General features: G+C 36.2%; 1 protein-coding gene across 1 annotated transcript; it reads right to left on the bottom strand.

Moving 5' to 3' along the window:
* Positions 1-43,354: 43,354 nt before the first annotated feature.
* Positions 43,355-129,341, bottom strand: LOC113950754 (cadherin-7). The gene is made up of 12 exons (XM_027650959.1): positions 128,806-129,341; positions 119,543-119,936; positions 88,684-88,978; positions 81,501-81,620; positions 78,758-78,925; positions 77,339-77,526; positions 64,664-64,917; positions 60,749-60,885; positions 58,750-58,871; positions 57,316-57,433; positions 55,035-55,286; positions 43,355-46,012 (listed from the first exon to the last, which is right to left on the bottom strand). The coding sequence occupies exons 2-12, from the start codon at positions 119,750-119,752 to the stop codon at positions 45,519-45,521; spliced, it is 2,358 nt and encodes a 785-aa protein (XP_027506760.1). The 5' UTR covers positions 119,753-119,936; positions 128,806-129,341; the 3' UTR covers positions 43,355-45,518.
* Between the last annotated feature and the right edge of the window lie 14,838 nt (positions 129,342-144,179).

Raw genomic sequence — 144,179 nt, 5'->3', positions numbered from 1 at the left:
TTCCAAGATTTTCCAGAAAAATTTAAGTGAGATTATGATTAATTTGTAATTTTCATCTACAGGGGTGAAAATCATGTGTTTTAATGTGTCTGACTGATGATCATACATGAGACAGCTTATGTGGCTTTGCTGCTGTTTTTTTCAATAGAAAAAACTGCAATCAAGTTTGTAGCAGTAAAAAATCTCATAAAAAAATATATATATATATAAAATATAATATATTATGAAACTAGAAATCTGTTTCTTATTATGATTTGGGGTTCCTCAATGTGGAAGCCTTTATACTCTCTTGGAGAGGATGAAGCAAGCCATTTGCATTGAGAAAGGAATGTTTCACTTCCTTGCTCAATCAATTTTGCTTAAACATTAGCAAAAAAATAGAATTGTTCACTGTACAATGAATATTTGATAGGCAGTTCTACTTTTACAGAGCCCTAAGTGGAAATGAACTAGTGAGGAAGAAAATGATCAGATTTTACATATCTAAATTATATCATTGAAGTGCCCCTTTCTGCACAACCCATTTGATTCTAAGTTTGAAAAAAAAAAAGTTAATGAGCTTAAGTACTATCTGAAACATGTGAACATTATGAAAAATGTCTTAAATTTATATGCAGAATTTCACAGTCATTTGGTATTTTCTTTCCAAAACAATTACATTGACATTAAGAACTTCTTTTCTTATTTAATAAACTAAAAGTCAACAATAAAAGTTAGTTACCATGCAGAGGTTGTCATGTTACTACCTAACACAGTGATGGGATTTCAGCAAGCCAATATATCTCCCACTGAATATATCAAGAACAGGAAACTTTTATGTATTCAAATGCATCATTCCCTCTCAGTGCCATAAATTACTTTATAGGGTTTTGGGTTTTTTTACAAAATTAAAATTCTCGACTCTCTTAGCACAAATGTTTACTTTTTTTTTCTTTATTAAAATGTTTTACGAGAATGACAGAATGATACGGTAAATAATTTTATATCAATAAGCCAGAACAAAAGGCATGACAACATCACGTGCAAGTGAATAATCATCCGGAAACAGGGAAAACCTCTTGTGTTCTTCAGTTACAGTGAGGGTGATTTTTCCCAACTTATTTTCATATAAAATCAAAATTAATAAATACATGTAGAAGATAGTGCAACTATATATAGATTTTTATCAGGAAAAGGATTATCAATCCCTCCCCAGTATATAATTTTATTTTTTAAAAATAAATCAAATATTTTCATTCAACGTTGAGTTAAATTGTATTTTACAGTACACGTTCTTCCAGTATGAAAATCACTTCCAGTTAATATGACTCAGAATGATATTAACCATGTTTCTACTATATTTTGAATAGATGACAGTGTGAAATCTTAAATGATGTCAGAGAAATTAGTTCATTCTACTCTCAAGATGTGTAAAATATCCAAGGTTACAATTTTATTTCTAACAGGAGACTTGTCTGCATATATTCAATGTCACAAGGCAAGAACCATTTCCATGAAATAACTAAATAATTCTCAAAATAAATGTGGGAATAAATCTCTAGATCATGCAAGAGGAAGTAAAAGATCGTGGAGAGATCATTGCAACATCAACGGTAACATGTGGGAACTAACATTGCAATCCAGTTACCACAAATGACAACTCAAGACAATATTGCCTTCCAGAAGGAGATCACCCCTGTTTAGCTAAGATGAGGTAATTAAAAAATTCCTGTCTACAAATGAATAAGGCCCTTTTGACAGTGTTTTCAAATATATTTTGCATCTTAAAATCGCTAATACAGTTGAAGGCTATTTGAGGATTTTAATGAGTATTTGTTCTACTGTCAAGCATTAATCCAATCCTGGTTTAAGGAAAAACATTTTTATTTATATTACAATAAAGTAAAAATGTGTATACTACTAGTTACAGGGTTCACTCAGCATGAAACTTTAAAATGGAGAAAACAGTAGTTTCCATCTAAAACTTCTTTAAATATTTCTAATGAATTGCCAAGAATATGTTTATGGGACTTTTTTTCCCCAAATCCAAATTACTAGAAATAATAATAATGGACCTAATTAAAACATTTCAGAATCATCATTGAAATTAATCAATTTGTCAAACCTATGTTTTCCACATGAAGTTTGTTTTAAAATGACTAAATATTTATATTTTTAAATAATATTTATTTGATAAATTTATATTTAGTTTCCAACATTCAGTTTCAAAGTTTATTGTAAATAAAATACAGTCATTAATACAAATAGGAATAAAATTTTAAAAATCAACAATGCTGTAACCACAAAACTGAATTACTGAGTTTAAATTGCAGTTACTTAAATTTGAATTTTTATTTTGATTATGGACCCACACAATAATGTAAAATAATCACCAAAACTACAAACAAATTGTAGGGGTAGGAAAAAGAACTTTCCAAGAGCAACTGTGTATACTCCAACAAATTTACTATGCTACTCAAATTCTTCCTACACTTCCTTTCATTAAAAAATTGATGAATTGATTTTTAGCTTATGTTCAGCAACATATTTTGTCACAAAATATATGACCAGAAGTGAGGAGTCTCCATATTCAAACATAATAATCAACATCTCTATAGCAGCCATTAATTTTCGTTAATCTATAAGAAACAGTACAAGCCCTCTCACATCAGAAGTCACAAATAATTTTTACAGCATGCTGAATCCTCAAACACAGTAACATGGGAGACAGAACTCACAAAAATATGTATCATGCTATAGAAATCACAAAATTTGTCAGGAATGCATTAAAGCCAATTTTTCCACGTTTGAAGTTATTGCCTAATACTATGTCAGTTCTTTCAAAACTAATAAAAAATATAGATGGGGAAGAATACTTTCAACAGTACTTATTCCATCCAGAAAAAATTCTTACTGTTCCCAAATAAAGCTCAGTTCTGGCTGCCTAAGCAAAATTAGAAATGAAAGGTCCCAAATATTTTTAATGTAATGTAACTTAGATCCTTGATGTTCCACTTTAGCTATGAAGAAGATATGATATTCCTGGATAAATGAAAAAAAAGAAGAAGAGAGAAGGAATAGCCTTGGGGGAAAAAGATTATTAAGTGTTGTCTTAAATGCGAACAGTTGTAGCCCTGAAGCAGCCTTAAGAAATTCCATGCATACCATGTAACTGTTTTCCTGTTTTACAAGTAAGTATAAAAATTTTTTAATTTTTAAAATGTGATATTTTAGTAGTTTGCAGTTCTTCTTAAAGAACAAGTTTAATATTCCACTTTGGTGGTGTTTTAACTTTGCTTAAATAGAAAATCACTCGTGTAAAAACCCATTCTTTCTTATTTCTTATAGAAAATGAATGTTTGTTGTCCTTTAATATGTACCTCAGGTGTTGAAAGCCATGGATGTACAGTTCATAACACACAAGTAACACTCTTAATGTAATTAAATGTATAAATAATTAATGGTTTTATACCAATTAGCTTGAGATTTCGTGACTGGAGATGGCTTCATTATTTATGAATGTAATGGGTATTAAATATTTCTAGGAGATAGCAATTTGTTTAAATATTTTTGTATGTTTTTGAAATCTGAGCATTTTAATGATACCTTTTTTTGTAGTGACACATCTGAAGTCATTTAGAAGACATGGAAGAGGTTGGTGTGTTTGTGCAGAGTTATTAAGTTGGAGTAGGATGGAACAGACTTCATCATGTAAATTTAGCCTGTCATGGGGAGAAATGTCACAGCCCACTCTCCCTTACAGAGCTAATGCTTTGTGCATACATAACTAAAGTATCAAAACATTTCAACTGTTATAATTGCAGTTGCGAAATGCAGTCCTCTGATGCATGGCCACCTCTCTCAATGGTGGGAAGCAGGACATCTGTGGATATAGGTTCAGAGCAGAATAACAGACTTGAGGATCAGTGACATTAAAAAAACTGAAATGTTGTTTTAATTTCAAAATATTTAGTTTAACTTAATCTACCTTGACTTTACACAGGTTTTAAAAATTTCACATTCACCCCCTATTTAATAATGTGACTTATAATATATAATTATTGTTTTTCTTCAACATCCCACTTTAGGAAAGCCTCATAGTAATCACTGACTTTACATAACAGTCTGGTTTGATTTTGTAATCTCATTACAGGAGACATTCCTTCTTTATGTTCTCTTATCTTCTGTATTTCTTCATGCATAGCACAGTGCCACACTGTGCATTGAAAGATATTAGGTAAACTATAATTACATTTCAGAATTTTATTTTTGGCAACAAATGTTTTTGGAGCTACGTTTTGTCATGCTTTTAAATATATCTGGATGAAATCCCTGGAAAACACTTGTGACTGAAGTTGGTTAAGAACATAATTTTCCAGATGTTGGAATTAATAGCAAAAAATGAAAAGTGGAAGATAGTATGTTTCTTTTTATTGCATTCCTAAGTATAAAATCAGCATGAAATACGTAGCAGTTGTCATAATTTTACCATATCTCTAAGCAGGAGATATAACAGCAAACAGGAAATATAACGTAGGTATTAGAAATGGTATCTGCATTTTATTGAAGGGCATTAAGACACTGCTACTGGGCTTAAAAAATGGTACTTTTTATGTCTATAACATTACAAATAAGGTAATTTGGTCACTAGAAAAAGTGAGTAATGTCAGCCACTAAATTTTATCCCATTTACTCAGTCTTGGATTCAATTGTCCTAACTACAATAATTGCCTTGCATATATCAGCAAATGTTGACTTTATTAATAGTAATTAGTAAAAAAAACCCAAACCAAAATCCTCATTCACTTTGTATAATAACTTCCTTAACTCTGTGTTATCTGTAGAAGGTGAGCCTAAAGCAAATGTAAAATGCTACTGAAACAAGAAGTTAGTGTTTTATGTTCACTTCTCAATAATTTGCCATAGTGCAACACAAATGTCACAAGATAAAATATGAAGATGAAACAAAAGCAAACAGGAAAATCCTAATTCTTTATAAACTCACTGTGATCAACCCTTCCACTCTGTATGAACTCCATTCTAAAGCCTTCCCTCTAGCAAAAGCTATAGAACCTTAAAATAAGGGAGTTTTAGAAATAGCTGGGAAATTAATGTCACATCCTTCTGTTCTCCTGCAACACTGAGAAGGAGCCTGCATTGGGCGTACAACTGGAACCTCTGTGATCTCAGTCATACCAGTTTCAGCAGCTCTTGCTAGCTGACTTCAACCCATAGCTGACGATTTGGATTGTCCAAGTCACAGCTTTTGATTCAGATATTATTCCAGAAGCAGAGGTTGGAGGTGTCATTCCCTCTTCATTTTTTTACAACCTTTGCTACGCAGGAAGTGACACAAAGTTGCTCTCATCAAGCTTTATATTTCATGTATTTTCTCTCTCTATCACTAATTCAAGTAATTTTTGTTGTTTGACTCCACTTAAACCCCTGGATGTTACGAGTACAAACGAAAGAAAAGATATCTTCTGATCTCATACTGTTGTGTAAAGCTAGTTGATTCAAATAGGAAGTAGAGAAAAATAACATTACCCAGTACAGTATGAAACATGCTACAAATTAATACAATTATTACAAATCATAGGTGTCTGAGAGTGCAGAATGCATTTAGTAAAACCACAGAACAATTCGGTCAGAAAGGGTTTCCAGAAGTCATCTACTCTGAGTCTTTGCTTAAAGCAAATATATTCAGGTTTCTCAGACTTCTGTCCAGCTGAGCTCTGAACATCCCCAAAGTTGGAGACAAAACTGTATAGGTCCCTGTTTCAAAATTTGACTTCCCTAAAACTAAAATAAACAAGCAAACTGATAAATAAATTCTTTCTAATACACACTTGGAATTTCCCACATTTCAATTTCTGTCCATGATCTTTTGTCCTATCATTTTGCACTTTGAGAAGAGTTTGCCCTGCTGCTGTCTGTGCCCATAGCTGAAGTAGTTGCTGTCTATAACCATCTCCCAAAACTCTCTGTTTTTCTGACCAAACAGGCACTTCTCTCAGAGTTTCCTTACATACCACATGCTTCAGCTCTCTGACCAGCTTTGTGGCCCTCCACCGGGCTCATTCCAGTACAAAAAAAAAAATGTCTTTTTCCTAGTGGAGAGCCCAAAACTGGAGAGAGTTTCTCAGATAACATTCCCAAATGAAACATTATGTACATTTAATAATTTAATAATTCAAATTCATGGAACTAAAAATAATCTTGAAATGCTTTCACTTTGGATTTGAAAAGTGTAATGTTTCCAGCATTGTAGATGTCAAAGCAATTTCACTGGCTGATTCAGCTTCAATTTTGGCACAATCAGCAGACTGGTATCTTGAGCACTTAGAACTCAACCAGCATACGAAGAAAGAACAGCTTGTTAAGCAAAGAGAATTCAAGGGCAAACAAGGTCTGGTGAGGCAAGAAACATTTTAAGATTGATACTGAACCTTCATGGATAACACTAGAGTGAGCTGAAAAAGCTAGAAAATGCGCTGAGCCATCTCAATTCTAGTGTATATGTATGCGGAAAAACGTGGAAAATAATTTGTCATTAGTGGCACTAGAAGACCAACAAGAAACTTATAATTAAAGATATTCCTGGTCTAGCAACACTACATTTTTGATTTAGACACATAAAAACATATATACAGAAAAACTCACATGACCAAATGTACAGCCACAATGATCAGAGGGCTGGAGCACTTCTTCCATGAAGACAGGTCAAAAGTTGGAATTGTTCAGTCCAGAGAAGACAAGGCTCTGACCAAACCATTCTATGATTTTATGAAATGTCAGTATGTTGTTTGAATTTAAATCATGGCAGATATAGCAGGGAACAAGTATACTAGGCAAGTATAATAATTAGTGCTAAATATTTATTATATATTACAGTTCATTGTCATAAAAATATCAGGTGTTCTTTGTCCTTGTCACCAGCAGGTTCCTAATCCTGGGTATTGTTAGTTCACCATTAATTAAAAACTTTTTGATAAAGTGCCAATGTCAGTGGAATAATTTGATTTCTTTCAGTGTTGTTTTTATTTAGCTAATCCGTGTAGTGCTACTGGACATAGAAAAGACAGTAGGAGAATAATGATTTTATTAGATATTTAAAAAGGCAAAGAAATCAGTTTATACTTGTTTTTTTCTTTTTTTTTTTTTTTTTGATAGCAATGAAAGCCTGGAGTACTCAGTCAAACCAGAGCAGCTAAAGGCAGCAGACAGCCAAAAAAGAATGGAAGACTTATAACAAAACTCCTGGGATACCTGAATACATGTTAGACATTGCCCAGAAAGGCAAAATACAAACTCTTGTAGTATACCAAGATTTAAACCACTCTGAATCACTGAATCTGAGAAAAATCACCTCCAATGACAACCTCTAAAACTGGCCTGGAATCCTATGGTTGAATAGCTAGAAAAGATGGGACTTGAAAGTGTGCCTTGTTTTATTGGGGATTTTATTAGATAATTTCAGTTCCTTTCAAATTATTATTTTCTTCAGTAGGATTGCCCTCAAATAAAGTAGTATATACAAGTCAGATGATTAAATATGCTTAACAATCCTAACTATACAAGCAAAGTAAAATAAAGCACACCTTCAAAAGTCATACTGAATTAAAAAAAAAAATTACACTTGTTTAAATTCCTTCCATAATACTGTTAGCGTGAAATATCTTAACCAAACTTTTTGTTACCTATCAAATATGTCAGTGAAAATATATTTTGAAATAGTAAAAACATGGCAGGGTTTTTTTAATGCATCATTTTTCTTTTCAAGCATAAAAAAAGTGACAAACAAATAATTTTGAACTGTGGGAGCAAAGGGAAGAATAAACTGGATGTTAAAAAAAAAAAATATTATATTACAGTCTCTGTAAAGATTATATATGTAGAGTTATATATTATAAAATTTTTTCATTTTGGAGTGAAATAATAATTGAAATTGTTCAATAAAAAACTGTCTCAGCAAAAGGAGAATTTCTATCCAGAAAAAAATCCACGACTCAAGCCCAGTAAATTCTGTTGTGCATCTACAGTTGTACAGATGTAGGTATCCTTTGAGAAGAAAGACCTCATACCTCCTCTATTTCTTATTTTGTTCTACGTTCAGGGTAAAATTATCAAGATTTCTTAGAATTCAAAGAGATGTTCCTGGTGGTACACAGGAATACACAAATCATGAGACCAGGTGGAACTGTATGGTTTGCCTCTTTTTAGTCTTGGACTTTAAGCTGTCACTGTGGTTAACATGCAGATAGCTCCAGACAGTTTTACCTTGTTCAGTGATTACAAAGTGGTTTGAAAAAAAGGAAAATGACCCAACAGAAAGGCTATGTAGAAAGCAATCTTTGAAAACATAAAAAGGTTCTGCCTGACTCATAAAGGTCATTTAGATTCAAGTACTTTAAATAAATGTATTAGCATAAATGGATTAGTTAGCCAAGTTTTGCACACTACTTTGAAGATATATAGGCTTCATACTTGTTCCTAAATAGCCTTCATAAGTCATGCAGAAAATATTGTTCTCTGAGTCTGTTGACTAATGAGATATGATTCCATTCCTGGGTACTGAATAATTTGGTTTAGGTATTATGTGAATTGTGTGTCTGTATGTGCCTAACTGTACGTTTGTTTGTATGTTATGACCATATATTTATATAAATCTTGTGATTTATTCTTACCATCTTTAGTTATTGTTTTCTTCATCTGTTTAAGCTTTCTTACATATAACACTACATAAATATTTAAATTAATAAACATCTTTAGTAATTGTAAGATTCATTTTTATGATGCTTTCAGTTAGCATGAATCAATTGGTTAGCTGGAAACATCCAGTTCCTCGCACATAGTGGAATTGTTTTATATTAGTCAAAGATACTGTACTAATGTAATAACGTAATGAAAAAGGATGAGACACTTCGATAAGATTATAGATACACTTGTAGAATTCTGATTACCTCAACATCTTCTGCATAAAAGGAGCAGAGTTCCCAAGTTCCTAAAACTGAGACCAAATGAGGAGTATTTACTACCTCATGTGTTGTGAATTTTCTTAGAAGATGTTCTTGCAAAATTTTTTAGCTTATTTGGTCCTCCTCTGTAGTAAAGCTTTTCAATAGCAAGAACATATTTAGTAGACAATCTTTAAGCAATTCATTCTCTGTGTATCCAATTTTCATTTCACGCTTTGTATGCCATTTACTTTGACCTTGTAAACTAATGGTAATAAATGCCACAGTCCTCTTTGAAAGCATCATATTTCAGGACATACTCTCTCAGAGCATTTCTCAGAACATTACCAGTACATTATGAGACATATTCTTATACCTGTATTAGCCATAACAGAGAAGGGAGTGAAATTGGACCCTGGGGAACAATTTAACCATTGTCTTGTGCCAAGACAAACCAGAGTTATAACGGTGAGCTAACACCTCACATGTCCGTAGAACTTCAGGGTTCATGCTGAAGGGACAAGGTATCTTGGAGACAATAATGTGACACTCTGCGAGAATGCAAATACTGTTACATCAGTGACAATGGTTGAAGATTTATAAGTTATACCTTCATTCTGGTGCCTGAATTGAATTCACTCCTGCATAATACCCCTGTAGATATTTTTTAATCATATATTATGAGTGTGCCTCATTCTGATGATATGCTACACTGATCAATCTTCAGTGTGCTGCTGCTCTGATGAGCAGTTGCTTCAGCATGCCATTGAATCTGTCATGCAAATGATGTATTAATAAGGCATACTGATGGTGTGCTCTGCAAAAGATGGCACTGGCTGGAAAACAAAGGGTTCAGGAATATATTCAGTAAGATTGCAAGGTAAAAAGTCAGTCAGCACAGAGCATGCTAGGAGCTCCTTTCCCAGCCACATTATAGAATCTTATTTTTCCAGACTATTTGTGGTGTTACTTTTTTGCAAGCCTAAATTGCAGGAAAGAAGCAGGAGAAATCACTTTTGGAAAGTACTATTTCAGTTGAGATAAGAAAATCAGTATAGAAACAACTGCTTGCCTTTTATCAAGCATGAGGTTTTAATTTCACTTTACAAAGAACAGGGCACAAGAGAAAGTACAGAAACACATGAATTTTGTTCTATGATATAGCTAAAGAAAAAGGAGTAGAAAGCTGCTTTGATAGATATGAATTTTACAAACATATTTAGCGTTTTACATGAGTAATAATCACAAGAGTAAATCTGTTACTGTGACGCTAAAATTGTGCCCATGATATAAGTAATACCATAAGAAACCTTATAAAGAGTGATCACATCTCAATCCATATCCTTTATTTTAATCTAGATGGAATTGAAGAAAATAGTGCAACAATAAAAGAAATCTGTGATCTTTCTAAGCACTTTGCTAAGTATTAAATTGTGATGACAGTTTGAAGGCCATACAATTTTCCATTTTTATCTTCTCTCAGTTTTTTTACTTGAAAAAGTAAATCTTTGAATAAGAGATATCTTTGAATTCTAAACATTTTGGAATATTTTCCAACAGACCATACTAGTAGAATCATACATTTAAAGCAATAAACCAAATTTAAAGAAATCATAAATATTCCTCCAAATTTCCTGAAACTTAAATTAGAAGCATTTTATTTGATTTGGTTTAGAACTATGTAGGAATTTTAACTAATCAAAGATTATGTGAAACAATATTTCATCAGTCTAGATTTTGCACTTCATTTTTCCAGCAGACAATGAAACAAATGTTAACTTACAGTGGACACAAATCTGGTATTTTGTCAAAAAAGTATTTAGTATTATACAGGTGTAACATATTATGGGTAAAAAGTACTTATTTTGGATTACATATAATACAGGATTGAAAAATGGTGCTAAGATTTGTTCATAATTTTACATCTAATACTACAAGAATTGTACTGTACTATTTAGTTGCAAATACGATAATTTTTTTTCCAACTACCTGCATTTGGAATGCATTTAGTAACTCATATGTAAAAATAATTGTCATTATTTTCTCCAATGAATATTGCCTGCTAGCGCAAGCTATATGTTTGTTCTAGTACTTACCTTCCTTTTTTATTATATTGTTTATTGTGTTTCTTGATTAATTTTTCTGCCAATTTGACCATTTATAGAAAAGACAGATGACTAATGGTCTAACATGAAAAACCTGTGTGTCCAGCTGTTGTTTATAGCTTCAAATTACATCTTTTCAGTGCAGCATCAGAACTAAATATAGACAAAATTAAAAAGATAAAAAAGTAAACTAAAACAAATCCTTGACCCCAAACACTAATATCCTAACGTAATGTTTGCAACATGTTTAGATTATTAAAATAATTGTTTCTTCTGTTGTTGGAATGCACTTTCCTAAAAATATTAAACACACTCTGTTTGAATGCTGAACACATTTTTTTGGAAATAACTAAGTTTGACTATTTTTAAGTTTCTCTGAAAGAAATCAATATCAAATTACAACAAAGAAAAACCTGAAGGAAAAATTGACTTTGCCTGGCCATAGGCTAGGCCAGGTCACTGGTGAATATTTAAAAACGAAAACTACCTTTGCAATGTATGGTTCCATGGAAAACTTATTAATCCATAATACTGATCTACAGCCAATTCTTCTAAAGACCTCTCTGTCATTTTACCTTTTTTTCCTGACAAGTAACACTTAAAATATTTTGTTGGCATTATAGCACAAAAACAATACGAAGAAACTAGAATATGCATGACAATTTCTTCCCAATGCAAATATTTACTATTTCCATCGAATCTAATACAGTAAATCAAAAGGAATATTAATTATCAGAGGCAACAGAATATCAGTACTGAGAATAATTTAAAACCTAAAATACAGAGAGAATCTTAAACCAGTTTTATAAGGAAATGGTCTTATACAAATTAAAATGTGAATTTCTTACTTGAAGGATGTAAAAGAATGCTTTGTCAATTTTAAATTATTGTTCAATTTTTTTTTACTGAGTTTTTAATCAAGGCAATAATTTTCTGGGAATAATTTCACTTTTGACAAATCATTTACTGTCAGAAACATTTCAGTGAAAAATTTCCAGTCAATCAATCAATCACTTCATAAGCTCTCTTCTAAATGCTAGTATCTAATTTCCCCATAATATGGTGTCCGTCAAAAAAGTGTCTGGTTTCTCTCTTTAGATAAAGAGTCTTTTTTTTTAAGAAAATTTTCAAGATTAGATGAAGAATCTCTGAAAGAAGATCATTTGCTCATTTTTCGCAACTTTCAGACTCCATCTAAGATTTGGATTGTTCTTGTCCCTGTGACAAGATCCCCATGAAATTTCTGCGTAAAAAAATTCTGTTGTCTGTGATATTTGCCTCTTCACATAATTTCTGGATGGACGCCTATGAATTCTTTCTGATTCCTGAAGGTTTATGTGGTAGTTCTGACAGCACTCTGATTTCCCAGTCCCTGAGACAGAATTCCCAAAACTCCCTCTTCAAAAAGATCTTTGTCCCATCTCTCCTTCCTGTACAAGAAAGTAGGAAAAGAGATCAAAAAGTACAAGTCGTAAACATTGCCTTAGTGATGTAACCATTAGCTGAGAGTTGATCTTTTTATAAAACTGAACTCAGTGTGAATATTTCTATTTTGCTGTAAGCTGATGAAATGGGTACTTGAAGGATCCGAACTAGTGTGTAGCCTTGTTCCAACTTTAATAAGAAGTACAAAAACATTTTGGAAAAGATCAACAGCTTCTTACCACCAAAAGTATACTCATGTAGGCATTAAGTGCTTCTCCAGCTTTCCTACTCACTCTTGAAAGCATTCTGAGTAACCGTTATTTTTTTTTAGGAGTTTTGAACTCGAGAAAAAGTATAACTATGAAAGAAAAAAAAAAGAAAATATTTTTCAATAATATTTTAGGAAGTAATTAAAATATTTGGAGTTGTTCAGACCAGTACACAAAGTAGAGAGAGAACTACAAAATCACTGAATTCCTTGTCTTATAATATTCCAAAATATGGGGAGAAAAATGACTATTTTCTTAGAATCAAGTTCAAAAATACTTTTAAAAAGGACATTGAAAATTATGTCTGAAAAAAATAGTGTCATTTTGAAAATTGTTGGCATAAAATTCTTTATATAGCTTAAACTCTGAGATTTGACTATTTTTTTTCTTCATTGATATGTTTGGAGGCACAGCAGGTCTAGCTAATATTCTGTAAACATCTTAGACATCAGGACTGTTTACCTATCAAGACTGTTTACCTGTTTACTTGTCAATGCAAACCACAGCTACCCAAATCAAAGGCATTGCCTAAGTGTTAGAATAGCAGAAACTGGTGGCTGTTACTGAAGTCTGAAGCCTAATTAAAAAAATGGCAACAAATCAGGCAAACCCATGGAAACTTTCAGTTATAACCAACTTATATTTTCTAACAGAAAATTTGACATTTGAGTAATTTCAAAGATTCTCATATTTTGCCACTGATTTTATCCCTAAGATTCATGTTTTTTCATACAGTAGAAAGTATTTTGGGAAAACGAACAAACAAAAAGTAAAAGATAATAACTAAAGAGTTTGGTGCAGACAATGATCAGGAAGTATAAATCATACACAAAGGTACTGCACAAAACTCCCATAAATTACAAAACTCCCATCTTCTCTTTGCAAAACTCAGGTCAACATAGAAAACATGTCATACCTTCATTATAAATACTAGTTCATTAACAGTTAATACCACTCTGAATGGAACAGTTTGCTCCTCATCTTACCCCGGAAATTTCAATAGTATCTATTCAAACACAATGAAGATAAACCATTTCCTATACAGTGAAAAGAAGGTGCACTAATCTTAAGAAATTACATCTCTGAGTTTCTTATTTGAAGGACTTGACCTAATCATCCTTTCCTGTGGAGCCACCCTGTGTGATTTGTAATGCATATTTAAGACAGTTTCTCCAAAGGTAATTGTTCCATTTGATATAAATTAAGATATATACAGCAGATGATGTACTTTCAAATGCAATGGAATGTAATGTCTGTATGTGAGGTGTAATGACACTGGGGTTATATAGAAGATGCAAGCAATGTGAACACAAGCAGAAAGCTAAATTAAAAGAAAATATTTTGTTTCCAACAAGTTTGTTGAAGAAGTCCTTGTGTTCAGATTGGCTAGTCTTTTTTATAGGAGTTGAGTGGCTGCCATTCAATAGTCATTCTCAGCATATATATGAGTCAAGGATATGTGGAAAACAGATTTTTAAATAGATTTTTTTTAATATAGATGAGAGCAAAACATATTTGATAGGAGAAACATTTCTTCTTTGAAGGGGAAATAAAGAGACTTTCTCTGCTCATTATTGTTTTAGTGAAATTTCTTATGTACCTTGAAATTTTCAGAAGTTTTGATAAATGTAATAGCGACAATACTGAAGAAATTTTTTAGAATGTCAGTTAACTCTAAAAGTCTCCAAAAAGTCAATCCATAGTCAAGCAGACTAACCTAGATACTCAGAAAGATTTATTCTTTGAATGAAAACTTCCAAAATTAGAAAAATATTTTGTTATATTTATGAAACTAAACAATATTATAAGAGTAATCACCATGATACCATTTCAAGATATCTTCAATTATTTTTTTTTCATGTTCTGCAAACCAAAAAATGTAAATATATGTGGATGAACACTTTTTCTCTATAATTGACAAAACAAGGTAACAATAACTGTTTAAATATTTTTAAAGAACAACACAAATCAGCCTCCAATGAGCAAGATTCATATTTATTGAATGACCCCTTTACAGTATTAAATGAAACTAATCTTTGTATTATCTTAGAATGTGTGTCTTATGCATTCCTAAGAATATTTTAGATGTTGCTTAAATATAAAGTGGTTTCCATTTTGAGTGCACAAAGGAAGAGAAAAGGTTGCTGGAGACTGCTGATTCTATGGCAAACAATTTGTTTATTAAAATGTTTGTATTTATCTTTTAAAAAATACTTTTCATAGAGAGAATATGAGAGGTATGGATTGCATGTCTGCAGAAAGAACATGTATAAATGTAAAGGAATACATAGGAATTTATTTTAAAGTTATATTACTCTTTCCTATGCAATTGTTCTCCTAATTTGAACCTAACTAAAACCAGAATCAGAACCTGATAATTCACACGCAGTCTCTTTGTCTCTCTCTTTCTTCATCCCTTCCTCTGTCTGTGTGTTTCCCCCTCCTCACTCTATTTCTCATAATTGGAACATGTTTGGCAATATTTTGCTAATTAGTAGGCAATGAGACACCATAAGATACCTCCATGATAATCTGTAGTTCACATTTTATACTAAGCTTTCTATGAATATTCCCTGCTGTATAAACATATGATTCTATTTATCATACAATAAAATATTAATTTAAAAAAAAAAACAAATCTCTTTAGCCTGCTCTTATCCTCAGTGAAAAATACATTTCCTTTGATTGATCGCTACTGCAAGGCTGGAATTCAGGTTTCATTCTCCCTGTCTATGCTGATCTCCTTCCTTTTATATTCAGGTGAAGTTCAAACTATTAGCATGACACTGACAGAGATGCTGACACGAGGTGTTTGAAACAAAAGTTTTTGAATTATTAACAAAACTACAAGGACATAATCAGATGATTCAATGGAAGTTGGGATCTTAAAAAGACCAATAATGGGTACTAAATTTTAATGAAGTTCCTAAGTAACACTGAAATGCACCATTTCATTTGCCGTTAACCTTTTTGATATGCTGCTCTTTGGACTTTAACATCTTTTATACAGGGTGCCTCTTAATGACAAGGACAGGTGACTGTTCCATTCAAGTGAACATTCTTAACTGGAACATGGCAGAGGAGTTAAAATCAGTGTGGGCTAAATATGAAAGGTTATAGCAGCTTGAGAAGATATCACCAAGACAGAAAGTGTGAGGAGTTGTGCAGAAATAGACGACACTGGGCACCCTGGAAAAAAAAAATCCAAAAAAAAAAATCACTGAAACAGAACAAATGCAACTTGAGAGATAATAAAAAGGTCTAAATGTCTTCTGGGAAGAAGTGCTGAGGAGGATCATTCTTAGAGCTTTTCATGCACTAATACACCTTATCCTGACGAGGAAGAGACCACACAATCTAACGTCTCGTGAAGCCTCGAGGTTGGGCACTAATCTCATGCTGTGATGCAGGGCCTGGGATATTCAGGCTCTCCTATTGAATGAGTCCAACTTGGTTAAGTTTTTAAAGCAAAACTGTAGGTATTTTTATGAAATTTCATAAATGAAATTATAAAGGGTATTTCAACAGTTGGCATAAAAATGAAGAGACTTCACTGACTGAAGTTTTTCTGAACAAAAAACACTTAAAGTTTCACCTGCTCTCAAAGAGATGTTTCATAGTCCTCTGAATCCTGGGAATTTTGTTGAGTCTGTGATTTGGGGAAATTTTGGGATGTTACTTTTCTCCATGGGAAAGGCAAGAAAAAATGATGACAGGCTAGTTAGAAATGTCTTACCTGATACTAACCTTTACTCTTCAAAAATGTATCCATTACAGGATACTTGCTTCTGTTCCTTCAGACTGTAGGCATATATATATATATATCTACAATCAGCAGTCCCAGAAGCAGTTTATTTTCACTTCCTAATTACTAGATTCCAAAAATACCATATCATCATGTTAGGTTATCTTGTCCTTCAAAGAAGAACATTTTGTATTCATTCATTTTATATTTGGGTCACCAGCTCCCAAACCTTTTTATCTGTGGTCTTTGGGGAAAACTTGTAATGCTTACACCATTTTTTTAATTCCCTCCAACTTGACAATTGTTATCATCATTCCTTTTTTGTTCACCAAGGGGGGTTGTAGGGGTTTTTATCTTGTTTTGTTTGCTTTTTGAGTGGTTTTGTGTGTGTGTGCAGGTGTGGGTATTCCCTTTTTCCATTTTCTTAGACACAGATAAAGAAGAAAGATATATTGAAACACTCTCTCACTAAACTGCTAAGAAATTGTGTTCAATGTTTATTTTCTCTATTTCATTCAATAACTCCAGCTTTTCTGGTTTTGGAGAATAATAAACTTTTGACCTATACTGTTTATACACTTCATAGTCTTGTTGAGGGGTTTGAAAAACCAAGTAACTCAAAAGGAGCAAATAAAATTTTCTACAGTAGATGTGATTAAGAAGGATCTCAGTTTTGACATGGATATAGTTTCTTAATATGAATGAGGAGAAATAAGACTAGCTAGGAAGAGAATCTCTGCTGGAGCTGTGTGGGGTCATTGAAAGTTAAATGACTATGAGATGCATTTGGAAACAGAAGAAATGATCAAAGTGTGTATTTCCTGAGGTCTCCTCTCCTCTGTGATTCCTTTTTTAATAGTAGATCCCACAGTGCACCTGGAGATGAGAAGCTGTCTACTTTGTATTAGTGTATATATGGATTAGTTTAAAATGTATGTATAAAATCAAGTAAATAATCAATAATTAAAGGATTTTGAAAGTTTTTTTTTGTTTTTCAGGAACACTGAATCAAAGGATTTAAAATTTCTGACTAGAAAACTGTGTAAGTGATAAAGAAAGGGAATATGCTAAATGAGGAGAGGTTATGAGTCCAGAGGTTGAATAAAGGAGGGATTCAATCACAAATATGGATTTATCTTGGCTTATAATTATTACCCACTCTGTTCAAGATATTTCTTGAAAATGGTTTTAAAAAATTAATATCAACACTAGTTAAGTAGGGGAAATTTGATAGAACATGTGTAAAATTTTCTGCTGCAGACCAACCACTGTTAACACTTAAGGAAGGTGCTTTTAATCAATAGTCACTTATATAAATATCCCTTGCTGGAATTTACTACAGCACCTAGACACAGGAAATTTTATTACTATATTAAAAGCTGATGCTGTCTAATACCAACATTCATCTACCTCACATCACTTTTACAAGACATCAATATTTAAATCTTTGCATAGTGTTCCTTCTAATGTATATCATATGAGCCTTATCCCTTCAAGATCGTAAGAAACCCTTCGATCATAAGAAACCCGACTATGGGCATGAGAACTTCAAGGTGCTGTTAACAATGTAGCATTCACAGCTTCCACACATTTGGAAGGGAACTGTTTTGGAAGACTAGAAATCTAAGCAAATATAACAACAAATATAAAAAATCCCTCTCTAAAACATGTCTCTAGTCAAATACAAGCTTTTATATTTTATAAAAATATATTTAATTCTTTATAAAGATATCAAATGAGTAGTGATTTTATAATGCTCTTAACAGGAGATCAGAATAGAAATAAATAAAATGTGATTTTTAAGAAGACCAAGAGATGGTATTCTCTGCTCTCCACATGTACATGCTGCATCTTGAAATTGGAAAGTGAAAGTTATTGATAAAATTACTTACAACACTTCCATTCAGCTTTGTCATATTATTATTTTTTATTGCTTGAACCTACAAAAAACAATGACCTTTCTTGTAACCCTCAGTAATTTAAAATATTTGTTTATTTGTTGAACCAAAAATGTGTAATTGTCGATACAACAATTTCATGTGATCATGTAGGAGGATGGTTATCTGGTAAAAGGATGGACATCTGCCAAATAATGAAGGAATAAGGCAGTGCAAAAAAATAAGAGCATTTACAGTTTTGAGCTCCTACCTGTATTTACTCTCCCAAACAAACAGCCTTCTTTGCAAAATCTTTGAATTCCAAAGATTTTACTGGGAAGTACAAGAAACCGATTAATCTTCATATTCGCTGAAGATTATCATTAATCCCATACCTCTTACTGAAAACTAAACATGACATTGATGTCTACTAATTCCATATACAACAACGGTTTTTCCATACTCAGCTCATTTGTAAGAACCTCTTCAATATTTATCTCTAAAAAAGGAAATGCCTTTTTTGCTTACACAGTTTTAGGAGTGCACCAAAACATTCAGTAGTTACCAGCTTTGTGTGGTAGAATATGAAAACATACAAAATGAGATTACCTAATACTCTTGTTTGAGGAAATTAATTAATGAGCTCTTTATGTCTTTATTTCCTCCTAACCTAATTCTACCATATATTTTCTCCAATTTTAATAGAAGTTCAGAAAATAATCCTAAACTGATTTATCTGTGTGTCCCAAGAGCAGAAGTCAGTAATGTTCTTTCAGTATTGCTAGGGCTTCTAAAGACTTATGCATTCAAGAGAGACTTGATTGCTTGGTAAAGATAATCTTAAAAAGGACTTGAAAAGCTTGCAGATATATAAAGATGTTGTGATGAAAGAGGAAATCTGGTGCAAAGCATACCTACTTCATTGCCTTCCTAGTTACAATATCTTCAAAAGTATGATGTTTCTACATCTAATGTGAAGTGAAAAGCACAAGAAAATCAATAGTTTGTTAAGAAAATTGTCAGGATGTCAGTTAGTTCCAGAAGGATAACTTTTTGTGAAAGATTTTGTAAATAACAGCTCTCACTAGTAACTGATGAAATGGAGGTGACTGCTTACAGAACAGTAATGGCAGTATGAGGGGCAAAGGAAGAAATGTGGCAAAATGTACAAATAATACAGTTACTGGCAATCAGAAGAAGAAAAAAGTGGTAAATATACTAAATGTTGCTCAACTTCTCATATTCTTATATTACTTTATAAGCAAATTAAGCAATGTATCAGGTTAAATGCCAGATATAGGATGCAGCAGAATTTCAGTGAGTGATTTAAAACTTGAGATAAAAAAAAATTAAAATGAGTAAAGGTTATGAAATTTTGAGAATGAACAGTAAAGTCACTACTGAAGAAAGGTATGTCCTTACCAAGTTCATTATGATTCATAGAAGCATAGATAACTTTGGATTCAAAGGAAACTCTGAAGCTGACCTAGCCAAGCATTCTGTTGAAAGCAGGGTTAAATTCAAATTGAGATCAAGTTGCTCAGAATCTTGTCCTGATGGGTCTTGAAAAACTGTCAATAATGATAGCAGACAGACTGGGAAATTCCAAACCTACAAACATTAATTTTGAGCTAAAAAGTCAATATTTTAGCGAGTCTTATGTACTTACATATATTTATATTTTTTGTGAATTGAGGAAGGTTGAGTGCTTAGCCCACATTCACCAATCTGCTATACCTGTAATTCATCTTTAAAAGGGATTAGGTTAGCTTCAGCCTATATTGTGAAATAAAAAGTCTTGTGCTGTACAACTAGGTCTTGTAATGCTCAGAGTTATGCTGACAAGAGCGACTTTAAATGTGTCTGTACCTGGCACAATATACAAAAGAAATAGAAACCCAGCAGCATACCAGCTGATTGGAGGAAATACTCTGACTCAGAATGAAATTTCAAAAATAAATTAAAGGAATCAAAGGACAGGAGAAAGTAGTTTACATTTTGAAAGCAAGGAAGACCTGATGAGACAGCAAATATCCACTAGAGAAAATTCATTGCCCAAACATCTCAAAAAAGTAAGATGTAGAGGATAATCTATTACTAAGAAACACTCCATGTTCTGATTCCAACACAGGCATAACATTAAAAATAGCAGTTGGAGAAAGATACTGACTATAGAAGAAAACAGAAAAAGAAAGAAATCGAAAAAAAAAAAAAAAATGAAATTAGTGAATGAGGTGGTAGGATGAGTCCTGGCTGCCAGACTCTGCTGTTTCATGCCCCCCAGCTCCCACAGAGCCCCAACACCCTTCTGCAAAGAATCAGGAATGAAAATACAGATAATTTTCAACATGTTTTCAACCTGTGTATGAACTTACTATAGTAATGTTATCAAAATTAAATAAACACTGAAGAGGAATAAGAAGATTAGAGTTCCTTAATTGTTTTCAATTAATTTTAATTGCTGACATTTTAAGCAGCAATTCAGTTTCCCGAGTTCTCCCCTTCCCCCTCTCTGGATGACATTGTGATTTCTGCTAGTTTTTTATTGCTTTAGGTTCCCTTAGTGCTGTTTGAAAAAGAAGAGCTTTAATAGGTGAAAAGCTTAAAATCCATTTTAGTCAAGTGGCTACATGGAGACAGGATAGCATTTGAAAGCTTAGCAGTTTATTTCAAGGAGAGAAGAGGGATAAAGGGAGGCAGCTCATCAGCAGTAGACTGAAATCCACCTTGCCAGTGTTGTGTATTTCTGTTATATACAGCCGCTGACACCACATACACATCATGCGCTATACAAAAACAGCCTTTGGAACCATTTGGACTAATAAAAAAAAAGATGTTTTTCTTCCATAAAAAGGGGGTTAGTTGTTTTTCTTCTCTTTGGTTGCTGTTGTTGTTAAAATAGGACAAACGTTTTAAGGTAAATCTTATTAGACAAGATGGAAGAAGACCAGCAGCCAGAACTGACAATAAAAGGCATGTGGAGTTTTAGATATCATAATCCATTTATAAATATAGTCGTTTTCAGAAGAATATTTCTTAAGATGCCTCTTGCAAACATTTGCAAAACTCCCTGCAGTTGTCAGCTAGATTGGTCCCACATACGTTTCTAAGTAAATGCTGACACCTTGCTCTTTTCTTAAATCCACAAGCCATTAATTACCGACAACTTGCCTTCTGCCTCTGAGGTAGCTTGGTGACTATAAGATCTATTCCAAGTTCAAAGTTAACCATCTTATGCTATGTCAGGGGTTTGCTGCTGCTGCTGCAGTTGTTTGCAAATAAATAATTGAAATGTTCCACCTATCTCATCTGAATCAATGTCTCTGTTTCATTCTACCTGTGTAGCTCCACACCACTGACAGACTTGTTGGTGCCAGTGTTTCCAGCATTATAGTCTACATAGTCATTTATTATGCACATTAGTCATCATGATCGAAAACTTTGATAATCTGCTTGTTTCCTGTCAAGATATACTGCTAAAAAAAATCCCTCTGTAACCCTCATGGTCAAAAATCACTAAATGATCGGTGATGGGTTCACTGAAAATGGCAATGAGTCATATTGATTTTCCTGAAAGGTAGAATTTTCCTGTATTATAAATAAATAATTAAACATTCCCATAACTTAATCCAGCATTTGCATAATTAAAAAATGTAATTCTTCTTCAACTAAATGTCCATATTTATAGAAAATGGTCACATATTGTACTTAGATAAAAGTGCAGCTGGATATTCATGAGGCACCAGTTTTCTATAAATATAGAAATTTGGTAATTATCACTGTTGTGCAGTAGTAATAAGCACAGCTGGAGAATGCTGCTGCAGTTGTTTCTTTAGCTACAAAGCTAAATTTCAGACTTACAGGTCCTCTCTAGTTTTCGTCTGCTTCTTTATTCTACATGGAAAAAAACAGGTTAAGGACATCACACTAAATGTGTGCCTGGTCCATACATCTGGCTGTCAATGGTATATTCCAAGGCAGTGGAAACGGAATCAGTATGACTGCTTCTGTGCCTTTGGATCAAGCCATGGACATTATTCAGAACTGAATCACAGAAGTATCTAAGCAAAAGCTGAAACTGAAAACAACAGCACTTCTCTCCTTCTCAGCCCTCCGCTACCTCAAATTTCCTAGTTGTTACAATAAAAAACTGGAATTATCAGTTTAGTCTTGCATGCCTTCTTCCTACCTTTTTTTATTGAGCAAATACCAGTGGTGTTTAAACTAATGGGCACTATGGAAGAATCCTAACTATGCAGTGATTAAACAGTTAACCTGAACTAATATTTTGGAGGCTTTAATTACTTTCAAATTATTTAGACTCATGGGCACCAGGTGGCTAACATTCCTAACTAAATGTGAGACATTCATATACAAACTTCATTTATAGCTTGTAGAGTTTGAACTACCTGACTCATTAGAAATTGCAAGGGTTTTTTTTTAAAAAAAAAAGTATTTAATTATTTAATTTTTGCATCCTCTCACTTTATACTCCCAGAGCTAACATGGAACTTTTGTCTTTTGTCTACTTTCTCCAGCATGTTGCAATGCTCAAGAAAATCAGATAGCCCTCTTTTGGAGTCAATCCTTCATGATCTGATACAGTTACCCCTAATATCAGAATTTACATTATCTATGCATCCCCCTTTAGAAACAAGATGTCCCCAAAAGCTGATTGGAAGAGTGACTTTGTTGCCCCTTTGCACTTCTGACTTACTGTGCAGAGAAGAGCTGCATTTCACACTCTGAAAGCCACTGTACATGTATTTTATCTCACATATTTTTCTGTTTTTATAATAAAAAGGTAATTTTTTTTCTCAAATCTATGCATTTGATAATATACTTTCAGTTTTTCATTTTTCATTGATGGAGAAATCATGTAACCACCAAGTCAAACTAACCACTGAACCTCTACTTAATTCCACACAATTTTCAGGAGTTCTGCAAGATTTACAAAGTACCAAGAGCCAGACTGAATTGTATACTCCTGACAGAAGGCATCTTGTTTATTTTCTGTTAAGTGATACATTTTTGAAACTTGTTCATAATCTGGCTGTGCTTCAGTTTTTGGCATTCTTTCTTCTAAACTTTTATAGCTGCAAAGTACTATCCGTACTTTTAGGATACATTTTAGGAACCGTACATTTTAGGAACTACATCTTGATAAATTATTTGGGTTGCTAGGGTTTTTTTTGTTGTTGTTGTTTTGTCTTATTTGGTTTTCAGTTCATGCAGAAGGAGAATATATGATGAAGTAGAAAATAAGAACAAAACAAAAATAGACAAAGTAGGAAGTAATGTCAGAACATTAAAAGCCAAACCAAATAAAAATAAATAAATAAATAAAAACTTTAAACAAAAAAACCCAACTATTTTAACTCACATTAATACTCAGACTCACATACTCACAGTCACCAAGATTTTTGTGCTCTAGTATCCTCTTCAGCATGACCAAGGTGTTTGTGCAACAGTAGTTGGTCCCAGGATGACACAGATTCTAAGGAACATGAGAAACTCATCACTGCCTCAGTTTTTCTTAGGTTGATGACTACATGCCCATTTTGTACATGTCTGTTGGAATCTTCAGAGATTAAGCTCTCCATCCTGTTCAACCTCTATGAGCCTTCAGAATTTACTCAGTTATTTGCCTATTGATACGGATGTTCTGAAAATCAACACATAAGTGTGCGTGGCTCTTGATGTTCACCTGACAATCTATGTGCTGTCAGCACATACTATTCTTAGAGGTGTTCTACTTTTTCTTCCATTGATTCTATAGCAGAAAAATCCTGTTCATTCTCCATTTACACCAATCTTAATGATTTTACTGCAGTTCCATACAAATGAAAGTAGCAGAACCAATTTCCTCTGTTTCTCTTGTGTCAACCAGTACATTAAAATCTTTTCTCAACATGTAACATCATGGGTTTTGCAGTTTTTAAGCAAACTGTGAAAATCAGTAAGCACTACTGCCTGGTCAAATGTGGTAGCTGAGGAATAGGTATAAACTTGTAATGGTCCCTGGTTCTCTGATGAATAAACTAATCATTAGCAAAGAATATGAAGTCTCTGAAGTGTAGTATATTTATACAGCAATAGGCAAATTGTTTTGAGGAAAACAAAGTCTGTCTGGGATAAAAGGCAAGAACAACATATATGCCTAGGGATGTGAAAGCACTTTCCATTCTCAACTTTCATCTGGGTAGTACAGACAAGGACATATCAGCTGCTGTCCTGGAACAGCAATTCTCAACTCAAGGCTGGGAAAGTTTTTTGAGAACCTTTCAGCACATCCCATACTTGCTAGGTTTCTTATATATGAATTTTTCACTTTTTATTACAGGACCTTTTATTACAGGGCCTGAACTATAGCCATTCTTAACATTCTTGTGAATATTAACTTCTTTATCTCATCTATGATCTATGTCCTGACATCTCTCCAGATTTTCAAGGTTTCTTCGAATGACATCATCTTCTTACATAAAATGCTGATGTAGTATTAGAAATTCTTCACAAAAATATGTTGTCATTTCTCAAAATTATTAGCAGAACATGGATATTTTATATTTGCTGCAGTTTCATGTGAAATATGAGTAAAATGGGGGGGGGGGTAGGGATAGGAGAACATAAGTGATGGATGACTACTCTCCATTATAGTGCTGAAAAGCAGTTAGTAGTATCTTTCTTACCTGTAGACTTCTACTTTTAATCTATGAATGAAAAATATAAGGATGAATGAGAAACAAAGAGTTAATCACATCTTCTAAAAACTTTCGCGGGACCACATGCAATAACAAGCACACAAACCCCATTAAAATTGCAAACCTGCATTCCTTCACTGTAAATCTCTCTTTGAGTATGTGACAAATTGCCTAAGGTGCAGCAAGATATACTCAAAGATTATAAAAGATTAACAGGTAGATGTTTCATATTAATTCCATGCATTGTTAGATATTTTATTGCACTAGCACTCTGAGCAAAGCACTACTAATAGGTACATTACAGCACTGAAAATTTATACAGAGGGAATCTAGTTTTCTAAAACTGTGTATAGGTTTTAGATAGGTCTTCTGCAAAGATGATCAAGTAGCAGTTTTTACAGGTATGCTACAAAAGTGTAATTTTAAATGGGTTTGAATGCACTGGTAATCCACTGGAAAATTTTATACAGTTTGAATATTTTAACACTTCTCGGAATTAATAATTAAAATTTATTAATGCTATTGCAAACACCAGGGGGAAAACTGAAAACTCATATAAATGTTTGTGTTACTTATTATTCTGTATTTTCTCGCTTATATATCGAACCTAAGAAAAGAATCCTGGTCACTGTCTTTCTTGGTCTGATCCCACATTGCCTTAAGTAATCACTATCTTGTGTGCAAAGAAGTGTGAATATGATCAGAATAGTAGCATTTTGCATGCAAACTGAAAAGCTATAAGAAATTACACAGGCTTCAGGCAGTAAAGATTTGGATTCCCTGCCTACATTTCATTGTACACTACTGGCTAGTACCCAGTTTTGCAAAGGTAAAAGATGCACAGAAGATTTATAGATGGTTGTTCTGTCAGGCAGTGAAACTTTAATCCCATTCTCCCTCTTGCTCCTCCTGACTTTCTTATCAACTTATTTTTGTTCTTGTTTTTACTAACATACAGAAGTACAGATCAGTCTACAAGAAGTAGACATAGGATTGCCTGAAGACTGCATTTATTTTCCCGGTAAACTTTTGCTAGTAATTATTAAAAAAGCCCGTGTCAATGCAAAAAATCACCTAAAATAACTAACTCTTAGTGGTAGAAATGTTGTGGTTCTGAATGTCTTTCTGCACTGACTCATCCCTTGAAAGTTACACCTGCTTTGGGGAATTACTGTTCGGAAAGGCACATTGTGTTACCTCGGAAACAGCTGCGACTGCATGTGTATATTTAGATAGAAGGTATTTTACTTCCTTCACATTTCTGTCTGATATACCATTTACTTTTTATTTAAGCTGTTAATGCAGTCAGTCCTTTGCTATCACATCTGTTCTCTTTTACTCTGAAGTCTACCCAGCTGCAGAAGATGGTCCTGTAAGGATGCACCTTTGCTGACACTGCCACATTTCTGTTATATCCAAAATTTCTACAGGAGAAAGAGTAAAAGAATACTATTAACAGATTTAGGACCAGAAAGATAAATTCTATACACCATCTTTAGAGGATTCAATATTTCATTAAGACAGGTCAGCTAATAAAATCACACAAGGTGACTTCATTTCCTTTCATTTCACTTCCCAATTGAGAGCAAGAGTATTTGTCTGTACGACAGATGCTTGGCAGGAATGAGGTATAGCTAGGTAAGAAGGAGACTTAAATTATGGAATCTTACTTTTGTTACTGGAATTGAATTGTTGTGTGGCCTTGGGTAAGTCACTTAAATTTTCTGTGCCCTGATTCTTAGCTTCCCCTGTGCCAATACAGCTCTAATAGTTGGTTAAATGCTACTGAGTTTCAAAAAACACTTTGAATTCTTCACACACACCACACAATATAAATGTGAAATTTTATCACTGTGATTATTATTTTTGTTTTACACTGACCTTTCCCTAATTAGGGGAAAAAATTGCATTACTGATTTAAAGGCAGTATGAGTCTGCTGTCAGTGAACCTAATATTATAAGGCATTCTGCTTTCTGTATATGAATGATTTGTATTTTGTTAAGCTCTTATGTAAAAATTAGTGCTTTAAAACAGATAACAAAATAACTGAGAAGATATAACGTATAATTTTCTGCTACTTTTTTATCATGATAGAACAGAGAAAGTAGTGAAGAAGAAAAAGATTAAGAAGAAAAAATAAATATAGTCATACAAGTCTGTTTCCATACTGGTCTACACTTGTTTATTTTTGCATATAAAAATAGTAAAACTGTTGATTGAAATTATATTTACTCCTTCAGTAGTAAAATATGAATTTCTCTTTCCTTAATCTCAATTTACCATTTTTTTTCTATCTAACAAAACCTCTTTTTCTCTTTTCCCCGTTTCTCTTCTGGAGTGCTGCACAGAAAAATACTGGAGGTGACTTCTGAATTTCTTGCTCTTTTCTGTACAGTGATATATATAGAGTAGCATCATAGTCATGATAACCTAGTGATAAAGACTCCTGTGTGCAAATATCATGAGGCTATTCCTGCCAAGGTGAGCTGTCTTTTCCTAATTAACTACTGGAAAAATAGTCTTGAGTGACATACAGTAGGGGAACGATAACAGGTAGTTTCAGACATTCAGTCAGAAATGAGAGAAACTGGGAAAAGTGAGATAGTGTCAGTAAAGGGAAAAAAAACCCAAAACAGTCAGAGTAACTTAACTAAAACCAGTGATTTTTTAGCTATATGCATTTGCAGTGTTTAAAACACTAACATCTAGAATTTTGTTCTTTACAATATCAAATTTATAAATTTCAGACTCAGAATTTCAGATCTCAAAGAACAAGAGTAAACAAAATGTGGTATTACTTCTGCTATAAGGTAGGAAAAAAGAGTCAATAATAAATCTTAAAGTCATAAATAAATGCAATTAAATAAAGAAATAGAGCTTGCAGGGGGAAAAATAATATATAGTAATAGAAACCAGTGCTCACTAGTTATAGATTGAAAAGCATCTTCTTGGATAGGCACCAGAAAAACTTAACTCAAAGTCACAACACTATGTTCTTTCAACCAACCAAAGACTTCATTATTTCAATATCAGACCAAAAGCTACTAAAATGTACAGAAATATAGTTGAAAATATCAAGGACATTGACACTGTCCTAGATTACATGAAGAATGTGAGCATTTCTTAGATGAAACCATATAAGTAAGGACACTGAGAACACAAAAACAAATTTCAAATGCTTTCTGCAGGTCACTGTGATGACTTCTTGACATTTAACTTCTGTGTATTACAAAAACAGTGTTGCATTTTTGATCAATGAAACATTTAAGTTTATTTTAACAAACTTCAAAAATTTAAATGAGTTGAATAGATATAATCTTTTATCACAAGAAATAGGATTGATGTATTTTTGTCTTACATGATCTGTTTTTCTCTAATCTTTTGAATTTCAGTGTTAAAGCTAAAATATTAGAAAGGTTACTCCAGGACTTATTCAGAAACATCTAACGGATTGCGATGACAGCATTATTCATGACCATCTCATATCCATATGGTGATGCATAGCATTGTCTTCTAAAGTAGATAATTTTTGTCCTTCTTATATTTTCACACTTATAAAGTAATCTTTCCTCTACATCTCTTTTACTTTCTTTTCTAATGATTTCGTAAGGATTTGTCCATTTTCAGTCATCCATATTGTCTTCTTGTGCATCTAATTCAGGTAAATTTCATCGTATCAGATAAGTAATACTATAAAGAATATTTTGAGTAAGATCCTGACAATATGTTACAAAATTGGAGCAATATTTTCCTATCTGTACTGAGAATTCCTTACTTGATGCATTCCGGGATACCATTAGCATTTTCACAACCATGTCACAGTCATCCTATTACTCACCAATTGTATTGGGTCTGGCTGAGTTGGAGTTCATTTCCCCACAGTAGCCCTCACAGTGCTGTGCTTTGCATTGGTAGATAGAAGGGTGTTGATAACACACCAGTGTTTTGGCTACTGTTGAGCATAGCATCAGCACTGTAACATTCCTTCCTCAACTGAGGGCAAGATCCTGGGAGGGGACACAAGTAGGCCAGCTGACCCAAACTGACCAAAGGGATATTCCATATCATATGACATCAACTCAGACACAAAAGCTAAGGCAAGGAGTAGGAGGGCAGGCATTCATTGTCTCCAATGGCTGCCTGCTGAGGAACCATCACGTGTGCCGAAGCCCTGCTACTCGGGAGTGGCCGACCATCGCTGCTGCTGGGAAGTAGAGAATAAACCCTGCTATCTTTCACTTCGCTTATGCGTGTTCAAGCTTTCCTTTGCTTTTGCTTTAATAAACTGTCTCATCTGTACTTACGAGTTGTTTTTCCCCTTACTCTCTCCCCTGCCCAGTTGGGAAGGAGAGTGATAAAGTGGCTGGGTGGGCACCTGACATCGAGCCAAGGTCAACCCACCACACCAGTGTATTCAAATTTTCCTTTCTTTTGCTGCACACAATGGATATGGTTTACATTCTCATTAATCATGAAATATATATACTTAGAATTTTTATTATTTAATTTAATTTTTTTCCCCATCTCTTCAGTTCACAAGTTCATCCAACTCTTCCACTTACTGATCAGGTCTTCTTGAGTACGTATAATACTTTCCACTTTTCAATACCTGCACATCTCAGGTTCCCCATTTACTTCCTGTGTAAAAGTCTCTAATGAAAATATTAAGCATATCTACCCCAAGAAAAATGACTGAGGAAAATCACTGTCTAATCTCGTCCCAGCCTGATCTGTTGCCTAGCTATTAATAATTTCTAATAAATGTAAGTCCATGTCATGGTTTGAGATAGCCCCAAAATCTAATTCTCTAGCTCCATCCCCCCTCCCACATCTCAACCTAATGTGAGATGGGTTTTTCCAGACAAAACACACCAGACTCAAAGTGGGGGAAAGGGAATATATTACAATGACTGTACAAATAAATACTATAACACATTATACACACGATCACAACTATCTCTACCATGACATATAGTATTTACAATGGATCAGATCTCTTCTCCCCTCCAAATAAAAGTCCAGGAGGGAAAGAAGGACAGATCCCTTCCAGTCCCAAAGCAGGAATCTCTTCTAGGGCAGCAGGTCTCCTCATCTCATGCATGCAGCAGTAACTGGATTGTTGTAGCTGGATCTCTGTTCAATACACACAAGGGGGTCTCCAAGCCCCTCAGCTCTCCTTCGGTCCAAGTGAAGGCCTCATCTGTGGGCTACCAGCAGGGACCAGACTCGCATCACCACAGGTATATCACGAAATGCAGGGGCATCTTCGTGAAAGTCCTTTCCTCAGGGGATTGAAATTCCCCTTTGCAGAGCCCCATGCTCTGTCTCAAGGCTGCTAGCTTAGCAGCAGCAGCGAGGGGGGCCAAGGTCAACCCCCCCGCATTCCTTCTCCATCCCGGTCCAGCTTCAGGATGCCTTTGAGCTTCTCAGCTCCTCTCTGCAAGTGCTGTAGCACTCCAAGGCTCTTTCAAGTAAGAGTCTATCATCTTCCTCCTTCCAGGAGGTCTCAAAGGAGTTTGGGGGGGAGGGTGTCTAATATCAGTTCTTACCCCCAGAACTCCGTAGCTCTGCTGCTACCTTCTGCTGCTTCCTCCGGTTCAGTTCTTATCTGTCCTGGTTCTTAGCCATAACCTCTGGACACTGCCGCCGCTTCTGCTCTGTCTCTGCTCACTCACGATGGAAGACATCTCCCAGCTCACAGCTACAGACACATAGTCCAGCTTAACACTACTCCAAGTCTCTGTAGTCCCCAACTGGGGCTGGGGGGGCCCAGAGACCTCGAGGGGCTCCGGGCCCCTTTCGTCGTGGCTCTACAACAACATGGCTACTTCTTCTACAAACCCAAACTACAACCCTTCTCTTCCAGTGCTTGTGATATGTTTACATTTCTGCAGGAGCACTCATTGGACAGAACTTCAAAACTTCCAGGGGTTTCCACCCCTGGGAGTTACCACTTTTCAGCCTCTGGGGGAAAACAAGGTTCAAACCACTACAGTCCATTTGAAATATAACTGAAAGGGAACTGTATGAAGTGCTTTTGTAGGTCTAGATATATTGGAATTGACTTGACTATGATGATTTATTGGATTAAATGCCAGAAAATATCCATACACATGTATTTGCAAAAAAATATATACGGAGTGAATTTAGTGTGCTAGATAATCATTTTGTAACTTACTTAAAGGTCTACAGAGTTTCATGGATTTGGTAATTTTTTTCTCTGAAATATATTTCGAGGCCATTATGCAGCGCAGAGGCCTATTATGTACATATAGATCTGATGTACATACAGTGCTGTATTTTATTCTCTTCATTCAGAGAGTATTGCCATCATTCATTCATAGTACTGAACTTTCAGTTTCAAATGATGATTCTTTTAAGGAATAGATTCTTCAGGACAGAGACTAATGGACTATCCTGATTTTTTTAGAATATGAATTCTAAGTTTTGTTTCCATTTTAGATATCCTGGTTTCTGTTACCTACTTCCTTTTTATTGTTGTTTTTTTGGGGTATTTTATTATCATAGGTTACCTTTACTTTCTGTATAGCAGTCACAGTAAAAAAAAGAATCTGAGGCAAAAATATTCCTTTGGAAACTGGAATAGACTAACCTTGATCTTTTCTCCTTTCTGAGCATGTCTCACTTTTCTTCTGTTTCCTATCATTGCTGACCCTTTTCTATTTTTATCTCTGTCACTGACAGTTGCAATTTTCTTTAAAAGACTCAGCTTAACCATATTTTGACTATTTTCACTTTGTTTCTATACTTCCTTGCAATTTTGTGCTAGGCAAATTTATTATACAGTCTTTTTCCATACTTTATGCTTGTTTTCCTAATAATCTTTTTGATATATTTGAGGTTGTTTTGTGTTGGTTTTCTTTTCATTCAGTAAATCTTGTATTTCTTCCATATGAATTATTGTGCCCTCCTGCTTTAAATTAAAGATCATGCTCAATTTACCCCTTTTACAGAAAATAATTCTTTGCCTGTTCCATTCAAATTCTTGTGTTTCTCATTCAAGCCAATCAACATCATGAGTTAGAAGTAAGAAACTAAAAAGTCAGAGGCTAATTTTTGTCTTACATTTGAATGCATCAGATTACTTTTTTGGCTAACTGTTATAAATATTCTTTTGAATCTAAAAGAAGGTATTTCACTGTTTCATTTCAGTACTTCACAGAGATATCTGTCCTCTCCATGTACAAAAATATCTTATCCCCAAGTTATTATGATATCTATTTCACAATACATGCCTAGAAAATTGTAGTGTTTCAGAATTATGTTACTTGTTACTTTCAGAATTTTACTGAGATTATTACATAGAGAACATCTACAATTTCTTACAGATTAAAGGAAAAGAAAAATATGCAAGAAAAAAGGAAGACATTGGAAGTTCGTCAAAAACTGAATTTAAATTCTACCTAAGTACATACTACATACCTGGTTTAATGATTCCTTATGACCTGATTTGAACATAACTGCTAGAGGTTTTGAAAGTTGAGCATGGTAGCATATGAAATATAAGAAATTTTTTATGACTGACCTTAACTTGAATTATCTTTGCTTAGTCAACTATTTTCTTTTGTTTCCAATGCTATAATAAAAATGCTGAATTAACAGTCCGTTAACATCTAAAGCTTTCTTGATCTTGTTCTGTGATGGCTAATACAGCTTTTCTTCACTGATGTGACAAAAAAATGTCCTGAAGGGAACATTTTGAAATCAGATGGAAAGAGAGAAGGTATTTTACCATGTGTGTTAATTCAGTACTTTTTGCCTTTATTGAGACTGCTGAAAAAGATGTTAAATTAATGGTCAGCAGTTATCTGAAGACTTATACTCTACGACCTAGTTTCAAAACACAATTCATTTGACACAGGCTCCCTGATGTAATGTAATGTCTTTCAAATATCATTGACCAGTAACTCCTTCCCACTCACAACTCAGTTTATGTAGGCATGGGGTCTTACTAATTCACTATTAACTTCCTGAGACATGAAGTCCAACATTTTACTCTACCCTTACCACAGTTTCTTGAAAACTTTTTCTTTTAGAATTCATAGAATACACAGCTAGAAGAAGAAAACATCAGGTAGCGTATTGTTTTTAAGTCTTTTGCCTGCCTTTTATAAAAATAGGAAAAATTTGGACCACATGTAAACACTGGTAGAGAATTTTGTTGCAGGTTGCATCTGGAAGGCAGCACTACCAGAAACACTGATTATAAAACCCATTCCTGCAATCTAATTTTGCAACCTAAGTAGTGGGACTACCTGTTATATCTTAACCTTTTAGAGACTGAGAGTTTGTATAACAAAATGCATTTATTAAAGGAAGGAAGAATTGAAGAGGAATGAGGAGAAAAAAAATAACAGAAACATGGAAGGAGCATGATTGCAACTGAAGTCCGTAAAATCATGTGACCAGTCATTTATTTTTCAAACTACCATCATGGTTAACCTCCATAATACCAATGTACTACCACTACTAATTGACCTTTAAATTGTATGCTAATCTTATACTTTATGCATATTTTAGAAATAGAAGTAGCTTACATTTATTTTCTTGCAGACTATAATTTATATTTTTAGTCTTATACATTCAATTACATTTTCTGAAGTGCACTAAGTTTAATAATTCATACTTAAACAGCTCTCTGATGAATACACTCAATTGTAAACATGTCTTGTTTCTAAACTGGTAAAAAGTTACATCCTTTAGTCCAACATCATGTCATCTTGCACATACTCACACTTCTGCCTGTTGGTTGTAAATAACACATCTCTATGTCCTTGGACAATATGTTTGAAAACCATTACATTTGCTCTCTGTCTTGTAATGTAAAGGTCAGTAGGTTCTTATTTATAGAAAAAAATAATAAAATAATAAAAATAATAGAATGTGTCAGGAGCTATTACAGTTTTGTCCTAAGTCCAGATAACTTGTTATTCTTCTAAACACAAGGTACTCTGATTTCATACTTCAACTCATATTGTCAAAAGATTAGATATTATAAAAGAATAAATAGTAAAAAAAAGCAGCTTTATTGATGTATGTTTCTTCAGCCAGTTGGTGGAGTGTGGTGGTTTAACCCTGGCGGAATGCCCAACAAAGGCACTCTTATCACTCCTCTCTGTAACTGGACAGGGGAGAGAAAATATAGCAAAAGGTTCATGAGTTGAGATTAAGGACAGGGATTCACTCACCAATTACTGCTGTGGGCAAAACAGACTTGACTTGGGCATATTAATTGAATTTATTACCAAAAATATCAGAGTAGGATAATGAGAAGTAAAACAAATCTTTAAAACACCTTCCCTGCACACCTCCTTCATTCCTGGGCCCTACCTCCTCCGCGCGGTGGTGCAAAGAGACAAGCAATGGGGATCCCTCTCACAGGAGAGAGTTCTCCATGAACTTCTCCAGTGTAAGTCCATTCCACAGGTAACAGTTCTTCACAAACTGCTCCAACTTCAGTCCCTTTCCACAGGATGTAATCCTTCAAGAACTCACTGCTTCAGACTGGGTCACTCACAGGGTTGGAAGTCCTATCAGGAAAACTGCTCTAGTGTGGGCTCCTTGGTGTCTGCACAGTTGTTCCTGTCACATATTCTCACTCGCTCTTCTCAGAGCTCAATTATATCTGTGCAATAACTTTTTTCTTTCTTAAATATGTTATCACAGAGGTGTTGCTGCCATCCCTAAATGGCTCAGCCTTGACCAGTAGCAGGTCTGTCTTGGAGCCAGCTGGCATTGGCTCTGCTGGACATGGAGGAAGCTTCCAGCAGATTCTCACAGAAGCCACCCCTCAAGCCACACTCCTGACCTCAAAACCTGGCCACATAAATCCAATACATGGGGAAAGAAGGCATGGATAATTAGAAACTTTAAAATAATTCATTTTGAACTACCAAAGATTCCCAAGAAAAATTAAGGAGGTTACCTAAAGAATTTAGTTTACACAGTTTTAATGGGAATTTTGCAGATAAAGTTTCATACAATGCTTTGGTTATTTGTAGATAAAAGACTCAATAAAATAAGAAAACATTAAAAGTTGAAAAAAAAGTTGAAAATTATGACCTTCAGTTCCGTTCCACGCCTTTAGAGTCCTTTAGCTGTCATTGGTCATGTGCCTAAATACCTTTGAAGATCTGAACCTGGTCTCATTCACTGAAAATGATACTGTTCTCTGGGTCAATTCACTGCTGTACTAGGACAAAATAATTGCCATGATATTGCACGAATTCTGAGTTACTGCAAGACAAATAAAACAGCTATTGTAGTTACAAAAAGGTCCTCTTTGAGCTCTTTGAACTCACGTCTTCTGTTTCTCTGTCATTGTTTTTTTTTCTTTTAAATGTGGAAAGAAAACAATAGAACACATGTTCTGTGAGATCCCATTTACTTTACAAAATAATTTTGCTGTCAGAGTATTGGCATCCTTTTTAATCCACTCAGTAAAAATATGAGCAGTCCAGATTTATTTGCCTGAATTTTGATGAATCATCTCACACAGATTACTTTAGGACAGTATGGTCACCTTTACAATGAATAATGTATTAATTTTTTTCCTGTGTCAACTGGTTTATATTATTTCCATCCACCATCAAATTAAAGAGATAAAGTGATAGAGCAAAACCTGATTTTCTACTGAGAGCTTACCAGAGCTGCCTTCACTTCAGTTTTCTAATAGAGCAGTGATTTTTGTTTTCTAACCTGATGATTCCTTAAACACATGGCAGATTAACTTTAGATATCATTAGGAGGTAGCCTGTTCAAGGTCATTAGCTTCTCCCATACTTTGCTTTGCCAATTAACTTGCTAGTGAGGGTCTTTAATTTCACGTTTCCAAAGAGAGGACAGATTTTTGAATTTACAAAGCCACTGCATTTTTTTTATGATTGAATGGAAAACAGGATGAATTAATTATCCTTTCACAGATGGATCTTCCATGTCAACAAAGTTTTTGTTTATTAACCTCAGTTAACCCATAAGGTTTTAAAGATACATGTTTTAGTTTAGGAGCAGATCTTAACCAGCTTTTGCTGTTGACATAAGTTAGCTGAGGAGAAGGTACATTCTCAAAACCTCTCTGGTTACTTTGAAATATGACTTCTTTCATATTAAAATATCAATAAAGTATTTGTCTTTATCTACTTGTATACTCAATGGAAGGATGTTAAGTTTTCTTAGTGGAAGGAGCAAAGTTTACTAGCCCTCCAATATATTTGTATGCCTCTGTTTCACTGTGGATTTGCTAGAACACTTACTTCAGAGGCAGAATAACTAAGCTAATTAATTCAGTCTCTCTTTCTTTGAATCTATATGGAACATAAAATGTACAAAACTAAAGTATGGGAAGCCTTTTAGCGTGCTTTTTTTCCCCCTACAACATTCCATCCCACTGGTATGAATATCATATTGCATTTGTATACCTTTCTAATGCAAAATCATTTTCAGAATTTGTTGTTGTTTCCTGATACTTCCTTGTAATCTCATATGCAGCACTGAAATTACATTGTTGATGTCATTGCCTCGGGAATGGTTTACTCCAGACTTATGCCAGGACTGAAATAAACCACCAAAACCCAAACACTTATTACATAAATGTGGCCATACTATTTTTATTTTCCAAAATATTGAAAGTGCTCTGTTCCTCTTCAGGCCTCTATACCAACAGATGACAAAGAGAGATGGATCAACCAGCATCACAGAGCATATCACCGACAAAGCTGGGCAGATAACTTGATAGTCTAATTCCAAGACCAACAGTGTCTCTTTGGTCTTGGAGTATCATTTTTTTTTGTAGTAAGTGTAACACTAGTACTGCGGCTCTGTTTATAAGCTTAATCAACATCCGTGACCTTAGGTATGAAGTGTCATATAGAGAGAATTCATAAGGATAAAATGTTCCTCTAGGAAATACCAACTAGAGAAAGAGATGAGCAGTGGATATATACAGGAAAGAACGAAGAATGAGATAGCAAGACATTGATATTCAGTGTAGGAAAAAGGCTGGGTGTAAAATAAGAGAAAACTGGAAAGTTATAGACACAGTTATAAAAGTATAGGAATTATAGGAGGAAACACAGCTGCTGCTCCCTGGATGGAATGCAGTCAACATGCCCAATTTCGCGCACACAATACATGATAAGGGAGGATGAAATGGAGAGTGGAGCAGAGTGGAGACACAGCAGCCAGGCTCTGTTGAAATCCTTGCAGAGGAGGGAACTCAGTGGTACTTTTTATCTGATAAACCACATAGCATCTTTTAACCAAGGGAGATAAAAGAAGATGTCTTGCTGTTGAACCAGAAACTGGTGAAATCATTCTCTTCAGAGGTAATACTGACACCCATCTCCATCCCATGGTTATCTCAGATGTAATCCTGATGTGCACCTCCAACCCAAAGTTACCTGCCTCCAAGGTACAATCACCCCTCATTGAGCATGATATATAGGTAGAGTCACTCAAGCTCTACCTAAACAAAAAGAAATATTATAAAAGTAAGTTATGAATGGGGAGAAGATAGGGAAGACTCCAGTGTAACTTTTCGGATCAGTTGATCAGTCTGAACCAGTCTTCTCCCCCACAGGGATGCCTGTTGGGTAAGAACCATACTCTATGCATGCTGAATTATTATTTCCAGGGATTAGAGTTAATCTGTATATTGCTTTGAATAAGTTTTTGCATTCAGGCAGTATCACTCACAATCTTTGAACCTTAACCTGTAACAGTTTTCTATTATATTAACAAACGGTGTTATTCTGTAAACTGTTGTGAGTCCTTCAAGGGCAGTAGCAGTCCCTGGCAGTGGGTAACATACTCAGCTGTGGGGACCCAGAAGGGGGTCACCCTTATACTATCGGTGTGTGAACAAGGTAGTTGAACTGCTCTCCAATCCGGCGGACTCCTCACTGGAGTGTCCCCATAACGGGATGCTGACAGACCGATCAAGCACAAGGGTCATAACCTTCCTGAGGTGCTGACAGACTAATCAAGAACAAAGAGTCTGAGAAAATATCGTCTTTCCCATGACATTCAGCATGGTCTACACATACCATCAGTCTTATCTATATTGTAGGTGAGGTCAAACTGCCAGATAGACAGAGTTTTGGTCTGTATTTGCTTTACCTCTTCATGAATGCAAAATTCACCAGAAGGCAACATGAATCTCGTGATTTTTGTAGTTAACAAAGGTCAGACCAAAATAAGACAACTGTTAATACAGATTACAACAACTGGTTAAATTAGACTGATTAGAATGAATGCCAATGAAAGATGCCTCCTGTGCTTCTATCTTGCTTTCAGTTGTAGTCAACTGGATTTTCATACATATCACTGTAGGTGTTAAATTTTAAAAGCTTGCCCTTTCTGTCTTCTCTGTGTATATCTACTTGTTCTCAGAAGGACAAGAAGTCTGGGTGTTGGTTACCTGAATTTATTTCCAAGGAACGGTGGCTTTTGAATATTGAAATAACCCTACATTTTACAGTAGTTATTTCAATTAAAAATCCCTTCATGAAAGTGCTTTCTCCATGAGCCAAGCTGTTCTACATCATTAATCTCTGAGTCCCAATATACCATATTGACCTGTGCTAAGCCACAGTTAAAAACATTTGTCAAACATATTAATCTCATTTTCATGATCAGCTGTTACTAAGTATCAATTTTTCCTATTATTTTATTTTGTTATCATAGAATAACTTACACTGAAAGATAAATCATAGTTCTACCTCAAAGCTAGTTTGTCAAAAAAGAGTAGGAAATTATTAAATCTCTTTCCTAATTCTCAAGTTTTGGCTTTGACACTGGCCTGTTCTCCATTCATCTTCTATATGTAACTACTTCAAAAGATGCTGAATGTGTACCCAAAACATTAGCAAAAGCTTTAGTGTCATATATTATCTTTCAGGGGACAGAAGAGGAGAGAAGAAGAGAAAGGGGAAGACAAAAATGCTCATGTTTTTACTAACCTGTTATAAAAAATATTTTTTTTTTAATACTACCTGAATCTTCACAATATCCTTGGAGCTAAATACGCCACACTTACTCATGTCTGTAGTTGTGTTTGATATGTCACAAACCACCAGAAACTGAAGGGGAAAAGATACAAACAAGTATCCAGCCAAAAATAATAACTGCATCAACAGGCTGTACGTCTATGAGAGCTCTCTTCGTGTGTTCCTCACACAAAAATCCAGGAAAACTCAATGTTTTGAGGAATAGAAAATTTCTTATTAAGCTTATCACTTAGGTGTCTAATCTCTCCCCTTATTGCTTCTTTCTTTATACTTGAATAAGATGAGACCAGGTCAAGCACTGCAGACTGTCGGAAGATATTGTTCCACAGGATGGAAACATTATCAGCTCAGAGGAAATTGTATTCCAGTAGTACCTGGTAAAACATTATTTTTCACATGATTAGATCATATTTGAAACAACAAAAACACCAGAAAAAGCTTAATCTCTCTGTCAGTTTGTTACTACTGCCCCTTTCTATGTTAACAAAATCTCAAGCATTAGCATGACATTTTCCAAAACAAGATGATTATGGTTAATTTGGATTGTACCTACAGTCACAGAAATCGGTAAAGCTACAGTTAGTCACACAGTCTGAGGAAAGGTATAATAATTTAATTTTCACATCTTGGAAATTCTGTATGTTAATTTTAAGGAGAAACAGTTGTTTGTGTTTTGTTTTGGTTTTGTTTTTTTTTTCTCCAGAGAGTATTTTACCATATGTACTTCATCAAATGTAAATCTTTTGTAACACTGTCTGTATTTAGTGCACAGAAATGACCTTTACGTGTAAGAATACTATTTGTTACAGCAACGTTATGTGGACTATGCTGATACTAAGTAAGTAGCTTATGCCAATAAAAACATCTTATTAAGTTACTTGCATTACCATTAAAAGAAGCAGATTGTGACTTCCTAAAAGGGAAAGTCAGTAGAAGAGATTGTGTAAAAAGAAAGGGTATCCAGTTCAAAGCAACAGTCTCTCATCTTGATGCTGTAAGTGATCATTTATTTGTCTCTCCCAACAATGTGTAAATCTTGACACCTCTTGAAAACCAGAGGGAGATCTGCCAAGTACTACAATATGATCAAGATTTCACCAAGTATTTTGTAGGTGCATCAATAAACACTTCTTTCTCCATACAATTTCAAGAGTGTGATGACAATAATAAGGAAATAGGGCATTGAAATTCAGACTGTCCATTCTTGTCAGACTCAAATGGTCTAATGTGGTTTGAATATCTGGCTCAATATCACAATTAATTTACTAGCAGTTAGTCTCAAAGAGATGAAAAGCTATCAGTATATTGGAAATAGTAAGGTAGAGCAATAATTAAAACACTGCATAGAGGTATTTTGTACTTTTCCTGTTTTACATTTGTAATTTTTCCTTCTTTTTCTGTGCATCAAGACCATGATATAAATAATAATGATGAAACTGAGTTACAGGTAAAACCCTTGATAATCCTATCTAATGTGATTTCATTAAATGTGTAAAAATTGCTGTAGTAGTGCCAGAAAAGGACTATATATTTTAAAGATACCATGATTTGAATGGTGTTAATGGCAGCTTAACTATGGTGTTTGTGAGCTTGTGTTGAGAGAAAATGACAGATTAGTTTCATTGTAGTATGATGATCCTATGTTTATCTTTTTCTCCATAGCTTCTTCACATCAAAGAGAGAGAGCACCTCAGGATTTTCTTTTGTGCTATTAACAGTAAAGAAAAAGGTGGGTGGCTGGTATGGTTTTGACCAAAGAAAAACAAATGCAAAAAAAATCAATGAAAAAGGTCAACTCATTCAAACATAAGCATTTCAGCAAGAATGACAATTTTAAAAATAACCAAATCCACAAACAAACAATACCCTCTCTCCCCTCCGCCAAAAAAAAACCTCCAAACCCCAACAACTTCACAGGTCGCATGACCTAGGAGTCCAGACATAATCAGACAAGAATATTTGAATACAATGACCTAGTAAATAGTCTTTTAGCCTTTGTGAAGAGGAGAAAAGATCTAATTCCCTGCTGTGGTCAACTTAGAATCAACATGATTTTGCTTTGCTGTACAATGAAAAGAAATTCTGACATTGGTCAAGATGGTGGTGAGTAGAAGGAGAAACTAAAATCCTTGACCTTTTTTGTACTACCGATTCAGCATTCAGCTTGCTGTTATGCTGCACAATAGGTTTATGACCGTAGTTAATCAATCAAATATTAAACTCTATTTAATTTTACACCATTTCTAGGAATAGGAATTTCAATCTGATACCATTTATTATGGCATAACACATGGTTTTAAAAAATCATGGAAGTAACAGTCCTTGCAATGCTTCTAACAGCTTTTAAACTATTTTGGGTCATAATTTGAAACCAATTTCCTTTCATTGTGGGGGCAATCTTAAAAGTATTGCCTGAGTCTAAACTATATTCTTCTACATCAGACATGGATGAGGATGGAAAAAATTTTTGAAAGAAGGATTACTTTTGTAGATACTTTCTGATTAAAAAAAGGTATTTTAAAAGAAATATACCTTTTAAAAACGTATATTTAAAAATACATATAATTTTAGGAAATATGTGTTAACATGAGATAAGATTTGTCTCTGTGAGACACCACTGTGGCTTCAAATAAGATTTTTTTCTGATTTCCAGAAAATTCTTATGCTATTTTCTTCTTTCCTTGTGTTCAATTAGATATATAAAGATTCACATAAAGATTTCAAGACAATCTTGTATCATGTAATGCTTAGGTAAATCAAGTTTTTTCAACCAATATATTTCTATATGCAATTCTCTACGGTCTAATGTTTTGCAGATTTTATGTACCACATGGGAACATTTTTTCTTTCTTTTGTGAGAAAAGATATATTTTCATAACAAGGCAAAGTATATATATATATATATATATATATATATATCTCATATTCTCTTCATCTAGATGATGAAGAGAATATGATATATATATATATATACTTTGCTCCCTTTCAAAATAACAAATAAAAGCAGCAGCAAAAAGGAAGGGTTTTTTTATTCTCTCTTAATTTTTAGGGAGAAGAACTTTCAGTCTGTAGCATCAAATATCTTGAGTCCTACAGTGGTTTTATTAACCCAGCCATCAGAATTAGTAAGCTTAGAAAGTCTCGTGCTATGTCTTAGTAGGATATTACTTAAAGAAAGTACACTAAGTTTATTCTTTTGAATCAAAAATGTAAGTCAGAATGTCCAATGTTGAATTCAGTGGATTTCACACTGGTCAAAGCAGAGTAAGGAGTCTTTACCATAAATCTTAATCAAATAATTTTATGTTGATTTTTTTTTTTAATAAGACTCTTAAAACTGTGCACTTTTCAAAGTGCTTGGAAATATCAATTTGAAATAACCCTATTCAACTGGTATATGGTAGAAGAAAAGAGATGTTTCAATATATAAGATGGGAGTGACTGCAATGTTTGATATACTTTTTAATTAGGATTTGTGGCCTCTAGTTAGATATTGAAACTCTTCGGAAAGTTAAATAAATAAATAAGATTGTAAATCTTTTTAAAGGGTTATTCTAATTAAGTTGCACAAATAATTTCATTACCTTTCCAGGACAGAGAAAATATTTCTTACATTTTATACTATTTAGTCAGTAGAATATACTTTACGACTTCAAGCTGTGCAATATAAAGAAAGAATTCGGATCAGATTCTGAACAATGAAAGCCTGTAGTCATGGTAACTTATGGAGGGCATTATCTATTACGTGTACTATGCATACCTTATATATATACTATAGTAACATCTGTCATCAAACATAATGGATTTCCACCTTTCTTTCTTACTGCAACAGTACAATCAGTAAGTAAGAATACAGAATGTAACAGCAAGCTTATTCAATTATTTTAGAACTGTGCAACAGAAAATTTATATAGGCAATGAGTTTTCATGGCATCAGAATAAAGAGCATCTTTTCCATAGAAAGCACACCAAAAAAAACACCCTAATATAGTTTCCTAGTAGTGGTGGCTTTTGGGCTTTTTAAAGATATAGAAGGTGGAAAAGCAAGGGAATTGGGATGTATACTCTAAACCACATTTAAATCTCCTTTGAGTATTATGTGCTAAAATCAGCATTTTTGACATCTTAATCCAGATGCATGAATTATCTTCTGAAAAACAACAAGGAGATTAATAAAAAACCTGTTCTCTTATAAACTTGTTGATTTAATATCTGCTTAAATTCTGCAGCATATCTCGTTCTCATTAAACTGTATACACATTTATTTTTTTTTTTTTAATCTTTTTATTGAAAATCTTACATGTGTGACTAAAAGTCATGGACGATATCTTTCAGTTCCATTACAAAATCTGTCATATATATATATATATATACCTATATATATATATTTAATACAACTAGAAGCAGATCTACTGAATTATGAAACAATGATTGTCTATTAAAATGTAACTCAAACTGAATGTGTTGCAGATGATTAAAATTATTTTTCTTTTTTTGATGGAGCTGAAGGTCACTTCCACATAGTTAATTGATAATGCTGGGCTGCAAAAATTACAAAGCCTTAATGATACTTTCCCATCCCCCAGCGTCATGTCACTCATACATTAAGATTTCAGTACAAGGATCCTTCTTTCAGAAAGAAAGATTTTTAGAGTGAGCATCATTCTCCATGGAGTACCTTCTATTCACAAAGACAGTTCTGCAAACAATTCTGTATACCTCTCAGTAATTGCAGGCAAGTCAAGTAATTTCAAGTTAGGTACAAGCAAAAAAGTTTGCAGGAGCAGACTCTAATTTAGGAACTCATCTACATTTTATCCAAAACAAAAAAATCTGAAGTAATATACCTAAAACCACTATTTAACTTGAATATATGCCTTATTATCTAGTCATAAATCATGAAAGATGAAGTATAAATATTGTCAGAATCATAAAAAAGCTGTCAGATTATTCTAAGAAATCCTACTTCAAAACCATACAGTATTTTAACCAACAGCAGTTGTCCTTCTGTTTTGGCACTCCTGAACCAGTGTAGAAATTATGTGTAGAGAGTTAACACCTTTGGGGAAAAAATACTTATGAGCAGCAGGATACAAAGACAACTTTTGAAATTAATAGTATTACATCGCTTGTCTTATGTTAAGCAATGCAATGTTTTCAAGAAATCGAAAACTCTTTTACTGTGATTCATCAGCAGTAAAAGAGAAGGGAAAGGAGAAAAGCAAGGTGTTTACAGTCTTTGAAGTGTACAGTATGTTTAACCTTGAAAATGAAATCTTGGATTAAAGACACTCCCAGTTACCTCTGTAGTCTTCTGTCAAAAAAATTCCATGTACAAATATTTTATTTAAATGTCCCAGACTTTGTAATGGCTCAGAAGAACAACTGTACATCCTTGTAGCTGCTCTCCTTTCTGAGGGATGAATGGTGGGTGGCATTGCTTTACTGCAATTTTTCCATTTCCATGCTTCATTTCCTACATTTGTCTGAGACTGGAGAAAAATCAGCATGTTCTGACAAGTCTAATACCATGAGGCAGTAACATGGACCTGAATTTAGAGGAGACTGGAGCTCCAAAATAAATATAACACTTTATGTCAAACAATAATAAAAAAGGATAAATTCTCCTGTACAAATCAGAAGAGAGAATAAAAAAATAGCAAATAGATAGCAACATCTTTTCTATACCTACATGGGCATCACAAAACTCTTCAACCATAAGACTACACCTAAATCGTTCTCATTTTATGAAGTTTATAAGCTACTTTGTAAATTGACGACAAATACCGTGGAATTTCTTAGTACAAACAATAATTTCTCAAAAACTACCCAGAAAATTACAGAGACTTCTAATTAAATAGCTCTGAGAACAAACACAGAGAAAAACAAAAATAGTATCTCCTGGGTTTTTGTTTGTTTTCATGTCAGTCCTTCTGCTTTTGTTCTAGCAAGCTGCATGCCCACTGTAAAGAAAATCTGCTGAAAAAACTCTGCATATGTAAATACCATATATATGGTTATGTTGTTCTGAATTATAAATTTGCAAATTTGTTTCTTCTTATACGGGAGACTCTGTATTCTAGATATAGCAATACTGTGAAGGCATCTACAGTGTATCCCTAGCTCGTTGATGTGACAGTACGTAACATACTCCTGAAAGTGAGATGCCTCTGTAGGTATTTGAGTGTTGCTATCTATTTGAACGTGGCTGAGCATTTCACTTTATCAAAAATGCCACCAAATGCTCATATTCTGTGTGGTCAGTGCAGTCCCTAGGACAAGTCTAATGAAGATATGTTCCACCAAGGCCAAAAAAAAAAAAACAACCGAAAAGTTTAAAAATGGAGAAATATTTACAACTTTCCTCAGTCCAAAAGGTTGAGTTTTCTATTTTAATATTCTTCAGTGCATTTTCAGAGAAAGGTTCCAAGGCTATGAATATAAGCAGTCTGGTCCAGTCCCATACATATCTGCAAGCCTTTTAAAACGAGGACCCCAGTCACTGAGGTAATCGTAGTTCTGGTCAGAGTTTGAGCTGATGGAATCTAAAGAACTGAGCGACTCTGCCACTGAGCCATTCCCCTCGAACGCGTATGTCTGCAGGGAGTCATAGGGTGGTGCGCAGGGATCCACATCAGCTTCTTTTAGTCTTTCCCAGATAAATTCCCTAAAAATTACATTATCTGGGATACTTTTAAAAGTTGGTCTGCTCAAGAACTGAATCTCAGGCGTCACATCCCTTCTGGTCTTGGTGTCTCGCATGATGTTGAGGTTCCTCAAGGCAGCCATGTCAAAAGCCTCTGTGTCCTCTTCTCCACCACCCTCATCATCATACCTGACAATGTTCTCTCTGATATCTCTCTCTTCATCAAAAATGAGGGGCTCTTTTTTCCGTCGCCTCATGGTGACAATCAGCAAGACAAGAACTGGAACAAAAAAAGACAAGTTTTAGCAGTGCTGAAGTTCCCTCATATTTTTACTAGGGGTGGAAGTACTCATTAATTTATATGGCAAAGACTGAAGGAAATAGCAGGCAATTTATGCAGTTAGATATGAAACCTAGTATGTTCTGAAATAGCTTTTAAACCATAAACTTTTTACACATTAAAGAATCTATTTCCCAAATCATTCCAGATTATCATCTTCATCTCTAACACTATATCCTATGCTGTCTGTTAAACATAAATTTTAAGACTGGTTCAGTCTGACTATGACAATCAGCTATGAAATAATTATTAAAAAAAAAAAAAAAAAGACTTTTTCCTGAACTCTTAATTGCCCAAGTGATAAAAACACGTTCATAAACTAATGAATCAGAATTCGTCAACCATAGTTTGGGAAGAGACTGAATTAGAGTATATGACCAATCTCTGCTGAACAAAAATGAAGTAAAAAAATTATAGATTGGAAAAAACTGTGTAGCAATGTATAAAATGAGATTGTCTTAGTTCATGGATTAAAAGCACATCTATAAAAGATCTCACTTTCCTGAAAAGTGTAAAGTTCAGCACTTGAGGGTTATGAATTACATCTAATGAGAACTGCTAGGGCTGGACTTTATTGGATGAACCACTGCTAGAAATGTAAATGGTTATTTAATTTTAATCCTTCAAGTTTCTTTCAACTTGAAAGCTAATGCTAAACTGCAGCGACAGCCAAAAGCACTGAGAGAAACTAGCTCAAGGCTCCTCCTGTTCAAATACAGTTCTTGGTAAAGAAACATCAGAAGTTCTTGGTAAAGAAACGTGCTGACACACAAAACATGGAACCAATAATATGAATATTGCACCCATCTGTGGGACATGATGGAGTGTGAATCATCTTCCTAGAAAATAATTATACTATACTGTAGCATCTGGATAACATTTGCTGAGTTAATGACACTCCTAGAAAATAGCAAGCATCACTATGACTGTAAAAATAACAGTACATTGAAAAGTGTCATTCCACATTCAATTAATCTCTTCTGCTTTTATGTTTATTTTTAATGTTAAGATTATGTTATTATATGCATTCATAAGGTTTTCAATCTTTACCTACAGCACTTTGATATGCCAATTAAATGCTGTAGAAACATCTGGAAAAGCAAAAACTAAAAGGTAATATAGATAAAATTGAGCCTGAGATTCCCTAGGTAGTCTCAAGAGTGGCCTCCATAAATTGCATGATCACACAGAATCACGTAATATGCCAAGGTGGAAGGGACCCACAAGGATCATCGAGTCCAACCCTTAACCCTGCACAGGACCATTCCCATGTGCCCAAGAGTATTGTCAAAGGGCTTCTTGAACTCTGTCAGGTACTGTGACCACTTCCCTGGGGAGCCTGTTCCAGTGCCCAAACACCCTCTGCTTGAAGAACCTTTTATCTAATACTGAACCTAAACCTCCCCTGACACAACTTCAGGTCGTTCCCCCAGGTCCTGTCACTGGTCACCACAGAGAAGAGATGAGTGTCTGCCCCTCCCCTTCCCCTCAAGAGGAAGTTGTAGACTGTGATGAGGTCTCCCTTCAGACTTTTCTTTTCTCCAGGCTGAAAAGACCAAGTGATCTCAGCTGCTCCTCATATAGCTTCCCCCCAAGGTCCTTCACTGTCTTTGTTCCCCTTCTTTGGACACTAAGAGTTTAATATCTTTCTTATATTGTGGTCTCCAAAACTGCACACAATATTTAAGGTGAGGCTGCATCAGTACAGAGCAGAGTCGGACAATCCCCTCCCTCGACCTCGGCTGGTGATGCTTTGCCTGATGCCCCCCAGGACACAGTTGGCCCTCCTGGCTGCCAGAGCACTGCTGACTCACATTCAACTTGCCATCGACCAGGACCCACAGGTCCCTTTCTGTGGCACTGTTTTTCAGCATCTCATTTCCCAATCTGTACAAACATCCCGGGTTGCTCCATCCCAGGTGCAGAATGAGGCACTTTCCCCTATTGAACTTCATATGGTTGGTGATTGCCCAGTCCTCTAATTTGTGGAGGTCTCTCTGTAGGGCCTCTCTGCCACTGAGGGAGTCAACAACTCCTCCCAATTTTGTATCATCTCCAAACTTGCTTAGTATCCCTTCCAGTCCTGTGTCCAAGTCATTTATGAAGATGTTGAAGAGCACAGAGTCTAAGACGGAGCCCTGTGGAACCCCACTAGTGGCAGGTCACCAATCTGATGTTATTCCATTCACTATTGCCCTCTATGCTCAACCTGTGAGCCAACTGCTCTACCACCACATGATGTGTTTATCCAGCTGTATGATGGACATTTTGTCCAGAAGGATCCTGTGAAAGACAGTACTGAAATCTTTACTGAAATCCAAAAAGATTACATCAACAGGCTTCCCTTGATCAACTAGGTGCGTTATCTTGTCATAAAAGAAAATCAGGTTCAATAAGCAGGACTTTCCCCTCATGAATCTGTGCTGTCTGTGACCAATGGCTGTGCTATCTTTCAGGGTTTTTTTAATGACGTAGGACTACCTTTCTTGAAAGCCTTTCTTTTCATGGAGGAATTTTTAAAATCAGTACCAATCCAGTCATTTTGAGGAATGATTTAATATTAGGATCACTTAGCTAGAATGAACCAGTCATTTGTACACGTAAAAAAGCTGTATCTCATAAGTGTACAGATATCAAGGTACTACTTGGAATTGGTTAAAGTTGGAAATGACTTTCTGTATTATTTTTATTTTCCTTTAGAGTAACACACCTAAAAATAGAATTGAGCAAGGTGGTTTTTTTCCCTAAACTTTTTGACAAATATATTGACAGCAATCTTTTGTTTTTTCAGTAGCTACCAGGTGCACACCTAATGATCCATCTACTAAGAGATTTGTTGTGACTATATTACTGCATAATCAGCATCTTTCACTTTTTTTGCCACTGGCATCTACCTGATTCATGCTTTATGTATTTAATTCAGAAGTCAGTAGTTTGGGGCATTTTGCTTTGAACAATATTTATATAAGCAGTTTAATAATATAAGATATTGACCTTTAAAGTGGCTTTTATGAAATTTCAAAACATTCTGATATTTGTATAATACAAATTAAACTGTAAATTATACAGCAGAGAACATAAAAGTGTCATCAGAGACAACTGCACTCCACTCTTAATGTTTTTCCTTATTGTAAAAGATATATTTTAAAGTGCAAGATAAATTAGCTTCCTCAGAATAAAAATATATATTTAAACCAAGATTTCTATTGACATAACTTATCATTATTTTTAACATTTACTGGTAAAATTATACTGCCATATAATTAAGCAGCTAATCATTTATTTTACTCAAGTGTAAACACATTTTCACTTCATTGTCCCTCTTAACATACTTTATGCTGAAACTTAAAAACCTGCTAATAAGTGTAAAATACAAAACTTAGTAGGAAAGTCTGCCTAAAGGTACAATAAAAATCAAGATTCAATGAATGTTTTATATAGTATTCTTTCTACCTCTCACATTTGCTTGAAGCCAAGAAAAATATGGAGTCTTTCTAAAGGTTAAATATTTCAGCATTTAGATGACTATACAAGATCATTAATTTCTAGCCTTTCCAACAGCTATGAACAATAAAGTTTAACCTCTAAATGAACAAAGCTTTAGCTGCATTGCAGGAGCTGCAGAGATGAAAACAAGCCCTAAACAATTTTCACTAATATCTAAATCAAATGCAAATGATTTCTAAGTTTATTCGTCTCTCATTAAGTCATAGTAGGGGGTTTTTCCTACATGTATGACAAAAGCAGAAATTAGGTCAGTAATTAGTGACTGGTTGAACTTCTAAAAATCTAATTTCATGATTTTTAGAGAAAAAATAATTCAGTGGAAAAGCTTTAGGCACATTGAGGGTACTAATTTGGCTCCATATTGGTACACCAAACTCATGCTAAAGAGATGAAATGACAATACTGATTTCATATGTGATATAACAAATAAACATCAATCGATATTAGAAACAACTAAAGACTTAATAACCAGAATTAGCAAAGATAGATCTCAACTAACCTTTTATTTCTTCTGATTTACCTGAATTGTTAGAAATATTGATTTTGTTTAACAGGTACAATAGCCAAGAAAAAAAAGTAATTTGTCTTTATATTAGTTGTGGTAATACACAGTTTTATCCTTGTGTCAGAATAAACTTAACTCTATATTGGTAGTTTTAGTTCACCTAAATCAGTCTCTAACAAACACCTTTGTGTGGCAGTAAACCTGCAGTATATGGGAAAACTGTTATTTAAACATGTTTCAAAATGGCTTTTTGTAGTCTCTTTGCTAATTCATGCTTTCTTCTATCCAAGACCCCCCACGACAAGTGTTATCCCACGCAGGAATGTCCTGAGAAGATATCCTGAGGTGTTCTCATTGGCCCCTTTTAACCCCTTCCTATTGGTTGTTAACCCCTTGAGACTTGTAATTGGTTACTCTGTGAATTCTCCTAACCCTATAAATGTAACTCCCCCAACAATAAACTCTCTCTTTTGCCTCCTCTCCACGTCCTATGTGCTGCCTCTGTGCCTGCCATGGGACCACGTGGGTGGGGGGAGGGGAGAGCACCTCTCCCCTCCAGGCTCAGGACCTGAAGAAACCCCGGTACTGGAGTTCCCCCTCCCTATCCACATTCAGCCGTCGCAAATGGTTCCTCAGATGGAAATGGAACTAGAACTGGTGCGCCCCACACCATGTGGGGAAAGGGATCTGGACCTTTGAATACAAGAGGGGATTTTTGCTTTGCCATTTTGCAGTGTGCTTTATGGAATTATCATTGAATTTCCATTTTGACATGATCTGATAAAAAGTCAAGTTTAGGTCACCTGAACATATTTCTCTATTTTAGTGTTAATCTTTCCTTTTGTACTCAAGGCAACTGCAACATAATTGTAAGGAAGCCATAAAAATCGTGAGACAACCTGAGGGAGAAGACGACATGCAGAGTTTATACAGTAAGGAATAGAGCTAAATCACAAGTGTTACTATGCTTTGTATACACTACACCCCTAAGCCTGGCATTTACTATAGCAGTGAGCCACATCAGCTGCAAATAGATGTGCACATTGGTTTACGCCTTAGGTGCGCCACGATTCATAAAGCTCATGATTGGAGATCCTCAGCCATCCTAGCAGCACACTAATAAACTATTTAGTTATACCTTGCAGTTGCCACTACATTCAGATGAGATTTGGGGATTACTGAGGCCAAGACTCAGGAAACCTGAATTTAATTCCCAGTTAACAAGCTTCGTCCGTAACTGTTGTTTAATCAGTTTGGATTGATATTTGCAAAGTGACTGTGACCTTTAAATGCCCACACTCAGTGACCCTAATCAGCTCCATAACTTTCAGAAAACAGCTTCTGCATCGCATACTCAACCACATTCAGAATATGTTGCTTTGGGTACCCCCAATTATACATTTATCCTGAGTTATACATTTATCACTTTTACAACTGAAAGACCAAAACCCACACATACTATGTAATCACATTTTGTACAGATTTTACCTATTAAGAGAATAAGATACTTATGACTAGTACTGTTTCTTCTTGTTTACAAATCACAGTTATGTGTGATGATTTAATTCAGCTCTTGTCGGTATTGTGATAATAATAAAAATTTGTTGTCTTCAACTAAAAAAAATTATTTAAAGCTGTATTTTGAAGACAAATCAACATATAATTTAATTATAAACTCTAGTACCACACCAGCAGGAGGCTTTCTTCAGTCTTTATAAGTAAATGGGTGGTAGCAATACGTTATATTCAGAAGTATGAAAGAAAAAATCATAACAAAGTATTATGCCAATTTAGCTTTCCACTGCTTCCATGCAAAACAAATATTTAACCTCTCAAATACAATTAGGTCATCTACAGGTGAGTATTCTTTTTTTTTGTGTGTGATTTTATGTAAGCATTTTATTACAAACACTTGTTTCAAAAGCATTTATTGTGTCTGGAAGATGCTAACTGAAAAACAAATTATCTTGAATTAAATTACCATGTAATTTCCAAAACAGTCAAAAAATTCCTACTTACTTCTCTAAAAATTGTGTACAGTTCAGAATTAATCAAACTACCTTTTCATATGCTTTTTACAGAACAAATTGCAAGCATATTTTTTTTAGGATTTGGGTTTAATTTTTTTTTTTAATTTTTTTTTTTCTGTAACACATAGCCTTATTGCATAATTGCAAAGCTGTTTTGAATAATTAAAAAAGTACTGAAACTTTCTTGTGGAATAAAATTTACAATTAAATGCCTATCAGTCAGCACAAGGATAGAAAAAGATTTTGTTAAAATGTTTATAACTTTTCAAAATTATCCGAGTTTGAAAAATAGTCTATACAATGTTCTATGCAATTATAGTGGTGGCTTAAGTAAAAAGAGTAACTCTAAGAAATCCCACTGAGAGAATCTGAGACTTAGTCAAGACAAACGGTTATTTATTAGACAAACTCATGTATGGGGTAAGAAAACATCACTTATCAAAGTATATCATACTAACTTTAAGAAAATAAGAGCTAGTTGAGAATTCAAGATACTGGTGGCAGAATGCATGTACTCATTCATTTTATGCAAATATCATGCCTCCTCTGCTTTACAACTGGCACTCACATTAAGATGACACTGATGAATGTGACTGGATTTGCACTGTTTGTTAATCTTGAGTCAGAAAAAGATATCGATCCAGTAGCCAAAATCCACTTCTCACTGATAAACTCTTACGAAATACATGCATCCCTTGGTCCCAGTCCTGGAACCACCTGGCAACAGCTGAAGCCTGTTTTTTATGTTGTGCTAGTGGATCTCCAGGATTTTTCTCAGGAATGAATGTGAAGAGCAAAAGGGACAAAGTAAATTCCTAGCAGTACTAACATACAACTGGTTCCAGAAAACATCTTCTAGGAACAAATGATAGAAGAAGAAAGGCTCTGGGGCCAGACAAGCAGCAACACTTGACTGTGGTTTCACTGGGCAGCAGTGATGCTTAGGCACTGGCACGTGGCTGGGAACAAAACAGTAGCAGGACACAGTACCAAAATACAGGACTAAAAGGCAGGGTTATCATATAAATGCAGCCTAAACTGTGCCTGCACCTTTGAACTGTACCCAAAAGGAACAGTTTAGGTTGGAAGTGATGATAGCACAGCCCATTATTCAAACACTGTGTTCAAAGAACTTACTCTCAGTTCTTCTTCAAACACTTGTTCAGCACACTCTAAAAATGACTGGAACAAAAGCTCCCATTTCTTGATTTATTGGTTGTATTTGAACCCTGGTGTACTGAGTAGAACAACCAAGTTATCCACTGGTAGCATGCCGTGCCTCCATTCAATGGTCTTCTTTAAGTCATATTCCTTCTGTTTGAGGAAAGCTTACAACCAAGACAGGCTGTGTAGTATCTACAGTAGTTTCTTATGTAACCTTCAGAAAGTCCCCTCTTACATATAAGATATGGTGACATTTCATTTTGGGATCAAAGGAATTGTTATTGTTACCAAACTTTTTCCTTTGGAAAAAAGCTGGACTAAAGTTTAAAATAGGTGTTTTTCCACTGATGCTAATGCCAGTTGATAGGAGAGATATTTTCATATCTTTTTGAACTCTACCATTTAGCTTCATGTCCAAATAAAGTTCACATGTATACATAAATTACTACTAGAAAAATGGCATTTTAAAATGTTCAGTAAAACTTTTGGCAATCAATCCTTTCCATTTCTCCTTAAACCTAAGCCTAACCATGTGTTGAGTGAGATTTAACAGTCTTATGGAGTTAGTGGGTTTTTTGCCACACAGATCGAAAACTTTAGAAATGCCACCTCCTATATATAGCTACTGAGTAAGTTGGTTGGGTTCATTGCAGAGGTGGTGATTTTTCTTACTCTGTAAAAAAATATGCAACAGGTTTTTATTTTTGGAGTCCTATAGAAATATTTTTAGCAGAGGGAACATTTCCTTCTAGCGGTTTACAGTGATGTGAATCAGAGTGCGAAGGAAGAGATATCTACACATGGTGGAAATACTGCCATGAACAGAAGTACGAAAAAAAGTTTCTTGATTTGACCTATCCAAATTACTTGGATAACTGGATAACAGTGAAAAATAAAGTACCACTGAGATTATATCAACATAAGGAAACTGTGGTCTTCTCCCTTTCCTTAGGCTGATATGTGCAGCCAGGGAATAGAAAAATCTCTTAATGATAACAACATTTTAAAAAAAAAAAATCTTGTGCGTTGAATCAGTACCATTGTTAACACATGAATTTTCAGACAATAAGCAAAACTGCACTTTTGCTCACCTGATCCTTCATCTTTACTCCTTGATTTAACCCTTTACTCTCCCATGCAGTCATTCCGTTTAATGACTAGGCAGTAAATGAGTAACGCTAACTAACTAAACTAGGATGTTGACACTGTTCCACTACGTTCCACTGCCTTTTATGTAGTTGCAGTTCCACTGCTCAACATAAAATTCAACAGTGCTAGCATTTATGGAAGTAATAAAAGATCATTCTGTAGAAGTCAATTAATTATATTTCTCATCAGTAAATTACATCTGTTGCATGTCTTTTGTTCCATGCAAATCAATAAATATTTAAAAAAAGTTATACCTATGCAAAAGGGACACACACTGATACTGGCTATAGGGTGAATATGCTAAACCAAGTACTTTCATACACTGCATTGTCTATCTCTTAAATATTACATTTGGTACAAGTGCTATCTTTTACTATTATTTCTTATATATGTCTGGAGGCTTGACATTGAAACAAAGTATCTGAAACTGAAAGTCCCTATATAAAGGATTTTTTGTGGGTCATGGTACAAAATGCTGTTCCTCCTAGAATGTTATCTGTGCTTGTTTACAGAAACCAAGGTGAAGGGACATGTTGAAGCTTATATGCACATATATTTTGCTACTATGGATTGAATGGAAAATAAGGGTAACAGAAAGAAGACATACCTAGCAGTGTCAAGACACAAGCCAATATTGCTATCAGGGCTCCAGTGCTCAGTCCTGCAGGCAAGATATAAGCTTCTGCATTGCATGTCTGAGCAATACCATCTGCATCACAATCACAGACCCTTATGGTGAGGGTATTAGTGCTACTAAGTGAAGGTGATCCACTGTCCACTATGAATATTGGCAAGTAGAAAACAGACTGTTCCTGTCTTCGAAATCCATTTCTTTTGGTTAATACTGTTGCAGTGTTATCTAGATAAAGGAATAAAAAGACAAATTGTAAAATATGTGACTTTTCTAAAACACAAGCCTATAAATACTATAGTCTTTCACTTAGAAACTTTATTAACATATTTATATTATTTCAGCAAGTTTGTCTTTCATGGTCATATATTTTTTGAAGGTGTAGAGATAGGATCAGCTGAGAAATGATACTTGACTAACCAAAAAGATTTCTATTTTCCATGAAAGACTGTTTCAAAATAACAGAGGCCAATCTGGTTTTAGTTAAGCTCACAGTTTCCCACTCTTGATAGACAGCTGTAGATGAAATCATCATAAAAAAGAAAAAAATTATCCTTCAGTGATCAGATTAAATATCTACATACATATTTCAGGTTAATTTACACACATCTGTATTAATTATTTAAAGATATAGATATCATATTAATGAAAGCGACGAAAATACTAATAGAACAGGTTCTGAAGATCAGTGAAATATTTTCTGAATGCAAAAAAAAATCCAGTAAGATTGCAAATAGAGGTAATAGCGCATGTAGCAAAGATATGCAGTTGTTTTCAGTCTCTTCTAAGAATCAAGATGACTAACACAATCAGCCTAAAATGTACAGTTTGATGCTGCTACTGAGCTGTGTGAATAAAAAGTCCATATATTTAGAAGATATGTGCAAAATTCACTGTGTTCAATATGTATTGACAGCTCCTGCAAGGTATGGAGTTACATCTCCTAGGATGCACCAAAAAGTTCATTCGTTTGGTCTATCTATCTGCTTACCTATCTATTTATGGCAAAATATGCAATCACCTATTCCTATAGCATCATATGAGATATGCATAGAATTAAGTATCATCATTTAATAATATCTAACTATATTAGCTATATCTAACATCAAAAGAGGCAACTGCTGCTCTGTCTTGCAACTCCACTGATTTTACTGGCATTGCCCAAATCTATTATTACTTTTCCAAATTATAAATTCTCTGTAAGAGAACTTCCATTAAGTACTTTACAGTACTCATAATGTCAGATTTCTGAATAGTCTTATTCGAATGCCATTTTATTATTTTGGTCATTATTACTGTTAGAGTCTTCAGTTTCTAACAAGTTTCTAACAAGTAGCTTATATGAAGAAAATTAAGCATTTCAGTAACTACATGTAAGGTGAGGCAATGAAGACCTGCATGAGAGAACTTTATTAGTTCACATGTTATACTCTGTGAATGTTATTCAGTCTGGCTCTACAGTGTCCTTTACTCCACCACATGTCTATTTTTCTTGTTTTACTAATAGGATGACTTTGTAGCTCTGGTTTAGTACTGATCCATAAAAGAGCAGTGCAAGAGCAATATTGTGTCTATTTAGTTCTATTTGCTTCAGCTAATAGCTAAACTGACTGACACATGCCCAGCTGCTTACTATGCAGTGCAACTAATGAGGGTACTAATTAGAAATGCATTCTCAGATATTTTAACTAACTGAAATGTGATGTCAATGGGAGTCTTTGAGGAAACAGTCATAAGAAGTCTGTGCAAATATTGCAGGCAGCATTCATTACCAAAAGTATTCTTCAAAAGGGGGTATACTTACTGAAAAGATGTGTTTTTCTTAAAAAAAAAAAAAAAACAAACCAAATCACAAAACCTCTCCATTGACTGTGCACTCCTGTTTTACGCCCTGAGTTATATTAATAAAACATGAACTCCTGGACATTTTTCAGTCACTGCCCCAAGGTAAAATCTAATTTAGATAAAGACCTATAAATACAGGGAAAAAAATGTGAAGAGTGACTGATGAAAAAAAAAAAAAGGAAGAAAGATTTAAAGATTTGAAGCCACTCTGTTTGGCTCACGGCTTTAAATGATTCAAAACACAGCTTAATTCCCTTGACAAATAGTCTACAGATAAAATTATTCTTCAGGCTGACTGTAGTTTAATTTATGTCCCTACCAGAACAGAAGTTTATGTAGGTCATAATGAGCATGCTGCATTGAAAATGAAAGGTGTTACTGTTGAATATTTACCGAAATGAAATTTTCTTACCTTTGTTGTCCTGCAGTGTAAAATTGTGGTTATTTGCTGCCTCTGCCGTTAAACTGAAGTAGAACTGATGGCCATTTGGTGGGTCATCTTTATCGATTGCACTAATTTTCTGGATCACCTGTTTTGAAATACATTAGGGTTTCACTGTACATATCCCTTGGATAACCCCTCTATTACCTATCAAAGTATCAATACTCCCCTGAGTCCTAATCATCTTCCATTTTGGTTTTCTAATCTCCTAAGCATGTATAAACACTACTAAAATTAAAGTGTGACCTAACTCTTTACTTTATCTGTACCAAATTTATTGGCCAAAGTAATGATCCACAGGCCCTGGGGGAAAGTTAGGTCCTGTCATTCACCAGAGCTACATAGAAGTGAAAGAACTGTATCTTCTGGATGGCTCTTAATGTAGTTATCCGTGGCTGCAACCAATGTTGTAAACTTTTGCAAGGAAACCAATCCCCTTTCAGCATTTAAATTAACATATATACTTTATAATATAATGAAAAACAAAAAGGTACATAATAAGTATATTCATATTTTCTGGAATTTCATTTTTGTAATCATTATTATTTTTTCAATTTCATTTCTTAAAATTCTTACAAAATTTCTAAAACAAGTTTCACCATTGCTTAAAATCTATAAAAAATTAATACTCCAATCTAACAGTTCTGACCAGAGCACAGGGAAAACAAACAAGTATAAGAGCACACATACTCTGTGTTTCTCATGAACACAATCTAGTAATTGTAGTGTTTTCCATTAAGAATTTAAATTATAATGTGATTTTGAAATGTACAATAAACAACACCTGACACAGGAAGGCCAATACATTGGAAGAAGGCACAAAAGTGCAAAGTCTTCCAGGGAATATGTGGGATCTGTGCAGGCACAACATCTACTAGTTTTCTGGGAGAATGAGAGATAATGAGAAAATATATATATTTTGTGAGGTCTTACAAAGTAGAGAGGAAAGGCCAAATATGATAGACACTAAGGATAAATAACAACATATAGCTTTAGTTGAGTTTAAGACTATTTGGAATATATTTGGGTAACTAAAAACACTAGGAATACATCCCCCTTGCGAAACTGCGTCCTTAAGGTCCCTACTTCCTAAGGGGAATAAAAGTGTATACTAATTTTTGAGGCCTTTAGTCTTAAACTAACCTCTGTGTTTTTAATGTTATTCAAAATTAGGTGACTTCAGCAAAATCTGTCAGTTATACCCGTAAAAAAGACAGAGATTTTAAAAGTGCCTTCAACTACTAATTTTTACACCTGCATCTTTCTTGTTATTTGCTTGTACTGTGTACATCAGTCTCATTTTTACTGTCAAAAGTTGATTTTTCTTTATCTTAAAGATGGCAGACTTTCATAACGATTGGTTGCCTATCTGTAAAAATAAACATTAAACCTATCAAGCCATACCTGACCAGGTTGAGCATTTTCACAGACAGTTGTCTCATAGTCCATGGCAAATTCGGGGGCATTGTCATTGATGTCAAGGATAGTAATGGCTACATAACCTCTCCCAATCTGTGCTGGATTCTCTATAGGAAAAACATCCAACAAAACAATCAAGAAGAGCTCCTTGCAAGTTATTATTTGGGTAAGTATCCTTTTCATTTGCATTCTTCATTTGTATATACATGTCAAATCAATTATAATCCCTCCATCCATAAGCTCTTGGCTTGGTCTTCTGGACCTAGTGGAAATAATATTTATGTGTTCCTACAACTGCAATTAAACTAAGGTTTTACTCTCAGGGATAAACTGAAAATCTAACTCACTAATCACAGCGTTGAATCATTTTGTATGGACAGATAACAGCAAAATTATGTAAAACCATGGCCAAGGCATACAGCCAGCCAGAACATCACTATTTATACTGGGAATAGCATGATTATTATGGGTTAAATATTTTTATTTTGCTGCAATTCAGATGGATCAGGCTATTATGAAGTTTAAACAAGAATTTTATCAGCTATGTGTAACAGAAAAAAAGAGAAGGCTTCATTGCCAAGCAAATCCCAAAACATTTAAAGTGCACAAACAATAAAGTTTTTCTCTACTGTCATTAACAAGTTTAACACCTTAAATATGAATCATTCATAAACTGATGCACATCTCTAGCTAAAATACGAATACATTCAGGGTCTAATGTCAAAATTTAAACAGTATATGTGTTTTGAGCTAAGCATAAAGGGCATCAGGGAGTGTAATACTTATTTTGCTTCTCTCGTACCAGAAGTGGTGATGACAGCGTTAGAGCAGGGCAAATTAAAAACTGTACAAAACTTCTACTATGTATCTATCTTTTTATAGGGTATTGCAACCACATTTTAGTAAATATTTTAAGTATTTAAAGCAATGCATCCAAATGTAAATCACAAGGTGTTTTTGTCATTTGTTCTTCTTTTTTGTTTCACATATGAAATACAACAGAGTAAGCAATTTTGATATCAATGTCTTCCTCTGCTGATCTAAGCTTATTGAAAACCAAGCAGGACATGAACATAAATTAAAGTAGTGTAAGGTTTTGCTTTTGCTTCTAGACTCTTGCTTGTGTCAGGTATGTCCCTTGTCTAACTTATCAGTTTTGTTACTACTCAGAAATATTTTTCTTTTCCATTTTGGGCTCCTTGACCCAAATTCTACTGATAGTACAAGAGAAATTCATACATACAGACACTAAATGATAAATGTAAGCTTTCAGGTTAAGCTTAAATTAAGCTCACTGAAAGCAAGAAGAGAAGATATTTAAAATAGCAGGCCAGAGAACTTATCATCACAGCCCAACAGAGTACTAATAAGGATGAAATTTGAAAAAATAAAGTCTTTGAATATAAAGGGAAAAATATATCATTCTCCACTGAATGTATTCAAAGCTGAACAAGTTTAGATTTAAACTTGCATTAGCAGAATTCTTGTACGCATCATCTTACGCCAGAAAAAATACCAAGTCCAAAATAACCTCTGCAGTGGTACTTTAGAGTCAGGAAAATTAAACCACATAAGCATTCACATCCCCTTTCCTTCATACCTTCTAAGAATGCTGTGGTTGACCAACAGCAATCAGCTCTGAGTGCCCTCACTAAGATTGGGTAACCGCTCTCCTCTATATTCCATATCACCTTTCCTGTAATGACACTTGGTCTGAGACTGTTGACTTAACATATTTCATCTTCCTTTGTACTTGTTTTTTAGAAGTCAAAAGAATACACAAAGTGTGAAGCAAAAGAAAGAGCAAATACCTGAAGTGTTGTATTTTTCAATTTTTACCATAGAGGTTTCTTTTGCATTGAGTAATTGGTTATTTTTATCTGCCATGGTTTGAAACTCAGAATTTCTCTCAATGCAGCTCATCACAACCAAGCCTAAAGTTTTACACATAAACAGTCAATAAAATCTTTCAATTGATACTTACGACTTTCCATGGCCAAAACTGTGATGTTATGAATAGCATTAGTTTCCCTGTCCAAAGATTTAGCAGTTGTAATGACTCCACTGTTGGCATCAATATTGAAATACCTCTCCAGGTCTGTGTTTCGATCTATCGAATACCTAGGTAAAGGATGAAAGAAAACCTTTTATTTATGTTCAATTAGAGCTTTTAAAAATATTTCAATGATTTTTTATTTGAGGGAAAGTGTTTCTCCTGTTTCCCTAGTTTGACATTGTTCACTCCAGTTTCCCTGGGGCATTGAGGGAAGCAAAGCCATATGCAAAGGTGAGACTTCCACAGTGACCTGTGCCGACAGTGGCAGGCTCCACTCCCACAGTGTCCTATTAAGTGAGGTGAGATGTATTCCCCTGTCTTTTCTTTCTTCCTCTACTGTAAGGGAAACTCAGGAATTAATGAAATAGCATCCTCCTGAAAGCCAGATAAGGAGAAAGTGAGTTGGAAGTTTGCTACAAGGCTGTACCAGCTGAACACTGATCCCATGGGAACTGGTAGTCTGAGCACAGAGCTTTCTGTCACCAGCAGAAGAGCCCCTGAGTCACCCAGAGCTGAACGGGCAGAGGCAAAAAAGAAACATGATGCAGAACAGGGTCAAGGGATTACATGTCATCACTGTCAGCGCCTAATGCTTTACTGTCATTAGACAAACACAGGCTCATGCCCTTAACTCTTTGGTTCAACATCTTTAGTTCCCAATTTGTTTTAGGAAGGGGAAATGAGATCCTTAGCAAACAGAAAATAGCATAAGAGAAAAGGTCAAAAAATGCCTGTGGGTGATTTGCTTACAAACTTTTTGAGAGAAAGGGACAGTTATTAGGCAGATTTAGATTTAAAACTGGAATACTCTCAACATTCGATTTAATATTTGGTCAGATTCTTACACTCTCATTTAGGTTAAGTATGTACTCCAGAGCACTTCCCTACACTCGAGATGAGTTAAAACGTCTGAATCAGATCAAGTGTGATCATTACAATTACTGTCACACTGATGATATATTAAATTATTGATATAACAGTAACCAAATCATTTGAATGACGTGGCAAGGAAGAATTATGGACGACATAAAAAACAGGACTTCCTAGATATAATGATCTCATGAAACTATTTGTTTTGTTCTGTGTTGTAATATACCAGCTTTTTCTTTGTTGTGCTATTGTCTTTTTAATCTATCCCTCTTGGCAGCATAATCTAAGAGCAGAGACTTGCTACACAATTAGAATTGTTTTACTGTATTTTGTTTCAGTAAAAGAGAGAATAGAGAGAGAAACCATAACAGCAGGTTTTGTGGATCACGGCTTTCCCTCTTTCGCTTTTTTTTTCTTTCATTTCACATTAACTGCAGGTCGTTTTCACTTAATTTCGTGCCAGCACTGTTGTTTATTTGGTCAGCAGTGCTCTACAGCTGTTTTGTGGCTGGCAAGTTTCCCCGTGAGACTGTGCCTGTCATCTCTGCTATGTAGTCACTCTTGGCAGCCCCATAGTTGGGACTCAGTCTCCTGCCAGCCCTTAGATTTTACAATTATTGACACTATCACTATGCAACTTGAAGAGTCAAAGACCTTTCTTTAAAAAATAGTAAAGAAAGGGAAGGAGAAGGAGGAGAATGAGGAGATGGAGAGGTGAGAAAGACAAAAGTAGAAAATAAAAGAAGAAAGCAATAAAAAGGAGGGAGGGAGAAAAGGAGGAAGGGAGAGGGAAAGCAAACAAGTTACATAAATTGGATGACAGATTCTTATGAAACAGGAAGAAAAATAATTTTTATGCATCAGAAGCAAGTGGTTTTCCTTAACTTATTTACAAGCATTGTATCCATACTCAAATTCTAAAAAAAATATTTTAAATACTTTTAATCCTTTAATTCCTTGTAGCCATTAATACTTGAAAATCTTTGAGCTTCAGGAGTTTTAAATCCTTTATTTAAGCTAGTTCAAACATCAATAGTTCTCTGGTCCATATGAGATAACCTCTTATTTTCAAAACATTTATTATTTTTCCCAACCCCCAGTATTGTCAAGGTTTTGTATCTGATTTTGTAATTTCAACATTTTCTGAATTATAACAAATCTAATTTTTAATCAGTATGAATACAGTCAAACATTTGGAAGTTGGAATAGTTATTTATAGATTAATAATTTAAACTTCTTAAACAGATCCAGAAAAGTTTTATGCATTAATCCTCCTTAACACATTCCAATTTTAGGTGATTCTGGCTCTGATGTATCATAGCAGATGCAGAACAGCTTTAAATTATGTGGTCTTTCAGAACCTTCAACAATGTATGTAGCAGGTTCACAAGCATATAGATAAATCCTCACTACTTTTCTTTTCCCTCCCCTTCAAATGCCAAACAACCTTGAAGTAGAAGACATCTTCAGGTTAGTTACACTGATGATGTAACAATTTTTTATGCTGGAATTGTAAAAATTAACCAGATCAAGGCAAATAAACTCATTTTTATGTTTACGCAGAAGTCAAAAGTATTCTGAGCACGGCCTGCATTAATGGAACTATGTTTAATCCTATTCTAAATGACTCTGCTAAATCATACTATACACCAGATGATAACATCAGTGCCAGAAAACAGTGTCACAGCAAAGGAAGAGCTCAGCAAAGATAAATTTCACAAGTAAATACATGCCAAGGATCCATCTAGGACTTGTTTATACATTATAGGAATCAGTTATTTTCAATATGTTGCAAGTATATAATGAAATAGAGAGAACATTTGCATCATCTTTAGCAGTGAAACATATGCTTTATTTTTGCAACTTAAAATTGCTGCTGTAGAAATTAGAGAGCTATTCTAAAGTCCCAAGTTCATTTTCAATGCATGAAAGTAAAAACTTAACCAAAACAGGTGACACCCAAGCAAGTACTGTACCTGTGAAAGCCTCTCCTATGTATGCCCTAAGCGAACAACAATAACAAATGAAACTAAGTACTAACTTCTAATTGTGTATGCATTTCTCCTCCTCCTGCAGATGTTTAAATTAACAAAATTCCTGAGTCATAACCACTACTCTTGAGACCCTTTGCATGCTCCTTTGAGAATTAATATTATTACTCTGCATAAGAAAAATAACAAGTAGCTCATTAGTGGTTTAACTTAGGTGGTGAGTCTTTATCCTTGAGCTTTGACCTTAGATAGAAGAAAACATGATCCTGGACATTATATTGTGGAAAACTTGCAGGTTCTTCACAAACTGAAGACAAAGAAAGAGGGCCTTGACAGTTCATGCATCTCTAATGATTGTATCTCTTCCCATTCAAATGGAAGGTATTTGGCTCCAGTAAAATTAACAAACCCAAAATATTATTGTCTTTAGCCATCCTGACTAGCACAACATGTATCTTATCCTATCCACTTCTCTAATGTAAAGAGCTTTTACTAATGTTTCCTTCTGTAGGACCTCAGCTCCAGTTTACCACGTGGGAGTCTATGTCCTATTACATTCTTATTTCTAGTGCACGCACAATCATTATTCACACACACATACGCACATATATACACATACATGTGTATCATAATTTTTGATCTTCGTTGGTTTAAGAGAACATTACTCATTAAAGATAATAATAGCCTCTTCCTAACTTTAGGGAAAAATAAATATGAGCAGTATTTTGAGGGTTTTTTCCCTCGGAATCCTGAAACTATATATTCTCTTCTTTGTTTCACAGAGATTTAAATACATATTTTTTTCAAAGGTTCTGTAGTTCAGAATATAAAAGTCCAAACCATGCAAACTCACAGAAAACCTCAATCTCCCTCTCCAAGGGAACAAAGCTTACTAATTGATTCAGCATAACCAAAGACCCTCCCACCACAAAATGAACAACTTCAATACAAAGGCTAAATAAATAAGACATCTTACAATTACCTGACAGGACTATTTGAGGCATCAGGATCATGGGCTGCTACAGTTCCAATGATAGTGCCAACCTTTGCTGCTTCAGACACCACCATGGAGTACAAACGTGAAGTAAACACAGGTGGCTCATCAACATCTTCTACAATTATCTTCACTGTTGTCATGTCACTGAAGGGTCCCAGACTCAGGAAACGAGGATCAATATGCATATTGGCTGCTTCTATCCTCAGGGTATAGCTTGTCTTAGCTTCAAAATCCAGCTCCTATGCAGGTAAGGTTGTTTGGAAATTTTATTATTCAGTGAAGCTGACATAAAACTGTTTCACTTACAACTTTTAGTAAGTACAAAATGAACTTTGCCATTTGTAGACAACTAGCAGTTTCAACTGACAGAGCACAGTTGCTGGCTCATTTTTTAGTTTTCTCAAAACACCATTTGCAGTGTCTCACTAATGAATATTCCCCAGTGACTTTAACATTAAAGATAGTTTACCTTGTGAATGAAATAATTCTCTGAAATAATGCCAAACTTTCTAAGACTTATTTGAGGACCAAATTCTCACCTTTATTTCACCAGTGTGAATGAATACTTTGTTTTGTCTTTTTAATATTTTATCTAAGATCACAGTAAATACTATGTGCCACAGTACGAAGACATAAGAACTCAATATAATATTCACAGGTTATTTACAGGTGAAAGCATCTTGTTCAGAACACTGTAGCTTCTTAAGCAAAATGTACATTATTTTTTTACACTTTCCTTCTGCATAAATTTTCTTTAATGAAATTTGTCCTAGTTAGAACAGCTGGGACCAGTTAATCACTGTATGGGTGTAACCCAAAACTGTGTATTCTGTAGCCTTCCATGCCATTTCCCAGAAACTGTTATCAATAGACCATTTACACCATCTGCCCAGAGCAGCCTGACTCCTCAGGCTATAAACTGGGTGTTAAGAGGCCTGCGAGATAGGAGGGTGCTCCTGTCCTCACACCCTTTGTGGAACTCCCCGCCCTGAGGAAAGTACTGGGCATTCCTGCCTGAACTGCGGGATATATATAATCTTGGAGTCTTGGGACTTTTTGAACCACTCGTGGGATCCAGAGGAAGACTGCAGACCACCACTCTCAACCAGACTGCAGACCACCACTCTTGACTGGACTGCAACCACCACTTTTCAACCAGACTGCAACCACCACTCTTGACCAGACTGCAAGAGCACTCTCACCAACAGGTTTTCCCCTCTCCTTTTACTTTGGACTCAGGGGGCCCAACGAACATCACTCTGTTCATGCTCCAGGGTGCTGGGTTATATATTTGGGTTTTGTGGATTAAAATCAATTGTTTGTCTGTATAATCATACTTATTCCATTATTTTATTAAATTATTATTCTGACTTATAATCTCTCTTTTGAGTTCGGTTCATTTCCCCTGCCGGTTTACCTTTAAACCAGCAAAAAATTACAGTTTCTTTTCAAATAAATACTGCATTAGAATCAAAAATTACCCTAAAACTACTGAGACATCTGCAACCTGGAGGACAGTCCCATAAAGAAAATTGTTCTGGAGGCAAAAAATCATCTTAGCTCACAAGTAATTACTGAAAGAAAGGATCAAGTTAATATTACAACCATTTACCCCATACCTATAGTCTTAGTTTGTCAGCTTGCACCAATATTCAGCTAACTATTCCTTTTCAATTCTAAGTTTAATCATTAAGAACAGCAGCAAAAGACCCAAACACTTCTAAAGCTGCAGTCTGGTTACTCAACTATAATTCCAAGTCTATAAAACAGATTAAAAATGGTTTTCTGCAGTTCTGCTACTGAATACATCAGAGGGATCTGAGATGTACTTGCAAATTAATCTGCCAGCATCTGCAAAACATTCCAGTATTCACTCAAAGGAGCAGCAGAGGTGAAACATACATCTGTTGACCTACAAGGACCTACATTCTCCATCAAGTTACAGTAGGATAAATCCCAAATGAGCATCCTAAAGTCAGAGATTATGCTGATGCTATAATGCAGCTGTAAACAGTCTAGATTTAAATATGAAAAATGAACTGCAGAACATCACACTCAGAAAGGCACCGAACTTTTACAAACTCTGTGTGGCAGTAAAAGGCTTCTCTGAATGGGAATACATGTGATCCTCACATTATGCAAGTGCTTACTTCTTGCATTGAATCACATTTGTAGTAACCATAGCTCTCTAAAACAGATATGCCATAAAAGAAAGCTCGTCTGGATACTGATCGCTATACTGGATACAATTAGTATTTATTACTGAAGCATGTTTTATATTTTTTTATTTTCACTCTGGTTTTGTATTTAAAGTACAATATATATGTTATGAAACAAACCCCATAGCCATAATGCAAAGGTAATGTAATGTTAGGATGATGAAAAATATCTCAGAAACTATATTCTATAGTGATAACAATTGATAACTGATATGACCAGACGAGCAGCAAGGTTAAAGAGAAGACAACCAAGCACACAAATATCTTAAGACTCCACATTTTCCCATAAAAGCAAACTATTAACTAAAGAAATGATAACCTGAAAAATGTCAAAGACAAAAGGCCAATATTTGTTGCATTAAAAAAGTAACCACTCATCCCTCAAAAAAACCCCAAACCGCCAAGCCTTTATCAAACAGTATATTTTCAGTAAGAATGTACAAAAGTATGTAGTGGAGAAGGGAAAGCTAATTTATTCTCATTAATCAGTGATATCTGTTGAAATTGAGTTATTGATACGTAATTAAATACATGGAAATACATCCTGAGACTGCAGACAAGATATCTCCTTCTGATATACTAATGTCAACAGCACAGTCATTCTAAGTAAAAAAGAATAAGAAAATTCAGTTTTAACAGACAATGTCATACAGCACAATATAGGTAGCTGGACAAATTATATAACTTCTAATTTTCATAGAATAGCAAAATAATGAAGAAATATTATTTTACTTAATTTTAAGATACTTCTATGTTTCCATAATGATTAAAGAAGACTAAACTAGAACTTTATTAACTGAAATAATAGAAATGTGGGGTTTATGTGAATGTTTATCATGAGGGTTGACACGCACTTTTAAATCATCATATTTCATTCTTGTAATAAAAAAAGAGAACACTCTTCATTTGACTGGATTACAGGAGTTTTAGACTAGTAGGGAATACATGAAAAATCCAATTTGATTAGAAAAGTATTTCCTCACAGAAAAGGATGCAAAACTATCAATGGTGTAGATTCATATTCTAAACAGCCTTCCTTAATAAGAGTAGGTTTAACCTTCTCTAACTTAGCTGTATACATCTAAGAAATACACCATGATGTCCTTAGTGTGATTGTACCAAAATTCTTCCAGGAAAAAAATCAACTGGTCTAGTTATGAATGCCTGTTTTTCACCATTCATTAGTAATGGAGTATCAATAATTGGAAGAAGTAAACACCTGCTCTCAGCAACATGTATCCTGCCCTAGGATTTACTCAGATATCTTCTGGTACCCAATGCTGCTGACAATATCCAAAAGCTATAAGGATCCTTGTTAACGAAACATGAATAAAGAAATTAAAAAAATCTAACTTATGTACAAACACAGTGGAGAACAGTTAGTGTTTAGAAAAAGGTAAGTATGGATTGGCAAAGGGATTTTACAATATCTAGTGTTATTGTGTTATGCAGTGGCAGTGATGTTGTTTTACTTCAGTTCTTTGTAGCACAGCCTGTCTCTTGTGGGGTGTGGTAGTATCTACAAAAGCTACAGTCATCGTCCTCAATCTATTTCTACAAGATACACAACCTCAGATCCTGTGGTGAATACAGAGGTATGAGGTTTTAAGGCAGAATATACTCTGGAAAACAAACAGAACCCCTGAGGTATGATTAATATGCAAGAGCTCTTGACCTGGTGGAAATGTTTCAACATTTCTTACATAATATAATTAAGACATTACACTCTACAAACACTAATGAAAGACTGAGAAAGTGAACTGAAAAGATTTTTAATTCTTCTTATCTAATTATCACTGACATCTGTTAACAGGCAGCATTATTTAACTGGCCTTTGGATCTTGCCTTTATTATTTCCTGCTATAAAAAAAGGTACAGGATTCCAATAATGGAACACTAGCTTAACTGACTACAAATCACTACATCAGTGCTGAAGGTTAAATGGACGATGTATACTTCAGTCCTTCAGTACAGTGAATAGAGCTTGACAGCTTCATTAATATCTGTGCATTAATATTATCTGATTGGATCTTGTGCAGGATCCATTAATCTTTCCTTTTGTGAACTCTGTTGGTTTTTTTAGTTTTTCCTTTCAAGGGGTAAGAATTTTATACTCTCTAAAGAAAATTACAAAACAAGTCTTCTATATTACAGAGGTTGAATATGAAGTTATAACTCATGGAAAGCTCATTTTTGTAATTTTCATTTTTATTTAATGGTAACTTTGTAATAAGGTACTTTTTAGGGGTGAAAATCCCATTTTTAAGCTCAGTTGAGGTTTTATATTGAAAACTGCAGTACATCAAACAAATGCACACCATCTCTCAAAGGAACCATGGAAGCCTCATGTTCTTACATTGTAAACTCTGATACGGAATTGAAAGAAAAATTTCCAGCAGGAAAAAATGTTAACAGTAATGGAAAGATAGCTTTTCACTCAAAAGCTTATGCACAAACCCTCTCCCCTCCCATTTTATAATTGCCAGTATTGCTTTTAGAATGAACTCAGGTTTTAAAATAATCTCTTAGCAGTCACTGTCTATCAGAAAGTACTTCCCAACACTATTTTCACATCTTTTCCTTTAACATTCAAATTGGTTGGTGATATTGGTGGTTGGGCTGTGCACTGGGGGGAGAAATGAAGGCTAAGTGAGCAAGAACTGTACCATGGGAAATCTTAATGCTTGTCACTTGCTGCAGCAAGACATTACATTCCTCTCTCTACAGAGTCTTCAGGCTTTTTTTGATCTTTTTTTCCTGTTAAGTCCACTAAAATCTCTCCATAGACTTCCAAATGACTTGAATCAGGTTTCATAACATTTCAAAAAGTCACATATGATACATAAAATAAAAATATATCTTACAACCTATTTTATTATTAAATTACCATTGCTACTTTAAGCACCAAGTATTTGATAAAGTTGTAGATGGATAAAGAGCATCAGGTTTTTTATATTAAGATTCTTTGCTACTAAGCTATTTCTATTACTGAAGTCTAACCACAGCCTGCAACTTTGCGAATAAAGGGAAATCTGTACTTATATGACGCCCTTTTTAGTATACTATTCTTAGGAACAGTGGTTTGGAAACCACAAAAAATAAGGTTTTGTGTATGTAGTTTGCTTAGAAAGTGAAACCAAGACTCTATTCACGTGTATTATGATCAGAATTCTGTGAACAGTCAAATTCACTTCAAAATTGTACACACGTAGGTTTGCATGGATACTTCAGAATTTGTTGTATTAAATGACTGAATCATCATTCACTTCCATAAATGTTTCTTCAATTCTAAGATTGCTACTGCAAAGACAAATCTGACACATTTTTTAAAACTCCAATATATGCAGAAAAATTACACATTTTCTCCAAACAGCCTCACCACTGTGAAATCGAGCTATGCAAATTATGTGAGTCCTTTACTAGCAGAGCACTGATAGCAGAGTGTAAATTACAAATGAAACCACAGGAAGGAATTGATCCTACTCTACAGATGGAGAAATGAGTCACAGTGTGAACCAAGAAAAAATTTTTCAACACTTCTAAGAAATACAAATACCCAATTCCTTTTCAAAACCTGTACAATACTTCTTTTGGGATATTTTGTTTCTTGATCTTTTTCTGCAAAGGTCACTTAAGATGGATATTTTCCTTAATCAAGCTTGAAGGTAACTTACACATCTAGTTTAGTTTAACTTCTGAATTGGCAGCCCATGGCTTTGACAGGTACACTGTTCGCTGGGTTCAAAACTGGCTGGCTCGTCAGGCCCAGACAGCTGCAGTGAATGGCGCTACATCCACTTGGTCTCCAGTCACAAGTGGGGGTTCCCCAGGGCTCAGTGTTGTGGCCAATCCTGTTTAATATTTTTATAAATGATTTGGATGAGGAGATCGAATGCACCCACAGTAAGTTCATGGACGACACTAAGTTGGGTGGCAGTGTTGATCTACTGGAGGGTAAGACGACTTTGCAGAGGGACCTGGACAGGGTGGATCAGTCAATTGTATGAGGGCTGAAGTCAATTGTATGAGGTTCAACAAAGCTGAGTCCTGCACTTGGGTCACAACAACCCCATGAAGCACTACAAGCTTGGGAAAGAATGGCTGGAAAGTGGTCTGGCTTTCCCAAAAATGACCTGGAGTGTTGATTGACAGCCAGATGAACATGATCCAGTAGTGTGTCCAGGTGACCTAGAAGGTCACCTGGAGTGGCATCCTGGCTTGTATGAAAAACAGTGTGGCCAGTAGGACCAGGGAAGGGATTTCTGATTGCTCCCCTTTACTCACCACAGGGGTCTGCACCTCAAGTACTGTGTTCAATTTTGGGCATCTCACTATAAGAAAAACATTGAGGTGTTCTCTGGAGCATGTCCAGAGAATGGCAGTGGAGCTGGTGAAGGGTCTAGAAAGTAAGGAGTGGCTGGGGTTGTTCAGCCAGGAGAAAAAGAGGCTCAGAGGAGAACTTATCGTTCTCTACAACTACCACAAGTTTGTGCCAAGAGAGATTCAGGCTGGACATCATGAAACGGCTGAGGTTGGACATCATCATCACTGAAAGGGTGGTTAAGCATTGAAACAGGCTGCCCAGGGAAGTTGTAGAGTCACGATCCCTGGAGATGTTCAAGAAACAACTGGATGTGGCACTAGCTGACATGGCTGTGTTTGGTCAAAGGTTGGACTTGATGATCTTTCCCAAGGTTAAGGTATTTTCCAACCTTAATTATTCTAATGTATGATCTCTATTCTATTCTATTCTGTTCTGTTCTGTTCTATTCTGTGATTCATTACAGAGACTGCCTGCAGTTTGGAGAATAGCCAAACTCTCACATTATTTCCAACATCAGAATTGTAGCACAAAGTTTGAGTAGATGGCATCTTTAGACTGCTCTATAAAGGATAAAAATAGAATTTTCCTCTGTTTCATCTGACAAGTGAAAACTTTTCATTTATTTATTAGTATTTTTAATAAAAGAGAAAGTGGGTAAATAAAAAAATGGGAAGATTTCCACAGGAACTTGAAACTACTGGGCAACAAATTGTTTGAATATAGTAGGTTACAGGAAAAAAAAATTAGCTTTCCCACCACTTTCCCACTCTTCCTTTAAGCTGAAAATATCTCTTATGGGTCCCATTCACTTGTTTATACCAAATTCTGAAGAAAGAAGAAAAAAGACAAGGAAGAAGAAACACAAAGTTTGTCTTCTAGCATTTTTGATATCCTATAGCACCTTGGAAATAGAGTATAGCATCCTAAAAACAACTTAAACCCTTTTATATATTGTCCTAGACACATGTTGGATACATTTTTTTGCATATGAATTCAGTTCATGTATTGCAGAAGAGGGTAGGTTTTGGTTTTTAGTGCAACTAACCAAGTAAATGGTTCAGTAGTGTTTCTGTCATTAGATGAACTTCTAGCTTCGCTGATCTCACAAAATAAAAATTCTACCCAGACATAACCTGCTGTTATGATATGTCATAAATTCACGAAAAAATTAGCCCTTGTCCCAGATATTTTGAAAAAGTTGTATGGGTTTGTTTCTTTGGGAGTTTTATTATTGTTTTGTTTAGTTTAGAGTGAACTTCAGCAACTTCCTGGAATATGTGAATTTCACATTTCATTAATTTTTTTCCTGATTCAAAAATCATAATCAGGACAAAAGGAAGTAAGGTGTGATGACCATGTGAAAAACATTATAGCAGCAAACACTGTACAATGATACAGCATGCATGCTTCTTCATTGTGCTGCATAAAATAGCACAATCCTAGCCTTTACTCCTTGGAAGGATAAAGATCAAGGGCAAAAACACACAGAGAAAGCATTCCTCCCTTATCTGATTCCATGTGGTCAAGGGAGTTATTGCAGGAGTACCAGACTACAATCAAAAAGTTACTTTGAACTGAGGTTTAGATCAGTAGCTAATATATACTGACACTAGGTAACAACAGCACTAGCATGTTGAGGAACCTAGAATCCCCAGTCCTTCCATGGCTATAAAAACTATGAACACAACTACCAGTACTATCCAGAAAACAACACTGTAAAAAACAACACTTTTCTCAAAGTGTTGAGAAAAACCCACTCTCAATACACCGTGTAAGCCAAAGAGATATCTGGATTTAGCAATGCAGAAGAGATATAAATAAGGAAAGAATACTCTCCACATATTTCTATGAATATCACTGTTAGAGTAAAATCACTTTTTTTTTTTTCTACTGACTTTCGATGTTTTGAAGTCTCTGTGTCATAGGGTGCAGAGAAGAAATGTGTTTATACGTGCACAGAAAATAATCCAAACCAACCCAAAAATTAAACACACCCAAATCTTATTCACCAATTTTGTCACCTTTCAAACCAATACATGTGTAAGTCCATCATACACAAGTAATCTTGAGATATACTTAATCATTTTATCTTTCTAATGTCATGAAACCTGGTATCTCTCTGTTTAAAACCAAATAATTTTCCGACAATTTTTGCTCATTCTTGGGCATTTTCTTTCATATTCCATCCATTTGGAGCACAAAAATCCTGCTTTGCTCAGTAAATTCTTAAATATCACTTCTCACAATTTTTTTTCTTTCTTACAAAAACTCTTTTCTTTTTATTTAATACTACTTATGTGTTAAAAGAAGTGTTAGTTTTTAGTGAGGAAGTCAACTTTTCAAAAGCGGTTATCCTTCTAAAAGCAGAATGAAAAATCCTCAGTTCATGTGGAACTCGGATAACCAGGTGCCAAACTTTATCCACAACACCCAGCACAAAAATGAATGGAGCAGTGCTTTCAGTTGCTCAGAGTTACTGCTGGTGATTTTCATGCCCAGCCTGCTGAGCTTTATGTACAATTGCAGCAAAAGTATGCAAAGCTAGTGCATCCATTTGCATTTAGAACCAAAGTGTGCCTTTTCAGAAGTCTTTGCCTTGGCATTTTACTGCTTGATGTGTACCCAGACATGTCATCTGAGCATATAAATACAAGTTGAAAAGGATGGGCATGCATTTTGAGGCTGAGCTGTTTCTCAATACCTCAGCTAATTTCAGGGCATGAAAAGGAGAGAGGTAATTGCACTCAGAGGAGTACAGAACATCATGTGCTGGACAGTAAAATGTTTAGGCAGATTTCAGGCTACAGAGTTAATTTCTTCCCCGATTTCCTACCAAGGAGCACACATTATCATCCAGGGATAACCCTTGCCTGACTCCGTAGTGATCTGGCAGGTAAGACTCAGTAGTTGAAGCCCATTTAACCTGCATACACTGTTATTAATGGTCTATGTATTTGTTCTCCAGAGAAAAACAAGTTGCCCGATAGCCACTGTGCTTGAGCTCTTCACTTCTCTCCTAGACAATATTTTCTGTAGGGTTGGCAGGGAGTGTCCTTCAGCCCTGGGCAAGACACTAAGTCGTCTGGAGTCAAAATGCAGAGCTAAGGACATCCAAAGGTTTGGGAGGTGCCTCTCAGCATGAGGACTTGCTTTTGGGTATGGCAGAATATACCGAGTCTGGATGCAGTGCAGTTAATTTTCCACACAGCAGCCCCCCACAGTGTTGCACTACCAAAATATTGGTAGCTGGGAAGGTGTTGACAGCACACCAGTTTTTTGACCACTGCCAAGCAGCGTTGGCACAGCATCAGCACTGTCTCTCCAACATTCTCCACACACACCAGTAGGCTGGGTGTGGGCAAAATCATGGGAGGAGAAACAGTCAGGACAGCTGATCCAAACTGACCAAAGGGATATTCCATGCCATAGGCTGTCTGCTCAGATATAAAAGCTAAGGGAAATGAGGAGAGGGGGAGGGAAGGGGCATTCATTATGTACAGCATTTGCCTACTGAAGCAACTGAAACACGAAGCCCTACTTCCCAGTAAGTGGTTGGACATCATCGTAAGGAATAAGATATTCTGTATTTTTTCCCTTGTTTGGTGTGCATGTGACCTTCACTTTTGCTTTTGTAAACTGCCCTTATCTCGACCCACAATGTTTGTTCCACCTTTTTTTCTACCCCCTATCCCCAAGTGGGGTGTGATAGAGTGACTGAGTGGGCACCTAGCACCCAGCCAAGGTCAATCCACTGTACAGAGTAAAGTGAATTAATAATAGCAGGAAAATTGGAGAAAAGTTCTAATGACGGACAGAAAAAAATCTCAATTCTTATGTCAAAATATAACAGCATCTAGGTTTAAAGATTATTAACAAATTGGATCACTTCATCAGGTCAACAATTTTTAACCTTTTTAATGTAGTTCAATAGCTATTTCACAGAGCATTTCTTAGGACAAATGTTCAGTAATGAAAAGTCCAGTTCAGCTCCCCAGCTAAAGTTATTACAGAAATAATAAATGGCAATTATTTGGTCCACTGTACAGCACTGCAATCAGGATATGCCAGGAACAAACACCATGACTACAAAAGTATACTAAAAATTAAAGTGAACTCACCAGTTCTCAAATTAGATCACTGACGACCCTGACTGACCCTCACAGTGTTGGTCACCATGGCACTGGTAAATGATCTCCCTCTAGGATAGGCAAATTTCTCTCAAATCTTTGGTCAAAAATCTTAAATGAGCAAACTGAAGATGCCATATTGAATTTGGCTGTTGAACAAAGAGACTACTAACTTTTCATCACTTGTATTTCAAACATACAAGTCTGAAATACAAAAGGTAGTACAGTTTGCAAGAAGCCTAAGATGGGTGGTTTTGCCTTAAAAAAAGATAATTCACATTACACATACTAGAGCCTGATCTAATATGCATGTTCACGGTGCTGAACATACTCCATTTGTTGTGATGTGTGGATTCTTACTAGCTCTCAACAGCTATTAAAGGCATCAGAGAACTAGCCCATTGCTTTGCAACATCATGCAGTTTTAGCTTCTTTCAAAGGAGATACGTTACTGAAGTTTTATTTGTTTTAGAAAAGAATTGATGCACCAGAGAAGGTGAAAAAAACCTCAATAAAATAACACAAAAAAACCCACAACTGATAGATGAAGGTTACAAAAATTAAAGAGTATATTGGGAAGAAAAATCCATTACAGAATCATATCAAGTACAAACGTAAGTCCTTGTTTAGGAACATAATCACATATATTCTAAAATGCCAAGTGATTCCCACATTTTAGGGGTATTAAATTGCTGAGGAATACATCCAGTACAGGTAGCTGGGTTGCAGACGCAGCTGCAAATTTAGCTCTTGGTGGTTGGAGTCCCAGGCAAGAGGTCGTGAAATGCGGACCCTTCGCAGAACAAAGGTCACAGGGGTCTGTGGCCCAGCAGGGGACAGAACACTCAGAGACATGGCAGGGGCTGAGAACCTCAGACCTTATTGGGCTTAAACTGTGAGGGGATAAAAGCCTGGGGGTGCCTTTGTTCCCAGTCCCGCCTCGGAGGCACCAGCTCGAGCTGCTATTTTGTTACTGTTATTGCACCAAAATGAAATTATTTTAAGGATCTGGACGCCTGACACACAGTTATAGGAAACCTGGGGTCAAGCTAGTAAGGAAACCCGGTCTGACTGTGTGAGCATGGGGTGTGTAGCTGTGAATGGGCTTTGGTCCCAGCTCAGGTGGTGCAAGTGTGATGGCCTTAGTGGCTCCTGGGTGGCAAGACAGGGAATTTTCCTTAAAATTGCTCTACTAGAGTTTGTCCATAGATTTGGTATTGTCATTGCCAAGCACTCACACATTCAGAGTAGGTAATTATTTAAGAGATTCTTCTACGGTGTTGCATTTTTTTTACTGTTTGCAAAAATGATATTTTCTTGAAAAATATTTCAACACGTTTTTATTTTTTTAGAGAGTAGTCTAAAATGTGTTTCAGGAAGGTAAGAAAGTTGGTTTAATATTTTTATATAAACACGATTTTTCAATTTTAAAAGGTTACTTTTTTAACTGTACATACAGAGAGCTATGAAGAAAAAATATTTATTTAAATTTTTCATTTTTTTAAAATAATATTTTTAATAATATCTGAACCTGTAAAACAACTATTTTTACTGTTACATAATTTAAAAGTTAGATGTGGTTCTGAATAGAACCACATCAACCAAAACCAATTAGATAATTATTTTTAAAATTAATTTTGGGATCCATTTCTTATTTGGAGCTTGCATTTTCACTGTGAAATATATTTTTGTATTTTCTCTTTAATACAAAGACAAATAAGACTAAAGCTTATATTCCCACCCAAATACAGGCGCTTCAAAAAAAATCCTCATCAAAACAATACAGCTCTCACAAAAAATAAAAAGTACAATATTTTTCAGTGTAACTCATTAAAACCCTCAAAATCATACAGTCAAGCCAAGATGAAATATACCAATGGAAAAAACCTTTACAGTAGACAAGACTCTTAAAAAGAAAAACCCATATTCTCATTACCTGCCCTCATCTTGCAGAGATCCAAATAGAATTGGTGGATAAAATCAGACTCACCTTCTGAATTGTTATGATTCCCTCTTGAGTGTCTTTGTCGACAGAAATTTTGAATACTCCCAAACCATCACCATCCACAATCTTATACTCCATTTCAGCATTAGGTCCCACATCTGCATCTGCAGCTTTTATTCTGGCCACCACAGAAGCCACTGGTAAAGACTCTGGGACATTATATTGATATGATCCTGTGAAATTTAAAAATTTAGTGAATTCAGAGTCTTCTGGGGTTAATGGCTAAACCCAAAAATCTAGCTTTCTTAAATTTACTTTCCTTTAAATCATGTGCCTGAATATTTACTCAGGTTACAAGAATACATGCTTCAGTTTTGAGACTGAATTGCCCTTTTTGCTAGGTTCTCTTTGTGACAGACTCTTCCTTAAGTACTATAGGCATAATTTCTTCATGTGACAAGAAAGGTATAATATAAAGATGCAAAAATGATAATGCAGAGAATGTTTTACTTTGTTTTCCAGAGAAGAGGAAAGTAAACTAATATCAATATAAAATCTTATTATTTTATACCTGTGTATCTTGATTAGGCAGTTTGCAATCTGAACATCACTAGAAACTGATACATATTCATTTCGTTAACAGCAAGTGCATCAACTTGAAAATTGCAGCTTCTTTATTCAAGTACCAAATGATATATATGCTGTCAAAAGGGTATGAGAGTGCAGTCTGCAGCCAATAACACCCTCACCTTCAAAAATAACTCCACTTATTCTCTTATTATTTCAAGCAGTTGGTGGCTTGAAATAGCAGGGAATTTATTACGTACAGATCTATTTTTTTCATTTTTTGGAGGTGAGGCTCGCGTTCATGTGAATATATTCTTCACATTATTTTAATTCTACTTTAAGAATTATGTTTTTTTCATTTAAAAAAAGAACCCTGGACAGAATTCTATGAATAAACCGTGCGCTTCAGATTTGAGCGTACAACTGTGTGCTCCTTTCTTTGGTTAGGAGGAGAGACACCTTGGTCAAAGAAAGCAAATAGAGGGAAGGTGACTTTCCAGCTCTTTTGTGTTTAACTCTTTAGGAAACACTGTAAGCATATGAGAAATCCTGTTAAAATGTCAAAGGAATATGAAGGATTAAGAGTCAAATTAAAGAATCCTGAAGTCTAACTGACAAGAGCTCAATATCGATTAAGGTATCTATTTTTTGCTCTTCTTTTCATAGAGAGGAATGTCCCTGCTGTACACCACTTCTTTTCAACTCATCCAATACACATTAGGGAAAGAAAAATTATGTAATAATGATAATAATAATTATTATAACTTGTGGTCAGTGATTCTCAAAGTACTTCGCATGGAAACTAAGCACTTTTTGTTTAGAAATAGCAAGGTGTGTAAAGAAAATAACAATGTTTAGGGATAATATTACAAGTTATGTATTTACAAAGCAACTTACTGCGTGGAAAGCGGGGTGGGTTGTCATTAACATCAGTTAGGGTGACAGTTACAGATGTGGTCCCTGATAATCCACCATTCTGCCCAACCATGTCCTTTGCTTGAATAACTAACAGGTATTGGTCCTTGGCTTCTCTATCCATATTCGGAAGGGCAGTCTTGATAACACCTGCAGTAAGACAAGCTGTCAATGGCTGCACAAGCAAATATGCTACTGTGAAAGCTGAGTTTGCCTTTAGAAGGTAAGAGCAGATCAATGATAGCAACAAGAGTGGAATGAGTCAATTTTAACACTAATATCACAGGGTTTGACTAGGAGTCGAACTGACATACTACAAGCTTATTTTAAGCAGTCACCAAAACCCACCAGTTTTTATTTAGCACTAGATTCACTGTGTAATGCTGTGCATAACCGTGTTTTCCAAATAACATCTCCCTGAACTAGACTTCACAATGTCTTGGGTAACACTCCCTTCCTTGGAAGATGTCCTTTTCTATATTTGATTTCCTACTCTTTTAGAGTTAGGAAGAACAGAATATTCTGCATTAATTTTTAACATCCCAAGGTAAAGATTGATTTAATGATGTTTTGAATAGTCATTCAACACATTAACTCTTACTAATACTGATATCATGCCACACTTTGCAGACATATGAAATTGTCTTATTTTTTCCCTATATTTGATTTAACAATACCCACTTCTAAATCATTAGCATAATCAAGAGAATTTTTATTGTGATATCTGAAGTAGTTTTTGTTATATCCATTTGATGATCTGCACATGATTTGTAATTAATTGATTTGAAATGAAAACTGGAAGAAAATTCCCTGTTTCATCCTTTCAGTTATGCTGATATAGAGCAAAAAATAAATATGCCCTCTCAAAATATGATGATTTTATGAATATTTCATGCTCAGTACACAGTACAGCTGCTAACTCTGATTTCCAGAGAGGCAGCCGTTTACTCCACCAGCACTTAGTGTCAGCAGTGAAGGAAACATAAACAAACTAAATAAAGAAGAGGCACATTGGGACACATATCTCTTCATCTGCTATTTGTTGAATGTTTAGTTAGAGTTTTATTTCTTCCCTTACGAATGCAGGACTTGCCATTAATCACCTCTGTGTGGAAACATTTATGTCACAAGCAGAACTGTCTGGCACTATTTCACCCATTTTACAAGACATGTTAAAATACAATTAATATACAATTTCATAGTGTTATTGTTTCTTCGTTGCTTTTTCTGGCCTGCTTGTTTTTCTATCATAGTTAAATTACCAGGCAATATTAACCAATCATTTGGAAGATAACTGTCAAGAACAAAGGAAATTGGAGTATTACATCAAAGAGAAATGTATGCAAACATTTCAGTCTGAATTCATCAAGATTTTGATTTAGGAGAAACTACCATATTACTGTTCAAGGGCTGACTGCATTCACTGTGGCAACACACATTGTACATACATATACATGGAAAGACAGAAACAGAGAGAAAACCACTATAAATCATCCTCATTGGAGGGAGAAAGGCAGTGCTATGTATACCTGCTGAGCATGGACCTGTTGCAATATGAAGATAACTATAGTACTTATTTCTGCAAACTTAGATGTTGCTAAATTGAGTGTGGCTTTTTGGTCATAGCATTGGGATTCAGGTCTGATTCACATCAAAGACTATTTATAATAAAAAGGGTAAATACTTTTTTTTCTCCTTTGTCTCAATTTGACTATTTCCAAAATGAAGATTGTAATTCTTCTCCTTGCTGGTGTAAGTGAAGGCTCAGGCACTAAACTGAATTGAGCAGAGCGAGAACCTATTTTCCTGCTTTATGAAATGATACAGCAGAATGGGTAATGTTTACTAAAGCAACAAAGGATTAAAGATTGCATCTTGTCGTGACTTAAAAATATTCACAACATTTCATGAAAATTGTAAAAGTAAAATTTCACCAGTAATATATTTTGAAAGTGGCAGCAAAATGTTGTATCAGATAAGGATAGGAAACGCAGTGTTTTCTTCTTCAAATTAATATATAGATTCATTTTCCACAACAAAACTTCAGTTCAAAAAGTAGAATGAAGAGGTAATCGTGTTGTAAATCTGTTATTATGGAAATCTGACTGTGCGACATTTAGATATTTCTAAGACAAACATCTGCAAAAAAATTGTTCACAGAATCACCAAATATGCTGACTCAGAAGAGACCCACAAGGACCATTAAGGCCAACTCTTAGCCCTGCACAGGACTATCCCCAAGAGTCGCACCATGTGCCTGAGAGTATTGTCCAAATGTTTCTTGAACTCTGTCATTCTTGGTGCTGTGACCACTTCCCCAGGGAGCCCGTTCCAGTGCCTGACCACCCTCTGGGTGAAGAACCTCTTTCTAATATCCAACCCAAACGTCCCCTGAGAAAACTTCAGCCATTCCCTTCAGTCCTGTCACTGGTCATCACAGTTCACAGTATCTTGAAATTTTCATTGATCAGAGAGATGGCAACAGGCAGCAGACCAGGCAGCTGGTAGACTGACAAGATAAGAAATTCCATCCAGCAAAGTCTGTTTATTACATAGCTCAGACGTATGGTTTTCATAATCTATTCTAAAGAATAAGAGATTAAAAAATCAACAAAATCCAAATGTATTCAATTAACCAAGAGGTCATATTAGTAAGTTCCTAGCAAGTTTTAATGCACATTTTCTTTTTTCTAAGTATTTCTGCAAAGAGTTTAAGGAAAGTTACCTGTTTTTGGCTCCACAGAGAAGTAAGGTTGTCCTTGTAATATACTGTATACCACTCGAGCACTGTTGCCGTAAGTAGGATCATCCGCATCAGTGGCTGTCACTTGAACCACAGAGGTCCCTGTAAAATGTTCAAAGGACCATTGTACGTGAAAGATCAAAAAATATGAACGTCAGTTACTCAATATGCTGTTCCAATATATATCTGGAACAGCGTGAGGTGGCTTTTTCACAACTGTTCATCATTTCCATGCTGACTCAGCTTGGTGTATAAAGTTCTCTTTGCAAACTAGTATTATCAGCTATTACAGAATTCCATCTTCCCAAATAGTCTCACCCTTTGATTCACAACAATAAAAAAACATCTCACCCAGTAGCTCCCCCTCTCTATCTCTGCCTTTGGTTGATGGAGGATATGCGAGCAATATTTCTGTAATGATGGTGATGCCTGAAATCTGTTTGAGTATGAAATATAGTAATAATTTCCCTTTTAAGAGAAGTCTGAATGCTGAAATTGTAATGAATCATTAGACATTCAAACATACATACATATACATGTTTTATACATTTTGATAACTGTACACAAAATTAATGTTAGTCTACAAAATTATTTACTGCTTCATAAAGAGATGGATGAAGAGTTTCTGTTTCAGCTCAGAGAAAAACTGGTGAAAAGTCCTTTAAAAAGTACTCATTTCCTTCAATAATATGCAATACTTGAGTATCAGTTGTGGTAATAACCTAGTGCATAAAGATTCCTTAAGCAAGAAATGTCTCTGTGTTGACAGGAATAAGAAAGTAAAATGTCTAACTGCCTAGCAAGTAGGGTATATTTTGTGAAAACCTCATTCTGCATCCAGCTTCTATTCATTATGTTCTCCACATCAGTTCCCATTTGTTTTGTTCTATACAACAGCTTCCATGATGTATGCTGAGAGCAGAATAAAACAACACCCGGGAGCCAGGGCCTTGGTCATAGTCACCACCCTTTGATAGCCAGAAAGGATTATTTTTTCTCACTGACAGATTGTTTGGAACATTCAGACCTTCCATTCAACGGCCCAGGGACCCATTTGGAGGTTACATTGCAAATTAATATTGTAGCAATTTGGCAGATGCTCAGTAAAGGTCTTCAAGACAGGATCAGATTGCTTCACAGACTGGATTTAGACACAAGATTAGAGAGAAGCATTTGTTAAAGACAGTGTTCATTTTCTGAAAGAACACATTTTTGACATGTGAAAATGAGAGTAGCAAGTCTTGAAATCTCTTTTTAAGAACAAACTGCAATAGCAAGTGTCCAGGGTGAACTTAACCTAAGTTGTATTCTGGTCAGTTTTATTTGGATTTTTTCAGGAAATAGTGGGGAAAAGTCTGAAATTCTTCCTATCTGATATAGTATATCCCCCATCCATTTTCCTCAGTTTTTCAGTTCTCAGTTCAGTAGAGCATCATAAATGGATCCTGGGACTAGGCTGAAGGTTTGGAGAGAGGATTAAGTGCAGCTCTCCATAAAATGGAACAGGATGGGACCTACTTGAAAGAATTCTGACCAGAAATGGTCAGTCATAAGACAACTTTATTCACTTAGGTTATGGCCTAGCTAACCTGCATGGCCTGATCTCTATTCCTGAAGTATCCATGACAAAGTAGTATGATTGCAATTCTATTTAAATGCAATTTTTCTCTCTTGTGGCCTGTCTGATATTTTCGGGCAGGGAAAAGGTTATTCTGAACCTGAAATTTCACATGCAACTATTAAGTAGATGGAAAGTTTAAAAAGAAAATTGGTAGTTAATCCATCAAGTAATTTATCAGTTATGGGACTTAAAATACATCAATTTTCTGTTCACCAGTAACTAAGAGCTTTGATTCAGTATGTCAAACTGATTTTACAGATTACTCTATAATGTAATTTCATACAGGGACCTATTTTAAACTTGCCAGAGTCTCTCCAGCTTTTGAGAACAAGGGTATCATAATGACTATTTGACATCCTGTGTTCTTTGTGAAAGCCAGGCTTACCACATTTACACAGACCCTAAGCCCTGCCAATGAAGCTTACAACATCTGCAAATATTGGCAAAAGTGCTTATAAACCTCACATAAGTTACGTCTTTGCTCCCTGCTCTTGCTGCTTTCAAGGACTCCAGACCGATACAAGATCAAAGAAATTACAAGCTCTGCAATCTCAGCACAGACATTTTGGAAATGCTGCAAGCTTAGAAGTGCTTGTTTGCTGTAAAAATATATTGATGTAGCAAACAAACCCTCTACATTCCATGAGACGAATAAAGCCATTATCTGAATCTAATTGTCTCTCTTCTAAAACACATGGATCCTTTAGAAAAGGGTGGGTTTTAAGTAGAAATTCTAATGCCAAGTCTTTCTGCTATAATTCCACTTGAGTGTAATCAGTAACTAAAAAACAATGACATTTTTCTAGTCCCTTTATGCTAATCAACTTCTTTTAAATCTCAATGGGTGAAAGATCTTAAAAAAACCCAAAGAACAAAAAAAATGCTGTTGTCATTATTTCTTTACTAATTGCACACAAAAAAATTTGAGGTTCTGAGAGGCTGAGGGTCCCATGCTGAGAGGAAGATTTCTGCCCAATATATTTTTTAAAAAGGATATGAAAGATAACAGAAGGTATTCTTACTATGTGAAAAGTCCTATGTGTAGGAAATCAGTTCCAAGGAAACATAATGCACAAAAAGATCTGTATGTGAAGATTTCAAGAGATTTTTCCAGAGGAAGTAGACTGCTCTTGAAGAACAGGAATTTCTTCAGAAGATGATCATTGCAACACACAGTTGTCCTAATCTTTCTGCAGTGGATTGATATCAAATTCGAATACTTACTTTCCTTTGAAAAAAAATGACCCAGAAAGATGTAGGGATACTCATGGACAGTAATTAAACCTATAGTTTGAGGAAAAATGGGTAGTTGCATCATAGTTCCAACTACGTCATCTTAGAAGAGTTTGTGCTCCTGCACTGAAATTGTCTTCCTTTTATTCTTGAAAAATTTGCCGTACCTTTTAACACAGACAGTCAGCTGTCTTTAAAAACTGTCTTTTCCTCTTAGATGTGGATTCCTCTACAGCTATTTTTCTCTACAAGTATGTTTCTAATGAAATTTGAATACAAGTTCATTAAAAAGAATTCTATATGTAGCAACTTCAAAAATTTTTTCAGCAATTGTAGCAAATACTGAGGAAAAATCTGTGCTGCTTAAAAGTGTTTCCCGTATTTCTTCTTTTGATACTAGCTAGTAACACACTGAATTCCACGTGAGTGGCACAGATTTCTGATTTTATTTTCCAGAATGTTTAAGACAATTTTTAACCTACACTTTAATATATATTGATAGATATTACAAAATCACAGTAATCTCAGAATGTGACTTATTTATTCTGATATTAGGGCAAAAGGCAGAGAGGATATTTGCAGAGAGGATCTTGAATTTAGAATGTTATTTGTACTTTAATTTACCGAAGACTAACAAATGTTCCTGACCTGGTGCAGAGATCAACCTTTCCAGGGATAGTATCAGATAAAGCTAGTTGTTGATGTTCATTTTGAGTTGGTGATCCTTCAAAGGGATTTCTGACTCTCTGAGTGTATTGTTTTAGAAACCTCTGTAGAGTTTTTCAAAAAGTTTGCTAGTACCTTCTGTGTATTTTATCAAACTTTAAAAAGATTTTTTTATAAGAAATGCTTGTATGACTTCTGTTTTAACATTGGTGAGATCATTTATTGGAAAAATGATTCCTAAAACTAGATGATCTTAACAGATGCATAATTTTGAAACAGCCTAAACCCTTATCAATTGAATTTTAGCCACATTAACAAATAAAAATAGACCTTTAAAGGAAGTCAGTTACTAAAGGTAATAACTGATATCAATTAATGATGTGTAATATGTATAACACAAACCAAAGGCGTCACACTTCTACATGGTATCAACTGCTACCAGGAATATTAAACACCTTTACTAAAAAGTTATCTGTAATTCCTGCTTAATCCTTACATACAACAATCCATCTTGGTTCTGCTCAATACCATCTGGTATTTCTGTGCTTCTGCCACTGCCCCTAACCTACCGCTGATGCAGCAACACCTCCACAGCCTTTCCCCTCCAGGAGTGTGAAAGGGGACAGACAGAATCCTCTTCACCTCCTGTTTTCCCTCCCAGAGCCTCATTAGGTCGCCTTCACTCTGGGACAAAGATCAAGTCTGGTCTCAGACAAGCAGCAAGGTCTCCAAATGAACTATATACTTGTATCAAAAATTTAAGCATGACATAATGTTTTTGCTTTCTTTTCCTTTTCTTTGTTATAAAATTCAAATGTTTCTATCTATCTCAATCAGGGATAATAAACACGGCACGTTGTGCTGGGTAACAAGCAAAGCTGCTGATATGGTTGGAGAGTAGAAAATATTAAACAACCAAAACTATGCTGGGTATTGGAATTTTCATCTCCACTTCTCTTGGCTATAAGTCAAAGACCAGTACCTCACATCAGCTATTTTTCTGGTGAACATCACAGAAACATGCTTTTAACTATAATTTGCAATCTTTTTGTTTAAAATATAATATTGTTGGATTTAAGTAAGAGATACAGTTCAAAAAAAAAGGGTTTTATGATTTTCCGATAAGCCATATCTTTAGGGTTTTTGCTATGAATAGATTTACAAGCCATCAAAATATTTACCCTATCCAGGATAATCAATATAATTGGGTCTGACCCAAATATAATTTGAACCCAACCCAAAGTCATTTCAAATAACAGAAAAGATTGACTTCAATTAGCCTTAGATAATGTCCTAAAATATTTGTCAAGTAAAATACAGAATCATTACACTTGCATAACCAGCCTGTAGGTTAAAGGTTATAGTTTTCCTAGCTTTATAGTTAATTTGGGTTTATAATCCTGTGATCTCTTTCATTTCCTTTAATATCCAATTAAAAATCCTTGTCATGGATATAATTTTAAGCAAAATAGGAGAGAGATACTTTGTATCTCCTTAATATTTAATGAATGCTCTAGGTGATTAATTAAAAATTATGTTATATGAATAAACTATGAATTGCTATAACTATGTAAGACAAGTGCGACAAAGGCATTTCATGGTAATCCTTAATTCTGTAACAATGCAATATTCAGTAGCTGTGTGATACTAACCATGAAGATGTTTAAAATGTGTAGTTTCAGGAAGGTCATGAACATGAACAAGAAACTGCTCTTAGCTGACACAAATCTCACAGAGTGCACAATCTGAGTTCATAATTTTGCACAATATTTCACCTAATTTGGAAATACATTTGGTGTTGTATGGTCCATATGGGAGATAAGTCTTTTTACTCATTTATAAGGCAAAGATCCGACAAAATATGCAAAAGCAGCTCATTTTGAAGAACAGTCCTTATGTTTTCCCATGCACACAGTGCGCTCCTCACAGATAGATTTCCAATACATTTTTGGAACAAATGGAGCATGGGTAGGGATAGAGGCATGAATTTGTATGTGTAGGTAAATCTCATATATCTGTAAGAGTTGTCCATACATCAGTATGCCAGCACAAGAAAGGACAGAGGTAACTCATGCAAAAGAGAAATATGGAGATAATTGCTTTTCACGGCATAAGACAAAAATGAAAAATAATCTAACAACTGCTGCATGCTACATCTTATTTAAATAATCCAATTCTAAAATAAAACGGCAACTTCATTTAAAAAAACAAAGATATATCTTAAGACAACATATTTTTGAAGTGTTGACTATTTAGGTTTTACAGTCTTAGATTATCTGATTACCTCTATTTTTTCAAAGTTCAGAAATAAAAAGTTCTCAGCAAAATATGATAACTTCAGGTACTTCCTGTTACTCCACAGAAGTTGTGGTGTCTATGTCTATCTTTCTTTCAAGGCTGCTATTGCCTCTTCAGCCATCCACATAGCGTTTGAGCAACAACAAATACCAAGCATCAATGAGAAACAGTGTCAACGCTCACTGCTTAGTAGAATAAATGTATAGGAAACTTATTAGCAATATTTTACTTATCTCCCATTGACTCTTAAGCTGAGTTTTGAATACAAAACCAATGTTGACTACTAATTGCTGCAGGGCACTAAGGTAGGGAATATTCTTTTTCCCTCTCTAGCTCCAATTTAGATGCATTGTTTAGCGTTCAAAAACACAGGATATCATATTGAGGAAACTACAGAAAAATTTATATGCAAAGACTTACTGTAAGACTATCAAATTTTAATACAGTTTAAAATCAGTCAAGCAAAGAAAATCTTTATTTCAATCACCATATAACTGTCTTAAGCTAAAGTGAGCCTTCACATGTACATATTTCCAGTGAATTTTCCAAGTAAGTTCTTCCTTTTTTTTTTTTTCTTCATGTTTGCATTTATAATTTCATGTTAAGGTACAATTTAGCAAAACATCTCTAGGTCAAGCCTTAATATGGTTTGAAAGAGTTAGCTTTCAAAGGAACAGTGGCACCTGACAACCAATGAGCATTGTGTCTCTTTAAAGTGGATTTGATGTTGAAATTCTTCCCTAATTCAAACTCAGGAAAAATTAGCATTTCTCATTTTCCAACAGAGGGTCTGAAGTCTCTAAAACCCATTCTTCTCTCACTCCATTGGAACTTTGAAACTATCTTAATACCTGCTGCTTGCATATATTTCCCAGAAAATGGGATTTCAGTGTTAGAAAAAAAATATTCAGTAAGCTATTACTGATATATGCAACACTTTCCAAAAAAATAATGCTAAGCACTAGCAGGAATTTGAAGAGTTTGTTATGAACAGACCTTATCTGAACAAAATTATATATTATCACCTCTGAGTACCATAACATAGGTGTGAAACTTATTACTGTTAATGGGAATTATAAAACAAAGCCTCTGGGCACTGGAATGGGAAAGACACCATAAAACGGTTATCTGAATCCTTACACAGCAATTTGAGTTTCACAACATTTTTGAAAGGCTAAATACTTAATCTAGCATGTTATTTCCAGTTAAGTCTTGAAATATCTAACTGTTGCAGGTGCCTCATAGATAATTAAGTAGCTGAGTGTGATACAGTAAAAAATAATGAAACTTTCAAAAAGGCAATAGGAACAAATTTCCCACAACACCAACAGTGTATTTTGCACTTACCCACAGGAGACATCTCAGGAACTCCAGCAGTGTAGGGACCATCCAGAAATTTTGGTTCATTGTCATTGATGTCCTGAATCTTAATGACGAACTCAGACTCTGGTTCCACAGGTTTATTAGTCAGCCTATCTAGTGCTTGTGCTCGGAGCGTATAGTAGGCCTGCTCTTCTCGATCCAGCCTCTTTGTAGCATGAATATCCCCCGTGTTCTCATCAATAATGAAAATGGAACTTGCCCCTTCGCCTGACAAGATGTATTTGATGGAACCATCTCCTTTATCAACATCAGAGTGAAGCTGGTGAAAAATTGATGAGAGATGAGATTAACTTACAAGAGGTTCAGTGGCATGGAGATATGTAAAAATAATTCTTATGTTGAGCAGTAGTACATGAAATTTCCTTGTTCTTGGAAAGATAAGTTGAATGTTTATCATGCACAGTCTGTGAGGGACCATTAGAACCTGTCAATTTGATCTTTTAAGCAAGAAAATTTCATTCTTTCCTGCAAACAGTCTCATTTCCTTACAATCTTCTCATGCCAGAGTATTATATAGCCACATGCATGCACAGATATGATCATAACTGGGACTTTATTCCTCTGTGAATTTAACTATGTTGTTTGTTTCAGCTTATTATCCTACTGAAGGGTGAGACTCCAAACAAATGTCACTATAAACCTAATGTCAGTGTGTGTTTGCTGCTGTGTGTGTTTACAGTTTTCTCAGTGTTTACTGTGTTGAGCAGGAAAACATATCAAATGTTCCTCATAAGGGAAGCAGAGGGGTAAGTACTCTTCTTTTTGCTCTTGTGACCAGTGACAGGATTCAAAGAAATGGCATGAAGTGGAGTTGGACGATGTTTAGGTTGGATATCAGGAAAACACTTTTCACCTAGAGAGTGGTTGAGCGCAGGAACAGACTCCCCAGGGAAGTGATCACAGCATCAAGCTAGTCTGAGATCAAGAAGCATTTGAACAATGCTCTCAGGCACATGGTGTGACTCTTGGGGATGGTCCTGCACAGGACCAGGAGTTGGACTCAATGATCCTGATGGGTTCCTTCCAACTCAGTATATTCTATGAATCTACAAAATGAAATTAAATGCATTGGTTGATAAATTGCTCACTGTTATCTGATGGGCTGGTAACTTCACTTCTTCACTTCCGTATCTTGCTTTTCACTATCTAATTTCAGAAAATGCAGAGTCTGAGAAAGACCAAGGTGTCCTGGCGCTGCCTGAATTACACAGCATTGAAAGCTAGGTGTAGTTTCCCTGGGACTACATGTAGCAGGCACATAACAAATATACCTCAGTAGGTCAAAACACATCATCCATTAGAATGGCAAGACCGATTAACAGAAAGAAAATTTCTTCCTCATCACTCAAGCTATTTTAACTTACAGAGCAATATTCCACAGGTTTTCCAGCTCTTTTATATCCACTGAGTTTCACCTTCCTTTTACACAACACAGACTCAAACACTTCTTACATACTTCTCAAACTTGTATCAGTAATGTAATTCATCTGGACACCACGTTAAAGTAGCACACACATATGATATATTTGATAAAATACAAGTGAAAAGAACATCAGTAAAATTTAAAGTACCTTCTTGCTTGTTAAAAGTAGATTAATACCTACATATAGTTGAAGACAATATTAAAAATGTCTGGATTCTTTGTATCTCGTATCTACTTTGTACCTGTCCTAACTCCATGTCAGTGTTGAACTCCACTGTCATAATCATCACAATTTCTCTCACTAACATTTTTTTTCTCTCAGGAGTATCACCAAGATAGTAATCACTTCCAGAATGCATGCAGAAAATTGCTATCTCAGGCATACCTTAGCACAGCTGCAAAACCTTTTCCTATTTCAACACGGAAGTATTCGTGATCAGTTTTGAATTTTTCAGTTGGATAAAAAGCTGCTTATTTCTTACACATTATTTCACTTACACTGCTTGGGTATCTCATACTATATGCAATTACAGTACTCTCCCTCTCTCTTTTAAGACAGAAATGGAATCTGGAGCTTTGGACTGGATCGGAAAAACAGAACTAGAGTGTCTAAGATTAGCTACATTATTTAAAAATACGGCTTATCTTCATACTCCTACTACCTAACTCCAGAGATACCTAAATAAGCCTGAGATTTCTTTAGTGGAGTTCCCCAAGCATTTAAAACCCTATTTCTCTGCACACTCAGGAACAGTCAATACTGACACTGTGAGCAGGTCACGGTAAAATATATCTCACATTCAGGCTCTTTCAATTTCCACAGCACTACATATTCCTCAGCCCTAATGGCTGGGGGGTTATTGAACAAACCATACCTCTGTTCATCTGACAAATCTGGCCACTAGGGCCCTCAGTGCTTTTTCAAACTTGACTGGAGGAAGTATTCATCTTCCCTACAGAGAAGCAGTGGCTTGTGCAAGTTAAGAATCTGTCTGGCTTGTGTTTGATTTTCTCTGAGACATACTTCAGGGTGCATAAGTCTCCGATGCGCTACAGAGGTACTGTGTGGGTTTCCCTACATAGCCATAATCCTACAGTCTAGACTGAAATGCTGAGCATCACATTACTCAAGAACTGAAGCTACCGGATACAAAGATTCACTGCCTTTGTGATTGCCTTAAGTGATTCAATTTTCTCCATATCCCACATACTGGTAGGGCACTGGTCTTTCTGTGCTAGCTGAGACTCTCACATTCTCCCCGTAAAAGTTATTCTACCTCTTTTGTGGCATACTTGAAGATATGCTGGATGAGAGAAAAGCAGATGACACGAGTACACCCAGCAGTTTATCAGGCAGAGCAGTTTTCTGAAGGTTAGAGAAGTACAAAGTAGATCTCTTTAGGCAGAGAAAGAAAGGCTTCCATATCTCAGCTTGCTGAGATTAACATAGCACTGCCTCATGGGGATGAAGCTGAGCACACTACAGTGTGCAGAGTTGCACAGCTTACCTTTCACCTAGTATTTAGATCCACCTCTATCCTGAATAACTAACTAGCAGTGTTTGGAAAGAAAAGAGACCTTCAGGGGAGAGGCCAGAAGTGTAAATCCTTGAAGATGCACTGAGTAAGGCTTTCATATTCCAGGGAAAAAAAAAAATCTGTAGCTTCAGCATTTCCCATTTGCTCCCTCAGTGGCTTGCTGATTAACACCACATTTTTCTTTAAGCAGTCCCACTCTGAGGTCCATAAATCTCCTCATGGATTACACTACAGTGGTTGGTGACCTGGAGTGAAATGCTGAACAGAGACCGATTTTTTTTGAATGATGCCTTGGTAAGAAAACTGCTACTGCATGGATTAGTAAAGTGATTAGCAAGGATCTTTGTTATTCCAAGGTTAAGGTTCTGGAAATGAAAAGCTTCTTTGAATCTTTTATTAAAACTTTGTTCTACTAAACTTTTAAAAACTATGCTGCCCCATGCTCAAATTAGTAATGCGCCATTCTCTACCTACTTAACCCCATGAAGGTGATATATCTTGAGATTTAGTTTATCTTTGGCACTGTAGTACAGTCAATTCAGCGTAAAGCACTTCTGCATTCTGAAGAGCTTTTTTCAACATTTTTGTATGTATTTTAAGCAAATCTGATATAATTTAAAAGTACAATAAAATAGAACAATGCAAAAAATACTAGCTGAAAAAACTGTGAAGTTTGGTGCAGTTTTCAGATCACCTATATTCCAGTTTCACATCATATAATTCTTCCAGTGATCTTCAAAGTCACTACTGTAGAGGCATCAATGATTTGCAACTATGAAAAAAATTTCTGAATGTACTGTACCATATTTACAGTTCTGCTACTGCCAAATGTGATTTCAAACTACCTGTGGTTCCAGCTACTGAACTTAACATCCTAGGAAGTGAGAAGTGCTATTTTTCTTATAAGGTTGGTTTTAAAAAAACACTTTGTACATTTTTGTTATTGTTGGATATTCTTGTTTCATTCTGTTGTTGTTACTTGGGGGGGGGGGATGCCCCTTTTTTAATAGAAGAAATACATTAAAGAATAAGACGTGGGGTTTTTATTTGTTCTTGTTATTGATTTGATGAAAATTATATTTGGAATGATGATAGTCCCCAGCACAGTTGTACTTGACAGGAAGATTCCAGAAAGCATCTATGATGGTGCCATCTGCTACCTTGTCTATCACTCCTCCCACTTTCTACAGCGACATTCTCGCAGGAGACAGAACTGCAGTTCAGTCTGTAGCTGCACGTGGGGACTATGACTTTTGAAGTAGAGAGGATCAAGAGAAAAGCAGTTTCAAATTCTTATTTCAAGAAACAAGGAATTCACTTGGCAAATCTCATCTGATCCCGTTCTGAATTCTTCCCGACAAATTTTCTTTCAGAGTCAGTTTGCAATAGATATTGTAAATAAAACTCCCTTTTTTCAGAAAGAGGAATGATAGAGACAGTTGCATGTTTCCAATTCATTTCATCCATTGCCACCTCCACATAATATCCATGATTGTAACTCTCCAGTTTACTTTGGCTATCAAGTAACCTTATTTATAGTGTAAGATTCATGATCCAATTATTATACACTGATCCTGTTGCTTCTTTGTTATATTCCACATACATTTAACACAAAGATTTTACAAGTTCTGGGGTTGAGTGTTCCCAGCATTACACCGTGTACAAGAAGGAGTACATGAGAACAGGAAAAGGAAATAGCAATTTTCTACAAAGAGATGATGTATCTTTTAACAAGATGATGACTTCTGACGTGCTGGGAAAGAGAAGAGAGTAAACAGATCTAACAAGAAGCCTTGTGGAGGCAGAGGGGGACAGTGAGTATAAGAAGTGCATCTTTTTTTGTTGTTTTTTAGAAGATAATTTATTGAATGCCCTATATTGTCACTGAACTCAACCTAAAAAAGAGGGCACTTAATCTTAGGCCCAACTTCTAAAACTCCTCTCAGTTTTCAGAAGTGCTTGTTTGGATATGTGTGAGAGAAGGAAGCAGTCAGCTTCACTCAACAGCAAAGACATTATTATCCTAACATTTTTAATAAACTCAATTTTATCCTCCCATTTTTTTGGCACTGAAGCAATATAGCTTAGTATAGGGTCTACTGTAATGCATTTATGTATATGTTGACCTTTAGGGTGAAGATTATTTTAGGGAAACCTAAATAAAACATTTCCTTCAAAATTCCTAATACTCAATAGTTTGTGGATATTGTTTATTTGTATGTTAAAATCTGTAGAACCAAAGACGACATAATTTTGTATCACTTGCCAATAAAGTATGCTAATGCGGTATTTCCAATAAAGGACATTCATTTTTATCAGTAAGCAGGGATACTGCACTGCATTATTAAAAGCATTTAAAGTATTAAAAGCAGTTTATCTGTCTACAATTGATCTTTTTTATGTCTGAATGAAAGGTTTGCTGTTTTTCAGATTTTCAGTTCAGGCTTCTTTAAGGCAGATGCAATGTTCATATGCCTCTCTTCTCTGTTTTTCCTTTCCCAAAGATCTATCTTAAGTTTTTCCTCCCCCTGTCAGCATGGTTAATTGCAAAGTTTATAGATTCTTGGTGAAGAAGGAAATGAAACTGAAAACATGAGAAGTGGATGGTTTTCTGACACCAGCAGGATCAGAAAGGTAATGGAGAGAAAGAGATGGACAGGGTAAACATTAGATGCTTCAATAAAACCTAGTGTCATAGTTCCCTGAGATCACAGGAAATGTGCACTCCTTTGCAGAACTTTGAAGAGTTTTCTCAAGGAGGAGTTACCTTGCATGCACCTCTTCCTTTCTCGCTATGAAAGTAACTAGAAAGGGAGGAGAGGAATGAAAAATGCCTCCTCATGCCTGTGCAGGTACCCATAGTTATTGGTGATATGCAGTTTTATTCCTGCCTTCTCACTAAAAGCAAGGCAGCACTAGGAAGCCAAAAAACACCAAAAAGAGCACCAAGACAGGAGCAATATTCCTGTCCATTTTATAACCACAATTTACTATCACAAAACAACCAAGAATTGATTGTGGGAGGAAGACACTCTTGCATTCATGCCGCCTCCTCCCCTTCCTGCTTTCTGGGAAAACTTAAGAAGGTTGTATAGAGATTTAACATGTAATTTCCAGAAGATGAAAGAAAACTGGTAATTTGAAACAAAAATGTAGTTTGGTCATTTCTATTAAATGTTGGTTATTAAAACAGGCAGGTTCTTAAAATTTCTGTTCTTGCATTCATCATTTACTCTGTTCTTGGATTCAGTATTTACTGTGGTTGGACAAAGAAGTTTTGAAATTCCCTTTCCTCTCAGATTACCACTCTTAGTATGTATTTTGACTAGTAATAACTCATAAAGTACTGGATATTTACAGGGTTGGTTGGCTGGTTGTTTAAAATACACCATTATGTTTCTCAACCACCAGGATAAGTAAGGGTTCAATGTTGCTGATTTGGAACAATTTCAATGCAAATAATAACTAATATTAAAAATTCAGCACAGACAATGGAGTTAACATTTAAGTAAAATCCAGTGTGCACACATACCACATTTCAGCAGTGTCTAAGGGCTTCACGAATACATTAGTTATTAATATGATTGTTGTTTTCAGAGGGAGCCATGAAACTCTCACTCTTGTAAACTGAAACCATACTTCAATATCAACAGCTTAAGACCTCGTTTTAGATTTCTTTTTCAGTCTCAGTACAAAAGTCATGTGGGACAGAAACAGATTTCACAATATTTTATTGATGTCAGTAAAGGTTTGTGATTCATATAATTGTCTTCATGCTCAGGCACCAATGAAAGTATTATTCAGCAGGTAATGATTTTCTTATAAAAGTCTATTTTCCAAAAACTGTTGAGAAAGTGATAAATGAGCTCCTAGAGGGTGTTTGTTTGCTTTTCATTTTATTAATTTATGTAAAACTATAGTACAGTCTCAGAAAGAAATATGCTGGTCTACATTCTGTGCTTTCAGCATAATAGATAATAGTGAGGACAAGAGATCCAGCCAATACAAATGGCTATACCCAAAACCCCAGCATATTTAATCAGAGGTTGAAAAGAAGGAATATGCTTATAATGCTGCCAGAGTTTCCTTGTCTCAGCAGTGTTGTCAGTATAGTAGGGAACCAGCACAGACATCTGTGTCACAGTGGTACAATTTGCCACACTGACGTACTAGCAATTTCATGCACTGTTTTGTTGCCTCCAGACTTTGTCAGGCAAGTGCAGAGATAGTCATGTGGGAATACAACAAGGTCTCATGCTGTAGACCACAGTATAACCACGTTATATTTATCAAACAAAAGCAGTGGTTGACAGGTTTACTAAAAACCCGGTCAGCCTAGACAAAACTTCTGTGTTGATTTAAAATATCCAAAATAGTATCTGGAGTGCTCAGAGATGACAAAAGGCCTAAGAGCTTCTGAAACTGAGGTCCAAGACATTCCTGAGATCTCTTCACATCCAGCACTGACCTCATAGGCTGCCTGAACTCAGACTGTCTCTGAATCATCTTTTGTCTTGCTACAGGTAATACTAAACCCCTACGAATGACCAAAAGCCATATATATATGTATGTATGTATGTATGTATGTGTCTATATATATGTACCCAGGATCACCCAAAATGCAATGGCATGAGAAGTTACCTATCAAATGACCACATTTCACATTCAAGGTAAAACCAAGGCATACCCCTTTGGGATTATACCAGTTGTGTCATCTCACAACTTATCCTCAATAGGCCTGCAGGCAAAATATATGACAATTGGTAAAATTTGACCTCCAAGACCTTCATATTCAACAGTATATAAAGCCAGTGAGAAACAAAGCTCCATCCACAATCAAGGTATTCAGGCAGATGCATGATTAAGAAAGCATAGGATAAGAGATAAAATAAATAATAATGATCATCAGGAAAACAAGTTTTAAAAAACCCAAAAGATAAAAATATCCACAAACCAAAATCAACGTGAATGGGAACGCAGATAAGTCTGAAGGACCAGGAGAGAACTGGAATGAGAAGCTGACTGACAAAGAACCTCTAATTAATACGGAAATGGGACAAAAGGAGACAGGGAAAAGGAAGAATGACAAGCTGAAATGGGAGGAAACAGCAAGGAAAAAATAAAAAATAGAAATGAAAGAAAATACTGTAGTTCTATGGGGAGCTGATCTCAAGTGATGGATGTTAGAAGAGAACAGTATTTGAGAGTAACTCTGTATAACTTTATCAGCATCTTCTTTTCATACTTCACACTTAATGCAACAGGAATTAAAAGAGCTGATAACCTGAATCCAGTCAGGTGTCATTTTACTGAGGATGTGTAATACTATTCCAAGGGTACAAAAAAAGAAAAGACTACTCTGGAGGGGGTGAGGGGGCTTGGGGGAAGGGTACAATTTAAATTGTCATTAATTTTAAAGTCCTGGAACCAAAGGAGCAAACATAACGAACATGACTGATGGGCAGGAAGAGCAGCATAACTATCAGTTTTCTTCGAATAAGCTAGGCATCTTATTTTAAAAAAGGGAAAAATCCTTATTTCCCCTGTTAATGTAATTTCTGAACTTTTTATATGTTACAGAATGTTTCATTGCCTAAGAAATTGAAATAGTAAGAATTTGTATCAATTTACTCATTCTCTCCCGTCATCACACTTGGAATAAGCAGTTAGGTTTTACTCTTCTCTCCTTCCTCCATGTCGTTTCCCCAGTAAAAGGTTCAGAAGTATTGGTGGAAGAGTTTAGTGAAAGCTCTTATACTTTATACCTTGTACTTTAGTTATGCAGCCCTGACAGATCAGTGCTCCAGGAGGAGCAACCTTATCACCTCAGCCACATGAGGGGAATATTAAATTTTGCCAACCTTTCGAAAAAAGGGGTTAAACAGGAAAGAGAACGGTGAAACTTCTTTATTTCCTTGACGGTTATTGCGCAAACAAAATTGAAAACAGAAGTACTAAAATTCTAAAACTTACACTTCATAACATTTCAGTTAGTATCTAAGTAAGTCCTCAAGGCTTTTAAGTCAAAGACAAAGTTCAGATGAAAAGTTCCTCTAGGAATAAGAGATATTGTCATCTAAAGGCTAGTGAGTTGAATAATTAATAGGAAATACTGGAAACTTGATGTGATAAGAGTAGCTATGTCACATTTTAATGTTTTTTTTTCCCTTAATAATACTCAATTGTGCCTATGGTGTTCTCTCTCCCTGTGCATACTTATATACTGTAGCTCTTTATATAGACAGTGCCTGTATATATGTATACATTTAAGTCCATGTATGTATACATACATATGCATGCAAAGACACACACACACGCACACATATTTTCTTCCTTAGTCTGTCCTCTTCTTTTCCGATCTCTGCAGATTCTGTACTCACAAATCTGTGCCTTCTCCCCCCTCCCCAGTTTTAATAAGAACATGAAATGCCCTGTGGCGACAGTAAATTGTGCAGCCAGCCCATTAAGTTTAGTGCAGCTACAGGAGGAACTCAGAAGCAGCTGCTGCTGTAGATGGAGCTGAGCGGGCATATGTAGAGGGTTGAGTATTCTTGAGGAGTTTTAATGGGCCATCATCATGACATGTCACTCTCCAAAATGACTATTTGTCATTCAGACTCTTAAAAAGAGAGTTTGGCAGCTTTGGGAGGTAAAAACCATCTGTATACTGTGCATCATCATGTACTAATTGCATAGTATTTATTGGGGGTGGGGGGACAACAATACTGTATTGTAGCACCACCAAGAGCCTACAGGCAACATAACACATCCATTCCAGAAAAAAGAGACCTACTTTTCCCTCACATTCAGGCTTCAAGCTTTTCAGAAATCAACTTCTTAAAATGGGGAAATAGACTACAGTGTTTGTAAACAATATGCACATTGGAATCCTTATAGACTTGTTCAATATTCAGCTTTGGGCCTTTTCCTTTCTTTTTTTTTTTTTTTTTTGGGTGGTGGTGGTGTGGTTTTGTTTTGTTTCTATTTTCCTCCATACCATTCTTAGTCTGTAAGTATTTATTCCTTGGAGTACTCATTCTGAGTATCTCAGTAACAAAACTGCATCACTAACAAATCAAACTATAGAGTAGTGGATTTGCTATCTGACTTACAGAAGCAGAAAAACTGCTTCTGCTTTTACCTGGTAGATTTAATTTTTGATTAAAGACACCAACGACTCAAACCTCATTTATACAAGTGCCTAAAACAATTAAATCATGTGAAAACACCACTGGAGCGAAATTCTATTTACAAATTCCTGATTGTTTATTCTTACCAGCTCTACTTTGGGTCTTACTTATTCTCTAGGAAAGCAACTAAGTTCCCTTCCATATATACCAACAGTATTTTCACATGATCCATATCTATTCATAATTCACCATGCAACTTGCCATTATATACTAAACCAATGTATTTACTGGTTCAGTGATTTGATTTATTTTGTTGCCAAGAATCACTGAAGCTGTAAGACAAAATTCTCTTAAAGTCACTACACTCTATTTCAGCAGTGTAACAGAACTGTGTGAGGATGCTTTCTCCCTGCACTCCCCACGTATGGCTTTTATGAAGGTGTTCAGACTTAAAGAATACAGCACAGCAAATAAATACCGAAGACCCTAGTATACTTCATACAAGAATATCTCTGGGCTAGCAGATGTCCACGGACTTGAAAAGTTTATGTATGTGTAGCAGCTTGTAGAAACAGAACCTCCAAGAAATCTCACTCATTCTTTTTCTCAAATTTCTTCCCCACTACACATGAAACAGTCTCTGCTTGCTCAATATTGATACACATATAGTAAAAAACTGTTTCTTGAGCATACATTTTTCTTGAACGGAACACATATATAGATGCATGATTATATATATTTACAGTAATATATTTTCTCTTCTTATACCACTGTGACTATTTCTATTAATTATTTATTATTTCAGTACTATTCATTTGTTTATTTATTCATTTGTTTAGGACCAGACAATGTATGAATGTACCTTCCCTTATGGCACAGAAAGAAAGGAAAGGGTGGAGATGAAACAAGAAAGGCAGTAACAGTTTTTTTTCTACCTGCAATAATGCAAAATGAATGCTTTTACTTTTTTACCTGATCTCAAAAATAGAAATAATAAATTAGAATACAAATATGGTGATTGGAAAGTTATTTCTTCCTCATAGCTTTTTCTACTTAGTCAAAATAATTTGGGCTTAGGATTTCAACCATGGAAAAAGAGAGCATTTAGAGGATCTATTTTTTCATCTGCAACTCTCTAATCTAATGAATTATCTGTAACAGCACTGAGTAGGAAAAATAACCATACACACTTCTGGTTTGACTACCATATCAATAATACCAAATCTATAAACAAAAATGACATGTACTTACACTGAATGTATTTATTTTAGAGTGCAAATTATACCTCCAATATTGTCTCTTCTTTGCCAAACTACTGATCTATAGTTTAGAGTGATTATCCTCTTTCTGCTTCAACTATCCAAAATAGCTTGCAGCATTGCTTGGTTGATAATGATTTTTCTCATAGGAACCTGCTTCCAAAGAACATTAGTACCGAGGAATAGAAACCCAGAGGGTGTAGAGCTTTTCTCTTTTCATTCTGGTTTTATGTTGTATCAATTCCTCACATTTAATTTGCTTTTGAAAGTTTAATGCTACTAAAGATGCACTCATAATCTTACCTTGTGTGTTTGTAGTGCTGAAACCCTGACAGACTAGAAGACAATGGTAAAATACATAACTGTAAAGCAGTTTAAGTAATTACTAATTGTGCCTGTAGAAGCCTATAAAGTACTGCACTACAGAAGAGAGTATGATCTGATAATTTTAGTGATGAAAGACTTACATTACATAAAAAATTTAATTATCTGGAATCACATCCTCACTAACCTATAATGTCCTGAAAACAGTTAATTAATATTTATGAAACTGGTGAAACAAAGCAAAATTCCCATGCTGGTCGAAATCTCAACCTTTAACAAAAATGATAATACAGATGTCAGTATAAGGTGTTTATTACTGTGTTTTGCTTCTTAAAAAATGAATTCCTACTGGTTTTCTTTATAAAGTTTTATATGTTTGGAATAATGCAATACTTGGTGGTGACTTTCCTGAAAGATATACAGTCAACTTGAAATTGACAGTTCTTCATATGAACAAACTGGTTATATGTTATAAAATATTTCATACCACCCAGGTATTTCCCAAAGCATTTCCACAAATTTAATCCCATAAGTCTTCCCACTAATATAAATGGAATTACTCTTAGACTTCAAGTGCAATATTAAGATTTTGATACATGCCCACATCAGACATAGTCAGTACCTAAGAAGGCATGTTGGGAAGAAAGTCACAACTTCTCAGAGCTGACAGTGGGTCAAGGAAATAAGAACATATAATTTGAACACAAAATTTTACTATAACATTTTAATATGAGTAAATTATTTCATATGAAAAGGGCAGCAATGAATATCTATAGAAAAAGCATTACAGTTTCATTGCTAGTATGACAATATAACATGAAATACAGCACAATCAAGTAAAGTGGAGTATTAGATATCTTCCTGTGGACACTTACCTTGTGCCTTAAAATGATTCCTCTTAAAAAAGAGTAGAAGAATTCCTTGATTAACCTATTATCTTAAAGCACAAGTTACTGTTGTTACTGTGTTTGCATTTCATTTAGAACCTCTTTTTTCAGTCTGGCTTAACTAAACACCCTAACATTTCTGTAGTGCTTTCTATTAACTACTATGACCAATTTCTAACACTGCAATTCAGCAAAGGTAAAACACTGAAAGACAAATAAGATGTTCTTTTTTCAACAGGCTATAGGACGATTTCTTTTTTTTTCCTCTTGTTTCCCCTACTATTATGTATTTCTCTCAAGATAGTTTCTCACATTGATTTTTACCCAAAAGTGTTTCACAAGTGCATCCATCCATATATACTGGCTAGTTAATTCACTGCCCATTTTTCAAAATTCACTTCAAAACCTAGGGAAATTTAACCCTGTGCTACATAAAATTACATCTTTGTTTCAGAATTTTCTAAGTTAGGAAGTCATCCTTATCCATGTACATCACTTAACAGGCATGAAAGCTGGTACTAAACATATGCCTAAGTACCTTTCTAAAATAAAGCCTTAACTCCTGTTCAAAGAGGAAGGTTGCTTTAATGAACTTGTGCATCACTCAGACCAATTGTAAGAAGTAACATTGAAATATTAAGTAATTCCACCATGTACATTCACACTGAAGCTGTTCAGTATTCAGAACAAGCTGAAGCAGAGTATGCACAGTAAGTATGGACACTTGAAAGTCTGCTTTAAACTGTTCGGATCATCTAAAATGATCCTTTTGAATAAATACTTTAAAAAGTTTGATTTTTCCTTAACTTTTTTTAAGCATTCAAACTTGCAGGTCTGCCAGGGCTTTCATACCAGGCTGATCTCAAGACAGTAATTCATATTTTGATAGGCATTTTAACTCCACAGGGTTGAAGGCTGGGAAATAAATACTTTTAATGTCCATGTGTTGTGCCGACTATCAGAAAATATTTGAAGGGGAGGATAATGTGTTAGTATTTCAAACCCATAAAACCCCCATGAACAATACTAGGTTAATTGTAAAGCCTTCCAGCCTAGAAGGATTTTAACAGCTTTATCAAAAGGGCAGTGCTCTCCTAGTGCCTTTTTCTATGTTGGCGTGTACAATGCATGTTTAACAAAGACAATCTCATCAAATTCCTATGCAGTCATTATGCTTTGTTCCTTAAATTTCAAATTATGTGAGAAGCTATTTATGAGTTAAGATTGAAATTCATTCATTTAAAAAAAATAAAATAAAAATCCATGGATATGAGACTGCCATGTACAATGCTGATGCCAACCCAAGATGGTTTCATCTGTTCTTCATGTTTTCACCATTACATATTCTTTCTGTGTTTCTTACTCACTGTCATTAAATGCTGGAAATACAGTCAATTTATGTTCAATTGATAAAAAAATTATTAGAAAATAGTGAAATGGCAGGTGTTATTTTACATTGGTCATGTATACTTGCTAAATCTACATTAAAATTCAAATTGTGCAGACCTGTTTCTCATTCTGAAAGCTATCTGGATTCTATTGAAAATTTCAAAGTCTGCCTTCAGAAACTCATTTCTGAAGGTTCCAGTACCTCACATATATTGAAAATTTTCAATTTACTTAAAGACCTCCCTGATTATGTGAAACAACATGTCCTTTTGACACAAAAAAGACATTGAAAAGGGTACATAATTCAAACTCTTAGGTGGTTCCCAATGAAATTAGAGCACTCTTATCCTGTGATCATTTTTATGATCATTTGTTCCCCTTCTGAGTGAGCTCTGGTTCAGTAAAAACAGTGCACAAAATGGGTTCCTTATGAGAACATGCCCTCTCCCTCTGAAGCACTGTGGTGAACATGAAGGTACAGTTGTTAGTATTGTGCATTCCGTTAGTTGCAAACAAGATTAATCATCTGAATTTACTTTCATCTACTTCAAATATTTCAATTCAAATGACTGTTACTAATTTGTCTGTCCCACGTCTTGTGTATACACCATCAAATATCTCCTTAAGGGATCTTTTATTATGGTATCTGATTGTTATATTAGAGTATCTGATCCATTTTATAACTAAATCTCAAAATAATGAATTACTCTTGCAGATTAGAGTTTAAATCACTATAATGCTTGCCCCCAGCATTCAAGACTGATCTCTGCTAAGTTTCACTTGACACAGCATGTAAACTTCTCTACCAGATTGTCTGAGCACTCTCAAAGCCTAATTGATCCAATTTGCATGTCTCATCCTGGCAGAATTGTGCATCATTTCTATCCTCTTGGACTAAGTGATCACAATCTAATCACTTTGTATACAAAGCAGATGGAAAGTTTCCAGCTCCTTTACTATCCCTTTGCATACATCCATATTAAAGCAATTATAATTCGACAAGCAATCTGATCTTTCTGTATTTTTATAGGATTACTGTCTCATTGATAGGCCTTCTGTCACCAGTTGTAACATTCAGAACTTTAAACTCAAGGCATTTTCACTTTTGTCTCACACCTCCTGTGTGGTCCATTAAAATGATCACTTAATTTAACAAACTTCCCTTAGGGAAATTCTATACAGCTTGGTGTAAATCAGCACAGCTCTGTGTACTACAAGGGTACAATTTCTATTAATTGAGGACACTGTATTTTTAAAGGAAGACAAATAATTAATTATATCTCCATTCATAAAGTTCTGAGCCTCTCACATTAACAGATAGTGCCAAAGCTTTTATGTATTATAAATTTCAAATATCACTAAAATCAAACTTTCTGAAGAGAACTGAAAGTTCTGCTCCCTAATCTCACTTAGTTCACAGGTGGAATTTATATCCTCCACCTGCCTCTAGCTTATATAAATCTTTAAAGGACATTGCATTTCTTCAACCATACTCCTTCCATGCATTCCTAACTGATGAATCCATTGTCCCACGGTACCTCTGCTCTTCTGGGAATCTGTAGTTGGCTAATATTGGCTTATTTTTTTGCTACATACATCACTTTTATCGCTTCTTCCACTTTTGTTCTCTCCATTAATCTCTATTCCTATTTGCTCAACAAAATTTATGAGAAAGCAAAAAGATTGTTTGAGGGTTTTTTAAATTTGTTTTCAGTGAAGAATACATGAGAAACTCTAAAGCATGTTGTGCATAGAAGCGATCAGTCACTGGTGGTCACTGTTCATGACAGCAAAAGATAAGGAATACCCTTCAGTCTGCTCTGCTCTGCAGCTGCTTCCCAGTGGAAGACAGGAAGATAAAACCAGTGGCTATATAAGAGAATAAAGGAACCAGAATACACTATAAATTCTGTCATTTTCTTCAAAGGTAAAGCATGCCAATTCAGTAATATAACCATGCTTTTATGTCCATATGTACCCAAAAATAGTGGTGCTAGTTGTTCAACAGCAAATCTAGCGAATTCAATGTTAACTGGCAAAGAAAAAAATGAATTAACCAACTAAACAAATTAAATCATATGAAAGGCATTAGGACAATAAACAGACTTTCTATTAATGTGCTGAACAATTAAAGTAGTAGCATAAAACAAGCAATGCCTTTCTTTGACTTGCATTTCAAGCAGACTGAGTGGACAAGTCATATGTTAAGCTGTTCATACTACAATCTTGGCTGAGTCTTGCAAAGACAAGCTCTTTCCAGGACATGTCTCTAGTTACAAAAGGAAGTAAAACTACTGCTATCTTCAGATTTTGTTCTCATTTTAGAAATGTATGGTCCAATAGCTTACAACCGGGTTTTGCAGGTGTAAGTCAGTGGAACATAAGAAACACATCTGTGGATAACACTCAGTTCACTCTCTCAGCTGTCTTCACTCAGCAGGACTAATAGCAATAATAAGTAGAAATAAATTATTACCAGAACAGGCAGGTGTGACTCACACACAGAACTAATTCATCTACTGAGTAACACAGTATAATTTTATGCAGTCACTTTTCAGAGCAAATTTTCTGCTAGTCTGTAAACAATCAGACACTTATTACACCATCGCATTGTTTTTAGTGAAGACACACAGTTTCTAAGCCAATGTGAAGGCTCATGGCCCTGAGTGGCCTTTCCCATGAGACAACCTGCTGCTTCTTCTGACAGTTCCACACTTCACCCTGAAGGCATTTAAACAGTGAGATAAAAATTTAACAACATTTAATGTTTGAGCCCAACCTTACACCCAAACATCAGGGAGGGTCTATTGATTACTGAGACACACAACTTCAGGAATACAAACAGAACAACTCTTACTTTGCCTTCCAAAACATCAATCATAAAGTAATTTTATTCTCTGCCAAACATTATCAAACAGTGCCTTAATGTTTTAAAAAAATCTATCTTATTTTTTTGCATTACTTCTGTTGCCACCAACAAAACCAAAAATGTGCTTTGAGTTTTAGACTGAATGTAATGTTCATCCTCATTGTATTTATATTTTCACCAGATGCAAGTTATTATGTGGGGAAAAAAAAAATCTGGTTTCACCCCATCATTCTCAACAATGGCACTTGTATAGATTCTGCTGGAGTTCCGTTATCAGTAAAGGTTATTTACAAGTACAAGAGTGTTTGACGGCAGGAAAATTTGCAATATTATAGATCATTTTGTTCACTGTAATAAACTCAAACCTTCTAACCTTGATGGTTAAGTTGAAGCACCTTTCCCCTTTATCTTGCTAATTATTTTATGAAGTAATTTTCCAAAGAATTTAATCTGATCCACTGTTAGCATATCCAGCTACAGTTCAAAACAGTATTCTGAATTGGTATTTCCAGTTTAAGTATAGTACAAAGCAGGCATCAAATGGTCAGAACTAAAAGGTGGGCCACCATCTAATATACAGATGATAACACAATTTCAGAAGCAAAGGTATCTTTAATTTTTAGTGTAGTATGTAGACACAGACCCTTATATCTCTAAAGATATCAGAAGGATCTGTCATCAAAGTGGACATCTTAATCTCTCCATCTTCCTCGCAGCCTCATTGCTTGCTTGGCATGTATTTTGGAAGCATGACAAAGCACCTGCGGCCCTCAGTCTGTATCATCCCACATGAAAAGCAGTCATTGACTTCATTTTGTGCTATTAGAAGTAAAATTGGAAAAAAAAGTCTGGAAAGATGATTTTGCCATCAGACTAGCAGAATGGACCATCATCTTCTACCCATTTCTACTTACCAAAGTAATAGATGAATGGAAATTGTTGAATGTGATACTGTGACTTACATAGTATGGAGCAATGTCTAATTTTGACAGGACATTGAAATTAATCTGCAGGAAAAAATTCTCGTGTACTCTTCAAACAGATGGCATGAAATACATTTACATGAAACGATGAATGTCAAAATACTGGTCTAAAAAGAAAGGTGTCTACTGAGGTTCTGAAAATCACGTGTCATCATTTCATCCTTTTAACTCCCTTTGTAAGGTGCAAGCTGCCTTCTTTAATGGTAGACCAGAAAATTCATAATTTTCTTATTTTGAAACAGTCTGGACATGGTCCATTTGCTGCCCTGACAGCTGCACATATCTGCATCCTTCCATCCGTCTGCTGAGATCTCAGACTTGCTTGGACTCCCCCAGATCTGCATGTTGCTTTTTGCTATTGCACACTTTACCTTGACACAACAATTCTTGGAACCTCTATGTATGGAATGCTATTCTGTCTTGTCCTATGCTGTTTGGCACTATGCTGCTTGTGTTTTAGGCTTTTTTTGAACAAATTCCAAATTCTTAGCCCTCTCAAGTAACATTTTATAAGAAATATTTACATCTTTCATTTTCTATCCGTTGCTTCCCTGTTCCCATAAAAGAAACATAAACCTAGTTCTACTAGTTTTCCTCTTGATAATATTTGGGTTTGCTGCTGTCTTATGTCACAGATTACCTTGCTGCACACAGTATCTTCCTCTTTCGATTACAAATGAGCTTTATTTACCTTTTTGTCCCTTTAAAATGCATCTAGTTAACAAACCTAGTCCCCTGCACATTTCTCAAACCTGGGTGTTACTGGATGTCTGGCCAGCTGCCCTCCTCTTCCATCTGTGCTAACATAACCAAGTCAGCTAGCATTGGTACCTATAATGCCTTCTTTCTAGAACCCATGTGGTGGACTGATGCAACTTAAACCAATGTGTGAGCCATATAGGTGCATATAGCTTCCTTAGCAAAGAGTAAAGGGGTCAAGATGTACACATAAGGTAAGCCTAACCCCAATCCCTGGAAAGGTGATGCAGTGCCTCGTTCTGGACACCATCTCTACCCATGTGGATGACAAGAAGGTTATCAGGAGTAGTCAGCATGGGTTCACTAATGGTAAATTCACACTGGAAAAACTTGATTCCTTCTACAGTGAAACAACTATCTGGATGGATGAGGGAAGAGCAGTGCATATTGTCTACCTTGCTTGACTTCAGCAAGGCTTTTGACACTGTCTCTCACAGCATCCTCAGAGGCAAACTCAGGAAGCATGGACTGGATGAGTGGACAGTGAGGTGGATTGAGAACTGGTTGAACTGCAGATGCCAGAGGGTCATAATCAATGACACAGGGTCTAGTTGGAGGCCTGACACTAGTGGTGTCCCACAAGGTTCAATACTGAGCCCAGTATTGTTTAACTTATCTATCAATGGCTTGGACGAAAGGGCAGAGGCCTCCTCAGTGAGTTCACTGATGACACAAAGCTGCAGGAGTGGTCAATATGCTGGAGTGCTGTATAGCCCTCCAGAAGGACCTCAACAGGTTGGAGAGGTGGGCAGATAAGAACAGTCTGAAATTCAACAAAGGCAAGTGCAGGGTCCTGCACCTGGGGAAGAATAACCCCATGTACCAGGACAGGCTGGGGACTGACCTGCTGGAAAGTAGTTCTGTGGAGAAGAACCTGGGGGTCCTGGCGGAAAACAAGCTGTCCATGAGCCAGCAGTGTGCCCTTGGGGCCAAAAAGGCCAACAGGATCCTGGACTACATTATGAAAAGCATTGTCAGCAGGCTGAGGGAAGTGATCCTGCCTCTCCACTCAACCCTTGTGAGGCCACTTCTGGAGTCCTGTGTCCAGTTCTGGGATCCTCAGTAAAGAGAGACATGGAGTTCCAGAGCATGTCCAATAAAGAGCAACAATGATGATTAAGGGACTGGGGCATCCCTCTTACGAGGAAAAGCTGAGCAGGCTGGGCCTGTTTGCCTCAAGAAGAGTTGACTGAGAGGGGACCTCATAAATGTGTATAAGTATCCGAAGGGAGGGTGCTAAGAGGATGCAGCCAGGCTCCTCTTTGCGGTGCCAAGCAATGGGACAAGAGGCAACAGGCAGAAACTGGTGCACAGGAAGTTCCACCTGAACATGAGGAACAACTTCTTTACTGTGAGCGTGACTGTGCACTGGAACAGACTGCCCAAAGAGGTTGTGGAGTCTCTCTCCTGGAGATATTACAGAACCATCTGGATGCAATTCTGTGCAATGTGCTCTAGGATGACCATGCTTGAACAGGAAGGTTGGACCAGATGACCCACTGTGGTCCCTTCCAACCTTACCCATTCTGTGATTGGATTTTTATACCTTAATCTAACTTAATGTTTTCATTGATTGCTTTGGTATGATCTTTTCAGTTTTACATGAACCTCCAGAGTGAGAAAAACACAGTAAAATGCTTCATCCTTCCCTTCTTACACTTCCCTTCTCACGCTTACTCTCTGAGATACTTTTTCTTCTCTTTAACTTTTTCAATGTCTATTTTCCTGTACTAAAAGCATTAAGACTAGAATTTTTTACATTTTCTTTGAACCTTAAGATAAATCTGAATTGATTAAATGTGTCTGTACAAGCAGCAATTATTCCTCAATGTGAGGTCCTTCCATTGTTTCCTACACATATATACCTATGGACACATTTATGTATATGCTTCATCACTGCTATTGTTCTAATTCCAGCATGTTTGTTCCTTAAAACCTCATTGGACATGGTTTCATTCAGTTTATCAGTCAGATAAACTGAAACAACTTTTCAAACAACTAATATTTCCTTTGCTTTGGGACTGATACTCACTCAGGATTCATCATAAAGAAAAAAACCAAAAAGCAATAGGCCTTTAAGATCCTCAGAGTGGTTGTGGACAAGAACTTGCAAAGAAAGAAACAAACATGAATAGTGGAATTGGAATCATACAATGAGAAAGGAAGTAATAGTTGGCTTATTTCCTGTTTAGAAGAAGGTATAATAGAGTGCTTTTGTTCACAGCTCTGTATTGTCAAGAACATACTCAAAAAAGAAAGAGAACAAATAAAATAGCAGTATGGATAAACACAAGATTGCAGTGCTGACTGAAAAGGGAAACCTTTTAAAAGTCTCGCTTGGCTAAGCAACAGTTAAATGGTAAAGGGTAAAAGACGGGTGGGGAGGATAACGGTCTACATATGCATGAAATTATGATCATCCAGGAGCAAGTGGAATTATTTACCAGTTTTTAATATAAACACTATGCAACATTATAGCCCTGCAAGCTAAAAAAGAAACATAAAAATATGCCAAGCACTTTTCCAAATGCCTACTCTGCCCATATAATGTGTATAAATTGTATAAGAAAGACAAGTTAAGCATTTTGCTAGTTTATGGCATTCCATTTATATACCACGATTATGGAAACTTAAGAAATGACCATCTGCTTTTCCCAGCTGTGTCTGAAAACTTTTCATTGTTACAGGATAACAAGCTAAACTTTGCCTCATACAGCACCTGCCTACCTCGTAAGGAAAATGAATTGCTTCATTGCCTAGTCAGCAGGGTTACGATTTGGTACCTCAGTATGAAATGTTTAAGCAGCTTATCATCCTTACACATGTATCCAACTACCAGATTTTCCATATTCTGGAAACATTTCAAAAGGAAAATAACTTTGTGGGTTCAATTCTTCTCACACATACTCCACGGCAACAGAATTGCATGTCTCTGTAATCCTTAAGCTAATTACTCATGATTTACAGAAACAGGAAAAGTAAATGAGATAATATGACTACGACAGCATTTTGTGGAATTCATGCAGCAAAATCTCCTGATATCACCCGGAAAATAACATTAAATGTATTTCTTTCTGCTCAGAGAGGGACAAAGAATCACCTATGATGTAGGTAGAACATTATGTCAGACCACTCTTAGTTGTTCTTAGCATACACCCTATTCACCCATGTGAAACACCGCAATGCAGGCCTTCAGTGCTTTAAGAATACTATATGACTATTTGAAAGGAAGGTACTATTTTTTCACTGTCAAAATGTGGAATATGTTGATACTTGTTGCAAATCATTCCTCTTTCACTAACCTATAGAATAAAATAGCCATTAAAATTCAATTTTAAAATGGCCAGATAATCGTATTCCAACATTAATATTCTCAAATGGTCTCCTAGGGTCAATAAAACTGATTTCAAAATTCTGGATTAAATTTTCAGTTACTCTATAAATAGCACAACTTAATAATCAAAACATATTAAAAAACTTTTGCCTTCTTCTTGAATGTTTAAAATTACATTCTTCTCCCAGGGGAGAACTCTGAAAAAGACAGCTTAAGACTAAGCCAGTAAGGCATATTTTGTATTTTCTGGTACATGAGTAATTGCACATGAAATGCTGTATGCAAAAGAGCTATATTTGTCCTGGTATTCCTATTTATCTAAAAAAAGTAGTTTATTCTTTTCTATGTTTATGACTTGAAGAGCGCTTCTACCATACTATGTGACTTACACCCACATAAATAACAATCTTACTTTTGCAACAGCACAAGACTGTAACACCAGCAAATACTTGCACATGGACAGAACTATTAATGGTAGTAATTTTTTAGTGGAGTCAAAAACATCTGCAAGAATTAATAATAATTATATTCTACAATTTTATGAGCACATTTATCGATTTGGGTGATCAGTTTCATTTCATGATGTGTTCTGTTGTCAATGTAGTTTCTTTATTGGCTAAGTTTACACTTAGCCTGGGAATGCGAAGGTGGTTCCCATTTATAGATTGAGGTAAAGTGATCTATAGTTAGGTGTTCACAGCATTTATTTATATTAACAACCCCTGTCCCTATTTTTAACTGGTTGATCCTCCTTTTTACAGCCTTGAAGTCAGGAGAGATTAAGCACTCTGACATCCCCAAACTTCTGCTTCTGGTATAGGCTGGTATTCATACCATGACCATAGTTTGGACAGCTGGGACAGAATTAGAGTTCTCTCAACAGCATGAACTTCACTTTCTCTTCTAAGAGCTACTTGTCTCTAATTTACATGACAGTAAGTGTCTCTTCCAGTGCAAAAGTGACAGAGAAGATTCTTGTAGTATAAGGTAGCTAACAGTTATTTTGAAAGAACTGAGCAACCTAGTGTATTAACATCTTCTCTCAGCAGTTCCACCATTAGTACTTAGCTCAGCTATCTCTTCCAAGGAAATGCATAATGCTGAAAGAAAAAGATTATACTGCAGAGATTTTCCAGGACTTATTACCAGTATATTTATGTAAAAGCCAGGTAACTGCATGTGAAGGAACCATTCCCTGATTTTTTCAGAATCTCTAAACATGTTGTCCCAGGTACTTCCTTTAACTGGTTCAAGTTAGCACTGAGGCATTGACATCATGTACACAGGTGCTAGTGATTACTTGAAGAAAAAAAAAAAAAAGGAAAAGGAACTTAGGATGTGCAGTATAATATTTAAAAAACAATGCGAAGCAAAGAAGAAATTCAGGAAATTCAGCAGAAGAATTATAACAAGGCAGCAATAGTCCTGGCAGCACTTTTAGATTATGACACATGGAAAATACTTAATACATTGAATGAATGTCCAATGAGTCTGTAGACAGACACTTATGGCTAACATAAGGAGCATAAGAAAGGCAACACGAAAAAGGTAGTGTGACAGCAGGCTACGAGATATGAACCTTTAAAGCTCATGCAGTTCAATATTTTGAAAGCAATTGAAAAATACCCTTTATCTTCACTGGTCTGAAAGGAGATGCAGCCTTGTACTGACACAGATATTGAATAGGTCTGTACTTAGGAATTTCAACTGACTTGTCATCCATAAAGGCTGGCAAGTAAAGGCAGGAAAGAACTCTCTATTATCTCTTCATAATGTTTTAAAATGTTGGATGAATCTCATTTTCAGGAAAAATAATATTCTATCTCCATGGCAAAGAACAAGAGTGACCTATTGTTCTCAAACTATTTTCAGATGTTGGCTAAGATTAGATTTCTCTGAATTCTGTCATTGCTTCTTACCCTGCTATTGCTTCTTGCCTTACAAGACCACTGCCTAAGAGCAGGGGATGCGTTTGCTTGAATTTTGCCTAGCACAATAATTCATGAATGGACTTCCTTAGCAAATACTCAGTTCTTGCAAGCCGTAGTTTTATAGCACTTTATCTCCAATGTTGTTAATACACAACTGTGAGACTAGACGATGGAGGTAAAACTGGATGTTGAATGACAGCCAATAGCAAGAACTAGAGGACCAAGAACAACCTCAGGAGATGAAAAGGAGAAGGAATGTCACAACATCACCAAAAAAATTCAGCTGAAGCAGCATCAGCTTGACTGACATCAAAACTGACATCAAAACATCTCATGCTCTCATGAAAATAAGACATTTTCTGATAACCAGCCAAGCATACAGAAGACTTGCATCTACATATTCTTGTAAAATTAGCTTTTACTCTTTCTTTTCTATTTTGTCAGAGACCCATAAAATATAGTTTTCAGTCATGCCCAAAAGAATTCAGAGCAGAGCACTGCAGGTAGAGCCCATTAGTCTACTGAAATACAGAACTGGTATTACAGGATTATATAAATAGCACATCTGCACCATTGAATGAAACACTGCGATGAGGGTTACTTCATCTATGGATGTTGTCATCACCTTCACTAACCTTCCTCTTCTGTAATAGGACATGTTAAGGATCAATGTTCTATATTGAGATCAAAAAGCTGCATGTTCTGGTTCAGTATCCTACTGTAAGGCTCTCAACTCTATTTTCACTTCTAATAATGAAATTACATACAAACTGTCTTTTAGTGCTTGAGCATGTGAAATTGTCATCATTTTAAATCCCCGGCATAAAACCCTTTTCTGTATCCATGCAGAAGCAGACTTCCTGTAAAGATGGAAAGAAGAAATTACACAATAGCTGGGCAGGCTAATGAAATCAACCAGGAAAAAGCACTAGATTTTAAGTTATCCTTTCGGATAATTCTTCCTGTGAGCCTTAATCTCACCATTCTCCCCAGAGACACTTTAGCCCTGCATGCTAAGTAGGAAAAATTCAGATTGTCAGTCAGCTCTCAGTTATTCAGGGTAATCCACATAAAGTATAGTATGGAATAATGCAAAGCCCCCAGTAACTACCCAGTGAAGAAAAGTGTGTGCTACTAGTGACTGGATAGAACAAGTTCAGATGGTAAATTCATACCACTGCTGTAAAACTGAAGCATCTCTTCGCCAAGACCTATTCAATCCACAAAGCAAGTAAGCAGGACTTGACTATTTTGTCATTTCTTCATTTGTTTCATTTGCAGCACTTGTGGTATAAAAACATTTGCCAGGAATGGCATGTCCCATTTTACTTAAAAGGTCAACTGTTATCAATTTTCATAGCACAGAAAAGCAAAGAGTTCCTGAGATGGATAAATATCAGAAATACAGTAGATTTGCTTCTTCCCTTTCATAAGCGGCCTTTGGGGAGTATATAAAACAACAGTGCTTCAAAGATTATGATAAAAGTAGAGATAACACAAATAGAAAATGAGAAAAAAAATATAACAAAGAGGAAGTTTCTTTCTGAGTTATTTTGCCGTCTTCATTTTCCACAGAGAGGTCACAAAGACAGATAAAAAATAGTTGGCTTGCGTTCGATTTGTTTGGAATTTTTTTTTTCCAAAACTACTTGGGGTGGGGAAAAAAAAGGAAAAAAAATTAGCTCTAGCTACTCTCAACCAGAAGGTGACTTGCAGAGTAGACATGAACAGGATGTTTGTGCAGGATGTTTGGAGGGATAAGACCCCAGGGCTGAAATTGAGCAGAGTCCAGGTTCCTGTGGCTGCCTCCAGAAGCAGTAAGAGGGACAAATCCCTTCAGGGAATTGCACCCAACCCACCTTCTTCTTTGCTGTCTGCAAATGAGGCAGCCCAGCCTCTTTTTACCTACATTTAGCCTTTGTAATATCACCCTATCTCCTCTCCATTTCCCAAAGTGTCAGTAAAAGTGCTGTAGAGATGAAAAGCCGTCTGGGCTAATTCTATGCAGAAATCCTCAGCTCTTTCATCACAGATGAAATTCCCTCAGTTTCTCAGCAGCTGATACTCTCGCAGATTGGTCTGAGTTTGACTGAGGGGCCAGCACTTCCACAGCACTCACTGACTTAAAGTGTTTTAGCAAAGGCACTTATTATCCAAGTCAGTCAAAATTCATCAGCAACATCTGAAATTGTCAGGTTACGATTCTGTGAAAAGAACTCTACTGCTGACTATATCGATATGGCTTGATATAAGGTCACAGCACAGACAAATATAGTATGAGAATAATTATGTCACCCTATTGACACATTCGCCAACACCTTTGAAAAACAAAAAATAAATACAAAAACCCAGTATCCTCCCCTGTCTGTCCTCCTTTCCTCCAAAATGATGAGACTGAAAAAACCCCCACCCACTCTCTATACATACACTTCTTGTTATTTTTTCTACTTTAAAAAACCTTTTCCCCATCCTGCCTTGAAGTTCTCTTAAAACTTGTAAAACCGGTAAATTCTCTTAAATGACCCAATTTTATAGGAAAAGTTTAAGTTCACTGCATTTTTTTCATGCTTCACTCATTCTGCACTATATATATTATACATATATAATAATACAAATATTAGCTTCTATGCACTTCCATCAGCATTTGAAAATTGAATCCAACAAGCTTTTTTATCTTAAAACAGTTAGAGTAAAAACAAAAAGGCAGGTAAAATTGTGCTGGAAGGCAGTGACTGGAAGCTCTAGGAAACTATACACTCAGTTTACTCATTTAAGCTTTTTTCTTGAATTTACAATCTAGAAAATTCAAATTAGAATTTACGTTTTCCTTTCCCATACATTATAAATAATACTACATGCAGGACATCTTACAAGTTCCAAGTGTTATTTTTGAGAATTACCAGTGAGCCTCTCAAAGTTATATATCAGCTTAATGGGTTTGTGCTCAACCGAAAGTCTGTGTCTTTTATTTCCAGTCCTTCATATGTTAGTGAAATCTCAGGGGAAAAGAAGAGTTCAACTCAGCAAAAAGCTTGAAATTGCATTTTAACTATATCTAAATTTAGAGCCATTGGAAAAGGAGTGTTGGTTTGGATCCAAAAGAAAACAGAGAAGTCAGCCATCAATCAGCATCTCACATGGAGTTCACAGCCTTGTTTTAATTTCCTCCGGTTTATTTGTGGCTTCTTTTGATTTTTTTTAACTTTTTAACAAGAAAAATGAAAGTATTGTTGGTTGAGACTTTGTGTCATAATGCTTTTGAGGAGACTTACACTCTTGCAGTAGAACACATTACAAGAAATTAACTCCCCTCAAATACAAAACAAAAACCCCAAATGAAAAACCCCATAACACAACCACTCCAAAACCAAATCAACCAACCAAATAAAAAACAAACAAAAAACCAAACCAAACAAACAAAACTGGATGTCTGATCGTTATATAACAAAAACCAAAAAAGATATCAACAAAATTTTCAAGTTCTACTTTAACTGCATCCCTTTTTGTCAATGTGTACCCATAGAAACTTCAATTACAAGACTGTATATAGCTTTTCAAATATTCAATGTAATAGAATACAATTTTTCCTAAATTTAAATGGAATCATTTAAAACTACTCTATACTATTACTTTTTTGCCCAATAGATTCTATTAAAGCCATTTATATGGAAAATACAGAATAAGACATTTCACAAAACATATTACCAAGCAGTAGTAAACATTTTCCAGAAATCAGAAGCCAACTATGCTTCTAGCTCAATTAGCACCACAGTTAACTACCTCATTTCCTACAGAGAATGTCTTGAAGAGAATAGTGCTTATCCAAACAGGTAAATGGGCTAAACAGTTAAACGCTTTAACCCTTCAAGCGAACATAACATATGCTGTGCTGATGGACAGAAAGAAATTGTATATGGTTCAGTCCACAACGTGATTACATGCCAAGCACCTCCCAAGAGGTGCTCAGAATTGCATCCAAGATGATTAAAATTTGTATCATGGAGAGGAAAGACCTACCTTAAAAAGAAAAGAAAACAAAAAGCAAAGGCACAAAATTTCTGCCACCTCTGGCTCCTGTTAGTGTAAAACTAAAGGAACTCCTCCAAAGGTTTCTGCAGAGTGACATGGGAAACAGGCCCTACTGCCTTAAGAAAAGAAATACATATGCATTTAGGAAAAAAAATAAAAAATTCTACCAATAAATGGATGTCCAGAAGGAAGGCTGCAATATACCTCAGGTATGGATCTGAAACCTTGTTAAAAAAACATGAAATCACTGAAAAATTAAGTGAAAGACTTGTCTTACTGAGGTTAAGAGGAATCCTGCTACATTGTTTACAAGGAATAGGATTTTACCCTGCATGATCAGGTAATTAAAGTGTCAGAATGCAGACACCCACGACCACAGAGTTAATGCTGAACATGGAATTAACATTGGTATTTCACAAATCTTGAATGATTTGCTGTGTAACCCTAATATTCTCCAAATGTTGCCTTCCAACCAGAATTGTCTAATGCTTTATAAAATTGAATAGTGGTGGGGAGACAATATTCCCTATTGCAGCTCCATTTGCTTGAGCATTTCTGAAGCCTTTTTATCTCACAGCCCTTAAAAGCTGGAAAAAGGTCCCTCCTTCCTGGATGTGCAGTTAGATTGGCACCCTGCAAAGCATCGTAAGGCAGTGCAGAACTGCCTTCCCTGGGAGTAGAGCACTCTGCAGAGCATGAGGCAGAGTCTGGTTGCTGCTTCCACTTCACTTGACGAGAGAAGTGAGTTATGCCAGCTTTGTGCTTCCTCTAGCCTCCTCACCAAGGGGGAAAAAAAACCCAAAAATAAACCAAAAAAACCCAACCTTCCTACCCAAATCCAGTCTTCTCAGTCCCTACCTAGCTGCAAAGGACTTGAAACAAGAACAGCAATATTTTTAAGGAGAGGAGAGGGGGAGGAAGGCAACTGCTGCTCACTTCAGAGTGGTGATACACATATTATGTTGACACAGAAAAGAAAATCACTTCTTCACCTTTTTGCTTCCATGTGTGGGAATGCAGCTTCGGTCATGATTGCACCTCAGGAGCCATACAGTGAAAAGCCTCTCCAGTGAGAGGGTTAGGCACTGGGCACATCTTATCTTATAAGATGCTCAGCAAGGACTCTGTTTCCAGGAAGATGGGCTTCCTTTTGTAAGCGCAAATTTTTATCTGCTTTTCCTACAAAATGGATAGCTGGTACAAGTGCGAGTTCCTGAGCCAACAATTCATACTGCTGATACAAAAACAGGCTGGGCACAGACGGTTTCAGAAAAAAAAAAAAAAGGTTTGCATTTCAAAAGATATCTGCTTATGAATGCTAGGACTCTCGTAAAGGACAGGAAAAAGCAGACTGTGAAGCTAAAAATAACGACATACATGCAAATATCATGTACTGTAGCGCTACCACAGCATTTTTGGCCATAATACAGCATTTGACTGAATACGAGAATTACTACAGATCAAAACCAGCCTTCACTCGAATATTTGGAGACACTTCTCTTCTAGGGGAGGAATTCAAATTTGCAAGCCACATTTTCTATTTTATAAGTGGGCAAGAATGCCAAAAAGGCCATTTTCAAAAGCAGAAGAGAAGTTCCAACCTGAGAACAAATTTGCCTAAAAGACAAACTCACACAGAAAACTAGCAGCTGCATGGCATCAGAATGGAAACTGCTACATAACCTAAAACTTTACCAAAACTTTCAGGACTGCTGTAATTTAAGATCACATTTGTGATTCTAATACATCTTTCTTGAAGGCTCAGTTGTGCAAAGTATCAGTCCCAGTTCAGAAAAGCACCTAAACACAACCATAGCTGCAATCATGAAAGCAATTCACCATTTAACTTGATTATTCAGTTGGCACGATTAAATTCTAAATGCTTATTGTATTAACACAAACATCAAGGTTTTGTCTCAGTAGGATATATTAAGTAAGTTGAAATTCATTGCAGTTGCATATTTGAAGTGGTGAATTTCAGATTACTTCATTTCCTTTTCTGCAGGCATGCTGTTGTGCCAAAAGCTGTCACTCCCTAGTTTTCTATGCATTTGCTATATTTTAACAAGAAACTCTATTTATTGATTCTGATATTACAGAGAAAAATGGGTTTTCCTTTCAGTAAGATGATTAAACATAAATGTTACACAGAAACACCAGAGGGGGTTTTGTTTTTTGGTTTGTGTTTTTTTTCCCTTCATCATTGCTGAAGGAAGCATATTACCTAGCAGCACAAGGCAGTGAATGAGCTAAGTCCCAGATTCACAGCTGTGCTCACAGTGCTCCATGTGCAGCGACGGGCGCTCAGAATGAGCCATTTGGGATGCCCTGATGTAAAGGCTTGCTCTGTACTGGAGCCGTGCCCATCAGAGGTAAAGCCACAAGGCTGTGCTATGTGCGGAGGGCAGCAAGGCCTCCAAGGTGCCAATATGCCAGCCAGGCAAAGTCAAAGCAAAGCAGTAGTACAGCCATGCCCTCTTTTTCACTCATCATACCCATAGATGCCTGATTCTTTCTCTCTTGCCTTCAGTCGTGTTGATTTTTAGGGAGCAAACAAATTAATATATAACTTCTGTTTTCTGGGACTAGTTGTTAGCTTTTAAAAAAGAATATTCATCATTATGTTCCTCTATTTCTACGTAAAAGAAATAAAATCTAATATAAGTAATAAATATTTTTTTTCCATCAGTGGTGGTAAAACACTTTCATTACTGTATTCCATTAAAAAGTAGTGCTAATATGTAGAGCTCTTAAAGAAAAATGTGAGAGAAATCTTGCATTCTTATAGGAATGTAGCGTGTTGCTGTTTTGAAGTATTAAACCTTTTTTTCTTTTTCAAACTACAAAATTTTGTCCCATCCTGGCTTAAGTCAACCATGCTGACAGAATTAAAATTTTCAGTTTGCATCATATAAACACATGAAAAAGCAAGCATCTGGACCCTCCAAAGTTTGTTTAAATCCCCTACCTTTCCTACATAGAGTGGGTCTGTACCCATGTATTCTTCCAGCACAAAGAACTGATTCCACACCCAGCTGCGTTTGGTTCTCGTCCTCCCTGATTGAAAGTAGGGCTTTGACCTGGACCTTGTGAGCTCTGCTTGATTCATCCCAGAAAGACAAAGGAAAAGAGCTAGTATCTGCAGAAAATGGCAGAACTCCACTTTGCCCAACTTCATCTTTTTTTTCCTCCGTGAAAGAGAAAACCTTGACCAAAGCGGGCACAATTCCAGTTGTCTCAGTAGCTCTAGCGTCTGGCAGGGTGTCAGCTGGGAGTCCAGAGATAATAATTTGCAGAGTGGTCGATTGGAAGATGTCACCACTGCTGAATAGCCTTCACCAAAGAAATGTTGTAACAGGTACCTATCCAGGAAAAAGATAAGAACTGTTGTCAGAATTTTTATTTTTTTTAAAGAATGTAAATAATTCTTCACAGCATTTACATCAACCATGAAAAATGTTTATTTATTACTTTTCTCATCATCAATACCAATGCGTTTACATAAGAAGTCTCAGAGTTTACAGCAAACTCTTGGCATTACTACTACTGATACAGATGTATTCATATTCATAAAGTTTTTTCCTGACTGTTCTCTTAATACACCATTTTTTCCCTGAACAAATGCTAAAATTTTTTCTCTTTAAAATAATCGAAGCAAGTGTAGTTCTTTACAGTCATTTGATTTTATTTTTTTGTCCTCTGTCTGCTATGGTTTGCTTTGCTTGTCATTACTGTGATATAATTACAAACTGGCTACAGACAGGAAGTTGTATTAACAGCAGGGACACATCCTAGCTTAACTCCCTCCAAAAGTAAAATAAAGGAGTATAAGATTAATCAGAAAAATTGATTGATTCTTAGTCACAGCACACCAGATGCTATGATTTGTTCTGATCTGAACCTGACCTGCTAAAAAGCCCTGAGTCTCCCCACTCATTTTTACTACATTCCTAAAGCAAATGTCAGACATAGTAAGAAACATGTTACACTAGTTTGTATATTTATATAGAAATATGCTGAGAAATATCAGAAGATAATGTGATTTTGTGTTTTCAATGAAACCTTGATATAATAATGAATGATTTTTCAGCACTAACAAATACAGTTTTTATCTTTTTGTGCATCTGTTTTTATTTCAAAATTTAATCATTTAATAACTGGTAGAACTCACTAAATATATAAATATATTTTTGAAAGAAACCCCTCAAACTTCAATACTTAAAGGACACTTTTTTCTGCCTTTTACAACTGTGAGCGTTCTCTACTCAAGTAAAAATGTATACTTAGTATAATGTTTTTAAAAGTATAAATTCTGTCAGAGCCAAACATAGCTTTGCCTGTTGGGGAAATCGCCAGGTAAACAATGCTGTCTCTGAAACGGGCATCCTCCTTGTCTGAGTGAGCAATGAGGGAGACAAGAAGCATTTATGTAGTGCCAAACATGAGGTGAAAATAAGGGTGAAATTAAAATAGATAACAAGGTATTAATTTGGAGTGAACTGCTGCTACTTAGGAAGCCACGGAAGAAAGAAGATTTCATCCTTTCTACATTTAATTAATCTAAAAAGCTAGACATTAAATCACACACACATTAAACGTTCCAGATAGATTACCATTATATCCCTACCCACTACCATTAAAACTGAGTGAAATGTGATATCTGCTATCTGTTTTCAGCATGTCAGGCTCTTTTAGCTGCTGAACGCCTATGCATCGTGCTGCCAAAGGTACCTAGAGGGCAGAAACATGAAACAAATAAAAAGCTCTTCTGATTACAGACTGTATTTAAAGCCTTTTTATAGTAATCCCTTCTGTAGTACTGCCCTGCACCAGAAAGGCTTTGCTTAGAGGCTGGTGGGATAAACCACAAACCCACTGAGCATGTTTGCTAAGCAGGAGCAATTTGAAAGCTTCCATATGTGAAAATCCAGTGTCTCCCTACAGGCAAACCAAAGAGAATAGGCAATGTCTTACCTAAAGACCCTAATTTTAAAAACAGGATGCTATAGTTATAAAAGACATCATTCCAACATGGACCAAGACACTTTTCATGGCAGGATTAACACACAGGTGTCATCCTTGCTAGCAGAGCCTAGTTTGAAATGATTAATCCCAACTAGTCATAGCTCAGTTTTGATCTGGCCCTTTGGGTAAATCATGACCATATGACAGTAATTACTGAGAGAGTGTTAAGGAGAGTAGCTATGCTTCCTCTGTGATATGTTAACTTCCCACCATTCTGTTCAACTACTGTAAGCGTTGTTTGTAGTAGAGGCTGTTTACACACCCTTGATTTCCCCCCTCTGTGTCTAAGTTACATCATGTTAAAGACATCTGATATTGATAAACTGTCAGTTTATTTCAAAGAGGCAGCAGATTGTTATTTAATGGAGATAAAAATACAAAATGGATTTTCTTAAGAAATGTCAGTAAAACATTTACAATATGTTAGAGTCTTTTCACTAAGCAGTTTGAAATGTCTTGTTCTTGCTCTGAACAGACATTCCAAACCTAGAATTGCTCTAACCTTTATCTCAAACAGTGTTCTCTTATATCCTTTCTTTTACACCTGCAGGAAAGTATGAAAGCCACCATATGGAGTGCCATGGTCCCCAGCCACACGCCACAGCACAGAACTGAAAAACGCACCCAAAATACCAACTGAAAAACAGTCCATATGCTAGACAGCACAATCTGATGAAAAGCAGAATACTCACACCTCCTGGAAAAAAAAATTGTTGTGGTTTACTCATTCTCAAATACTTTCACCACACAGACTCCAAAATTCCAATTATTTTTATTCAACTGTGTGGCAGCACTTTCTGCTCTGAAATGCTCTTCCCTCCCTTCTTCCTCTTCTTCAGGAAAAGTCTTCCTATTCCTCTTAGAGCCCTTTTTTTAGGTTTTTATTTATAGTTCTTTCAGTACATTGCCTTTTGAGTGTGATACCTCCAAAAGCAGAAGTCTGGTATTTAAAAACCTTTTCTGTTTTTGGAAATAACTTTTCATTAAATTGCATTTCATTACCTTTCTTACTTATATATATATATATATACACATATATGTGTGTATGTGTATGTATATATACACACATACATATTTTTACAGATTTTTTTAATTTTAAAAAAATTGGGGTTTTGTCCAAGCGTAACTAACACTTCAACATCACCTGTTCTATGAAGTCTGTAAGTATGAAGTCCACAAGCCCACATTAGCAATGTCACAGCCTTCATAAAACTGAAAACTAAGAGGTACTGTTGGTGATTTTTTCCTCATTAAGGCATAACTTCAGTGTTCAGGGATGCACTTGCAACAGTGGATATGACTAACACTGACAGTGATAGAGGGTATTCAGGGCTCTGATTCTAATGCCTTCACTGCCATCTGTGTTTACACATTTGAGTGTCAAGTGAAGGCAAAACTGACCTGCAACTATTTTGTACTTTTTGTTGAAAGATGCTTTTTTATGAAATGGTATCACTTCTGCACAAGTAAGACTCAGATTACACAGAACTGAGAAATATTTGCACTTTTAATTGATGTCATTAATTACCCTAGGACAAAATTGCACCTTTACACGTTGTTTCTGATCTCCAAAATGCTACTCCCCTCTCCAAATAGGGGCAAAATTCAATCATGTCTGTTCATTCACATGTTGCTAATGTTAAAAAGTAATTTAGGCTTTAAAAACAAAATTAATTTGTCTGCTGGTATGTTTAAAGCATTAGGCTCTAGCTTTCACATCTGAGCTTGTATTCCCTACTTTCTTTACATATAGTCCTGGCAATCAAAAATATGAAAAATATAAAGCAAAAAAACTGGTGGGTAATTTGAAGAGTATGTTATGTGATCTGTATAGTGTACATAGCATGTCTTTGCTGAGCAGTAAATGCTGTCCATGCGAATCGCTGTAAGAATAAAAACTAAAAAATCCACTGGATATCTAAACTCTCATATTTATGTTCTCAAATAGCAGGCTGATACATAAAACATCAGATGGAAAATACACACATTTGAAAAAATAATAATCTCTTTATTCAATATATAGCATAAAACTTACATTTTCTTCCATCTGCTGTACAAAAAATTAAACTACATTTAAGCCACAGTCTAGTAGGAGAAGTGTTCTGGTGTACACTGCTAATCTGAAAAATGTTATTACTTTACTTCACCAAAACAATCTGCTAGTGTCAAAAAGACACTAAGACACTCATGCACTGTCTCTGAGGGGCAATCTTGATTTGTTGAAAACATTCAGATCATGAATAAGATCCTCAGCTTTAAGGAATAGTCCCCCTCACTGCAAGCAATTAAGGGCAATTTACACCCACTGAAAATCTCTCTGAATATTTTGCTTCGCTCTGTAATTCCTAAAACAACACATCATGACTAGTTTTCCCTGTTTGTGTGTAGCAATGAGCAGCAGTAGATAAGGACAAGTTTTCAGTCTCGGAGATATCCTCTTGGAAGCCCTCTTTCCCCACCGCTGAGATTTCCCCAGCACTGTAGGGCAGTTTGCTGAAGGCTTTGGAGATCATCTTTGCACCACCTAACCTTTGCAGCCAAAATGCAAATTCCTGCAGACTTCTGCTCACACATTGCTACCAGTGTCACAGTGCCAGCTTAATCTATGAACCATATCATTTCCTTGTCAATCTCTTCAACCCAATAGGGAATTTTGCCCTTCAGCTTATTTTGTCCTGATGTCTTTCCAATGCAAAATGCTTCAGAAAGAACTGGAAATCCAAAACCTTTTCCATTACTGAACTCCACAAGTCTGGATCGCATTTCTCTATTTTGAAGTCTTGCTGTCAGCCCAGGGCACTCATTGAAGATGTAACTCAAGAGTTTACCACTCCTACTCTTCCCTCTTCCTTCCCTCTGCCGCATTATCCTCCTCTCATCAAACCGCTTCAATTTTTGATACCTTTGCAAAATTTACTGCATAAATCCAGACCTCACTGACTCTGAAAGTGCACCCCAGCCATCACCTGCTTGCTTAAATCTTGCTTTCCTTGGTCAACAATGCACAGTTATCCCGCACTTGTTTGTTTTTTCTCTACTTTAGTCATTTGGTAAAATCAGATCCTGGGTGTTCAAATAATACTGAGGGTGACTGTTGCCACTGGATCTTGAACCACGATGCCTTAAACACAGTGGAATCAGCAAGTGAGCCTCCTGACAGCTGAACTGCCTCGCTGAAATATTTATGTTTTGACATTCAATTTTACAGTGTCCTTTGGACAGGGTGTTACATTCAGTGGCAGAGAAAATTCCTCTTTGTTACAAGCCTGTGGCTCCTCCATGTTACACATCCTAAGTATTACAGGAGACTCCTTCATGGGCACAGGAACTATGTGATCCTTGAGACAAAAAGGTTTAGAGAAGATAACATGTCTAATTATGGTGTCAGTTGCATTGTTTGGTTATCACTTCTTTCAGGGAAACCAAAAAAACCCAAACAATGATGGTGCCTTGGAGCAAGTGAAGTGGGGACCCTTCAATGAAATAAAGCTCTGCAAGTCAAGGCAGTACAACGAAACCTATTAATTCCCTGTGCCAGATGACATTACATCTACAGACCACAACCTCCTGCCGCTAACTGGCCTAAATATTCACATGGGAGATCTGTAAATGTAGTGCACATCCTGCAGTCTGCATCTGGTTATCAAGCAAAAAACTATCACTGCTCCAAACATATGGCGCTGTTACACTAAACCGGCTCCAATACCCTCTGACTCAGGTGAAAGGACCTGATGAGGCAACAGAAAAACACTAGGCACACTTCATTAATGATATGGATTAAAAAAATGCACAAAAAAACCCCAGGCAACAGCTTTTGGTCTTTTTTACAGCTCTGCAGTTGATCACAAGATGGAATGTGGCTAGAGTGTTAAATTGTTTGGGTTGTTGGTAGGTGGTTTTTTTCCCCCAAGAAAAATTTACAAAAGAAAGATATTTTTCTAATATCATTTTCTCCATGTGAAAGTGCTTTGTTGGTTTTTCACCTTGCAACAGTACATTTGAAACATCTAAGTTGCTGAGAAGGATTATGCTAATTTGATCAGTTATTGAAAAAAAACACCAGCAGTATTTGTGGATCTGGGACCAATCAAGACAAATATTTAAATTCGCACAAGCTCAATTTCTGCAGCCACATTTCAGCTGAGGAATTTCACATAATGCCTAGGAATGATTTTCTTGCAGAACCACTGAATTCCCAGAGGAGGCACTCCTGCATTACTGCTTAGAGTTAAACCTGGTTTGACAGGAAGAACCGAAGTAACCATCTATTTTATGCACCCTTCCTCAGCTAGAATTTAATGATTTTTATTGTCACAAGGAAACAATACCCAGTAGTAGCATGAAAAAATGTGTGTGAGAAACTAAAGGAAACTGAATGCCTCAAGAAAGGCCTTCATTGAAGAACTGCTGAACACATCAGATACTGAAGGCAATAGCCAAAAAACACATACAGAAACTTACTAGCCAACCCATCACTAAAACTGACTCCCAAGCAGTATACTCATCTGTAAACCATTTGAAGTTTAAAATATTTTCTATTTCCATCACACATTGGAGTCAATTTATGAGTTGAATCCCTTTGAGAAAAGGCTTAGCCAGGTTTATAGCAAAGTAGGAACTTAAGTTGGACTAGAACAACGTAAGGTCTTGCATTAATAATGATCTCCTTCAGTCACTCTCTGATTGCTGAAGAAACACAGAAAAATGCGGACACAGCGTGTACGCGTAGGCAGTCATACATGAAAAGGATAAAGGATAGGTGAAAATCTACATGGATGCTATATCCATTCTTCACATCAGATAATTCACAGTTAATCTGCAGTTACACAAATGCTTTACAATTACCCTTTTATATGAAAAGATAAGAATTATTTGCTATTAAATCAATAGCAAATAATCAAGAGTGCTTTGCTATCAAATCAATGAAAGTAGACTTAAGGGAGTTGTGAGACTGTCATCTGACTCTTAGCACAATTCTAATGACCTACATCAGCTTTTAATTACAGTAAAGTCTCCCATTATAAGGTTGAAATGCCCCTTGATTAAAACTGCAGTCTTTATTGGTTTTTTGCAAGAAAATAGTCTGTATTACTTAAGTTTGTAATTTCATTCACATTAACTGACATGCACTTGTAACATGCAATGGTAGATCAGATTATTACTTTTAACATTTTCCTAGTATTCCAGGTAGTTTTACGTCTTTATTAAGTACTTAAACCTTATATATTCCACATACTTAATATTAAAAGTTGTCAGAGTCAGGTTTTAGCTTCCTTTGCTTTTCTTGCCCTGCTGTGCATTTTACTGCAATTGTTTTTTAAATCTCACTTAGCCCTTCTTCACGATTCTAAAAAAAACTACCTAGATGCCTAGGTAGATGCCCTGGTCAGTACAGACTGTAAAGCTATAAAACTGTGTACAGGGACTTTAAACAGGATGACACATTTGGTCCCTGGATAGTTCTTTGGGTTTGTTTTGTGGGTTTTTTGCTCTTTTTTTTTTTATCCAAAGATGATAATACACACGTTGCCCTGAACTAGCTCTAATGAGGCACAATCATATAATGTCTAAACATCCTCACTTCACTTCTGCATCTTTAAAACTTTTATGATATCGCTGAGGGAAAATCAACATGACTTTACAGCTGATCTTTATCTGTTGACCTGTTGTACCTTCAGAAGTTATATTCTAAGCAAACTTAATTTATTTATGCAACTTTCATGCTACTGCCCATCTGAACAGCTCTGCACCTGGTATTATGTAGACTTATCTTTTTCACAAAGAGAGTAAGTACCTAGCTTTTACCAGTAACAATTCCCTGCAAACTTCAAATATAATAACACAGAAACTACTAGTATATGTAATAAGGATAGAAAAGTCAAGTCACACATCAATGCCAATGAGAGACTTTCAGAAACTGCCATGCTTAAGAGTTTGGCTCCTTTATGTATTTATTTATTTATTTGTCCTGGAAAAGCAATTTATTTTCTGCAAAGCTGCACAATCACCTATGTTTTAGCTGAAAAATGGCAAGGCAGTATGTCTTGTTAGAGAGACTATGAAGCATACTCTGCCCTTTCAAGTCTCTGACTTGAGAAGTTATCTATCAGAACACAAGATTTTTCCTTCCAGAGGGAAAAAAATTAAAGTATCAGCATTTCAGTTTCCAGAATCAGAGCACCTCACTAGTCTCCATCTCCCAGACCTTCCTAAATCCCGGGGAAGACATCGTTTGCAGAATCCTGGCTTACCCGAACTACCTCATCTTTTGAAAGCATGAGTATAAAAGCTAAATCGTATCTCAAAAAGTGGTGGGGGTTTTTTTTGTTGTTTTTTTTTTTTTTTTGCTCCATTAGCAAGCAGAAGTCTGAGGATCCAGATCACAAACCACTTGCTATCGGTGCACACAGCCTATTGTAGGAAAGCAGGACATCAGGACCTGCCCGTGTGTGTGGAGATGTGGATAGACGGGGGGGGGGGGGGGGGGGGGGGGAAACGGGGGAGGAACGACGGGGCAAAGGGGGAAGGGTCAGTATCACCCAAGCACTGCAGAGCTAGCCTTACCGGCTGAATACTAATCAAAGAAATAGCTCCCATAATTTCAACGTTTGCAAAGTCTAGAACATCCTTGACATAAAAGGACGAAAGCTCCGGGAAATAACTCAGGAAATTTCCTTGCCTCAGTAATCTTTTGCACTGTAACATCACTGCCGGACTTCAAGGCCAAGCAAGACAGCCGCTTTGGCTTGGCAGAAAGGACTGAGACAGTCAGGACTTTGTGCTGCCTGTATTTTGCAGAAGTCCGTGGTCCTCCCTTCCCCCACCCCACTTCTCCTCTTGTCTGTGAGACTTCTTCAAAGAGTCAAGAGTGATGCTATTGTTCTCTAATTTCTCACAAGGTGCGCACACGCCTATAGTCCCAGCACTCTCACTTTCCACGATCTCCCCGCCACCCCTGGTGCCGGTGGTCCCGCAGCCGGTCCCCGCCGCGCTGCCCGGGCCGACACCAGCGCGGGAAATGCCAAACTTACCCGCGGCCGCGCCGGCCCCGCGGAGCCGCGGCCCCGCTCCGGGCAGGAGCCGCTCCGGGGCGAGCGGGTGCGGACGAACAGCGCACAGCCCTTTTCCGCAACTGCTCCGACCGCCCTCTGCCTACACGGGAGGGGAAGGAAGGCAGGGAAAGGCACAGGTGCAGCCGGCACTCACCTGCTCCCTCTCTCCCTCGGCTTCCCGGCGCGGTGAGTATTTTAATCCCAAGGGCCACCGGTTCCTCCGCGGCGAAGTGCTGGCGGGATGCTCCCGGGCGGAAGGGGTCGGGCTGCGGGCGGCGGGGCGCCTGCCTGGCATGAGGGCTGCGCGCCCGCCCGCACACTCGCCCGCACCCGCGGAGGAAGGAGCGCTGCCGCCGCCGCTCCGATCCTCCTCCTCCACCACGGCACGGCGCGGCGCGGCCAGCCGCTGGGCACACGGCGGGAGAAGTGGGTGTCTGTGCCAAGCCCAGCTCCGACTGGGTGCGGATCGTGGCTGCGGGAGGAGGAGGAAGAGGAGGGAGGGAGGGAAGGAGCGGGGAGGGAGGGAGAAGGCAGAGGAGGTGGGGATGCTGCTCAGGGCAGGGGATATCACCGCTCGGCGGCCCGAGCCGGCTGCCAGCTCCGTTCGAGGGCGCCCGGAGACGGCACAGGGACTCTTTGTACCTCCCGAAGACCCAGCGGTGGCTATTGAAGAGGGATCCAGGGAGCAAGCAGCCTGCCCGGCTCCAGTCTCTCCCCCCCCCCTCCCGCCTCTCCTCCTCCTCCTCCTTGACAGGATATACAGATGGAGTCCTTTGGATAAAAATCAGGAGCCGGGCTAGGGGGTGGGGCGGGAACCAATCTCTCTCCCGATTTGCATTTGAAACGCGGAGCTGAAGGGAAAGACTTTAAGATTTTTTTTATTATTATTATTTCTCCCCCCGCAACCCACCACGCAATTTGTCCTAGAAGCTGCAATCCACTGAGCTCCCGAGGCGTGAAGACAAAAGTCGCAAAAGTAATCTGAACTTGCGGAGTCCCTGCTTTACAGCTTTGCCCTTTCAGCCTCTACAGCCTGACACTTGCGAACCCCACACTCCCTGGCCCGGCCCGTCCGCCTGGCTGGCGGGGGGCAGCCGGGGGCAGCGGGCCGGACCGGGGTCCCCTCTCCTGGTCTCTTGGCCGCGGGGTGGCTCTCCCGGCGCAAGGGCACGGACCCACCACCGACCTGCTCGGGGGACCTAAAACCTCGCACCCCTGCTGCCCTCTGTCTCCCTAGTGCTGCTGTCACGCCTACCAGGCCACTGTTTAAACCGCGGGGTGGTGGGGACCTGGTGGGGAGCTAGGAGAGGAAGATGAAAAAAAAAAAAAAGTGGAATAACTAAACCAGGTGCTTTCATAGAATAAAGGGTGGAGAGAGGGGAGTCTGCGCACCGGCAGCAGCAGAAGGCGCAGTGTCACGCTGGGGTTGGTGGCCGGCAGCAGCCACGCACAGTCCCGCAACTCCGGCGCTGCCGCTCTGGGAAATGAGTACCTGCTTTGTTTGGACGTGGTCCGACTGGGAAAGCGGCAGCACAAACTTTCTGCCTCATTTCAGCAGTGCTGAAGCCGTTTGGGTCTGCAGAACGAAACAGATCCACAACTGAAACGCGATCACCCAGGAGTCAGGACTTTTTTTTTTTTCCTGGGGGGAGGGGGGGGGGGAAAGAGGAAAAGAGGTTCCAAATGTCGGCGGAGCTGCTGAATTGACATTTTCCACGGACAAAAATATTTTTAACACATACTGTTTTTAGAACAATGGATCGTACCAAGGACAACTGTAAGAGATGAACCTTGGCCAATGTCTTTTGATTTATATTTACCAGAAAGGCATTCTCAACATGCTGTGAACAAACTAATAACGTGCATATATAATTAATTTTCATTCCTATTATACACTATACTACGAAGTGTGTTGTCAACACTAATAAAGTAATGTTAGGATAAAGACACTTCATTAAAAAAAGGAATTGGTTTGGATCAAAAAGGATTTTTAAAAAATAATTTTAATTTCTGAATTTATTTGAATACACAAATGCAGCATGCATGACTATTTTAATAAATGTAATATGTTACTGCTCTATGCTACTTGTCTTTTAGCTTCATTTTCAGACGTGATTTTCAATGTCACCCTTCTAATCAGAGGAAGGCAATCCCAACATCATGGCATTTGTGAACTGAAGAAGTGGTTTAAAGAGAGCAACTAGAAGCAATCTTCATTCTCCAAGTTATGGAGCATCTGAGTGCATGGGTACAACTTAATAAGATGTATTCAGGCAAGAAAATCTTGAAACATGATTGCACACAGTTGTTTAAGATTGTAATTAAGGATTCACCTTTCCTTTGTTCTCCTTTCCCCAATCCCTAATTCATCTTTTACAAGTTAATCAAAAGAAGACTCTTTGCACTGATCCTTAGAGGACAAGGTTCAAGGACAGATTATCTTTTTTCTTCATCATGAAATATCGCAAACACCTCTGCTTTGTCTTCTTTCAAATTCTCTTGGAGATGGAACCAGTACTTGGAAAACTTACCTTTTTCTACTTAATTCAGTAGCAATTACTTCAATGGTGAAAACAAAAGAGTTAAAAACAGAAGAAAAGATCTTTTTGGGGAATAGGGTGATGTGAAAAAAGTATCTACAAGGGGTCATGACTTTCATAAACTTTGCCTAACATCTTCAAACTTTATTTTTTTTTTCTCTTCAGGTTCAAAATAGGGAATAAATAGTTTTGTGATCACTTAAAATCTTTATAAAGGAAGGACTCTTTCTTATTAATTTTGATTTTGATCCAGATATTAGTAATGGAGAACTGGAGCAGTCAATTATCACCCAATTAAAAAGCTTGTAGACCTTCACACAGTATTTCATTATGTTCTTCCTAACTGAACAGACCTCTCTCAAGGATGTGCTTTATGTTCCAAAAATCTAGTCTCAAGCAAAACCTTTCATTAAAGTGTATACCAATGAAAACATTTGAACTTATTTTTACTATGGTGAAAATAGGATAGATATTTTTGTCTTTTTTTTTTTCTAAATTCTTATGTTGTCATGTCAAAAGAAAATGTATTAAACCCTTTGACTTTCGTGGGAGCAAAACAGTGACTCCAAGCAAAATGTGTGACTAAGCAGACCAATTTAATTTCATTGCACAGGCAGAATGAAATATAAAGAAGCAATTATTCTTAGTCACTTATGGCAATCTACCATTTTTAGTAACATAAGCAAATGTATATTTTTTTAATACAATTTGTTCTTGACTGTCTTGATTGTGGGGTTTTGCCAATGAATCAATCCATTCCAGTGCATTGACTGGTTCATTTTGGCAGTAATCCATACCTACAGTGATGTTGTATTTCTTTCTAATATGTTTTGTAGTGCATTTACTCGTCTTGAGAGGTATGGGTGTACTCTTTCCAGAGGAAAGCCTATGCTTTGTACAAACAAACCTCAGGCCATGCTAGGCTTTCTCTTAGGTAGGCTCTGTAAGGTCTGACTGCAGGCATCAAAGGGTGCATTGGTACCCTTTCCCATTTTTTGATTTCTGAAAGCGTCAAGGATGCCTCTTCAAAGTACAAGTTACGTTGCTGTTCTGTATAGTTGATCCATAGACAGATTTAGGACCATACATACTGTCTCAAAACATACTCTCAAATGCTTCTTAGACAGTGAGAGCTTTGGTAGCCGCTGCTTATGGAGGATTTTGACCTGAAGCAGAAAACAAAAAAGTTTCTTGGCTGTTTTCAGTCCACCGAGCCTCTGACTATCTCTCGACATTACCATTTCTATCTATACATTCATCATATACATTCTGTAAAAGAACAATATCTGGTAACTGCTGCCTGGCTCCTGGTAACTCACTGTGTGGGAAGAAACAACTTCCATTATGCACTCAGAAAAAGCTTGCACAGTTCCTTCCGTATGAAAATGTATTACTCTCAGAGGCAAAATGCTAACTTTTCCTTAATTTTCTTAAAAAGTTATATGTATTTTAGTCTTTCATGAGGCAAATAGGAGAGCTTACATTGTAGGATTTTTTTTTAAAGAAAACACCTCTTAACACCATTAGCATATGATTCCCCAGTACAAGTGCTAATGCTTCTATAAGTTATTCTAACATAAGGACTTCAACCATCCAGATATATTATTTACAGGTGGCTACAATTCTGATTCCAATCTGGAACTGAGAATTGTTTTTTCTTTAATCTTCTTTTTTTCTCATTTCTACAAATAGCAGAAGACAAAACAAAAGGCCTGTTGAAATTGAGGACGCTCACTGCCTTTAACAAGATACTCAACACAGGAATGTCTCTGCCTTCTCTGTCCTTATGGTCATGGCTTGATTCCCTATTTAAACTGATTTTTGAGACAATTACATTTTTGTCTATATTCCAGGATTTTTTTCTGCCCCACGTGGAAACACAGTGGTATGGGGACCTGCCTAATAGTAACAAGAGCAACAACCCGTTCTTTAGAATACATTTTGCAGAATATCCTCTGAAGGTATGGCATCCAAAAAGACATAATATGAACTAAAGTATAATAAATAATAGTGGTGATTCAGTTGGGGTATTTATGAGGTCTCTTTGTATATTCACAACCTCCTATTCTGCTTAGGAAGTGTTACCTTATCAATTCAACATTGCCATCATGGCTCCATCTGTTCCTCTTTGGTTCCTCTGTATGTTCCCTTGAGTTTCCACAATCTTTTGATGACATGTTTGGTCCACATATACTGGCAAATCTGAGTAACTGATATATTTGTAAGAATGGTATTTTTCAAAAGTAAATCTAGTTAATCTAAGGCAAAGTAACTGTAAAAGTCATAAGAAGTTACTGTTACCTAAGATAATAAATGTGAATACAGTTAAAAATGGGAGTTTACGTTGCCAGGAAGAACAGAGAAAAGCAACAGAGGGAGTTGTAGGAAAGGAACCTGCAAAGTTTAGAAACTGTAAATAAAAAATAGGCTTGTTTAATCACAAGGAAGCTGCAAAATTAAAAGAAAAATATTGTACCACTGAGTGTAATTTATTAGTCACACAGTAGTAAGAACAGCACAAGAATAAATCAATTGAAAAACAACTGCATGGAAAGAATTTTGAAAATATCAAAAGACAATGGTGGCAAATGGCAGGTAGGCTGTCAGAAGACTGAGAAGAGAAATGCAGAATTTCATTAAGGCCACACAGGAATGGGCTATTTGTACAAGCAAGGATAGATAGCTTAAAAAAGCTCTAAGACCAGAATGGAGACTGTGTTGCCAGGCTCCAGATGCTATTCATCACATCATAAGTGGATGTACTGTAGAATTAAACCTGCATTATATGGGAAAACTGTGGTTTAAACATGTCTTAAAATGGCTTTTGGTGGTCCTCTTTGCAAACACATGCTTCTTCCTCCCAGCACCCCCCGTGTTATCCATGCAGGAATGTCCTGGGAAGGTGTCCTGAGTCCTTCCTGTGATTGGGTGTTCCTGTAAACCCCTTGAGACTTCTAATTGGTTACTCTGTGAATCCTCCTAAACCCTATAAATGTAACATCCCCAACAATAAACGCTCTCTTGCCTCCTCTCCACGCCCGGTGTCCTGTGACCTGTCTCTGTGCCGGCCATGGGGCCACGTGTGGGGGGGGAGGGGGGAGCACCTCTCCCCTCCAGGCTCAGGGCCTGAAAAAACCCCTGAGAAACCCCTGGAGTTCCCTTTCCCCATCCCTCAAAGCGTCGCAATGGTTCTTCAGATGGAAACGGAACTAGAACTGGGCCGCCCTACGTCGTGGGTGGGGAAAGGGATCCAGAATGTACCAAGCTGGCCAGCACTGAGGTATGATATAGCATCACAAAGCTAGCAGTATGGTGCAGTGAGTGCCTTGCAAGAAGTATGGATTACCAATAGGGGGATAAAAAAAAAAAATCAGCAGCAGCCAAAGAAAGGTGCTGAGAATAAAAGGCTAGGAATAAGAGAGATGATTGAAAGGTAAGCAGAATGATTAAAACCCTCTTTCTTCGGTTTCATTCAAGAATGTTGTTCAAACAAAAATGATTGAAAAGGCAGAGCTGGGGCAGGAGCAGAAGAAAATCCAGTTTCTGAGAAGTGCAAGCAAAGTACCAACTACCTGTAGATCCTTGTACCTGCACTAACATTGCAATGGTACTAAGTTAAACAGTAGCTCTGTATCAGACCTCACATTTTTTAGCATCTCTTGATGAACGCAATCATTCAAATTGTAAAAAAAACACTTGGGTCTCAAATAGATGCTTCATGCCAACGAGATCCTGCTGGTGGAGAAGAAGCATCTTATAATCAGCACTCACTCTCTTTTTTGATGTATGCTGAAAAAATAGATTAGATACATTTCTGCTGGATATTCAGCTAAATTCTGTAGGGCATTCACACTGTGGCACAACTAAGGTCATTTTTTCAGAGGGATTACAATACAGAACGAAAACATTTCTCTCATCCTGTGAAAAGCTATACATAGGAAGTCCAGTTGACTTCAGGGAGTTTTGCATGCTTCAGGGGCATTGCTACTGTGTAGCAGTCATCTAGAAATCTGCAGCTAAGTTACTTATGAAAAATGCTAATATATAGGCAATTAAACCAGGAACTGCCCATACATATCAGGATGTATCTCTTCAAGTCACACTCTATATGCTACACCAAGTATACAAAATTAATGTGAATAACTAACTCCTCCACTGACCTCTAAACCCAAACCAGATTTCAGTGTTCCAGTGTGCTTTGTCAATAGAAGCTTGAATACTTGCACAAACAAAATCAGAGATTACAGCTGTAATTTTAGAAGTCTTTTCTGAATAAATGGCCCAAATTATGTATACTTCTGCATCATGACTGGTATTCAAGATGTTCTTAAGCTCCCCTGTGTGAAAACATTAGCTAAGTAAGCAATATTTTTTATTATTTTTGTATGTTTTTCCCTTGACCACAGCAATAATTGGACAGGTGGTCTCTCTCTTTCAAAAAAACCCCTCCTAAAACTAAAGATATAAACAAGACAAAAAATCCCCAACAAGTCCAAAACACTACACATTTTCAAAATAGGAAATCTGAGTATTATGAGCACAAGAAGCAGTACAAGCAAGGAGTATGCTGCTGACCCTTCTTTTTCCCCTTCAGGCAATCAAATTTTCATGTCTGAATGTTATCCTAAATGCTAAACTCCTATACCTGAATGTTTATGGAGAAAGAATTCTACACGGGCATGTATGCAGTTGTATAGGAAGCAGATGGAAATGTCTTCAAAGCGAGCTAGACAGAAAAGTGTCACTGTCTTCATCATCTTGAACTGCCCACTCTCAAAATTACTCGGTGTGAGTGCCGACAGAGACAAAATTTGATATGTCAATTTTCCACCCAGCTAATGTATCCATCAAATTTTTTATTCTTTAGGAATGACAACCCAGGCATTCCTTTTATACTTAAAATGTTAAAAACATTATAAATCCCTTGATCCTGTTCAGCTTCTACCTTTTCTTGGAATATATTCTATATTCATTAAAATCAGTAGGAAAACATTGTTCGAGTCCATAAGAGATAAATAAGTTTTATGAAATATCTAGTCATTGTCAGTTTGAAAACCAGCTCAGGGTAGGGAGCACAGCAATTTGTCCCACTTCTACAGAAGGTGATGGAAATCTTTGCCCTTTGCTATGAAGATGCAGATCCCAAGATGTTACACCAATGGTTGTGTTGCAAGAATAAAGAAAGAGCTGGATCAATCCTTATTTCCTCCTACTTCTACCCATGTCTGTCTATATAAGGGAAAAAAAATGGCTGAGAGCAGGTGAAAAAAAAATAGCATTTCTCTTGAACTTGCTTCCTCCCACACTTAACAGGGTTAATGGTATAATGCCCTAGCATCAGAAGTTAAAGCCATTCAATCCTCTTCACTGTCAGCATATTTCCTCCAGTTTGGCCTTTGGAGACATCAGGCACTGGTCATTAGGATGCTGTGTCTAATCATTCAGCAACATTGGCCTTAGTATTACCAGTTGTGCAAGCCTTGGTTTTTCAGCAGAAGTACTGCTTTTGTTTTCTCTGAGTCACTGAGGTTTGTCATACATATTTCTGTTGTAAACTTTCTGATACAAGGGGTTTTTTAGGTCAGTCATGGGACACAGAGCACAAGCACCCTGATCTCAGTGTGAGGTGCAGGTAAATATTAAATGTAGTACGCACATGCATACACTACACACGAGTCAGCTAGTTTAAGACAACCCATGTCATGAAGCTTATGTTCTTCCATATGTGTTCATCTTGCTTTGAATTTGATGACCATGGCCTGATCAAAACAAAATTCAGTAAAACTGGAGGCTCCACAAGACTTCTCCTTGAGGATTCTGGAAGTATCTTCTGTGTCTACAAATGTGTACTTATATAAAGCTCTATTGCTAATATATGTAATTGAATATCTCTACTAGTGTTCCTTTAAGTAGTTTTTATTTAATTTACTGTGATTATCCTCAAAATAGGGAAGGGTTGTTAAGAATGACTTCACGTATGGGATGCAATATACATCCTCTGTCTCAAGGCCAATAGGTGCCTTTTGAGCAGCAGATGCCTGCAGGAGGATAATATACCCACCAGTTATTCAGCTGCTTCATCTGTCATTTTTATGAAGACATGTCATGGTTGGACAGAGCAAAATTGCCTGTGAAAAGCTATGTGAAGAAAAAAGGGAGAGAGAAACAGGTAACTGCCTCTTCCTAAGTGCTGGGTGAAATTAATGTTTATGGTGTAGGGGGAAAGAGCACACAGGAAAACAAACATAAGAAATAACTTTATAAAATATATCTTCATACAATATCAGTCATCTCAATAGTGCCAAGATGCTGCAGTTGCTCCACTGCTATTACTAGTTACTTTAAAAGATAAATTAATGTGAAAATTAGAAAGTGAGAGATGTGAAACAATCTTAAGCATAAATTCCTTCACACTTCTTATTAACTGTGGTTAAGATTTTGGTTGTCAAACACCCTTTAGTTTAGAGAATAAAAGCAAAGAAGTGAAAATTTATCTGTTCTTCAGTGTTGTAAGCTCACTGAGCTCTGTAACTTGCTGAAGATTTGTTTTCTGACACTTTCACCAGAAAAGGAGGGAGTGGGGGAGGGGATGGAGAAGTGTTTCTCCGAAAGCATTCTGACCCACAAAAAGACCCAACTGTGTGTGTTGGGAAACATGTCCAAACGCTTCTCTATTTAAGGCTTTTTTCTCTTTCAATAAAGTGTCAGTAGCTCTTTGAATAGCTATTGGCCTTGGCCAAGACCCTAGTGAAAGGCAACAGATGTTGCTAAGATTGTACCCAGGCTATCCTCTATCCTGTTTCATTTCTGAAAGGGAAAAAGAGAGAAAGGGAGAAGAAAACTTGCTTTAAATCACTGGACCATTTTGTACTTCAGCAAATCTGTTTGCACATGCTTGACTGGCCTCGCAGAAAAGGCTGAGCCTTTTGCATTCAGCCTGAGGTCAGTCCTAATGCTCTGTTCAGTGGTCCACACTCCTTTCACATGGAGCAGCTGCCTCTGATTGCTAGAACAAATTGAGGTGATTCAGGCCACCAGCAGGGCCACGGTGCAAGTGCTTTTCACCAGAAAGGGAGGGAAAGCCTTAGAACAGGACCAACTGGGGCTGCCTACAATAAACCGTAGGATTAGATTTGATACACTCAATATTAAGACATGCTCTTGCTGAAAAGTAGGCCATAGTGACATAAACTACAAGACACTTTGACTGAAAGAAGGAAGGAGAAAATGGTGTTCAAACATTTATTAAGTTACACCTAATTATTTAATTGGGGGACATTTAAAATAGTAGCACTAACAGTTCAGGCTCAGGAACATCTTGCTGTTTAACCCTTGGTAGAATATTCTTGAAGTAAGTGGAATTCAAGATAAGTTGTGTCACCATCCCCTTCACAGTATTGTTTGAAACATTGAAGGCAAGTTCTCTAAACTATTTCTGTAATCAATTTAGAGAGGAATAATCAACAGCACCATTTCCAACCATGTTATCAACCTGTTTCAGTGACTGGAAGATGCTATATATCTGTTTTCCAAGAAAAAAAAACCTAAAGAAAAAAAAAGGGAAAAATAAAGGTTCAGTATTTACGTCTTTATAAATTCTTTCTAATCTACAAAATGAGATAAAAGCACACAGCAAGCATTAGCAGGGAAAGATGAAGGCATAACCCTCCCCCTTTCCCTGGTGCAGCCAAGCTCATGCATTACTTGCTTCAGTCCCAGATATCAAATTCCAATATTTTCTGCTGTATGAAGGATCAGACCAAGAGCTCTCTGAGTCCGAGGCCAAGCAAAACAATACAGTACTGCATTAAGCCACGATACCAAAGCACTTACCACTTCAAAAGGAAACACACTTTGATGCCTCTGAAAGGAAAGCAAAATCTCTACAGATATATAGGTAATCTTACGAGACTGGTCAAAAAATGGATGTTAATGTTAATTCATAAAACTCTGGATTTAAGATCAGGGGAAATTAGAAATTACAGCATTTACTCTGGCTCTGCATTTAGATGGAATGACTGAGTATAACACATGGCCTTTGAAGTACAGTTATCCGAGAGGTAGCTTAGTAAGCTGAAGAAGAAAGGTAAAAGATCTTACTATTTACTCAAGTAGCCAGTATAGAAAGAGAATCTAAGGGAAAACATATGTAAAAATCTGCCTGTTAACTCAGAAAAATTGAGATGTAGAAAAAAAAGTGTCCAAATGATATGCTAGGATCTGTGATACACGGCTTCACAAAAACAAAAATAAAATTAAAAATATCTTTTAACTCCTAGAATTACAGACACAAAACTGAGGCACATCTCAATGTTCCTTTGTTAGCATTTCATCCTATTACTTGCTCCTGTTGTCACATGGAGAAAAAAAAAACTGCATGTTCAAAGAAAAAATTTAAAAGAAGGCCAGGAAGAGCTTGTATCTTCAATAGAAAATTTAGGTAGGCAAGGGGTGGGATTGTGTGTTTTGGTCTTGCTGGCAACAAAGCCAGCTGAGACACTCCTCCTTCCTTCTTATCCCCGGGGCTACTTGTCACTCTCCTGTGAGCTAGGGTGACATCACGTGTGAGAGTGTACATTGCAAAATTGATCAGTTCAATTATTGAAATTATATCAAGCAATAAAATAAGAGAAGTTTTAAATTCATTTTATTTGACATGGGTTGCTTTCCTGAACAACTTCACAGAATGAACCCATATGTAACTATGCAGAACAAAAAGTAGGAGTGAGAGGGCAGAAGAAAGCAAATTAAAACTTTCAATTTCCTTCAGTAATTTTATACATACTTCTTTGGGAAGCCTAATGTTAAAGGTATTTGAGCACATCTGCACTTATATTAGCTGGATTTTATCTAATTCTGCTAGTTGGATGCATGTTCTTGTTGCTCCTTTTCCAAGCCTCTGCCAAGTCATAGTTTCCTGAGATATAGATGTTGAATGAGAAAAGGGAAGGAATTGAACCTTACCAAGTTCTTCAGTGGCAAGTTCTGGAGATGGAAATGGAGCCTTCTGGGGTTAATCTGACAAAAAAGATCAGAGTCACTTCAGCATGCTTCTGCCTATACTTACCAGAGTTATACAGCATGTAAGCAGGAATGTATGACTGACAGTGTCAAACACTGCTGAGGAGAACAGTAGAAGAAGTTTGGGCATTTGCCATTTGTCAGTCTGACATGATACAGGTTTTAATGAGCTAGGCACCAGGGTATGGACTGAATTCACGTTCGATAGAAGCAAGTGCTCTTTTGGAACTACATAGTTTCTTCTTGTGCATTAAAAAAAAAAAAATAGTGAGTGTGCAGCTTGTGCCTGCTCTTTCTGTATAGCAAATCCTATTTTAAAAAATAATATCAGTTCCAACATATTCATTTCGAGGGTATAGGGTTTATAATTCAGGTGTGTAAAATTTTTGGTGATATAAAAAAAAAGTCATATATATTGCATATATCTGTATATATACCTCAGCAGAATGTAGCCTAAACTCAAATACTCAAGCCCTCAAAATTTAAGCAGATAGGCTACTAAAGAAAAGAAATTTAAAAGACCTCCCCATTAGAGTGAATTCATGGATGGTTATTGCTATGCCATGTTTTAATAAAGGTACTACCCATATCATATTGTTGTACTTCAGGCACTTTCAATACTGAATGGAACAGGCAAGAACTGTACTGATCTGAGTTCCTGTATGTGTATGTCTCCTAATTGGTATCACTGACCAAAGGTCTATAAGAATCTCTGGTAAATACAACATGAAAAGGAAAAAAAACCACAAAGCTTATTGTTACAGAGATTTTTACATTGTTAAAGGGTTAGTAATACTTGGGATAGTTAACAAGATACATAATAGAAGCAGGCAATATAACTGATTTAGAATTTCAAGAGCCTTTTGAAAGATTTCTTCTTTTGAAGATATTAAGCAATGAGAGGGGATGATGCACAGTCATGTTATGGATTAAAAACTAATTAGGAGACAGAACACAGAGTAGGAATGTATTCCAACTCACAACCCAGAAGTGAGTGATTGTCTTTACACAGCAGTGCCAAAGCAAGCCTTATTTGCACAAAACTGCACTCATTGCTCTCCAGTATCCTTACAAATTAAAGGAAAAACAAATCAAAACACTATTAAAAAACTTCCTTCTTTCCTTTTTCACTATAACTGGTATACAGTGATCTTCTGGTCCAAAGGATACCATGAGTTATAGTTTTGTTCTTCACCATTTACCTGGCAGAAAGAAGTAATAGGGAAATTTCAAGATTAGCAGTCTTTCTACCTGAAGCAGGCTGATGAAACTGTTGAGATCTGAAGTTGTGTCTTTCTCCACAGAGGCCTCAGTTTTCACTGGCAGTAGTTTGCAAGCAGGATGATCACCTGCCTAATTTTGTGTTTACATGAAGTACCTACATTTGGTACATGGGCAATTCCAGGCAAATCAAGGACTGTCAAGAAGACTGACCAGCAGTTCAGAGATTTAGCCCACTATGGATCCATGGGAACACTTGAGAGCAAATTATACTCATTTCATCCCTTTCTAGTCCTTTATGGGGCTCCCTTCAGTAATGATTATTTGCTAACCAGAACCTCTGGCAGCCATTAGCATATGGCCATGCTGAAGGGATGGGCGATCCTCCTAACACCATGCAGGCTTCAGAAGATACCCCAGTGAAAACTCATTATCTCAGTGTAGTTCACAAGCCTCACTCTTTTTGGCCCTTGAGGCCACAAACTGCAGGTGGTCCCCTAATGACGATAGGAGCCTAAGGTAATGAAATTCTCCACAAAGCAAAAAGCCTTTTCCTGCACAGGAATCTGCTGTCCTCCTTCTTTTTGAAATTGAATAGAAGTCAATAAGAGATACAGTGAATATAGACTGAAATACCAACAAATTAGGAACATAATCAAGGGTTTAGTATCAACTTCATGCATATTTTCATGGAGAAGGGACTTCACACATTTCTACTTGTGCAGTATCATTTTAGTCTTTGGACAGTATCTTTAAGATCTATCAAAAATTATCCAAATGAAAGACAAACCAAAAGATTATGAAGGTTTTTGATCTTGATTTAGTTTTAAGCCCAAAATAAAGAAGTGATTTATGAGTGAGAGGATTAGCATATACAGAAAGGTACACTGCTATATAATCCCCGGAGAGAGAAAAAACATCAGAGAAGTAAAATCAGAACATGGATGCAAAATAGCTGACTGAAAATGAGATCATGGGTAGTGGAGGTAACGATGGTTTTAGGTAATGAAAAGCAGCTAAGGGTTGGCATTTACTTGCACACATCACTATTCTTTGAGCACCTCTTGCATAATTGTGAGGGTTAGGGCAGTCCCCTGGTTCACTTGATTGCTTCTGTGTACAACTGCCAAAAACTTTTCTTTATCTACATCTGCTTGGAGAACTTAACTTTTTTTACACACGATATACAAAGTATTAGATTTTTGTACATACTGACATATTTAAGTACTTCATGATTCAAAGTTAAGTCTCTCCTTGCAGGCAAAAAAATGTCAAAAGTGGGGACAGAGTGTGTGATATGGAGTACCTAGGGAGAGGGCTCAAGGACTCCAAAGCATCTCACACTGGCCACTTTCTCAGACAGTGACTCTGCTCAGAATAGGCTTTGAATCTGAATCAATATCACAATTCCTGTGTAATAATAGCATAAGGCAATCACAGAACTAGTCGCAACTTTGCAGGAACATTCCTAAGTGTATATAGTGTGAACATAGTGTCACATCTTTACCTTTCTAGAACAATTCAATGATATGCTCTTTCACACAAGTTTTACCCAAGAGGGAAGGCTGCATCAATTACTGAACTGTTTAAAATGATGTATTGTGAAAGTAGAAAATAGCTAAAGGAGTTGGATAATATTATGGTAAAAATGTCTCTTATGTGTAATGCCATACTTCCTCAAAGCACTTTATAAGCATGAACTAATTACTACTTACTCAATAGAGTATACATTAACATTATTTTTCATTTGTAAATTACCCTTAACTATTTTACTTGAACAGACAAGACAAACCAATGCTAATAAGTCCTTATTTAATGTCTTCAGCTTCCTTTTTGATGGAACTATATTGCCAACATCATGAAATAAAAGGATTTCACTGTTTAGATATCGTTCTTACCTGGCAACAAAAATGGTCCTCTCACCAGTTCTGAAATCGACACTCGTTATTTTTTGGGGTTTTTTTCATTATCCTTCTTCTTCATTTAATTTATTTTGAGATTTGCCTATTCCTTATTTATATATGCATGTTTATTCATCTGTGTGTGCATGTGCATATATATATTTATATTTATGTGAATAGTTCCTTCACTACTTATTCAGACAAAAGTCTCAGCTAAGTCAAGAAGAATTTTACTAACCATACAGTGAATGTGTCTCTTCAAGGTAAAGTATTCCATAAAGTAATGTTCCTAAACTCCTCTAGGCTACTTAGGCTTGAAGATGTGTCACTTGGTTGAGTATCACAAAAAAAACAAGAACAAGCTCCTTTCCAATCCAGAAGCTTTCATTAATATACTAATTTACATTTGGTATATTTTGATATCCCTCCATACCTTATGAAGTACCTTTTGGTGTTATTCATGTTTAAGGAAAAAAGAAAAAAAGCGAGAAAAAAACCCAACACGACAAGCTGTAGGATAACTTGAAATTAAGCCATCCTGAGAGCACACACTTCTTAAAATACTTGAAATGCAATTTTGGACTGCTTTTGCTATTTTCAGCTCAGAGTAAAACTCAGTTCTCAGTTTGACTAGACCTCAAGTACAGTTTTGATGTTTTTCTACTAAGAGACAGTTACAAAGGTGATATAATTACTTACCTGGCTTAGAAGCCTCCAATCCATTTTATGCTCTTACCTAGGACATACAAACGTGTTTGAGTGTTGTTTCAAATGATAGATTTATTGATAAATTCCACTTTAAAAGGCAGCTCCTGGCCAAAACCTACAGTACAAGGTATATGAAA

The sequence above is a fragment of the Corapipo altera genome, unplaced genomic scaffold (genome assembly GCF_003945725.1).
Source record: "Corapipo altera isolate COAL_440 unplaced genomic scaffold, ASM394572v1 24, whole genome shotgun sequence".
In the NCBI taxonomy this organism is placed as follows: Eukaryota; Metazoa; Chordata; class Aves; order Passeriformes; family Pipridae; genus Corapipo; species Corapipo altera.
This window is presented reverse-complemented; position numbering and strand designations above follow the sequence as displayed.

Bases quoted from the DNA above. Each gene is read 5' to 3' on its own strand.
- LOC113950754 (XM_027650959.1), bottom strand. From the start codon at position 119,752: ATGAAGTTGGGCAAAGTGGAGTTCTGCCATTTTCTGCAGATACTAGCT. The intron at 58,872-60,748 runs GTAAGTATCAAT...TTTTTCCTATAG, and splicing joins AGTTTTGGCCATGGAAAGTC to AGAATCCAGCACAGATTGGG. The intron at 57,434-58,749 runs GTATGGCTTGAT...ATTTCAAAACAG, and splicing joins AAAATGCTCAACCTGGTCAG to GTGATCCAGAAAATTAGTGC.